We start from the raw sequence: 144,179 nt of genomic DNA, 5'->3' as shown, positions 1-144,179 counted from the left end.
AGGGCACAGTCTCAGAGTAAGAAGATGTCCCTTCAGAACAGGGAAGAGAAGGAGTTTATTTAGAAAGAAGTTGGTGGATCTGAGGAATTCATTGCCACTGACAGCTATGGAAGCCAAGATAATGGGCATATTTAAAGCAAAGATTGGTAGGTTCTTGATTAATAAAGTCATCAAAGGATACAGGGAGAAGGCAGGAGAATGGGACAGAGAGGATAGAATAGTCAGGATAGAATGACAGAGCAGACTTGTTGGCTGATTAGGCTAATTTTGCTCCTATGTCTTATGGTCTTAGAAGGGCGTCCCTTAGAACAGAGATGAGGAGGAATTTCTTTAGCTAGTCTAGAGGGAGGTGAGTCTGTGGATTTCATTACCACAGACCAATGTGGAGGCCAAAACACTGGGTATATTTAAAGTGGAGGTTGATAGGTTCTTGTTTAGTAAAGGTGCCAGAAGTTACAGGGAGAAGTCGGGAGAATGGGGTTGAGTGGGATACTGAAACAGTGATGATAGAATGGAGGAGCAGACTCAATGGGCTGAATGGCCTAATTCTGCTCTTGCACCTTATGGCCCTCCCATCACTAACTCCACCTTACCTTTCCTTGTGAACAACTGTTAGAAGAATTTCCTGACATTCATCTTAAATTTGTCCTGCACCAACTTGGTCTTGGACCTCCACCGCTGCATGTGGTTATTTAATTTGTCATAATTTTCCACACTGATCTTTCTTTACCATTTATCTTACATCAGCAAGGTCACTCCCAGTTACCTCTCCTTCCAAAATGAAAAGCTTTTTATCTGCTACCTCTGACAGAAGGATCAGAATAGGATTGAAGTAGTAAATAAAATTAGCCCTCCCAACCTGTTAAGTAGACATAGGGCATAGTTTTAAGGTGCTTGGAAGTAGGTACACAGGAGATGTCAGGGATAAGCTTTTCATGCAGAGTGGTGAGTGTGTGGAATGGGCTGCTGCCGGCGATGGTGGTGGGGGCAGAAACGATAGGGTCTTTTAAGAAACTCCTGGATGGCTAGATGGAGCTTAGAAAACTAGAGAGCTATGGGTAAAACCTAGGTAGTTCTAAGGTAGGGACATGTTTGGCACAGCTTTGTGGGCCGAAGGGCCTGTATTGTGTGCTGTAGTGTCTTGCATTTTCTGCTTTTATTTCAGATCTGCAGCATCTGCACATTTCTTTGCTTTCAAGGACGGTGAAATGGTTTCATTTATGTTTGCTGTATCTTCCTGCAGGGATCAAAAATTTCTTGGATAATTGCCAGCGAGTTCCCAATGTGGACCAGAAGGACAAGGATAACGATGGCGTCGGAGATGCTTGTGACAGCTGTCCTGATGTGATCAACCCTAACCAGGTGTGATGGAGTAGGGTTGTCATTACCCTGTGCAGGATGCAAGAGGGCTTGTAACTATGCCTCCGTTGCCTTTGTTATTTTTCAGCTGTGGAGATCATGGGTTTAGGAGGTCCTGCTGAGATACCTGGGCAAGCAGTTGAGCTGTTTTGTAGATGGTAAAGACTGAAGCCTTTGTGTGTCAGTGTTGGAGGGATGTATATCTAGATTGGTGGCTGGGATACCCGTAAAGCAGACTGCTTTGTTGGGGTCTTGTTAAACCTGCTGGAGCTGCATTCATCTGAGCAAACAGAGATGTGTTCATCTAAGAAACTCTGGACTTGTGTTTTGTAAAGAGTGATAAAGCTGTTGTGTGTCAGGGGGGGTGAGTCATTCACCACAGGATAGCCAAGCTCTGCCCTGTTGTTGTCGCAGTATTTATATGACAGGGCCAGCGGAGTTTCTGGTCAATGGTTACCGCTCAGCAATGATGTCAAAGATGGCTGACTAGTCTCTCCTGTTAGACTGATTTGACTCATTGACGAATATTTCTGTGGAGCGAATGCTACCTGTCACTTATCAGCCCATGCCTGAATGTTGTTGGCCTGCATGCTAATGAGGAATTGAGCATCACGACCCCTGACCTTCTGACTGGAAGAAATTATTGATGAGGTAGCTGAGGATGAGGAGCCCAGGACACTGCCCAGAGGGATTCTTTCAGGGCTCTTTGGTGCCAGACGTAGTCAAATACTGCCTTAATATAAAGTATAATCACTATTATCTGCATCTCACCTCTGGAATTCATCTCACTATTCCATATTTGGACCAAGTATGACGAGTTGCAGACCTGGATGGTCTTGGCAAAAACCAAATTGGGAGTTGGCAATTGTAAGCATGGCTGGATTTTTGTGAGCACAACACACCTGAGCAATTTTCCAGTTGTCAGATAGATCTCAGCGCATTAAGTGTTCTGCTATCCCCAGGTCACCACCTGCTTTCACATGGAATGGGCCTCCAAACCACACACAGCACCCTGACCTGGAAGTACTGTATATTACCGTTCCTTCATCAACACTTGGTCACACTCCTGGAACTCCCTCCCTAACAGCCCCTGGGACAGTGGGGGGAGTGATGGGCACATCACAGGGAATGGAACTTTTTAGGAACAACTTTTTCCTCTCCACCATCAGATTTCTGAACGGTCCATGAACCCATGAGCTCTGCATCACTATCCCTCTTTTGTGTTGTTTTATTTCTTTATTGTTTGTAACTTACAGTACTTTTTACGTCTTACTTTTTACTGTTGCCACAGAAAAACAAATGTCATTATGTAGTGTATTGATTTGATAATAAACCTGATTCTGATGGGAATTGTAAGAGGGCCTGCATAGCTGGGCCGAGCTTAGGAAGACAGAGGGCTATGGGTAAGCCTAGGTAGTTTCTAAGGTAGGGACATGTTCGGGCACAGCGTTGTGGGCCGTAGGGCCTATATTGTGCTGTAGGTTTTCTATGTTTCTAAATGGCCTCCTTTTGTGTAAAGTTAATGTCTCAGGAACTATCATTGCCAACAAATCACAATTAGCTTGCCCCAGAGTAAAAAAAACTGTATTTTAGAAAAACGCTCGTCATAACACTCTATTCAAAGATTTCCTTCTGATGTCATGTTCCAGAAAAGACTCGATCAGTAGGTAGAAATAAAAGGCTTTTTTCTTATTGCTCCAGTTAATTAGCTTCTTAAATGTTAATCTGCATCATTTTCTGTGGGATGGTATACATCATACTGTGAAGATGGAACAGCTGTTTCCCATTGTGAGTACTGAGCTTTATGAACTGTTTCCTTTCCACTAACACCCACTGTTTTTTCTGTTCACAGTCTGATATTGACAATGATCTTGTTGGAGATTCATGTGACACAAATCAAGACAGGTACTTTTGTTAGTTGTGTGATTGGGTATTTCAGTATGAAACTGAAAAGTACTGCCTTGTCTTTTCACATTATAATCTAGTAGCTAACACGGCAAACATTTCATATTATACATATTTTGTGTTATTTAATTGAGGACATTAAATTATTTGTCTTAATGTGACCCACGTCCTGAGTTAATGGATAGTCTGTACTAGCATATAGTAGTTAAGTGTTTGCTTCATTACAGTAACCAAGATGCAGTCATGGTATTTTAACATAATTGAAAAACATTTATCAATTAAAAATATACTTTAATCCTAAATGTCATTATGAAAACATTAACAAATATTTGAAGAAAAATAAATGCTAAAATAGTACTATCAGGTAATGTTTATTAGAAAATGGAAATTTGTTTGTGTGCTTATTAATCCCCTGCTGTAATTTCAGCAGCTGATTGCTGGAATTAATGACTGAAAAGATAACTAACACCCTTCCCCGGGAATTCCACTGATTATCTGGAAAATCCCCAGGGAAACTTGGGGCCTACACAAGGGCTAAACTGCTCTTGATTTGACCTTTATTCTGGATGTATGTGGAAATCACTGAAGGAGTCCGACATGGGTATTGATATGATGGTGAAGCTCTTGAGATCTGACATTTCCATTAGGCTGCTGTTAGAACTGGGGCTTTTGAACCCTTTTTTTTCGATCTTTGTTGTTTGTTCTTGAGGTAAGTTTTACACTATGCTTCCTCTACATCTGTATATTAGACACTTGTCTGTATGAAAACTGTGCACAGTACACTCCCAAATTTGTGATCTTGATGCGTAATTTCCATTTTGTGAGGTGGAAAATTACTCTGGTAAATACAGTCAAACATCAATGGGATTGATTCAAAATCCACCTTTGCAAATATTTTCACTGGCCACTCAATGGTCAAAGCACACATGAACCACGAGCGCCTAAAAACTTTAAAAACCACAGTGGCAGCAATAACATTTTCCATTCCTTGTGTAGCTTCCTTAAATAACGTGGAAATTATCTAGTTTGTTGATAAACTTGGATAAACATTTCAACTGATAGAAACTTTATAATGTGGCGATCAAGTCATCAAGTCCCCACGTGTCTTCCGTTGGTATCCAGTAATGTTCTCTCCATTACCTATAAACCAAGGTTTGAGTAGGCAAAGTTTACAAATTCTTTGAATTTGTATAACTGCTTGTGAGTGTATGTGCGTGAGGTTTGAGGCCGGACCTTTAATTTAATTTTAGTATTATAAATGTAATTGATGCCATTTAAGTATACAGTATTCAGATTCAGCTTTATTTATAGAACATAGAATAGTACGGCACAGTACAGGCCCTTCAGCCCACAATCTTGTGCCGACCCTAAACCCTGCCTCCCATATAACCACCCAACCTTAAATTCCTCCATATACCTGTCTAGTAGTCTCTTAAGTTTCACTAGTGTATCTGCCTCCACCACTGACTCAGGCAGTGCATTCCACACACCAACCACTCTCTGAGTAAAAAACCTTCCTCTAATATTCCCCTTGAACTTCCCTCCCCTTACCTTAAAGCCATGTCTTCTTGTATTGAGCAGTGGTGCCCTAGGGAAGAGGTGCTGACTGTCCAGTCTATCTATTCCTCTTAATATCTTGTACACCTCTATCATGTCTCCTCTCATCCTCCTTCTCTCCAAAGAGTAAAGCCCTAGCTCCCTTAATCTATGATCATAATCCATACTCTCTAAACCAGGCAGCATCCTGGTAAATCTCCTCTGTACCCTTTCCAATGTTTCCACATCCTTCTTATAGTGAGGCAACCAGAACCGGACACCGTACTCCAAGTGTGGCCTAACCAGAGTTTTATAGAGCTGCATCATTACCTCGCAACTCTTAAACTCTATCCCTCGACTTATGAAAGCTAACACCCCATAAGCTTTCTTAACAACCCTATCTACCTGTGAGGCAACTTTCAGGGATCTGTGGACATGTACTCCCAGATCTCTCTGCTCCTCCACACTACCAAGTATCCTGCCATTTACCTTATACTCTGCCTTGAAATTTGTCCTTCCAAAGTGTACCACCTCACACTTCTCTGGGTTGAACTCCATCTGCCACTTCTCAGCCCACTTCTGCATCCTATCAATGTCTCTCTACAATCTTTGACAATCCTCTACACTATCCACAACACCACCAACCTTTGTGTCATCTGAAAACTTGCCAACCCACCCTTCTACCTCCACATCCAGGTCATTAATAAAAATCACGAAAAGTAAAGGTCCCAGAACTGATCCTTCTGGGACACCACTAGTCACAATCCTCCAAACTGAATGTACTCCCTCCACCACAATCCTCTGCTTTCTGCAGGCAAGCTAATTCTGAATCCACCTGGCCAAACTTCCCTGGATCCCATGCCTTCTGACTTTCTGAATAAGCCTACCGTGTGGAACCTTGTAAAATGCCTTACTAAAATCCAAATAGATCACATCCACTACACTACCCTCATCTATATGCCTGGTCACCTCCTCAAAGAACTCTATTAGGCTTGTTAGACATCATCTGCCCTTCATAAAGCCATACTGACTATCCCTGATCAGACCACGATTCTCTAAATGCCCATAGATCCTATCTTTAAGAATCTTTTCCAACAGCTTTCCCACCACAGACATAAGGCTCACTGGTCTATAATTACCTGGACTATCCCCACTACCTTCTTTGAACAAGGGGACAACATTCGCCTCCCTCCAATTCTCTGGTACCATTCCCATGGACAACGAGGACATTAAGATCCTAGCCAGAGGCTCAGCAATCTCTTCCGTTGCCTGGGGAATATTCTGTCAGGCCCCAAGGACTTACCCATCCTAATGTATTTTAACAACTCCAACGCCTCCTCTCCCTTAATATCAACATGCTCCAGAACATCAACCTCACTCATATTTCCCTCACCATCATCAAGTTCCCTCTCATTGGTGAATACCGAAGAGAAGTATTCATTGAGGACCTCACTCACTTCCTGACTAGATTTTCCACTTCATTTTTCATCCATGGTTCCTTCACCCTACCATTCTTTATCTTCCTCACCAGGACAAATTTATCCCTAATATCCTGAAAGAGATCCCTAAACATCGACCACATGTCCATAGTACATTTCCCTCAAAAACATCATCCCAATTCACACCCACAAGTTCTAGCCTTATAGATTTATAATCTGCCCTTCCCCAATTAAAAATTTTCCTGTCCTCTCTGATTCTATCCTTTTCCATGATAAAGGCCAGGGAGCAGTGGTCACTGTCCCCCAGATGCTCACCCACTGAGAGATCTGTGACCTGACCCAGTTCATTACCTAATACTAGATATAGTATGGCATTCCCCAGTCAGCCTGTCAACATACTGTGACAGGAATGCAGCCTGGATACACTTAACAAACTCTGCCCCATCTAAACCATTGGAACTAATCAGATGCCAATCAATATTAGGGAAGTTAAAGTCACCCATGATAACAACCCTGTTATTTTTGCACCTTTCCAAAATCTGCCTCCCAATCTGCTCCTCGGTATCTCTGCTGCTACCAGGGGGCCTATAGAATACCCCCAGTAGAGTAACTGTTCTCTTCCTGTTCCTGACCTCCACCCATACTGACTCAAAAGAGGATCCTGCTACATTACCCACCCTTTCTGTAGCTGTAATAGTATCCCTGACCAGTAATGCCACCCCTCCTCCCCTTTCCCTCCCTCTCTATCCCTTTTAAAGCACTGAAATCCAGGAATATTGAGAATCCATTCCTGCCCTGGTGCCAGCCAAGTCTCTGTAATGGCCACTACATCACAATTCCATGTATATATCCAAGCTTACTACCTTTACACCCTTTATTCTGCTACTCTTTCCTCAAAGCCTCTTTATATGTTTGATCTGGCTTTACTCCATGCACTATACTTGCAGTTCTCACATGACCTTTATCCTCCTCCACCTCACTATCTGCTCTAACACTCTGGTTCCCCTCCCCCTGCAAATCTAAACCCCCTGGAGCAGCACTAGCACAGGTATATTGAAATGTACGGTGAAATGCGATGTTTGCTGTAACAACCAGCACAACCTAAAGACGTGCCTGGCAGTCCACAAGTACTGCCACACATTGAGGCGCCAGCAGAGCGTGCCCACAGTGGCTGGCAGAACAACAGAGAACCCAACAAAACAGAGCATACCAAGCAACAGCAGCAAAACAAGGGCTGTTCTTCCCTCCCTCCCTCCCACCCATGTACACTCACAGTCCCCTAGCCCCAGGATAAGCAGTGTCCTTTGGACACGCAGAATGGGTACAGCGATATGGTGCACAGCAGCAGTGGGGTTGAAAATGAAGATCGCACAGCTGAAGTGATGCTGGGTATCTTTCCTTTGACAGTGATGGAGACGGGCACCAAGACAACAATGACAACTGCCCCACCATCATTAACAGCTCCCAGCTCGACACGGATAAGGATGGGCTTGGAGATGAGTGTGACGACGATGATGATAATGATGGAATTCCAGATATTCTCCCGCCGGGCCCAGATAATTGTAGGCTGGTAGCCAATCCAGGGCAGGAGGATGATAACTGTGAGTATGAACATGCTGAAGTATGGAAAAGAGAAAGCTATTGGGCCAGATGCATTTTGAAATGTTATAAGCTCTACTTAACCACAGCAAAACATCCAGATAATGCGATTGATATTCTCGTGGCATCCTGAAGGCTTTGAAACAAAGCTCTAGTGAATAGGACTTCAATTTCAAATTCAATTATACAGTCATAACCGGTTATCTCTGCATAAGAATCCAACCATTTGAGAAGCAAAGAGAGATACAACATGAAAACAGGCCTTTCAGTCAAACTCATCCGGGACAACCAGTGTGACTATCTAGGCTGGTCCCGTTTGTCTCTGTTTGGCCCATACCCCCTGAAACGATGCGTTGCTCCTCCATTCTGAGTGTGGCCTCATCACTGCAATGGACTGACATGTCAGAACGTTCTGGGAAGTATAATTGAAATAGGTGGCCACTGGGAGATCCTGTCTTTTCCTGCAGTTGGGGTATAGGTGCCCAGCGAAGCAATCCCCCAGCTACATCAGCCTCCCCAATATACAGGAGGCCACACTGGGAGCACCAGATACAGAAGCTGATCCCCACAGACTCTCCGATGAAGTGTTGCCTCACCTGGAAGGACTGTTTGGGGCCTTGAATGGTAGTGACGGAGGAGGTGTAAGGGCAGGTATGGCACTTGTTCTGCCTGCAAGTATAAGCACCAGGAGGGAGATCAGTGGGGAGGGTGAGTGGAGAAGGGAGTCACGTAGGGATTAATCCCTGCGGAAAGTGGGAAGTGGAGGGGAGGGAAAGGTGTGCTTGGTGGTGGAAATGGACCAAGTAAATTTGGGGCAGGGCAGAAGTCGGAGGCAAAATTGATGAAGTTGACAAGCTCAGCATGGGTGCAGGAAGCAGCACCGATGCAGCTGTCGATGTAGCGAAGGAAAAGTTGGGGAGTGACACTGGTGTAGGCTTGGAATATAGACTGTTCCACGTAGCCAACAAAGAGGCAGGCTTAGCTGGGAGCCATATGAGTGCCCATGGCTACACCTTCTGTTTGAAGGAGGTGGGAGGGGTTGAAGGAGGAATTATTGAGAGTGAGGAACAGTTCTGCCAGACGGAGGAGAGTGGTGGTGGGGAACAGGATGCATCTGATTTCGAGAAAGAAGCAGGGAGCTTGACGGCCCTCCTGATGGGGGATGGAGGTGCATAGGGTCTGGACATCCATAGTGAAAATGAGACAATCAGGGTCAGGGAACTTAAACTCATTGAAAAGGTCCAGGGTGTGTGAAGTGTCATGGCTGTAGTAGGAAGGAACAGAACGGGGGGAAGGAATATAAAACAGAGTGAAGGTATGCAGAGAGAGGTAAGTTCGGAGGGGTCAGAACAGGCAGATTTGCAGATGACTCAAGGCCTTCAGGCCTGGCAACGACTTTCCGAATGTTTTCTGCGCCTGCCCTAGCTTAATCACATTCTTATGTACAGTACTGCATCCAGAACTGCACACTATACTCCAAGTGTAGTCTCACCAACATCTTGTTCAGCTGTAACCTGCCACCCTGGTCTTGTAGTTGGTGTCCCCTGCCAGTGAAAACAAGCATGCAAGCTCCTCCTTCACCACCCTGTTTAGCTATGTTGCCTCTTTCAGGGAACTATGTATTTGAACCCCGAGGTCTGTCTCCTTGTTCTACAAAACTCCCCAGGGCCCTGCCACTCTCTGTATATATCCTACCCTATTGTCAATGTGTTTCTTTGCAGACCTGAGTCAAATTCCATCTGCCATAGCTTTGTTCACTTTCCCATTTGTTCCTTCCCTGTTGCATCTTTCACTGGCTACGATACCACCGCAAACTTACTAATCTTGCCATCCGCATTCCCATCCAGATCATGAATATGAATGGCAAAAAGACCAGTGACACACCACTGAATCCTGGCACAGGTCTCCAATCTGAAAATGCCCCTCCACTACCACCCTCTGACTCCTATCATCAAGTCAATTTTGCATCCACTCGGCCAGCTCACCCTGGGTTCCATGTAATCTAACCTTCCAGGCCAGCCTACTGTGTAAGGTGTGAGATCAAATTGCGCCACAATTCAGTAAACAGAAAAACTTCGAGTCAAGCGGGAATATCTCCAAACCCTAACTTGGCTGCAGCAACAGCCAAAGCATTTACATTTAAGTAGAGCTGCTCTGAAGAGCAGGGTCCATATGCTGATGTGGTTTGGTTTGCTAAAGCTTTTGAGGGTTGTAGAAGTCTTCACCCTTGACCTTAATTGTCATCTATCTTTATGCAATAATGATTCTGTTCCTTGGGCTGGCTAATTTAAGTTCACAGCAGCATTTGTCACTATTAAAATAGAAAGCATTTAACTTGGACTTCTGTGTGCAATAAGAAATTGCTTGTGAATGCTGGCCTGTGTCAGTTCGGCCACAGTTACTTAATTCAAAAGATGCCCAAATCTCACCTGTTTTTCTGGCTTGTTCTTTTCTCTATAACATGTTTTAATAGTTTCAAGATTCAAGATTGTTTAATGTCATTTCCAGTACACAAGTGTAAAGGAGAAGGAAATAATTGTTACTCCGGATCCTATGCAGCACTAAAAACCACAATGATAAAAAAAACACAATAAATATAAATACATAAGATGGCTTATATACATAGATCAGTTATATGTACATGAAGTGATGCTAGGCACAGGAGTGTCTGTACATATGGTGACTGACAGGAAATGAAAATAGATGGGGTAAGTGGTGTAGGTGGTGAGGTTAGTGAGTGGGTGGAGTAGTTGATCAGTATCAGTGATTTTGAGTCTGGTTGTCCTGGCATAGACACTACATAGCCTCCACCCTGATGGGAGTGGGACAGACTGAGAGTGGCAGATAGTTACTAATTAAACAATTACAAACTGTGAATGTGAATTATCATGCCTTGTGAAAAATCATAAAAGTGCATCTTTCAATGACAAAACGTTTACGTATTTTGTTTAGTTGATGGAGTTGGAGACATTTGTGAAGGTGATTTTGATCACGACACCATCATTGATAGAATAGATGTTTGTCCTGAGAATGCAGAAGTTACCCTAACAGATTTCAGGGCCTACCAGACTGTTGTCCTTGACCCGGAAGGGGATGCACAAATTGATCCAAACTGGGTGGTGCTCAACCAGGTGAGAATTAATGTTAATAATCTTATTTAAGTTAAGATTAGTTTGATCATAAATTCTGGATAGCTGATGGTATGGCAGCTAATGCAAGAATGTACAAGTCTTAAAATAGGAACAATGCCTTCAGTTATCCAGTGCTTATGATCTGGAGTTCTGTCCTGAAACTCTCTGGCTCTCTTGCACTGTTGAATTCTCTCCATTAACCTTCCACATTGCTATCTCTTTCCATTCTTTTTAATAGCTACTTTTTATCTTCATTTCTCCTCATGTGGCTTGCTGTCGTATTTTGTTTGGTAACACCACTGTGTGGTAGTGTTAATACTGTGATCACTTGAATTGAGAACGATATTCTCCTAAGGGGCTGCCTTTAGGGTGAATTCCCTTGATGGAGAGTGCATGTACGTGACCTAGTTTAACACAAGGAGAATGATGCATGGGATGCCTTGACAGATCAGGGTCAGAGTTCAGCACATGGAATGCAAGATGACTGAGGACACTCACTCCACTTTCACTGCCATTGTTTCACCATCATCTTTCTCCAGCCCCTATCCTATCTTCTATCCTTTTATAATCTTTATAGAGTGTTGATGAAATGTTAACCTGACAGAATTCCTACCTTACGCCATCCATATACACCCCGTGGCCACTTTATTAGGCACAGGAACGGAACCCAGTGTCGTCTTCGCTTGTTGTAGCCCATTCACTTCAAGGTTCGATGTGTTGTGCGTTCAGAGATGCTCTTCTGCACACCACTGTTGTAACATGTGGTTGTTTGAGTTACTGTCGCCTTTCTGTCGGCTTGAACCATTCTGACCATTCTCCTCTGACCTCTCTCATTAATAAGTTGTTTTCGTCCACAGAAATACCGCTCAATGAGTTTTTAAAAAAATGTCCCCTCTATTCTTTGTAATCTCTCGCGATTGTTCATTCCAGGAGATCAGCAGTTTCTTAAACCACCCTGGTCTGGCACCGACAATCATTCCATGGTCAAAGGCACTTGGATCACATTGCTTTGCCATTCTGATGTTTGGTCTGAACAACAACTGAACCTCTTGACCATGTCTGCATGCTTTTGTGCATTGAATTGCTACTACTTGATTGGCTGGTTAGATATTTTCATTAAGAAGCAAGTGTACTTAATAGTGTCCACAGTGTCCACTGAGTATATTGGAACATGTGCAGATCTGCTGCCCACATACTGACTTGCATTAAATCTCAATTACCCATTTTCCCTGTACATGGACCTGCAGTGATTTGTCAATACATTAACTTAAACAGCTGTGATGTTTCTGCTGCTGGACCATCGAGTCTTCAGTCGGGTCCATCCGTCTCCAGACGTTTCATCCCCTAACCCAGAACATCCTCGGGATGGTGGGACAACAGAAGGTGATCAATCTTCTACCCCCGGTGGTCAGACTTCCAGCTACTATCGTCCCTTCGCAGCCAAAGCCAACTGGACGCTCTCTCTGCTGCTTGAGCCATGGTGTTAATGGTTTTCTTCCTGGTTCTCCCTTAGCTGCCATCATCTTCCAGCATGACATGGCGGGAAATCCTCTTGCCCCCACTTCGACAGGGAAGTTCCACGTCTGCCAGCCTTGCCGTCTGCAGTCTGCAGGGGTTTGGCAACAGTGTGATTTTAAAACTTTTGACTTCAAAAACTTTTCACCTCTTTGATTCTGTGAGCTTTCTTCAGCTTTAAAACTTTCTGATATCTTTGCGCTCCTCCTATTCCAGGCTCTGACACGTTCCTAATTTTATTGGTCCCCCTGTACCTTTGGTCATACTCTGTGTCAAAGCTCTGTATCAAAATAGAAACTACCAAACCACAACGGTCCTCTTGGAGGATATGGCCTCTAAGCTCTGCATCAAAAAGAGAAACTACCAAACCACAACAAGGTTGTGGTCCGTGGTCCACTGGGAGGATATGGCCACTATGCCCTGCATCAAAAACAGCAACTGTCTGGAGTACCCCACAGATCAAGCAAATCAAGAAAAACAGTTACTGTTTTGGATCAAAGACCTTTCACCAGAATGGCAAAGAGAGAAAAACATGGGTTTTTTTGTTTCTGAGAAGATGGAAGTGGGGGTGGGGGGTGGATAGAACAAATAATGTAGTTAGTGCCAAGTTATAGAGGTTATCAGGTTGATTTGGGCAGTGAAAGAAATACTGAAACTGGAGCGATGAGGTGATTCCAGCTGGAGTTTGAGAATGCAGACGAAGGAATGACATGTAGGGGTCTGTAGAAGGTGCTCAACAGGTCAAGCTGTGCTGATGGACAGAGGGGAAATGAGCCGATGTGACTACAGAAATACCTGTCATCCCATACAGACAGCAAAAACAAGTGACCTATTGTAAAGCTGAGTGTAGAAAGCCACAATGGTCCCAGAGAGAAGAAAGGACGGCGGTCCTCAAGCAAACTTTGGGCATCCTTATTCGCAGTGCAGGAGCCATGAGCTAGAATATTAAAATGGCAGGTGATGGAGGGGGTGGTTCTGAGAGACCCTGCAAATAAAAATGAGTGCTCTGCCAAGTGGTCAACCAATTTGTCTTTTGTCTCTCCAATGCAGAGGAGACCACACTGTGACTGCAGACTGCAATGGATATGAGGTTGTGCAAACTTCTCTTGGAAGGACCCTTTGGTCCTTGTATGGGAAGAAATAAACATTCAGAACTTACAGGTCCTGATGTTGCATGGAAAAGTGCTATTGGAAGGAACATGGGTGGTAGGGATGAAGAAATGACCATGGAGCCACGTCTGGGGAAAAAAAAGAGGCTGGTTGTGGAACCTTGCCGAATCTGGTGGATGCGTTGTTGAATGCACAGTTTGGTGGGGTGGAAGCTGTGGACCAGAGAAACTTTACCTTTGCTCTTCCAAAAAGAGGAGAGGAGGAGAATAGGAGCTAAGGTATGGGGAAATAGATCCAGCTGAGGGATTTGTCAGTTCTGGTGGAGGGAAGTCCACATTGAAGAAGAAGAAAGACATTTCAGAGGCACCCTGTGTAAAGTTGTGTCATTAAGACAACTTCAAAGGAGACCGTAGAATGGAATAGATTGCTTACAGGAAGCAGGGTGGGAGGAAGTATTGTTGAGATAGCTGTAGGGGTCTATATGCCTGAAATGAAGGTTTGTTACCTATCCAAACCCTGAAATGAGATAGATGAGATCCAGAAGGGGAAGGTAAAGCATGCTCTGTAATTTCTTTTTGTAACATAATGTCTTTCCAGACAAGGGAACTCTGCTTGGCAGCTGAGACAATCTCAGGTTCTAGGGCCTCCTCCACAGTGGCTGTAGGAGTTGATCTGGCATGGCAGGAAGTGGTTCTGACAGCTCTGGACATCTTTCTTCTCTAACAGTTGATTCCGCTCTCCTCAACTGATCAATGTATCGTCTCTAGATGATATTGGACACAATTTCCATTGCGTAGGAGAGTGGTGCAGTTCTGTCTTTAAATTTCCACATCCCCACTTTTGATCATCCCTGTAGTGCCTCGCCAGGACTGCTTCTCCAGGAGTGAGACATTGAAACTCCTTGTTCGAGGAGCCCTCAATTTGCCTCAGCTGTTTGTCCTGCATAGTCCTTCTGAGATTGCATTTGAGGAGATCCAAGCGTGAACAGAAGGGACGACCCAGGAACAGCGAAGCTGGTGAATGGTTGGTTCTGGAGTGTCCTGCAACGAGGAAATTGGCGAGCTTCTGATTCAGTGTCAGTCTACTCTGCTCTGCCGACATTGCTCGCATTCTGCGCTTTAGTTTCAGGACAAACTTTTCCACCATGCTGCTTGTAACTGGGTGGTACAGTGCAGATGTAATATGTCTTATTCCATTCAATTTCAGGGATGACCGAATCTGTTCCACAAGAAACTGTGGTCCATTGTCACTGACTAAGTGTTCTGGAGTAGCTGTCCTTGAGAAGAGGCTTCTCAACACATCAGTACTGTGTGAGGCTGTAATGGAGGCCATTGGGAACATTTCTGGCCACCTTGTAGCCGCATCCACTACTACGTAGAAATTTGTGCCCATAAATGGTCCAGCAAGGTACACATGAATCTTCTGCCAGAGCAATATGAGCTATTCCCAGCGACGGAGGGGTGTTGCTCTTGGCATCCTCTGCATGTGTTGGCATCCCGAACGGTGCACGGTAAGCAGATCGATCTGCTGATCTATCCCAGGCCACCAGACAAAGCTTCGAGCCAACACTCTCATTTTGATCCATGTCTACATGACCAGCATGTGGCTTCACCAATACCTCAGCTCTCAGCCTGGATGGAACAACTCTCAATCCCCACATAAGGCAACCCTGAATTTCTGCTGTGCATCCCAGCCATTTTGAATTGCGATGTAGACCTGACACAGTGTGGGATATTTTCTGGTTTCTCTTTGGATCATCTCTACTGTAATAGGGAGACTTTTGATTTGCATTTGGGAGAAAGCGTCAAAAGGAGTGTCCATTTTTGTAAACTTTTCAGGTATTTCCTTTTCCGGGGTAAACGGGACAGTCCATCAGCATTTTCATGATTAGTTGTCCTCTTGAATTCAATCTTGTTTTTGTGTCCTCTAAGAAATAGAGTCGACCTCTGTGGTCGTGCTGCTGCTGTTAGTAGAACACCCTTCCGTGGATTGAAAATGAAAACCGATGGTTGATGATCAATAATGTGGGCAAAATCTCTCCCATACAGTACTGGTTGAAATGTTTTACATCCCAAACCAAACTCAAGACCTCTCTGCCAATTTGTACTTAATTTTTCTCTGCAGCGGTAAGGGAACATAATGTAAATGCTATGGGGCATTCATTCCATCACTCGTAGCATGTGACATGACTGCACCTATACCATAAGGTGAAATATCACCGGCAAACTTCACAGGACAACGTGCATCATAATGTGGAGTACAGTGTCTGATGTCACCACTTCCTTTGCCTTTTGGAAAGCCACCTCACATTGCTTTGTCCACAGACATTTCTTCCCAATCTGTAGTAATGAGTTCAAGGGTGGAGCATGTTAGCCAGGTTTGGCAGGAACCTGTTAGCGTAATAGACAAATCCTAAAAAGGACCACAACTGTAATATGTCCTTTGGCCTTGGGGCATCCACTACTGCTTGAATTTTCTCCGCACACTTGTGTAAACCTTGTACGTGAATGGTGTGACCATAGTAAGCAATGTCTTGAAATTTGGGAGATGTTCCTTGTCACGCTCAGTGGTAACAATGATGTCATCCAGGTAATGTTGAGTCCTGGGCAGCCTTGCAGCACCTGGTCCATAACTTTCTGCCAGAGTGCAGATGCAGATGTTACTCCAAAAAGAAAAAGCGCATATAGCGATAAAGCCATTTGTGAGCGTCTATGGTGAGAAACATCTTGGACTCTTCTTCCACCTCCATCTGTGGGTAGGCATCAGCTATGTCCACTTTGCTGAAGTGTTTCCCTCCAGAAAGATTTACAAAAATATCCTCCATCCTGGGCAGAGGATATTGATCTACTTTCTATACTTAGTTGATGGTGACCTTAAAAACACCACATATCCTGGCGGAGCCATCCTTCTTGGCTACTTGGACCACCAGTGTTGCCCATGGGCTCCACTCAACCTTGGAAAGAATGGTATAAGAAACTGGACAGGCTTTGTAAAACTTGGGTGTGGCATTTTCATTTAACACTATTTTACCTTTGAAATGTTTGAGTTTTCCAAAGCCATCCTGGAACATCCTGCCTGACATGCTCTTTGAATGTGCCCTACTTTGTTGCTTTTTCTGCAAGTTTTCTCTTTAAACCTGCATTGGCCTGGGGTGTGTGTGAGAGCCCTGCCACAACAGTACCAGAATTTGTTCAGCCAGGCAGGTTTCTGTTTAGACTTTGCAGTCTTGTTCATGATCACTTTTATTCCTGACTGCAACTCAGTTGTGTCTCTTGCTACTGTGTCCATTGGTAGAGCAATTTCAACTACAATTTTAAATGTGGGTTGTGTTTCAATATAGGAGCTGCTTTTGAGTGCTTTCTTGTAAGATTCCACAGGCTAAATGATCTCTCAGGGTATCTTTAAGCCCATCACTGAACTGACACCGCTGAGGCAATCTCTTCAATTCAGCGACATATGCTGAAATGGACTCCCCATCCTTTTGATTCTGCTTGTGAAACCTGAAGTGTTCTGCAGTCAACAATGGTTTCAGTTCTAAATGTTCTTGCAGTATGTTCATGATATCAGCAAAGCTCATTTGGGCTGGTTTGGTTGGAGCAGTTAACTTCTAAGCAAACTGTATGTTTTTCCACCTATTGCACTCAGTTACACTGGAACTCATTTTTCATTGGCTATTTTATTTGCTTCAAAATACTTCTCAATTTGCTCAGTATACATTATCCAGTACAAAAGCTAGATGAACTCTGCAGGTTGGGCAGCATCCGTTGAAATGAGCAGTCAACGTCTGGGCCCGAAACGTTGACTGCTTCTTTCAACGGATGCTGCCCGACCTGCAGAGTTCATCCAGCCTTTTTGTACGTCTTGATTTGACCACAGCATCTGCAGTGTACTTTGTGTTTACATTATCCAGTTACGTGTTATGCAATCAAATGCATCTATCTTTCCGAAGTAGCCAGACATTTCTGATTTTTTAAATTTATTATTACTCACGTGGTACTCACTGTTTATCAACATGTGAATCTTGTCCATTTTCTGCCTTCTTTTTTTAAACACGAACATCTCTCTCCCCTTCTGAAGAATCATGTGATATGCTTTTTCTTTTAAACTTGAACGTCTTGCACCCCTTCCAAAGAAAAATGCGCTATGCTTTTTTTTTAAAAAACTGGAATATCTCACTGTGCTTCAGCAGATAGGTGGTCATCTTGGGTTCATTTTAAAACATCCTTGTCTCCACTGTTACGTTTTGTAACTCTAGAAACTACTCAAAAGAAAACCATGGAAGCCGCACAGTTGGTCTGCGTACTTCTTCTTTTAGTGAGACGCTCACACATGACGTTGTGGCATAATAACGTATACCATTGACATACTTCTTACATGTAACCAATATGTAAACAACAAAGAATACTTAATCAAACAATATATTTGCAATATTACTCATATTACTGAAATTTTAAATACACTACAATTTCTTCCCTAAATTTCTTTAATTCTTGACTCTCCTTTCATTGGTAGGTTAAAACTGACCCTCTGATTAAGCCTTTGAAGACTTCAACGGTTCCATTTAATATCAGAGAATGTGTATAGTATACAACCTGAGATTCTTCTCATATATGGATCAACATAGCTTGTTATATTGTCATTCTCGTAAAACGTCCTGCAGTATTGTTTTATGTTAAAGGTACTCTAGAGGATGTTATTATCTTCTATAACCAATTGATTCATTTCAGGGAATGGAAATTGTGCAGACAATGAACAGTGATCCTGGCCTGGCAGTAGGTACGTAAAGTCACACAATGCATTCAATGTCCTTATGTAATGCATAATAACTATCGGCAGGTCAAAAGAAAAAAGACGCAGTGAAGCCAAATAGATAACTAGAACATTAGACTTGCTTGCAATTTAACACATAGATTTATCATGTAGATTGATTCCAACGATGATGCTGTAAAACTTCTCAGCAGATTTACCCTAATCACACGATGACTATCTGTTCCTAATGATCCTTTGTCCTTAAAACCGCTCTCTTTTATACCACATCAGCTGGTGTGCACTAGAGACTGCTTTCAAACTGATAGGTTCCAAGATCTACAGCTGTTAGTTCAAACTCCTCCATGGCCATTGGTTCTAGTCAGTCCTTTGAATCACCCTTGAACTCCTTCCTCTGGACACAGTCATTCCAGTTTGATTCTACAGTGTCCACCATAGCATCTCAGCTTTCACACAGACACATGCTGGACTGCAGATGCTGGAATCTGGAGCAATAAAATCTGGAGGAACTCAGTGGGTCGGGAAGCATTTGTGTGGGTGAAGAAATTGTCAATGCTTCGGGTCAAAACCCCTGCATTAGGATTTGGATCAAGCACTTGCATCCTTATGTAGCGTTTCAACCCAAAATGTCATCAATCCTCTTCCCCCACCCCCTCACACTGATGCTGCTGAGTGACTTCCAGAATGGGCTCCTTCACCCTTTCTTTGTCATTGTGATGGGAGTTTTTGTTCCCTACACTGCCACTACATCCAAATTCGCTCTGTCTTCAAGCCTGTGCATATTTTGACAGTCACTTCTTACCTGACTCTGTCACTTCTATGTTCTATATTCAATTTGGGACCATTTAATCACCTCACAATCTGCCAACTCTCTCCCAATATCAGCTCCTGGCACATTCTTTACTTCCCTCCAGAGCAGGGTTTCCCAACCTGGGAACTCCTCAGTTAATGGTAAGTGTCTGTGGTATTAAAAAAAACAATGAGAGCCAAGGAGAAACAGTTTCCTCAAAAGCTCACAGCACTTGTCAGTATCCCCACAGAACAAAGATTGACCTATTCAAATTTTCTTTGCCATTATTCAAGGTGCCTTCAGTGTTTATTGGGCCTGTTTCGGTAATTCACACCCCACACCCTTCTGCAGCATACTTCAAACCCTTCCTTTAAAATAACCTTTGTTGCCAATTTTTTAATCACTCTTCCTAATAACTTGTAAATGACAAAGATAGAAATGGTTCAACATGCTTTGTCAAACTATTTTCATCAAGTGCTGAGACGTTAGTTAAACAACACTCATAAGAGAACGTCCTATAATTACTTCATAAATCTCTAAAGTTCCCTTCAGTTGAAGAGGAAATTACAGAAGAATTAATCATACATATGAGATGGTCACCAATAAATTCAGTAAGAAATTGAGATAAAATCCATTGCCTCAGAGAACAGATGAAATGCTGACTGCAGATTATCTTGTAAATGACAACAAACCAGAATTATTTACTTTAGTGCAATGCCTTTACTTGTGATTGAGAATCATAGAAAGATACAGCAGGGAAACTGGTTCTTTGGTTTACATATTAGCAGCGCTTTTACATTAATCCTACAATAGTCTCATTTTTATTCTCCCCACAATCTCATCAACTCTCTCTCATTAGGGGCAATTTACCCACCCACCCACACATCTTTGGAATATGGGAGGAAGCTCACTCAGTCATAGGGGATACATACAGAGCTCCACACAGACAGGTTTGAACCCGGGTCCCTGGTACTGCAGGGCAGTGGCTATACTAGATGTGGCACTATGCCAGTAATCACAATCAGTGATGCTGAGATATACTTCCTTTCCCCTGTCGCCCACCTTGCCACGTGCTAAAGCTTGCATACTGTATATTTACGACCTTTCCTGGGGACATTTCCAATGGGATTGGACTCCCAGTGAATGAACAGTTCACTCCCCTGACTGCAGTTTCGTCTAAAGGTCCACCTGCCAACATTTGCTGGTTACCCTTCCTAGATGCAAAATTTCTGCAGCTGACTGTAATCCCTCTCCTGACAGAAATAGCTTTGTTGCTGAGTGTAATAAAATCATAGAGCATCACAACACAGAAACAGACCCTTCAGCCCATCTAGTCTGTGCCGACTTGATCTTCAGCCTCACCCCATCGACCTGCACCCAGGCCTTGTTCCCTTCCAAACTTAAATGTTACAATTGAACCCACTTCCAATCGAAGCTCCACACTCACACCATCCCCTGAGTAAAGATATTTCACCTTTACCCTTAACCTATGACCTCTAGTTGTAGTTACACCCAACCCAAGGTGAAAAACGTATGTCTGTGCCTTTTCTATATCCCTCATAATTTTGTATGCTTTGATCTCCCCTCATTCTGCACTGTGGGGAATTAAGTCCTAACCTGTATAACTTTTCCCTGTAACCTAATCCTCAAGTCCCAGCAACATTGTTGTAATTTTTTTGCACTTTGTCAAGCTTATTGGCATCTTGCCTGTAGGTAGATGCAGAATAATTGTCCTGTCCAACTGTCATTACTGCTCTGACTGTATCATCGACCTGACTGCAGCACCTCTGAAGTAGCCCCATTCAGATCCCACAATGACATGAGGATCCGACTGCTGCAGCCAGTGGAGTTCCCTTTCATCCAGCACTGCTTTCCCACTGCTGGGCTGAGAAAACAGTACTTCACCTCTCTCTTGGCTGATTGACACAACTTTAGGGATTATGGTGTGATAGTTAACTTCACTACTTTTGGGTGTGAGAGAGAGGGAGCGCACTTTACTTGGGGAAATACAGGCTTTTAAACTCGCCAGGTTTTGCTGTATCTCACCAAATCCATGGCATATGTAAACAACAACTCTTTCTTGATTTTATTTCCTTATGTTTTTTAGGACAATGCTCAGGTTTAAGGAGCCCCTGTTTCAGCACAGTAATGAGAAGCTCTTTAGATAAGCAAGCACTCCAGCTGGCGGATTTGCTGACTTCTTATGGTCACCCAGCTCCTCCGTTTCCCACAGCACTGCATTCAAAACCTCCCAAAAGTCTGGTCTCTCAGAATCAAGATATGAATAGAACAGATAGTTTCTCAGTCCAATCCTGAACAAATCACTAAGTGCCCAGCACTGGCACAAGTTTCAGCCCTGTTAACGTAGGTATAGTCAGCCAGTCTTTCCACAGGTATTGTTCCAGCAAAGATCAGACATCAGATATCCATCTCTTCAACATCACTGTGTCAAAATCCCGGAGATCTCTCAAGATTCAAGATTGGTTAATGTCATAGTGTAAAGGAAAACAAAATAATTGTTACTCTGGATCCGATGCAGCACAAGAAGAAACAAAGAAAGAAAAAGAACACAATAAATATATACTTTATATAGATTGATTGTGTCATAAAATGACACTAGGTACAGGAGTGTCTGTACATAAGGTGACTCTGACAGGAAATGATAAAGTAGTGATGGTGGAGGGTGTGGAAGGGTGGGTTAGTGGGTGGAGGTGTTGATCAGCCTTACTGCTTGGCTCTCTTTTAAAAGAGTTGTGGGTAAACCCACTCCTAAAGAATGCAATGGTCCAAGAAGACAGCTCAACATTTTTCTCGGGGACAATTAGAGATGGGTATTTAAATGCTGCCTATTTATTTCCTAGGGCATAGGGGAATCAGGGGAGATCTGATGGAATTATATAAAATTATGAGGGGTATAGATGGGGTAAATGCAGGCAAGCAGGTTTTTCCACTGAGCTTGGGTGAGATTAGAGCTAGAGGTCATGGGTTGGATCATAAAACCATAAGAGCTAAGAGTAGAATTAGGCCATTCAGCCCATCAAGTCTGATCCACCATTTCATCATGGCTGATCCCAGATCCCACTCGACCCCATACACCTGCCTTCTTGCCATATTCTTTGAAGCCCTGACCAATCAGGAAACTATCAACTTCCACTTTAAATACACCCACAGACTTGGCCTCCACCGCAGTCTCTGGCAGAGCATTCCACAGATTCACTACTTTCTGGATAAAAAAAATTCCTCCTTACTTCTGTTCCGAAAGGTCGCCCCTCAATTTTGAAGCTGTGCCCTCTAGTTCTGGACACCCCCAACAGAGGAAACATCTTCTCCACGTCCTCTTAATCTAGTCTAGGTGGAAGGTGTCAGTGAGATCCCCACGTATTCTTCTAAATTCCAGTGAGTACAGACCCAAAGCTGCCAAACAGTCCTCATATGTTAACCCCTTCATTCCTGGAATCATCATCATGAACCTCCTCTGGACTCACTTCAATGACAACACATCCTTTCTGAGATATGGAGCCCAAAACTGTTGACAATACCAAGTGTGGCCTGACTACTGTCTTATAAAGCCTCAACATTATCTCCTTGCTTTTATATTCCATTCCCCTTGAAATAAATACCAACATTGCATTTGCCTTCATTACCTCAAACTCAACCCGTAAATTAACCTTCTGGGAGTCAACTTCTCAGTCCCTATGCACCTCTGATATTTGAACCTTCTCCCCATTTAGATCATAGTCTGCACTATTGTTCCTTTTACCAAAGTGCGTTATCATACATTTCCCAACACTGTATTCCATCTGCCACTTTTTGCCCATTCTTCCTCAGCATTACCTACCCCTCCACCTATCTTTACCGCAAAGCCAACAATTCCATTATCTAAGTCATTGGGAAACGATGTAAAAAGTAGTGTTCCAATACTGGTTAAGGGTGAAAGGCAAACTGTTTAAGAGGAACATGAGGGGGCACAACTTCTCTCAGAAGATGGTGAGAGTGTGGAGGGAGCTGCCAGCAGAAGCGGTGAATGCAGGTCTGATTGCAACATTTGAGAGAAGTTTGGATAAGTACATGGACAGGAGCGGTATGGAGAGCTACGGTACAGGTGCAGGTTGTTGGGGCGAAGTAAAATAATAGATCAGCAGAGACTAGATGGGCAGAAGGACCTCTGTGCTGTAGTGGTCTAAGACTCTATGGTGGCTTCACTTGATAGCCCACATTCCTGGAATGAATAGAAGAAGGTGCGAGTGAGAGATGGATGTGTTGACTGGGTGAATGAGAGAAAGTAGTGCTTTCCCGGTGTAAGTAATGAATAAACTCTTCTCGGACTTCCTGCTAGGCACAAGTATCAATTATAACTTGATTGAAGATGGCAGATTTGTCATCGAAATGTTGGTTATAATCGATACTCGTGTCCAACGGGAAGCCCGAGAAGTGTATATTCATTATACTGCACCAGAGGGCCTTGCTGTGCCACAAATACAATGGAAACTGCCTAGTTATATATCCACTTCATTTCAGCGTTAAATTTAAGAGCATTTCTATTGACATTTGTTTGGAAAGAAAAGATGGTCAGCGGACTGACACCTGAATCTTATCGCCTGACAGGCTATACCGCTTTTAATGGAGTTGATTTTGAGGGCACGTTCCACGTCAACACCATGACCGATGATGACTACGCTGGGTTCATCTTTGGATATCAGGACAGCTCCAGCTTCTACGTGGTGATGTGGAAACAGACAGAGCAGACGTACTGGCAAGCCACCCCGTTCCGTGCCGTGGCCGAGCCGGGGATCCAGCTCAAGGTACACAGGCCACTGGCTTTTTCCAGGGAGATGTGAATGGTTTAGATTGAGTGAAGAGAGGAACCACACATTCCTCTCTTCGCTCCCCACCACCACATCCCCAGCTCTATGAATCCCTCATCCTGTCCATCTCCAATTCCCCCTTCCTCTTCAGTCAGTATTCCCAAAATTAAATACTGTACCTTTGCTAGCTAGAGATTCAACAGCTGAGCCTAACTCTGAAATTCTCTCCCTAAACATTTCTCTCTCTTTCTCTTTTCCTTTAAAATATTTCTTAAAACCTACCACTTTGACCAGTCTTCTTGTCATCTGCTGCAATACCTACTTGTATCGCTTATGTAAACTCTCTTACCAGAACTTGTTAGCTAACTCTGCTAGCGGCCATGTGACTCAGAGGTGAGAGGGCCACCTTTCATAGACAACATATATCTTGAATCAGTATGATTTGGGGTTCAACCAAACAGGAGTGTTGGGATGTTCCGATTAAAGAAACCTTGATTTGAGCAAATGCTGTGTAAATTCTGTCCATACACAGTTATGGGTAGCCCAGAAATGACAGATCATACACCAGCAAAAATTTATAAAGAAAGTATATTTACCAAATTTTCAACTTTATCAAACAGTTACAGAAAAAGAAAAGAAAAATAAAAGGGCCCATTACAGTTAAACCAGTCCAATGTGGATATAAACATTGGAGCTCATATTGGAGTATTTGGGGGTGTATCTCTTTACTCACATGCTGGACCCACCACATTCTGAACTCCCCTCAAAGACCATCTCAAAAACTGGCTCTCTCAGGAGTATTGGCCCTTCCCGCTTGGAGCCGTTCTCTCTCGCTTGGAGCCAATACTCTCTCTCAGGAGTAATTGGCCCTTCCCGCTTGGAGCTGTTCACCTGCACAAATCACTTCTTGCAACGGGGTCTCTTCTTCCAACAGCATTCTGCGGCATCTTCCCTTGTGCCCCACTCCACAGCCCCCGCCAAAACATCCTAACCCCGATTGCTATCCTTCAGAAAACTCTTCCCCTCAGCTCTCCAGAAGCTTCCCTCACATCCCACAATCCTGGTTGGCTGACTCACATTCCTGAACACAAAGAGCACTGCAGATACTATGGTCAAAGCAACACGTACAACACACTGGAGGAACTCAACAGGTCGGGCAGCATCCGTAGAAATGAGCAGTTAATGTTTCTACGGATGCTGTCCAACCTGCTGAGTTCCTCACATTCCTAAGTTGGGCGACAAAGGTCCTTACGTTAGCCAAAGCCAAAACATACTTTCCAGCATGGCACGCTGTTTCTACAGAAAACTGCTAATATAAACTACCTCGCAGCATAGCAGTGGACATTTTAACCAGGGGATTACACTCATTTCCAGATGTCGTTGAAAAACATTCCTCTGATGCGGCTTAAGAGGTTATTACTATTCCGAAAGTGCATGAAAATACAAGTTGGCATGCTTAATTATCCCCCCATTTTGTTTCAAACGTAAGTGCTTGCAGAAGGCCTCATAACTCCATTAGTCTAGTCCATTTCCCTTCACAAATGCTGCCTGACCCAGTGTGTTCCTCCAGCATCTTGTCTGTTGCTCCAGACATCCTCAGTTTTCAAATTCAGCAAGACTTTCTCTCTCCTTGTTGTCATGCTTTGTAACTTTGAAACAATAAACTAATTCAAAGAAAGAGCCGGGAGTCTGGGCATGTGGGTCTAGCTTTTAGTTTACTTTAAATGAGGCGGGCACGTATCATATGGTAGTGTGATGACGTACACGTCAACTGTATACACAGTATGATATATAATGCAGCTACTATACAAAGACATCCACAGCATGGTAAATTTTAAATTGTCCCATCCTGGCTGTAAAATTTCATCACTGTGGGGGGCTTTCTAACACCATACCACCTTTCCTGACAGGGTGGGGTGGGGAGGATCACTCTGCTTGGCAGGTGAGACCTGTGGCTGTGAAATCAATGTCAGGTTCTTGACCCTCCCCCGTGGTGGTTGTACAAGATGATTCTGAGACTGCAGGAAGTGGTTCTGACAGTTCTGGCCACCTTTCTTCACCTTCCTCTTCCTCCTTCTAGTTGGTGCACCTTGATCTTGGGAAGGTGTAGTTAGTTCTCTTATTAATCACTCCGTTGCTCCCTTTACGATCTGGTCTCACCACATTGGACGAATTCTCTGTTTTCGTATCTCCATTGACTCCTCCCTCTTTGGCCTTCCATTCATCCAGCTAGGCTTTGATCTTTACATCTACTTCAGTGTCCCAAAAAAGATCATTGAATGTCAGTGTTAGCCCAAGTAATAATTAGGTCAAATTGAACTCCAGAGCTCAAACTTATTTATTAGCTCAAATGTTTCTCTGATAACTTAAAATGTTTGTGGTAATAAAATGCAGATTACAATGAAAAATGTGCTTGTTCATAATGTCTGTAGAAATCTATTGTACTGAAGTATTATCTGCCATAACTGTTTCTGTAGGCAGTCAAGTCAAACACTGGACCTGGGGAGCATCTACGAAATGCACTCTGGCACACTGGAGACACCACAGATCAGGTCCGGCTACTATGGAAAGACCCCAGAGATGTGGGTTGGAAAGACAAAGTCTCCTACCGCTGGTTTTTGCAGCATAGACCCCAAATTGGATATATCAGGTAATGTGGGAATTTATTCATCTTTCTTAAAATAGATTCAGACAGTTCTTGTTAGCACGATACACATAAAAACACTTCCTATCTACACATGCATGCACAGAGTCAAACCATTTAGAATCTACTCCAAAAAACAAATTAATTCATAATGCAGCTATTGATGAGGGAATAAAGTACATTTATCATTCCCTATCTCATCATCCTGGATGGCCGCAGAGGGTTCTTGCCCCTACGTCTGTATATGCAAGTTCTCTTCATGAATTGAGCACTCTGTCTTCTCCAAATCACAGGACAAATTTGAGGGATGAGCCCATTTCTGTTACATTTTGGGAAGCCCCCAACTTGATGGCATGAACATCGATTTCTCAAACTTCCAGTAATGCCTCCCCCCACTCCTTTACCCTCTCTCATGTTATCTCCTTGCCCGCCCATCACCTCCCTTCGGTGCTCCTTCCCTCCCCTCCCTCTTTCTTCTTTCTTCAACATGTGTTGGCGTGTGGCCAAATGGTTAAGGCTTTGGGCTAGTGATTTGAAGGTCGTTAGTTCAAGCCTCAGCTGAAGCAGCGTGTGTGTCCTTGAGCAAGGCACTTAACCACACACTGCTCCTGCACGTTTTTTAGCCCAGTGGTGACAGTTTAGCAGTATGGACAAGATAAGACAAGACAAAGGCCTTCTGTCTCTTTCATCAACCAGCTTCCTAGCTCTTTGCTTCATCCCTCCCCCTCCAAGTGGTTTCTCTCTCCCCTCCCCCACCTTTCAAATCTACTCCTCGGCTTTTTTTTCTAGTCCTGAGGTTTTTCCCCAGTCTGAAGGTATTCAGCCCAAAACATCGACTGTGCTTTTTTCCATAGATGCTGCCTGGCCTGCTGAGTTCCTCCAGCATTTTGTGTGTGCTGCTCAGATTTCCAGCATCTGCAGATTTTCATTTGTCTGTTACATTTTTCTAGGTTTTCCTTCTATTAATTTGAATCTCTTTTTTGCCCCCGTTTGAAATAATACCTCAAATCAACTTTTCTCAGGGCTCTTTTCTGGAAAATTTGCCCTAAGTAAATCACTTCCAAGGCTTTACTTTCCATGAGTGAGAAGAGCAAGGGCCTTTAATATTTTGTGATAGGTTGTACTCCTGAAACTAGAGATTTTTATCTCCCTTGTATCTTCAGTTACCCACAACTAGACACTGATATAACACGTGCCTTGAGCATGATCTATTCTGTTGTAACTATTGTGGCAACACTTAAGTGTTGGCTTTACTGATTGCAGCTTGACATAGAATGGGGTCATTAAAAGACAAGATGACAAGACTAAATTTGATTTTATCTGTTACAATAAAAATAACTGGAAATGTCTCCAGTTTCTGCTTCCTGTGTTCGTTGTTCAACAATTATCTGGATTAAATTGTATAGATTTATCTACTCTCTGAATGCTCCAGATCCACTGCTGTTCTTGTCTGATCAATCTAGTATATTTAACCAATTTGCAATGCAGATTGGGTATCCAATTTACAGACTCTGTAATTAGCAAGAGAAAGCAATTAAGGAAGTTTAACAAAATGTCTTCCAACCATCCAACAGTGAGCCACAGTGTTTGGTGCATCCTTTCAGAAGGTTGAAATATTTATATTCATGACAAAAAGAATGATGCACAATATATGTCCCATTGAGAAATTATCTTCCACTGATGAATTAATGTCACCTGTGCATGGATTTTTGTGGGTAAGAATATTTTATGTTTGTTCACAAAATTCAACCAAAGGGGATCGGAGGCATAAACAGGGGCCCCGAGAGGTAAAGTTTTCACATAAAAATGAGCTGATCGCTCGACTGAGCTGCCAGAGGAGATGGTGGAGGCAGGAACAGTAACAGCTTTTAGCAGGCATCTGCTGAAAGAGCAGAGCATAGACGGATATAGACTTAATGCAGACAAGTGGGATTAGCATGGACAGGCATGATGGTTGGCATAAATGCAGTGGGCCACAGGGCCTATTTCTCTGCATACAATGGAATATGGTGCTGTGGTGGTTACCGTGATGTTATTACAGTGCCAGAGACCTGGGCTCAATTCCACTGTTGTATCTAAGAAGCTGGCATGTTCTCGTGTGGGTTTCCTCTGAGTGCTCTGGTTTCCTCCCACGTTCTGAAGACGTACAGGTTAGTAGGTTAATTGGTAACATGAGTGTAATTGGGTGGTGCAGGCTAGCATGCTGTATCTCTAAATTAAAAAAAAAACAAACAGACCCTATGACTCTAACTTCTTAGTATAATTCGGCCATGGCAGGACACCTGTAGGGAGCTCGTTCTATAAATATTTTAGCTGTTTTTAAAATAATAAAACTAAGAAATGAGTAAAATTCAAACACAAACTTGCTGAAGTTAATGCTGTGGTAGAATACACCATTCTGCTCAATATTTATGGCATCACTTGAAATTTGATATGGAAATTGTTACTGTCCATGCAGGACGAGCACATAGGAACTCTCAATGACTCTCCAGCCAATGTAAAACAGATGACAACAGTCCATCTCATAAACCTTACTTCACCTGGCTTAACTGAGCACCTTGAAAGACGAGGGCTGTCCCAGGCTATTGACAAATCCATTCAGTGAAAGCTGAGAAGAAATTTCTTCACCCAGAGGGTTGTCAATCTTTAGAATTCTTGGACACTCAGCCATTAAGTTTATTAAAGGTAGAAATTGTTAATTTATTTGGGAATATTAAATGACTTAAAAAATATAGGAATGTGCAGGTACATGGAAATAAGGTCAAATATCAACCATATTCTTTTTAGATGGAAAAGAAGGTTCAAAGGACCAACTTGTCTACTTCAGCTTCTATTTTCTTTATGTTCAATCCACATAATGATGGAACTGTTCTTGCTTGAAACTCTAAAGCTGGAGTAGCAGGGACATTGTCATTGCAACATTTCCTATACCATGTTATTTACAAGTAAAACAATGTTTTTGAAGTATGATCAGATAACTCAAGGAAAGTTAAACCATTTCCTATCAGCACAAAGTATTGCAGGATATTTCACTCTCCTTCAGTGTGATTTGTGGTGTTGTTAAAATTTGTTTTCTAAAGTTGAGCAACACACTCAAAAATGTGGCAAAACTCAGCAAGCCAGGTGGCATCTATGGAAGGGAATAAACGGTCAAAATTTCAGGCTGAGCAATCAGCAGGATGGGAAAAGAAGGGGGTCAGAAGCCAGAATAGGAAGGTGGGGGGGGGGGGGGGAGGGGAAGGAGTACAAGCTGGCAGGTGACAAGCGAGGCCCTTCCTTTTCACCCTCATGACGGGACTCAATCCAAACTATCAACTTTTCTTCCCCTCTATTGCCTGAGTGGTTGAGTTCCTTCAGCATTTTGTGTGTGCTACAGCATCTGCAAAATTTCTTGTGTTTATAATTTTAAGGCTGAATGTTTCATGTCAATGAATGAAATTGACAAGCATCAAATAACCAATTGCTCCATTTGGGCCATTAGAGGCTCCCCACCACACTCAATACACTCAATAGGGAAGTCATAAATGGAGATTTAATCTGGGATTGATAAAAGAACAAAATACGCTGGAAAATTGCCTTCAAACCCAGACTCCCTCAGGAAATTGAAACCAATCCATGTGATGACATGAACCAATGTTATCTATTAGGGGGCTTACCATCTATGGATCGGAGTCTCTGCCCCAGTCAGGAATTACTCCAGCTCTGCATTGAAAGCCTGTGGGGATCCAGTGCTCTCAAGTGTCCTGCTCTGGCATTCAACAGAGAAAAAGATAGTCATGTCTGTACCCTCTATCGCCAGGAAGAATTCAAAGTGATAATATAATCTTCTGAACTGGGAATAGGGGATGAATCTGGACAGCTGGGCTCAGAGAGTAATTCTGTGAGTTAGGAGCAGATTATATTGCTAATTGGTTTATCATTGTCTCACGGACCAGGATACAGTTCAAAACTTTGTTTTGCATGCTATCCATGCAAGTCGTTCCAAATTTGTAACTGGCGTTTTGGAGAGTGTGAGTTCATTGGTCCAGGGGGCATATAACCATGCAGCATCTCTGAATGAATGAATAATTAATTGGATACAGTATTGTGCAAAAGTCACTTTTTATACAGTACTGCAGTAATTTTACGTATTGCACTGTACTGCTGCCACTAAAAACAAATAAATTTCATGACATACGTGAGTGATGATAAACCCAATTCTGAATTGGGTCTTTATTGTGGACTGTGAGTGGGAAGGGGGTCAGGGAGAGGGGAACCATGGTTGGGAATAGGGGAAAGGAGAGGGTGGGAAGCATCAGAGAGACATTCTATAATGATCAATAAACCAATTGTTTAGAATCAAATGACCTTGCCCTGTGTCTCAGGGTTAGGTGGGTCTGCAACTACACCACCCCCTCCCGCCCCAGCCCTCCTTCTCTGCCACCTGTCCCATACCCCTCCTGCAGCACACCACCCTCACTATTCCCAACATTCTTTGCTCCTCTCAGATTTACAAACTTGCTCTTCACTCCTCATTGCACATTGACAAATTACAGAACTGTGCAGAAGTTTTAGTCCAAGTTCTATATATGTGCCTAAAATTTTTTTACGGTACTGTAGGTAGAAATTGCTCACCAAGTTTTTTTATTGTGGCACAGTAGTGTAGTGGCTAGAGTAACACTTCACAGTGACCCAGGTTCAACTCCGTCTCTGTCTGTAAGGAGATTGTATGTTCTCCCCATGACCACAAATTTCTTCCAAGTGCTCTGGTTTTCCCTGCATTCCAAAGATGCACAGGTCAGTAAGTTGTGGGCATGCTATGTTGTCACCACAAGCAGCTGTCTCCAGCACATCCTCAGTCTATGTTGGCTGTTGATGCATAAGGACACATTTCACGGTATGTTTGAGAGTACATGTGACAAATAAAACTGATAATTAATCTTGAAATCATTAACACAGGTAGGTACTACAAAGGGAAAGGCAGTAAAAGAATGCAGAATATTGCCTTACGGTTACCGTTACAGAGAAAGTGCAGTGCAGGTAGACAATAGCAAGCAAGGGCCGTGACAATGAAGATTGAGAGATCAAGAGCTCACCTTTATTGTACCAGTCGTCCATTCAGGTCCATTTATAACGGTAGGAGAAGCTTTCCTTCAGCCTGGTGGTTCATGGTTTCAAGTTTTTCGTATCTTCTTCCAGATGGAAGGGAAGAGAAGAGAGAATGGTCAGGAAGGAAGGGGCCATTGATTATTTTGTTCTTTTACCAAGACAGCAGGAATTGTAGAGAGGGTAAGTGGAGGGGTGGCTGGTTTTTGTGACAGTCTGGGCTGTGTCTGCAATTTCACGTAGCCTTGATCAAATCCAAGTCACCCATTTTCTAAATCCAATATTTGACCTTGACTTTATTTAAATTATACCTGTAATGCCAGGGGTTATAGCCTCCAGGACATTGGCAGCAGACTTGGCTCAAACATTAGTGGGGAGAGGAATGGAAGGCCCCCTGGAGGCAGGCCATTAGACTGGAAAATGGTCAGGAGGTTTCGGTCTGGGGCTTTCTGCAGCCTCTGGTATTAATGTGGGTCCTGAGGCACATAGAGACACAAAGGCTTCAGATGCTGGAATCTGGAACAAAATTAAACTGCTGGAGGAAGTCAGCTGGGCAGGCCATGCCTGTGGAGGGTGACATTTACAGTCGACCTTTCATCTGAACTGGTAGTTTGGATGAAGAGACTCAACATGAAATGCTAATTGTCCATCACTCTCCACAGATACTGCCAGATCCAATGAGTTTTTCCAGCAGTTGGTTTTGTTTCCGAGGATCACTTCTCTTCTTCCCAACTCCACATTCTGTGACCTGATGAGATTAGTTTTGAAAGAAGCCACTCGTGGTTGGGAGGGCATTGATGGGAAAGTACTCTTTGTCCCGTTGACTCACGAGGAAAGACAGAAAGGCTTTTCTTTGTGCTGTGCACTTTCAAGGACTGCACTTCCAGAGGAGGTTCCATTAGAAACTTTCAGCTTCATTACTACGGTTGGAGCGAAATCACGTGCTGGGAATAGGTTAGCTCCTTGTTCCCTGTCTTGACTCCTCTAAATTTGTAACTCTGTATTGAAACTGTACTGTAACAGTTCAGTTGTAACTCTGGCGTCTACCCAACAGTTTGGGAAAGTTGTTTAAATATGTCCTGTTTACAAAAAGCAGATCAAAAACGCACCAATGAATTAAGGCCTATTTACAAGAAAACGAGATAAAGGAGTGGAATATTCTGGAATGACAATCATCAACAACCAACATAGACCAGACAAACTAAATGACTTGTTTCTCTGCTGTAGGGGCTATGACTAGGTGGCAACTAAAGAACTCTACTATTGAAATTTGTATTAATTGCCCAGAGTTTCTAATGGGGTAATCAGACACTGTTTTCACTGTTTCCAGGCTCAGGGTTCATATTTCTTCATGTATGTTTCCAAAACTCAGCTCTGGATGCAGGAACGTTGTTGCCTGTAGGAGCCACGTATCTACTTTCTGTCTGTATATTGTGCGTTTGTTATGGGCAATTTGTCACACGGGCTGGGATGTGGCAGAAGCAAATGAGAATTGTTGTGCATTCACACTTCGTCAGATTAGTCGGGGAATGAGTCGGAGGTGATTTTGTTTGTTGCGCACTTAAATACGCTATACGCTAGTTATGCCAATTGGATAATTATTAGACCGCTATTTACATTTAATTATCCAATTATACGGCTTATTTTGTTATATCATTAATTTTAGCTTCGTTAGTGTATTTTTAAAAAATCACAATAAGATAGTTTGTCTTTGCCAGTGTCGTATTAAAGGATCGAACATACCTTCTTGTACTGGGAGCTGAGTTATTTTGGTAATGCTTCAACTCCCCTACTCAGTCTCTCTGTGGTTTTAGTTGGTCTTCAAATAACATCATCTTATCAACATCTGTTTTCTTGTAATCTATGGAGAGTTCTGAAATAGTTTTCTATATTGAAAGCATCAAGCAAGATTTCATAATAGTTAATTGTTATGTTTTTCTCAGAGCAAGGTTCTATGAAGGTTCCGATCTGGTGGCTGATTCCGGGGTTACCATAGATACCACCATGCGAGGAGGCCGACTGGGAGTGTTCTGCTTCTCTCAGGAAAACATCATCTGGTCTAACCTGAAGTACCGTTGCAATGGTAAGCAACCGTTTGCTCTACAATGGCAGGAACAGGACTCTGTTTGGGACAGGCAGTTAGTTCCAAATAGCAACTGAAAATGCACGGTTATCTCACAACATTCCAAAAAAGTTGGGGGTTATTCTACAGGCCTGAACAAGCCCAGGAGCAGCTAATAATGCAGATTGTGTGCAGTTTGCTGGTCTAGCCTCCACACTTCTCTTGAATTTCTCTGCCTCCAAGAGTTCTGGAAATATTTAATGAGGAAGTAGGAAGATTGGGGACAATGAGGAACTGGAACAGAGGTGGAAATGAGGCCTGGGCCGGATCAGCTATGATCATTATTGAATGTGGCGCAGGCTTGAGGTTCCTACTCCTGCTTTCTTAAATTGACCTGCTGGGGCATGTATCATATTATTGTGCATTGGGTTCACATCCGTCGTTATGGCAACCTCTGTATTATTACCCAAGTACATATGGAGCAGCCTATCAGTTATGGTACAGTTGTAGCAATCAACTCTCACCAGAGTATGTTTGGAAATTGTGACTGGTAATTTGTTGGGTGGAACCAGGTGGAGCAAAGCTGTCAGGTTTTGTTTTTTAAAAAACTCCGTTATTAATGTTGGTTAAGGAGAATTTACCACAATTTACAGTTTACATGCAAGTTATCCAATCAAAATGGGTGACTTAAACAAAAACCCAAGAGCAAATTTCAGTAAGGTCGGTGTAACCTGAGCAAGTCCAGGAAGGAAGTGTGTGCAGACTAGGAGCCAGGCTGTGTGGAGTCCCGGGCTGAACGAGCAGATCTCAGCTGCTGGGCAAACTGCTCACAAGTCAGGGTGATGGAAGAATGAGCGAAGGTTTCCCAGAAATCAAGCAGGGAACAGCAACATGATTGACTCATGGGGAATTCAGAAACAGAGGACATTATTACCATATCTCCTCCATTAACAAAAAAATAATCAGCAGACGATGTACTACTTGTGGCAGACAGTAAAATCCCATCTTCCCTAGAAAATACAGGTGTAATTCCACACTGCCCTCTTAGAGAGCATCCTTATATCAGCTATTTCAGTCTGGTTTGGTGCAATATCCTCTCACATAGACGAAAACTACAGTGAACTGTCAGGACACAACACTGGCTGTAGTCTACCATCACGTGCACAGAAGTGGGCACCACAAACTCCCTTCTGGAAAGCGACTGTGCTGTTATTCAGTCATGACCTCATGGACTATAGGCATAGGGTTTTCATGGCAAGATACGGAAGTAGATTGCCAAGCCGTTCTTCCATGCAGATGCTGGGAACCTGGCTGGGCTTGAATAAAGGACCATCTGCTTTGAAGTCCAGTGCTGATACCACTACACCACCAGCCAGAAAACACAACAGGGCTATTAAAACAAAATTTGTCTTCCTTTTTTAAAGAAAGGGGCTTCCCTTCCTCCGCCATCAACTCTGTTTCTCAAACGCATCTCTCCCATTTCCTGCACATCTGCTCTCACCCCATCCTCCTGCCACCCCACTTGGGATAGGGTTCCCCTTGTCCTCACCTACCACCCCACCAGCCTCCGGGTCCAACAGATAATTCTCCATAACTTCCGCCATCTCCAATGGGATCCCACCACCAAGCACATCTTTCCCTCCCCCACTTCTGCTTTCCGCAGGGATTACTCCCTACGTGACTCCCTTGTCCATTTGTCGTCGTCCCCCATCCCTTCCCACCGATCTCCCTCCGGCACTTATCCTTATAAGTGGAACAAGTGCTACATCTGCCCTTACACTTCCTCCCTCACCACCATTCAGGGCCCCAGACAGTCCTTCCAGGTGAGGCGACACTTCACCTGTGAGTCGGCTGGTGTGGTATACTGCATCCGGTGCTACTGGTGCGGCCTTTTTAGTGGCCATACATTTTAATTCCATGTCCCATTCCCATTCTGATATGTCTATCCATGGCCTCCTCTACTGTCATGCCTCACTCAGGTTGCAGGAACAACACCTTATATTCCGTCTGGGTAGCCTCCAACCTGATGGCATGAACATTGATTTCTCTAACTTACGTTAATGACCCCTCCCCTTCTTACCCCATCCCTTATTTATTTATTATTTTCCCCCTTTTTTCTCTCTCTCTCTGCCCCTCTCACAATCACTCCTTGCCTGCTCTCCATCTCCCTCTGGTGCTCCCCTTTCTTTCTCCCTAGGACTCCTGTCCCATGATCCTTTCCTTTCTCCAGCTCTGTATCCCTTTTGCCAATCACCTTTCCAGCTCTTAGCTTCATCCCACCTCCTCCGGTACTCTCCTATCATTTCAGATTTCCCCCTCCCCCTCTCAAATCTCTTACTATCTTTTCTTTCAGTTAGTCCTGACGGAGGGTCTCAGCCCGAACCGTCGACTGTACTTTTTCCTATAGATGCTTCCTGGCCTGCTGCGTTCCCCCAGCATTTTGTGTGTGTGACACCATTTTAAAAATTTCTTCCCCCCAGGCAGTTAATCTGATCACCATTCTATTTGGCCCTCCTCCTACTTGTTACCTCAGTCACTGCACTGCAGACACTTCAAACCACTTTTAATAATGTTGTTTACATTCTAGATACATGCTGGTATTTATGTACAGTATTTAAGCACATTTTATTTCCTATCCATTTTTTAATCATAACTTTACATTTTTATTCTTATAATTGTTAAATGTTGTTTTTTGTTGCATGTGACACCACCACAAATTCCTAATACATGTAAATGTGTATGGTGAATAAATTTATTACTTCATCCTAAGGAGAACTTACCACAGCTATCCATTATGGTTGACTTATAAATCATCCAATGAAAATTAATGACTAAAACAGTTCCAGGCAACGTTGCCCCGACTCAGTAAGGGCAGGGGATGAGGAGGAATTTCTTTAGCTAGATGGTGGTAAATCTGTGGAATTCTTTGCCACAGATGACAGTAGGGTTCAAGTCATTGAGTATATTTAAAGCAGAGGTTCTTGATTAGTCAGGGCATCAAAGGTGATGGGGAGAAGGCAGAAGAATAGGGTTGAGAGGGGTAATAAATCAGCCACGATGCAGAACAAATTCGATGAGCTGAATAGCTTAATTCAGCTCCTATGTCTTATGGTAACGTGAGCAACTCTTGGAAGGGAGTACGTGCAGTCTATGAGCCAGGCGGACTGCATGAGGCATCCTGTGCTGAACTAGGTCTCTCGTAGGATACTGTTACATACCAACAGCAATGGATCACACACACGAGTCAAGTTTCAACGTTAAAACCATTATCTTTATTAATATCCATTCAAAATATAGAGACTTAAACAAAATAAACAAATTAACAGTGTTATGTGTGTGTGTATATATGTAGCTCCCAAACTATCAAGCTTAGGAACAATTCTTAAAGTCTTAAGATGGCAAAGTAGAAAGGTTCAGTTATCCATGGAATTAATGAGTGAGGGGAGAGATTTGTAAATCCACTTTAAAATGTAAAGAAAAAGTGGTTATGAAGAAATTCCACAGGTTCCACGCTGGGCAAACAGAATAACAGTCGCCGAAGATCTTATCAGTTGAGTTGTTCCGAAATCCACATAGAAACAGGTGACATGTCACGGAAATATCCCTTCTTCCAAGTGGTAACCACAATACGCACCCGCATCCAGGTAAGGGTTAACAAAAGTGGTTCCACAGGATACTCCAACAAAACTCCACGTACGGATTCTAAGTGACACATTCACTGTGCACTATGTGCCATTGCACAACCCAATCTTATGGGCGTGGATAAGTAGCAAACTTTACCCATATCATAGCAAACTGCTCCAGCAGCTTGCAATCCAAAGCCTGGCTCTCTCTCCCTTTCTTCACTACTGAAAATCTCAGCAGTCCATTGCAGTTTGTCATACTGACATCATGGTCCCGCCTCATTCAGGCGTCTCTTAAAGTGACAGTCCACAGTGAACAAAACCTGTGGTCACGTAACAATACAGTGCCTGGGAAGATGATGGAAGAATGGACAGAGGTTTCCCACAAATCAAGCAAGGAAGAGGAATGCATGACCACCTCATCAGGAGATTACAATGAGGGGACATAGTTTCAGAATAATGGATTAGGGACATTCCTTCTCTGAGAGGGCCAAGGAAATTTGGGATTCTCTAGCCCCAGCAAGCTGTGGAATGTGGCATTATTGCATATATTCATGGATAAAGTTGATTTTTGGACTACAGGGATCAGCCAAGAAGGTAACATTGTAGTCAAGTTCAGATCAGCTATGAATTTATGGGGATCATCTATAAAAGACTGAGGTGGGAGTAAATGCCCTCTGTCAGAGATAATGAATCTTTCTTACACAAAGCTCACTGGAGGCAGAGGCTTTGTATATTTTTAGGGCTGAGATAGGTGGATCCATGTTGAGCAAGGTGGCGAAAGGTTACCACAGGTAGACGGGAAGCTGGAGTTGAGGTTATTACACAGATCAGCACGATTTTATTAAATGGTAGAAAAAGGCTCTGGGGGGGCAATTGGCCTAGCTCTGATCCTAGTTCCTATGATCCTACGTATAACTGGGTAGTGAGATGATGAGGATAAGGTGACCAAGTAATTATGGGACGATTGGAACAGCAGACAAGGCACACATTGACAACATTGAACAGTACAGCATAGAAAATGCCCTTCAGCTCACAATGATTTGCTAAACTAATCAAATTAATGGCAGCTAACAAAACTTATCCCTGCTGCCTGCATATGGTTCATATCCCACCATTCTCTTAATGTTTAAGTGTCTAAGAGTCTCTTAAACATCTCTTCCATAACTGCTTCCAGCACAGACCCTGGCAGCACATTCCAGGCACCCAGCACTCTGTGTAGGGGAAAAAAAACTTGCCCGCACATCCCCCCTCACCTTAATTGCACTCCCCCTAGTATGAGACATTTCAAAGATAAAAAAAAGCTGTCTACTCTATCTATGCCTCTTATAATTTTCAGCCTCCGTAATCCCTCAGCCTCCACTGCTCCGGAGAAAACAACCCTAGTTTGTCCAACCTCTCCTTATAGTACGTGTCCTCTAATCCAGGCAGAATCTGGTAAACCTCTTCTGTACTCACTCAAACCTCTTCTGTACTCACTCAAACCTCTTCTGCACTCACTCAAACCTCTTCTGCACTCACTCAAACCTCTTCTGCACTGACTCAAACCTCTTCTGCACTCACTCAAACCTCTTCGGCACTCACTCAAACCTCTTCTGCACTCACTCAAACCTCTTCTGTACTCTCTCCAAAGCCTCTGCATCTTTCCTTAAAATGTGGTGATCAGAAATGAACATAATACTCCAGGTACAGCCTAACTAGAGTTTTATAACGCTGCCAGTTAACTACCTGACTTGAATTCATTACTTTGACTCATAATGACAGATGCTCCATCGGTCTTCTTTGCAACCCTATGGACTTGCTTGGCCACTTTCAGAGAGCTTTGAGCTTTGGACTTCAGACTTCAAGATCCCTCTGTACATCAACACAATTAAGGCTGCCATCTGATTGAAAATCCGTCTGCCATTAAATCCATTAAACTTCCTATGTCTGCAATAATTTTTTCTGATTTATTTAATAATTAGAAACAGTAATTAATTATGCACTTAGTTTGTGCATAATAAAGTTTCCCTATAACCTCCCATTTCTAGTTCTCCTTTTAGATAAAGATGGAATTGCACCTTTTAGTGTTTTTATTCTAAATCCATTTTTCCCAACCTTTTTTAGCCCAACACCCCCTAAAGCACCTTTATACTTGCCAACACTCCTCTTAGGCACAATATAGTTTCCAGCGCCCCCAAAGTATAAAAACATGTCTACCATATGCTCCCATGAGAAAAATTATACTGCTTTAAATTTTTATTTGTCGTTAAACCTGGCTTGCACAGTACCTGTGTGCTGTATAGCAGCTTTGATATCCTGAGCTTGAGGGTTTCTAGCTGGGTATGTCACATCTCAGTTTCCCAAGCTCTGAGCAAAAGTTCAACCACAGTGTTAAAAAGATCAAAAGAAATGTTTTAATCAACAGCCTTTTGACAGACAACACTTCAGTGTGAAAAAGCAAGCGTTCAGACTCTTCATTGTTACCTTGGCATAACTGGTGAAATATTCTGCTGTTTTATGGATGAGTTTTAATTTTGTTGATAGCAGATACTACAGGTGTCATGCTTGGAAAAAAAAGTTGCTGGCTGAGGTTTCTGGCTGCGAGATGTTGATGATGAATTACACAATGGATTGCAAACATACTTGGAATTTCTTTTGTTCATAAAGCAGCGTAGTGACCTGTCATATCTGGTGCTCCATCTGTTGCACAAGAAATCATGTTCCTAATCAGAATACATTTTGAGATTGTCATGGATTGATTCTCCATTGATATTTGTTCTTAACTTTTTACATAAGAGAATGTCTTCCTAAACATTTTTTGATAAATCACACATATGCCATCAGGAATGCCTTATTGTCTCGCACAGTGGACTCAGCCAGTTGTATCCCAAATTCTCTTTTTTATTGTAGATCTGTGCATAATTGATACACATTGTCTTCACTCATTTTGTTAATACGATGAGCTACAGAGTTATTACTCGGAGGAATTGGTTTTAAAATACTAATAAAAAAAGTAGGATTAGAATTCAAGGCTTCACAGTGTTCAGACTCAGAGATCGTGCCGTAATATTTATCCATCATTAACAGGGCTATATTAAAATAAAAGATTAACACAAACTGGGAATGCCTATCGGATGTTGACAATGGCAGTGAGTTGACATGGATGAAACGATGGTAGTAACCTACAAAGGAACGCCAACGTGAAGCTGAAGACAAACACAACAGCGAAAATTACGTTGACAAGGATTCAGACTGGAACCTGAATGTTAGTCGGGATAGAGCTGATGGTCGGCAAGCTACCTTTTCCAGTTAGTGCGACTGACCAATCACAGAAGATTTCACAATCGCCAAGGTGGTTCTTGACCACTCATATGAAGCCGAGGTCACTTTCACTTTCAGAGGAACCCTCTGGGTTGACAGATTGGCAGATTCACAGATTGGCTTTATTTCACTGTTTGGTTCCACCCAGCGTTGTATCGTTGTGCAACCTGTTTGCTACAGATCTGTTGAGGTCAGGGGCGTATCTACAGAAAATAGCGCCTATGGCAAGCACTGAAATTGCGCCCGTCCAAACGTCTGATAACATCTAAATTTACCATAATATCTGTTCACAAATACAAGTCAAGCTTGTTAATCTTTTAATTAACAGATTATGGCACTACATGAAAATTGTAACTACAACTTCCTTGCTTTCACTGATGCAAGTTGGTCTACGATGTGATCAAAGTCAGTTTTTTCAGTTTCTTTACACTCAGCAGAGCAAGATAATCGAGTCTGCCTTGACCTGTGGAGGCTCTCAAATATGAAAGTATTAGTTTTAACTTGCTGAATGATCTCTCACAGCTGGCAATGGAAACTGCGATGGTTAACATTATCTGAATAGCAATGTGAAGATTGGGGAGATGCTCTCATCTCCATACTGATCAATAAATTCAAGAAGCTCTTCAGGTCTTGATATTTTCATGTTGACCCACCTTGATAGCAACATTCTGCAATCCAAAATTTCTTCATAAAGCTGCTGTCCATCATCATCAGAGCTGTATAATTTTCACACTTCTCCTTTAGGTCGTTACTGTCGGCACCGTAACACAGTCCCTCAGCATCGGGAAGGACCCCAAACTTGGTGTCAGTCTCATACAAACGAGCGAACTTTTCGTCCATTTCTCTGTGAAGACAGTTGAGTGTTCCCTTCATGACTCTTTCCATTTCCTCCCTAGCTGTTAACCCAGCGTCTCTCGAGTTCTCATCAGCCATTCATTTCTTTCATCTTTGACATCTTTCACCTTCAATATTCCATTCTTGATGGAGACCCACTCCTTCTTCGAGTGACTCACTGACCAACACTTCTCTTTCATCTAAAAATGATCTCGGAGGGCTTTCAAATCCAGGGCAGCATTGTGGAAGTTCATGCTAGGATCCTGCAGCCTCTTTTGAATACAGTCAATGCGAATGAGTACTTTTTTTTCCCAAAATCTTAGCAGAATCAGAAAATCATAATTCATTCAGCTGCCTTGCATCACTTCTTGTTTCACTGGTCTCGTTTTCATTGTCCTTCATGTCCTGGTGAACTTGAAGTACCTCAAGGTACTTGTTGACAGGCTTCACTGCTTCTGTCCCTGCACTCCACCTGGTTTCCGACTCCAACTTAACAACCACAGGCACAGCATTTTTGAGGTTTTCCCAGCGCTGTGTTGGATGAGAGAATAACACGTAGAGAGAGCTTCAATGGTTCCAGAAAACATGACCATCATTGTATCCTGCTTGGCTGCATGTACACCCACCAAGTTGAGTGAGTGATTGTCGCAATTCACGAACACTGCCAGGTTGTTTTTCTCAATCATTCTTTGATGAACACCACTTCTGTGTCCAGCCATCACAGCAACATTGTCACAGCACTGTGACCAACAATCTTGTGGCTCCATTTCATCCTTCTCTAGCTGTTTCAAGATGTCTTCAACCAAGCTCTCAGCATCCTTATGGCTTATCTGGATAAAACCAAGGAAGGACTCTCTAACACAGACTGTTTTCCTCTCAAAATCAACTTCCACATACCTCACTACTTCTGACATCTGCTCACGGTGTGCCTGATCAGGAATCAAGTTGAACATGAGACCATAATACTTGGCTTTACGAATGCTTCTCCGTAAACTCTGGTGAACAGTGGGTGCCATCATGTGGATGAATTTGTTCTGGACACCCAGTGAAAGGTAAGACGTGGATCCAGGATGACTTTCCAAATGAGTGAGGTGTCCTTTTATGACAGGGTCAAAGATGGCCAGTAGTTTCAGTAAGCCAAGGAAATTTCACACATTAGAGTCATCGTCTAGCTGAAGTGACTCCAAGTCCTCGGAAAGCCAGGTTCTGAGTCTCATGGAATTTTATGCGGTGAAGGATTCTCGTCAAGATGTCACACCACTTCTGCTTTTCCTTCTCAATCTGTGACTGAAATACCATGTCAATAACTCCTCTGTTTCCAGCTAAATTTCTTTCCATTTCTTCACTGTGTGAAGCATTCCCGATGATTCTTGGCATTTTCATGAACACTAATCCTTTCAGGTGCTTTCCACTGGTTGAATCCACTTTCCTGCTCCAATGAGGATTGATGGTATGACTGGGAATAGAGAAGACAACAGATACAAAATGCAGTCAATAAACTCAACATCACCACCACCACTATTGCCTTTCCCTCCTGTCATGTCCACACTCTCTGTGGCAGCCTCAATCTCGTCATGCTCAGATTTATCTGACTTGACTACCTCCTCGGCTTGTGACACATTTGTACTTGATCCACCTTTGGATTCTAACAAACTTGTAGCGGGTGCAGGCGACTCCATGGAACATGTCGAACGACTTGTTTCGGGCTTTTCAAAGAAGGGCATGAAGAACTTGCTCAACTTCTTGGCTTCCTCCGCCTCTGACTTTCACCTCTTCTGTCCTTCAGCTTCACTCTCCTTCTTCGTGAAGAAGCATTTCATGGTCTTCCTACACAATGCTCTGAAATAAGGCCATCCTAGTGCTTCTCACCCATGATAATCAAAGACAGATCATACATCTGAAGAAAATTCTTTTTTCACTATCTGAGGATGACTTATCTGACTTTAATAGAAACTGCTCAGTGGCGCCCCCTTCAAGTGGCATCCAGGGCACGTGCCATACCTTAGATCCGCCACTGGTTGAGGGGGTGTACTTGCAATTTAACATTTGGTAAATCATGAACTCATTCTGTGCTGCGAGTCAAGGGGATCTGTTGGACACCCTGGTTGCTAACTTATGCATCCCCAATAATGTTTGTTGGATGAGATTTACTGAGTTTCAGGCGCATTGTGACGACGCACTCTCACCGCCCGCACAGCTATGGCTCTTCCTGTGTTCCGGTGCCTCATCCTTCTTTGTTTGGTCAGGTTGGTCAGGTCTTGTGCCTCAAGTTAGGGTGCAGCTCAACGATTTCTGTTTCCCCTGACACCCCCTTAGGACACGTAACTGCCCCTATTGGGAATCACTGTTCTAAATGTTCAACAGTTACAACTAATTTTTTAAAGGTGCAGTTTATTTGAAACATAGTATGAGAAATCAAAAAGATCGAGTGTGAAATGCTGAAACTGGCTTCTAACAGGATTCAGGAACTCCTACAACAAATTCCAATTTAGATAGGGCAGAATTCATTAACTTTTTCTAATTTGTTAAGAAAATAAAAACACATGAAAATTTTCATAGTTAAATCTGCATTTAATTTTTACATTGTAGTCTTTATTTGAAAAGTCAGCAATGAATTATAAATTGTAATTTTTAAAAAACATATACTGATCCACATGGAACTGTTCTTGTCCACGGAAAATTGCATACTGGAAAAGTACAATGTGGTGATCGGTTTCTTTCCCTGCAACGCATCAGTGGGTGGACATCTGGCTGCATTTCCCCATGCAAGCATAAAGCACCACAATGGTGGCTTTGACAGCAAATTCCATTCTTATAAGTGAAAATCACTTCTCTGTAATGTGAGTCAGTGATCTCAGAGGTGGGAAAGGAATGCCATGTTACCAACCTTTGTGTTAACAACACGCTGCCTTCAAAAATACCTGGGAGGAATCATCCAAGTGGCAAGTTTGGAATGTGAGATGGGAAACATTTAGAGGGTTTGTGTCTCCTTGAGAATAAATTGCGATTTCTGCCTAATTGCAAGAGGTTCTTATTACATCCCACCTAAAAAACTGAAAATTAAAAGGGTCACAGTTCTACCCCAATGTCCACCAATGTTACCTTTGAGGAACCAAGCTTAAAAATTTGTCAGTAGCCTATGCCTTGGAAATGAGGCCACTGGGTACAGTGAAATATCAGTCAAGTTACCAGACTGGAAATCCGAAGGAACAACAGCTGTGGAAGATAATTAAATAAATTTATAGAATACAACTCATGTTTCATGAATTGTCATAAAAATCCATTCGGTTCATTAGTCTCAGGAAAGGAAATCTAACATCCTCACCCAGACTGCTCAATATACATAGTCAAGTATTTAGATGTAGAAATGTGGTCAATTCCCAACCATCCTTTGAAATCGATGAGCAAGAAATAGGGTCTATAAATGAAGGTCCTGCCAGTGACATCCACATAGTGCAAATGTATAACCTAAAGGACAGTTGCTGTGGAAACCACATCAAGCAGCAAGTTGGCCTAACTGATTAATAGTAGGTTTAAAAACAATCCTTGGCCAGGTGCCTTTGTCTCTGCACCCTCGCTCTCCAACACTGGCACTTACGTGGGCGCCCAATAGCAGGACAAATGCTGGAGATACCCAATGATTCCCAGAACTCAGTCTACAGTGGCCAGCAGTAATCCAATCTCCTCAGCCCAACTTTGGCAAAAGGACTCTGTCAACCAGTCTGCTGTTGTAGAGACAGCCAGCCACTCCTGAGACTATGTGAGGTCCCAGTGTCCATTACATCTTATCCACACCTCATGAAAGTTTCAGCTTTATTGGTACAGGTGTACAAGGTATGGATAGAGGCTTACAATGTTACAAGGGGCATAGATAAGGAAGATAGTCACAATACTTTTTCCTCCTCCCAGGGAGTTTAAAACTTGAGAGCCTAGGTTAAGGTTAGAGGGGAGAAATTTTATAGGAGTAAATTGCCAAAGGAGTTAGTGGAGTTAATACAATTACAACATTAAAAATATATTTGGACGGGTATGTGCTGTAAATAGGAAAGACATAAGAGTAATAAGGGTCTAATGCAGGCAAATGAGAATTAGCATAGGTAGAAGTGGCCAAGGTGGGCTAAAGGGCCCCATTTCTGTGCTGTACAATTTTATGCTAATATTAAAAGTAAAAATGTCATTATTTTAAGTGGAAAGAATAACACCGAGGACTGTTTGTGTTCAGAACTCTAGACAAAATGCTATGAGTAATCTAGTGACATTGATGATTATTCTATCACAGATTTTTCCTTTAAAATTATTACTACAGATTTTATTTACCAATTTTATCATTAGCCATTTGCCAATAATTCACCTGAGCACGATTGTCAGAATGATCAGAGTATGTCACAAGTGCCAAGTTTCTGCCCGTGCATAGCATTCATTTCCAGAGCCACAGGAGTAATGCCTACCTCTCCCAGCCCAGTTTTGCCCATATCCTATACATCTGTGCAGTTACGGGAAAGAGGGGGGCACAGAGCATCAGAGTCCAAAGTTCAATTCTGGCCTCTGCCATTGCCCGTGTGGAATATGCACGTCCTCCCTGTGGGTTTCTGGGAGAATGGATTGATCGAATGGGCTGAATAGTCTCCTGTATCTTAAGGAAATATGGAAGTTTTCAATCTAAAGCTTGTGCTGTAAGCATATGTGTAACAGTCTGTAACTTCCCTTTCAGATACAGTTCCAGAAGATTTCCAGGAGTTCGGAGCACAGTAGCTGTAACCAATTACTTGCAAAAGGAAAGACTATAGAGGAGGTATCCATGTGGAGCTGGTCCTGAATATCTGAGCAGGAAAACAGCTGTGAACAAAATGTGTTCAGCAAGAAATGCTGAAGTTTATGTACAGAGATGGTCCATCTCTGAGATAACCAGGTTGGATACATATTAAAAATTGCAATAAACAGTTTTAAGAAGCCATGTTTAATCACACTTTTTGATGTTTTACTTTGGCTTAAATGGCAAAACAGAAGTTTGGCATCAATTTTGAAAAAATAAATTAGCTATTAATGGCATTTTATTTATTATGACAATGCAAAGTACTTTTTTCTTTCATATGTGACAGCATTTAGTTTCTAGTTTCCTTTTACTATTGTAATCAGATATTGGTAACACTAACAAGGTAACATTTATTGTCAATCTGAGATTTACATTTTTGTCAATGGTTTTACTGTATACTGGGCTTCTGGTAGAATAAAGTAAAAGCATCTCAAAGGAAATTCTAGGGCAGCAGGGTTCTCCAGTTCAGTCCCATCACTTATTCATTTACTGGTCTTCCCAGAGTGGAGGATGCTCTCAACGTTCCAAGACTCAGGCAGAGAAAATCAAAGGCAAAGGATTCAGGTTCTGATCCTTGTGAGTATTGACCACTTCAACTGTGGTTAGCCTTCATTGTCCCCACCTACTGGCCTACCACTGGTCCACTGTTAAGATCAGTTGCTCTGTCAAGTACAGCACTTGCCCAAAGCATGCCCTGAATATTTGGAAGAGGATCCACTATGTTTATAACCCATCAACTCAATGCCAAAAGCTGCCACTGTCCAATTTCTACCTCAGACAGTTGATGTCAGTAAAAGTGGCTATGGTGTTGAAGGGCCGACTTAAGCATCAAGCTGATTTACTGATGTCCTTTAAGGCACGGTGGAGATCCTCATCATCTTTTCTCAAGGTGCAGTTCCAATTCCACTCCAACATAAACTCCAAGCAACCTAGCAATTCAAGTCTAACTCAAGTCATTCATGTTAACCACACTGCTCCAGGGAAAACCCATTACCTTAGTGGGTCTTAGATTTGGCATTAAGTGTGGGCCTTGCCAGCAACGTTAATATCCTAAGAATGAGTACTTCAAATATGAGAAAGTTATGGAATAACAATATTACAATGACTGTGTTAATCAATATCCACAACAGTGAATATAAAATTTTATCTGCTATTGTTTGAAGTTTCTTATTGGGTTCCACAAACGTTTTGATTTCTGAGCATTGTCATGGAGTTCATTTGTAAGGATTGTTATATTGTGAATGGCTGTGGACTTATTCAGTGTTGATATCACAAATAAGCAGCAGTCAGGTTGCAGTGAAATTGCAACATTACATTTATGGTCACTAAACTGTGCAGCTTCACATGCCAGCATGTCTGCTCCAATGTGCTTACACGGATCCCCATTGACTTGCAAGACAAATCTTAAAGATTCAGATCATTTCCAGACTAAAGAACTCCTGCAAATTTACCCATGTACCCAAAACATTTCAGTGCTTCCTTCAATAATCGGTAAATCCAAACCTTACTTGACCTGTACCAAATTACAGAACCTCAATTGTACTCTAATCTTGCAAGGTCAATATTCAACTTGAGAATATTTTGCCTGTTCTTGTTACATTTGACTTCAGTTTCAAAAAATCTTTGTTCACATACAAGCTGGTGGCCGATGAAGCAGTAGGTTGACATCTCATCTCTAACACAGGAGGCAGATTTAAAACAAATTGCTGGGAAAGACTTGTTGCAATTCCATTTGTATCTTCGACAGCATGGAGTGCTCATTCAGTGAAATAACGTGGCATGCAAAAGTTTGGGCACCCCAGTCAAAATTTCTGATACCGTGAATCGCTAAGCGAGTAAAAGATGTCCTGATTTCCAAACGGCATAAAGTTAATGACGACACATTTCTTTAATATTGTAAGCAAGATTACTTTTTTTATTTCCATCTTTTACAGTTTCAAACTAACAAAAAAGTGAAAGGGCCCGAAGCAAAAGTTTGGGCACCCTGCATGGTCAGTACTTAGTAACACCCTCTTTGGCAAGTATCACAGCTTGTAAACACTTTCTGTGGCCAACTAAGAGTCTTTCAATTCTTGTTTGGGGGATTATCGCCCATTCTTCCTTGCAAAAAGCTTCTAGTTCTGTGAGATTCTTGGGCTGTCTTGCATGCACTGCTCTTTTGAGGTCTATCCACAGATTTTCGATGATGTTTAGGTCAGAGGACTGTGAGGGCCACGGTAAAACCTTCAGCTTGCGCTTCTTGATGTAGTCCATTGTGGATTTTGAGGTGTGTTTGGGATCATTATCCTGTTGTAGAAGCCATCCTCTTTTCATCTTCAGCTTTTTGTTTTAAAAAACAGACAGTATGATGTTTACTTCCAGAATTTGTTGTTATTTAATTAAATTCATTCTTCCTTCTACTAGTGAAATGTTCCCCAAGCCACTGGCTGCTACACAAGCCCAAAGCATGATCAATCCACCCCCGTACTTAACAGTTGGATAGGTGCTCTTTTCATGAAATTCTGCAAACTTACCTTTGCTCATTGTGGCCAAAAAGTTCTATTTTAACTTCATCAGTCCACAGAAATTGTTTCCAAAATACTTCAGGCTTGTTTAGATGTTCCTTTGCAAACTACCTACGCTGAATTTTGTGGTGAGGACACAGGAAAGGATTTCTTCTGATGACTCTTCCATGAAGGTCATATTTGTGCAGGTGTTGCTGCACAGTAGAACAGTGCACCACCACTCCAGAGTCTGCCAAATCTTCCTGAAGGTCTTTTGCAGTCAAACAGGGATTTTGATTTGCCTTTCTAGCAATCCTACGAGCAGTTCGCTTGGGAGGTTTTCTTGGTCTTCCAGACCTCAACTTGAGCTCCACTGTTCCTGTTAACTGCCATTTCTTAATTACATTACAAACTGAGGAAACGGCCACTTGAAAATGCTTTGCTATCTTCTGATAGCCTTCTCCAGCTTTGTGGGCATCACTTATTTGAATTTTCAGAGTGCTATGCAGCTGCTTAGAGGAGCCCATGGCTGCTGACTGTTGGGACAAGGCTTTGAAATTTGAATCACTTGGCCTTTCCTAAAGACGTCCATGAACAAGCCATAGCCTTAACAAGCTAATTTATGTCCGAGACCTTGTTAAAAGTTATCTGAGAGCTCAAATCTCCTGGGATGTGCAAACTTTTGCATGGTGCTCCTATCCTTCTCCCCCCCCCCCACTCTAAAATTGTACAAAACAAAAATAATACACTAATCTTGCTTAAAATGTTGAAAAGAATGTTTCATCTTTAACTTTATGACTTCTGGAGATCAGTTCATCTTCTACTCATTTAACTATTCACAGTAACAGAAATTTTGACCGGGGTGCCCAAACTTTTGCATGCCACTGTATACAGTGTAGGACAACAATTTTATAATTTACAGCCGAAAAATGAAGATCCTCAAGTAAACATTTGAAAATAAATATCCACTCAAGTCCCTGGGGAATGTAGACTGCTTTTCATATCTCAGGAAAAACTGTAAATAAAGTGTTTCTTACAGAAACACTAAGTTGACCTTACAATAAACTCGACTATTAAATTGGGGTGGGTGGGAGGGGTTAGAAACCGGCTCAAGGGACCTAGTAGCCTACTCGTAAGTTATATTTGTACATCCTTAGAAACATGCAATACCTTATCATCTCCATTAGGCATTGAAATGTAGGCAGAAGAATACATTTGCTACCAATTCATTCTTGCCAGATAATCAATCTTCATCACACCACAGTTCTCTTCTCATATTTCAAGGTTTGAAATCCCTCGTTAATCTCAACTGAGTGACTGGGGTGGGGCAAAAGCAGGATGTGTCTGCTGTTTGAGTGAACAGTTCCCAGTCCAGGACCTTGCTACAGAGCAAGAGAGGCCAGGCAGTACAAGGCCAGATAATTTTCTTTAAAAGGACATCTGTCCACCACTCAGTTTTGTGATCACCATGAGTGATATCAGAATTTATGTCTTAAGATTGCTTGTGGCAGCTAAATAAAAAGAATCTCTTCAAGTTCCATGGATGGAAAACATTAATAAACACAAGATTGTATTCAAGGAACAGAACACAAACAATATCTGCCAGTATCTATTTCAAACGTTGATTACAAGGAGGCAAAGCAGATTCTGTGAAGGCCAACAAGCGAGTAAAAAAAAGTCCACTTCTCCAAACCTTTCTGAGAAAGTACTTTAAATTAAGAGTTGAAGGAGATTAGTCACCACTCCAGCAAATTTCTAGTTCCATCATCTGGTATGGAGGGGCCACTGTACAGCTTCAGAAAAGCTGCAGAGGGCTGCAATCTCAGTCAGCTCCAGCATTGAGAACATCTTCAAAAGGCAATGCCTCAAAAAAAAGGGAGGCATCCATCGTTAATGGCCTCCATCACACAGGATATGCCCTCTGATTACTATCAAAGAGGACATACAGGAGCCTGAAGAGACACACAACATTTTAGGAACAGCTTCTACCCCACCTCCGTTAATTTCCAAATCGACAGTATAGACTACTTCACTATTTTTGCTCTCTTTTTCACAACTTTTTTAAAATTTTATGTAGTTGTTTAAATTTCTTACTGTAATTTGTGTATTGCACTGTACTACTGCTGCAAAACAAAGACTTGGCATTTAGCTTTACCAGCACAATTCAAAACAAGATGTACCCAGAAATTCCTGCCTTGTGTTTCATACTCAACCGGACTTCTCAAGCATATACAGTGTGGATCACTGTGAGAACAAAGAGCTTTTCTTCCCCTTGGCCTGCAGTAGAAATAATTCCAGGTGATTGCAAGAAAAAAGCCGAATCACTCTGCAAACATGCACTTGCACCTCTGGCTCACAGGATCCTGGGACTTCAGTACACAATCAAGGTCAACACCTTGGTACAATACTGGAATAGCTTTTAGATGACCTAGGGTGAAGAACTCTTTGCCTTCTGAATGGATGTGTAGAAAAGGAGGTCCTCAACCACCTTCTCAGGGCAAATAGCGATGAGCAAAAAATTATATCCTTGCCAGCACTGAATAAGTTTGGTAAATTTAAAATGTGTGCTGCTAACAGTATTGGCCAATGTTTTAGATTCATATTCATTAACTGTCAGTTAACACCCAAAATAGATTATTTGCACATCTGTTAGTGTCTGCTGCATAGAAATTGAGCACTATAAAACTAGAGACATAGACCACTGGAGCACTATTAATCTACCAAGTCCCATCGACCTATTACCTTTCCTAAAAGACTAACTACTGTCCAAAAGGCACTTTAATCATGTAGCACTTTGGGATGTCATAGAGTCATTAAAGCTGAAATAAAAATACAAGTCTCTGAAATTAAGGTCACAGAAGTTTATTAAAACAATAAAATCAAGAATGAAAATTTAGATTAGTGTCACATACTGTGGGGTTCTTAACACACTTCAAAATAACATTTCAGAGAGAAAGTTTGATTTATTGAGTATTTTAATAAAAAAAACAATGTGCACTTGTAAGATAGAAAGCCAAAGCAGCATTATATTGGAAACTGTAGATAAATTATTGTATATAATCCTCACACAAAAAAACATTGAAGGTAAAATTGGTTGTATTGCCAGGTATAACTTGTGTCTCCACTGCCAGCACCCATTTCCATGAAGTGTGCACTTAAGTAGAATCAAGCATTTGAGGGCAGATGAAACCTCAGCTTTAATTTAAGCATCATTTAAAGTGACAATAAACAACAGCCACAAAAGGTGCTGTAGAATCATCATATCAAAAGAGATGTCATTTTTTTTGTTTCAACAATTTTAAAAAACCTCTCCCACATCTCTTAAAAAAATTATGCAGTTGCTTTAACAAAAGGCATTCTTTAAAGTTCATGTTTGTTTTCATTCTTATTGGTACAGACTGCTACTTCAGGCCAGAGCCCATGGTTCATTTGTTTAAAAAAATCTGAATGCCATCAACTGCACAAGGTCATAAGATGGCATTTTACAGTGCACAAGGAGAGGAGATATGGCAATAGGGAAAATACAAAAGATTCCAACATATAAAACATACAAGTCTTAAACAGGTAGGCATGTCAATATTAGCACCAGTACTGGAAGAAGAAGAAAGTAACAGGAAGTAATACTTTACAACAACTGCTTTAGATCACAGTTCATCAAGATTTGTACCCAAGGGGATTAAAATACCACTTAGTTGAGTTCATATAATTTAATGTGAAAATTATTGGTATATGATTTTTAAAAACACACACACATTGTTCAGCATGGCCAGTTTCTATTCTAGGCAATATTTCTACAAACTTGAGCACAAGAGATTCCACAACCTTCAACTCCCAACTGCTTATTCTCCTTCATAGATGCCACCTGACCTGTCCCTCCAGCACTGTGCGTGTGATCTCTTATAAGCGGGGCCTTATCCAGCGCCATACAACAAGATATCAAACTCCAAATTATATACTTTTATCCACATACTGTAAAAAGTTGTGACTTTGCATAAACAAACATCCATTGAAGGCAAAACCTATAAACTAAATTTTTAAGTTTTCAATTATACTTAAAATATGCTACCAACTGTGCCTCGGAAAGTGCAGGGAATTCAGATATTCTTGTTGTCACTTTGTAATAGTCCCACAAATGGTTCAAACTCAGCAACCAACTTGCAGCTTCTTTTTGAAAACTGCCAGAGTTTTGACTATTTACTTAGCATTTAATGAGTTACCAAATGTTTTCAGTAGGTCAGTATCACAGTATTTAGCCTCTACACATCGTTAACCTTTTCTGGAACTGGAAAGAGTTTCAAAAATCATAGTTATCTCTAACCATTAATGCTACTGGAAAGTTAACATCAGACTACTGAGGTAAATAAAGCATTTCAGCTTTATTTTGGGATTGTAATAAGACATTTTGACCATTTTGCATCCAATCCCTTCCAACAATCCCTATGCACATACACAGACGAAAGAGAGGTCAAAAACTAAAATTCTGTCCTAATCTACATGCTGAATTCCAGTTTGTCAGTATCACCATGGCTCCTTCACTTGGCAGACTGATGTATAAGCTTCTAGAGTTCAATCATTCTGCCAGTTACAGCTCTTATCGTGTAAGCTTTGTACAAAATAGATTTTAGCAAAAACATTCATATTTCCACTAACCTGCTGCTTCATCTTCAGATTGGACAAGTGGCACAGTCATTCTGAACTCTTACTTTCTTATCATCTTTTGCTCAAAATTAGTCAACTATTACCTTACTTCCTATTACGAACTAGTACTTTTGTCTTTACATTGCCCACTTCACTTCTTTCTAGCAGTTCCCCATTCTGGTTTATTTAGATAGGCTGCAAATACTAGTCATTGAAACTTTTCTTCTTGGTTTAGTGTAACCTTAAAAAGAAAAAAAAGTCAAATACCAAAGGAACAATGCAGTGGTATCAAGCACAAGCTGCGAATGCCAATTTGGCTCAGAGATGCCAGAGGAGTTTAAACCAAGAAGCAGGCAAGTTTTTTTTTAAAAACTAACAAATACCAACACAAATATTTAAAATGGTTTAAAATACCAGCACAGTTACTAGTTGGCTAAAATGGAAATTAATTGGCTGAACTTTGCCAAGCATTTGGCAAATGGCAGCAGATACATGCTTCCAGTAGTGTTATATATTTTACAGCCACATATTTGGCCTCAGAACCAGCTTTAAGCTTGGCAATCATATCACTAATTAAATTTGTTCATCTTATAAAGATACAAAATGTTGCATCAATATTAATTTTTAAAACTACATTAAATAAATACACATGAATACCCGCTTCAAAACACTTCATACAATCAATGCAATTTAGCTTCTTCATATCTTAAAGGTGATGCAACTCTGATTTTGCCCATCTATATACATTTCCACATTCGCTTTCTGTTCTATTGACAATTTGTAATACAAGGGGCCACAATAAAATTTGCACAGGACTCTCCTGCTACTGATTAGCAAAGAAAATTTTCAAGGAAAGGCGTGGCAGGCAATGGGATCTGAACAAAGGAGACACAGGCATTACAAGTTGATTCTATGAAAACCAACCCCACTTCTCCCCTATATATTTCAATTAACTTCGTACGGACGTCATCTTTTTCCATACTACTTTACATCAATTATACAATGAAACAATTTTAAATGAAGGATTTAATATTTTCAGTTTTATTTTTCCACTAAACTTTAAAACTTCCAGTCACAAAACTGTCCAAACCTTAACCTGCTTCTGCAAAGGGTGAGGCAAGTGTGACTCATTATGGTTTATATAGGAAACAGACCTATTTTAAGATTGGGTCCAACTCAAAGCTGGGAACCACTAGGATGCCTTTGATGAGAACTGCTAGGTTTATTAAAGCCCACTGAATATAGAACAAACTTTAGACTGCTGGTTCTTTAAGGCTGTTGTAGCTGTAAGTGATAGTGGGGAAAAGCTCTCAGTAACTACTAAATACTCACAATGGCATGTGTCTTAAATAGCCTCTGACTACCAAATTCAGCTCCTGGCCTTCACGTGAGACTTGGCTACTAAGCCCGGCAAAACCATTTCTACTGACAGGAGAACGGGCAAAGGCACATTACTGGCACCTTATGAGTTGTTTCCATCAGACGGGGCTCGTCAGCCGTGGCTGGCAGCTCATCTAGGAGAAGGTAAACTGACCTCAAACCTCCGCTGCCTTGCAGCTATACCCACTCATGGGGAAGCCTTCGCGAGTAAATCCCCAGGAAAAAGGTGGAGCTGGAGTCCCTAAGCCAGTCAAAGTCCTACGTTGAGTTCAATGCTGACCAGCCAGTCCTGCAACAGCATTGGTGCCAGATTGGATCAGTCTCTGCCGTTCCTTTGGATTCATCAGCTGCGTGGAGAGGAAGAGCCCGCAACTTGGCAACAGCTTGTTCTCCATTTTGTACTTCCCCTTCTCACATATCACAGACAGTTGGAACACAACATCCATGGTCGACTCCAACCAACAGAGGGCCTCATTTAGGCAGATTAAGAGACAAATATGCTGCATATATCCAGGTTGTTGAAAGTCTAGGTTAATTCTGCCAAACTGATTTGTTTGCCTACTACAAGCTCAGTATAAACCAGCATTATTCATGCGAGCACATTAGCAAGTTTTGTCATTAAGCATCCAGCTCACCCCTGTGCAACTGAACTGCTGCCGCACTATCAGAATCATGCTCCCCAGGCAAGTTTCTTGTTACCACTGATTGATCTCAGAGTAGGTTAAAATGTTGGCACAACGTTGTGGGCCGGAGAATCTGTGCTGTAATGTTCTACGAGAGGAACTCCATTTAAGTGTGGAATACTGCCCCTGTAGAACTGTAGGAATGTAACTTAATATAGACCATTATTGACAGAGGCCCTAACAGTACACACAGAGACCATACCAGAGAACAGTACAGGGCAGGTCAATTAACGATAAAAGAAAACAGGACAGGTTATGTAACATGACAAGGTGGAATAGGACTGTGGGAGTCTGGAGTTCTGGAATACAAAATGTTACACAAAAAATTCACGCTTAGGACAGCACAGGGGAGCAATAAGGGTCCATAAAAACAACAAGATGCAAATCCAACAGGAAGCCATTTTAATCCAAAAGTTGGATGAGTTTCCAAATGCAAATGTCTCCAGTGCAACAGACTCGTACCTGTGAAGAGCGGAAAAAAACCTATTTTAAAAATAGTCATTAATTACTTTCATGCCTATTAAGCGACTTCGGCAGTCTCAGAAAACGTCCTCCTGTTCGATATACACTCAGTGGCCACTTTATTAGGTACACCTGCCCGTTAAGGCAAATATCATATCCACTAATCATTTGGCAGCAATTCATTGCATAAAAGCATGCAGACATGGTCAAGAGTTCAGCTTTTATTCAGACCAAACATCGGAATGGGGAAGAATTACGTTCCAAGTAATTTTGACCATGGAAAGATAGATGGTGCCAGATGGGGAGATTTGAGTATCTTAGAAACTACTGATCTCCTGGGATTTTCATGCACAGCAGTCTCTAGAGTTTACAGAGAACGGTGCAAAAAAAAAAATCCAGTGAGCAGCAATTCTGTGGGTGAAAGTGCCTTGTTAATGAGGGAGGTGAGAGGAGAATAGTAAGACTGGTTCAAGCTGACAGTTATAACAGCAGTGTGCAGAATAGTATCTCTGAATGCACAACATGTCAAATCTTGAAGTGGATGGGCAGCAGATTACAAATGTACACCTAATAAAATGGTCACTGGATGTGCATTTCCACTATTTCAGATCAGAAGTTTCTGAAATCTAGGCAAAGGACCAAATAACCTCCTCCCACTGTGTACAATTCTAGTTTTTCCTTAATTCATTATCTAAGTAAATTAAATCTTTTGCAACAAATTTCTTCCTATCAGTCATGTTAGTGATGAAGGCAACAAATCAATCATGTTAGTGATGAATGCCAATCAAGTATTACTTGGAGAGATCAAATAAAGAGACACAAGCCTGGGTACATTGACCATGAATGTTCACCACAGCCCAAAAGAGGCTCCAATAGGTGCATAAACGTCCATGCAGAAACTGCAGATCTCTTTCCTGGCTGGCTACTAATTGTGGAGCAAGAATAAACAGTGAATAGGGTGTTACTAGGCTTTAAAATACAGGGTTGAGCACCCCTTAATCAAATTGCTTAGGGCTAAGTATTTTGGATTTAAGATTTGTTTCAGAAGATTATGTAGCACTAAACACTACAACTACATCAGGTCTGGAAAACACTAGGGGGAGGGTACATCATCATTGTGAGGACAAACATCAGAAGCGGTTGAGGGACCTGGATGTGGATGTTCTTGGGAAGAGGAGGCACTGTGCCAGACAAGTTTTTTTTTAAATGAATGTTTCTTCCGGTGTCCTAGGCCTCATTAACAAGGGCAACAATCTTTGATTTTATAGAATGACACAATTTCTTGTACTGTTATGAATGTACACTGCTCTAGACATGTTGTCTATGGGCAACTTTTCTACTGTATTAACAAATCATCTTTATTATTTGTGATCAGCAGGCAAATCTATAAAAACAATGCCCTTCCTTTCCATCAATTTCTGCAACCAGCATGCTGAATATTTGCAACTGCCTTCAATTTTCAATTTGTCGTAAAGATCTTTGCTTGATTTCATGATCAGCACATTGTTAAGCGAGCATATGTTCACTCCGATGCGGATGAATCCACTCGTTCAATACACCAGCAAGATCTTCATTTTTCGCTTTACGCAGCTTTTCATAACTTCTGCTTAGTACTTTCAGTATGGAACTTTTAACAGCCTATCCTTCTGTTTCTTCAAATCGTACACAGTCATCGTTCCAAATCCATACTGCTCTGTCAGATGCTTCACACTTACTCTGCTCTCAGGTTTTCCCAACAATTCCATTTTGTGTTATAAACATAAAAGAGAGGAAGTATTTCACTATTACCCACAGTGATTACTGTGCGTTTTGTGCTCATTCTCCTCTCTGCTGTGAAGATATTGTTGAAAATTGCTTTTCTTTTTGCCATTTTGAACAATGTCTTCAAAGCACAGAGCAGAGAATAAGCACAAGACACAGGGTAAGTGCTGTGAGTGATACACAAAGGTCTGGCTCTGATGCCTGCTGCAGACAAACTGCCGCCAACAGGGTCCCACTCCGGGTATGTGAGGTCACTTCTCAGAACTGTCTCTGGTGCGCAACAGCCTGGGAACCTTGTGGAATTTTCCATTTGTGGAGTCATTTCAGCACTCAAATAAAATTTCTGATTTCTGATGTTTTCTGGGGTTTTCAAGGGTGCTCAACCTGTATTTTGATTCAAGCTAGTTAAATGGAAGGAGAACTCATGATCAGTTCATTCATTTCTAATCATATATCTAAAGTAGTGAATGACAGATTTGCCCTGACGGTTCGCTAGGTTTGTTCTGGGTGAGATAGGGGTGTAAAGATATTTAATGTCCCATTTGATCCTTAATGAAACTATATACAACAAATGCAACGGGAAACCAGTAATGCATTGTATAAAGGGATTTTTGTAATTGCTTATAATGCAGAAACTGAGCACAGTTCACTTACTCAAACCAGTTTGTCAAAGTCATCATGACATACAGGGATCCAAGAAAAAAGATAAAGTGGAAGAAGGAGTAACTGTACACGACGGCATGCTTCTCATTGTGGACCACCTTCTGGGTTCCCTTTTCATCGCCATCTGTTTCATAGTTACCTGCCACATGAAGGTCAAGAGAAATTGAACTTCATAAATCACACTTGCTGCACAAAATAAATACCAATATGTTCCGATGTACATGTGACAAATAAATCTGAATCCCAACCTGATCTGTTTGGATAGCTTGTAAACAAAAGCTTTTCACTGTAACACACACACACACACACACACACACAAAATGCCAGATTTGCAACATCAACAGATTTTCTCGTTTGTGCTGTTCCACTGTATCTTGGTGCATGTGACAATAATAAGTCAATTACCAAAGCACTAAAAGGTCACAGATTCATAGAGCAAATTCTTATCCCTAAATTGTCACCCATTTGAAATTACAGAGTTCTACAGCAACTCTAAAGTGGATCTGCAACAAGGAACACTAACTAGGGGGTTACCGGCTACAGTGTTCAATCCTGGGTCACTGATGGGAGTTTCAAATAAAGGTGACAAAAGAGTCTGAAGTGAAGTGAGAAGAAAACCAAGGAAAAATGATTACTAAGCTATCCTTCGACATTGCTACCTGGCTGACCAAATCCTGGAGTGGTTCAACCTCCATCCTGGATTATTTGTAAACTCAATTTTTGGGGAATGCTGGAGAGCAAGCACCATCTCCAAAGGGGAAAAAATAGTGCATAAAAATTCTATTTATTTTGCACATATGCCACAACTTACTCAACGTGGCATAAATTCCAAAGAGTTGGGATGTGGCAAACTGAAAACTTTAGAAGGAACATAGCTGTTAAAAATACTGCAACTCATGATGCTTCCAATAAATTAGGAGTATCTATAAATGGGTTTCCCACTGAAAAATATAGCTCAATGGAATGGGAAAATTAGTTTATATTTGAATGTTTATAGGTTACGCTGACAAGCCTAGTGTGACTAGACTTCATAGCTTATAATGCAGAGAATGGAGGGATATAGCCTGTATTCAGAACACAAAGGATTCATTTAACTAGGCATCAGTAGATTAAAAAGTATAGAAACATAGAAAACCTACAGCACAATACAGGCCCTTCAGCCCATAATGCTGTGCAAAACATGTACTTACTTTAGAAATGACCTAGGGTTACCTCTTGGCTCTTTAACCCAGTCTCACTGTTGATGATGGCCAATACACCATATGCCTTCTTAACCACAATCAACCTGCACAGGAGCTTTGAGTGTCCTATGGACTCAGACCCCAAGATCCCTCTGATCCTCCACACTGCTAAGAGTCTTACCATTAATACTATATTCTATCATTATGTTTGACCTACCAAAATGAACCACCTCACACTTATCTGGGTGGATCTCCATCTGCCACTTCTCAGCCCAGTTTTGCATCCAATCAATGTCACACTGTAACCTCTGTCGGCCCTCCACACTGTTCACAACACCCCCAACCTTTGTGGCATCAGCAAATTTACTAACCCATCTGTCCACTTCCTCATCCAGGTCATTTATAAAACTCACAAAGAAAAGGGGTCCCAGAACAGATCCCTGAGGCACATCACTGGTCACCTGCCTCCATGCAGAATATGACCTGTCTACAACCACTCTTTGCCTTCTGTGGGCAACAGACAGACAGACATACTTTATTGATCCCAAGGGAAATTGGGTTTCGTTACAGTCACACCAACCAAGAATAGTGTAGTGTGGATTCAGAAGCCAGTTCTGAATCCACAAAGCAAGGTCCCCTTGGATCCCATGCCTCCTTACTTTCTCAATAAGCCTTGCATGGGGTACCTTGTCAACTGCCTTGCTGAAATCCATATACACTACATCTACTGCTCTTCCTTCAATCTACTTAGTCACATCCTCAAGAAATTCAATCAGCCTCGTAAGGTACGACCTGCCTTTGACAAAGCCATGCTGACTATTCCTAATCATATTATACCTCTCCAAGTGTTCATAAATCCTGCCTCTCAAGATCTTCTCCATCATCTTACCAACCACTGAAATATGACTCACTGGTCTATAATTTCTTGGGCTATCTCTACTCCCTTTCTTGAATAAAGGAACAACATCTGAAGCCCTCCAACCCTCTCCCATCCCCATTGATGATGCAAAGATCATCGCCAAAGTCTCAACAATCTCCTCCCTTACCTCCCATAGTAACCTGGAGAATATCTTGTCAGGTCCTGGTAACATCCAACTTGTTGCTTTCCAAAAGCTCCAACACATCCTTTAATGCCTACATGCTCGAGCGTTTCAGTCCACTGTAAGTCATCCCTACAATCATCAAGATCCTTCTCCCTCTCAAACCCGATCAAGAATTTATCAACTTTTGCCTTAAGTATACCAAATGATTTGTCCTCTTGTTGTCTGTGTCAATGAATTCCACAGATTCATCAACCTTTGGCTAAAGAAATTCCTCCTCTTCTTTGTTCTAAAGGGATGTTCTCCTTTTCTGAGGCTGTACCCTCTGTTTCCAGAGGAAACATCCTCTCCATGTCCCGTCTATCTAGGCCTTTCAATATTTGATAGGCTTCAAAGAAGACCACCATCCCCATTCTTCTATACTCCAGAAAGTACAGGTCCAGAGCCATCAAATACTCCTCATTCATAATCACTTGCATGATGAACAAGTTTTAAAAATACCCAAAAATGCAGCCTTCTTGCCATCCCAAAATAATTGCAAGATTCACATAAATAATAGAGCAACTGATCAACACCTGCACAGTACTGGAAATGGGCTGTAACCTAATGCAAACTGCTTAAACACCAGACCTAGAAATGGACCACCCACTGGTTATTTTTCATCACTACACTTTACACATTCTGTTTGAATGTTTAACCCCAAGCAAAGCATTTAATCAAAAAGCGGTCTAAATAAATTCTCAGGAGGGGGGAATAAAGGAATTACCAGGAGATGACCTATAGTGGGAGGTTGAAATGGTCGTGGACATGAATAAGAAGGTAGGTGACATTGCATGTGTTGCTCTTGATACAAAGGTGAGATTTCACTTTCACTGCCTTTCTGGGAACAGGAATATTTCCTTGTCATAAACCAGGCGACTGGCCTGGCCTGCCCACCCTACACCACTACCACTCCCAGCTCCAGTGTCCGTTCCACAGTAATGGAGGCTAGAAACTTGCCTTCTTCATCTGGTAAAAAACAGAAGCAGCACCGAGCTTCCTGTAAAACAAAAAGAAGTCACGTTGAATGCAACATTTAGAAAGTGTAGAACCAAATAACTCATACACAAAACCTTTTTTTGTTATCTTGTCACATGGGTATGTCAAAGATTTATATCATTCTCTGACCAAGAGAAACAGAAAATAGGTGCAGGAGTAGGCCATTTGGCCCTTCGAGCCTGCACCGTCATTCAGTATGATCATGGCTGATCATCCAACTCAGAACCCTGTACCTGCTTTCACTCCATACCCCCGATCCCTTTAGCCACAAGGGCCATATCTAACTTCCTCTTAAATATAGCCAATGAACTGGCCTCAACTGTTTCCTGTGCCAGAGAATTCCACAGATTCACCACTCTCTGTGTGAAGAAGTTTTTCCTCATCTCGGTCCTAAAAGGCTTCCCCTTTATCCTTAAACTGTGACCCCTCATTCTGGACTTCCCCAACATCGGAAACAATCTTCCTGCATCTAGCCTGTCCAATCCCTTTAGAATTTTATACATTTCAATAAGATCCCCCCCTCAATCTTCTAAATTCCAGTGAGTATAAGCCTAGTCGATCCAGTCTTTCTTCATATGAAAGTCCTGCCATCCCAGGAATCAATCTGGTGAATCTTCTTTGTACTCCCTCTATGGCAAGAATGTCTTTCCTCAGATTAGGGGACCAAAACTGCACACAATACTCTAGGTGCGGTCTCACCAAGGCCTTGTAGAACTGCAGTAGAACCTCCCTGCTCCTGTACTCAAATCCTTTTGCTATGAATGCCAACATACCATTTGCTTTTTTCACCGCCTGCTGTACCTACATGCTCACTTTCAATGACTGGTGTACAATGACACCCAGGTCTCGTTGCACCTCCCCTTTTCCTAATTGGCCACCGTTCAGATAATAGTCTGTTTTCCTGTTCTTGCAACCAAAGTGGATAACCTCACATTTATCCACATTAAATTGCATGCCATGAATTTGCCCACTCACCTAACCTATCCAAGTCACCCTGCACCCTTTTAGCATCCTCCTCACAGCTAACACTGCTGCCCAGCTTCGTGTCATCCGCAAACTTGGAAATGCTGTATTTAATTCCCTCATCTAAATCATTTATATTGTAAACAACTGGGGTACCAGCACTGAGCCTTGCGGTACCCCACTAGTCATTGCCTGCCATTCTGCAAAGGTCCCGTTTACTCCCACTCTTTGCTTCCTGTCTGCCAACCAATTCTCTATCCACATCAATATCATACCCCCAATACCGTGTGCTTAAGTTTGCACACTAATCTCCCATGTGGGATCTTGTCAAAAGCCTTTTGAAAATCTAAATATACTACATCCACTGGCTCTCCCCTATCCAATCTACTAGTTACATCTTCAAAAAATTCTATAAGATTAGTCAGACATGATTTTCCTTTCACAAATCCATGCTGACTTTGTCTGATGATTTCACCTCTTTCCAAATGTGCTGTTATTACATCTTTGATAACTGACTCTAGCATTTTCCCCACCACCGATGTCAGACTAACCGGTCTATAATTCCCCAGTTTCTCTCTCCCTCCTTTTTTAAAAAGGTGGGGTTACATTAACCACCCTCCAATCCTCAGGAACTAATCCAGAATCTAAGGAGTTTTGAAAAATTATCACTATTTCTTGGGCTACTTCCTTAAGCACTCCGGGATGCAGACCATCTGGCCCTTGGGATTTATCTGCCTTTAATCCCTTCAATTTACCTAACACCACTGCCCTACTAACATGCATTTCCCTCAGTTCCTCCATCTCACTAGACCCTTGGTCCTTTACTATTTCCAGAAGATTATTTATGTCCTCCTTAGTGAAGACAGGACCAAAGTAGTTATTCAATTGGTCTGCCATGTCTTTGTTCCCTATGATCAATTCACCTTTTTCTGACTGTAAAAGACCTATATTTGTCTTGACCAATCTTTTTCTTTTCACGTATCTATAAAAGCTTTTACAGTCAGTTTTTATGCTCCCTGCCAGCTTTCTCTCATAATCTTTTTTTCCTTTTCTAATTAAGCCCTTTGTCCTCCTCTGCTGGTCTCTGACTTTCTCCCAGTCCTCAGGTGTGCCGCTTTTTTTTTTGCTAATTTATATGTTTCTTTTTTGGACTTGATACTATCCTTAATTTCCCTTGTCAGCCACGGGTGCACTACCTTCCCTGGTTTATTCTTTTGCCACACTGGGATGAACAATTGTTGTAGTTCATCCATGCGATCTTTAAATGCTTGCCATTGCATATCCACCGTCAACCCTTTAAGTATCATTTGCCAGTCTATCTTAGCTAATTCACATCTCATACCTTCAAAGTTACCCTTCTTTAAGTTCAGAACCTTTGTTTCTGAATTAACTATGTCACTCTCCATCTTAATGAAGAATTCCACCATATTATGGTCACTCTTACCCAAGGGGCCTCGCACGACAAGATTGCTAACTAACTCTCCTTCATTGCTCAATACCCCATCTAGAATGGACTGCTCTCTGGTTGGTTCCTCGACATGTTGGTTCAGAAAACCATCCCGCATACATTCCAAGAAATCCTCTTCCTCAGCACCCTTACCAATTTGGTTCATCCAATCTATATGTAGATTGAAGTCACCAATTATAACTACTGTTCCTTCTTTGCATGCATTTCTAATTTCCTGCTTAATGCCATCCCCAACCTGACTACTACTGTTAGGTGGCCTGTAAACAACTCCCACCAGTGTTTTCTGCCCCTTAGTGTTATGCAGCTGTACCCATATCGATTCCACATCCTCCAGGCTAATGTCCTTCCTTTCTATTGCGTTAATCTCTTCTCTAACCGGCAATGCTACCCCAGCTCCTTTTCTTTCCTGTCTATCCCTCCTGAATATTGAATATCCCTGGATGTTGAGCTCCCATCCTTGGTCACCCTGGAGCCATGTCTCTGTGATCCCAACTATATCATATTCATTAATAACTATCTGTAGATTCAATTCATCCACCTTGTCACAAATGCTCCTCACACTGACACATAAAGCCTTCAGGCTTGTTTTTACAACACTCTTAGCCCTTATACAATTATGTTGAAAAGTGGCTCTTTTTGCTTTTTGCCCTGGATTTGCCTGCCTGCCACTTTTACTTTTCACCTTACTATTTTTTGCTTCTACCCTCATTTTACACCCCTCTGTCTCTCTGCACTTGTTCCCATTCCCCTGCCACATTAGTTTAAAGCCTCCTGAACAGCAGTAGCAAATGCTCCCCCTAGGACACTGGTTCCAGTCCAGCCCAGGTGCAGACCGCCCTGTTTATACCGGTCCCACCTCCCCCAGAACTGGTTCCAATGCCCCAGAAATTTGAATCCTTCCCCCTTGCACCATTTTTCAAGCCATGTTTTCAACTGAAATATCCTCCTATTTCTACTCTGACTAGTACGTGGCACTGGTAGTAATCCAGAGATTATTACCTTTATGGTCCTACTTTTTAGTTTATCTCCTAACTCCCTAAATTCACCTTGTAGGACCTCATCCCGTTTTTTACCTTTATCGTTGGTATCTATGTGCCCCACGACCACTGGCTGTTCACCCTCCCATTCCAGAATGTCCTGCAGCCACTCGGAAAAATCCTTAACCCTTGCACCAGGGAGGCAACATACCATCCTGGAGTCTCGTTTGTGGCCGCAGAAAAGCCTACCTATTCCCCTTACAATCGAATCCCTTATCACTATAAGAGAAGGTCTAAGAGAAGAATCTTAGACCCATAAGAAAAGCATTATAGACATTTTTGTGACTGACCCTTATCCACATCCATCCCCAATCCATGCCTACATTTTGAACTGGGAAGTAAACAAGATCAGATTGCTAGAGTTCAGCACTATGACAAAGTAAAGAGTTATGGCAGTAGCTGCAATGATTGCAGCCATTCAGGAAGGCAACCTATAACTATCCCCAGAATAGGAACATAGAAAACCTACAGCACAAAACATGTCCTTACCTAAGAAATTACCTAGGGTTACCCATAACCCTCCATTTTCTGAGCTCCATATACCTGTCCAGGGGTCTCTCATATCCGCCTCCACCACCGTCGCCAGCAGCCCATTCCACACACTCACCACTCTCTGCGTAAAACATTTAACCCTAATATCTCTTCTGTATCTACTTCCAAGCACCTTAAAACTGTGCCCTCTTGGGCTAGCCATTTCAGCTCTGGGAAAAAGCTTCTGACTATCCACACCACCAGTGCCTCTCATCTTATACAGAATAAGAGCCTGTCTTTATATAGGTTACAGCAAACCAGAACCAGTTGATAATGAGCTCCACTTTCACACTGTAATCATCTCCAGTGTTAATATATAACAAAAATAAATGATATAGTCCTTTATTCAAACATACTTCAAGTGACTGTAATGACAGGATTATTGCTTGAATGCCACTGCTGACAAGTTTGCTCCACACTGCAGACTTTATTGTGCAAATGTTGAGTACTTTACACCCTATCCATGGTATGCCACAGCAGCTGCAGTTTCAACAAACTAATCTCACCCGGTCCATTTGAATGCCTTCAGAGAAGTTTATACCAAAACACTATGTACACATAAAATTAAATATTTTCCACCTAGTCCTCAAGGTAAATATTTTATAGGGAACAGGCTAATAAATTCCATCAAAATAACGTCAATGATTCTTTTTAAAACACACATCAATACTAGATTGTCACCATAAACTTGTCCAGAATATATTTTTTAACAGTACAAGTTTACACAGAGGAAACAGCAAAATGGACTATTTTTCAGAGTTAAACATTTTTCTGAACCAATTCACTTTTAAGACAAGCAAAGGAGAACAAATTAAATTGAACTCACTTTGGCCCCACTTGCTAAAATCTGGTTAAAAACCAGGTGGTCTTTCCTTAAAAGGATGCTAAGACAAATTTTTCTAAAGTAAAGCAAACAGCTTATTTTTAAACCAAAATCTCCTAGTGTTTGCCATTATAATTTCAATACAGGATACCTTTCTAAACATGTAAAAAATCCAGTTTTAGTATTTTAACAGGAGCTTATGTTCTGTTGGATTAAAACCTTTGCTCCACTAAATGACTGGTGCATTTCTCTGTAAATATTAACCATATAAAAAAATATGCCAGGCATAAAGTATGTATACTGAGAAAGTAAATGATTCAGTGTTGGAACATTCAACTAGCAACAAACTAAAATCAACTGATGCACTGCCTAAGACTTGTTATTTTTACTTTGGCTAATGAAATAAATACTCACAGTTGGTTTAGCAGCTGAGGTGCTGCTCACCCCCAGGGTTATTGAGCTGGAACGTGTTGTAGAAGTTAGACTAAAAATGTGAATGGAAAAAAAAAGGCATTAAAAACTGGAGCTGCTCACAGAACTATTTGGAAAGCACACTTGGGAGACCATTTATTATAAATACCAACAGACCAAAGTGTTTCCCACCCATCCACTCTGATTGGCTACAAGGGCATCAATAGACTAAGAATAAAATGTTTTGCCATTCATCCATGTTATACAGCTTGGAAATAGGACCTTCAGCCCGTCTGGGCTATGCTAACCACAGCATCTTCCCAACTGGCAAGCTGCCCACATTTCAGCCCAGAGCTCTCCAAGTCCTCACCCTTTCACATGCCTCTCCAATGCTGCATTTGTCCTGGCCCCAATCACCTCCTCTGGCAGTTCATTCCAGGTACTTACTATCTTACATGTAAAGATGCTATTCCTCAGGTCTTTAAATCTCTTTTCTCTTATTAGTTAGGCCACATTTGGAGTACTGTATCCCATTCTGGTCACCTCACTATAGGAAGGATGTGGAAGCATTGGAAAGGGTACAGAGGAGATTTACCAGGATGCTGCCTGGTTTAGAGAGTATGGATTATGATCAGAGATTAAGGGAGCTAGGGGTTTATTCTTTGGAGAGAAGGAGGATGGGAGGAGACATGATAGAGGTGTACAAGATATTAAGAGGACTAGACAGAGTGGACAGCCAGTACCTCTTCCCCAGGGCACCACTGCTCAGTACAAGAGGGCATGGCTTTAAGGTAAGAGGAGGGAAGTTCAAGGGGTATATTAGAGGAAGGTTTTTCACTCAGAGAGTGGTTGGTGCGTGGAATGCACTGCCTGAGTCAGTGGTGGAGGCAGAAACACTAATGAAGTTTAAGAGGCTACTAGACAGGTATATGGAGGATTTTAAGGTAGGGAGTTATATGGGAGGCAGGGTTTGAGGGTTGGCACAACATTGTGGGCCGAAGGGCCTGTACTGTTCTATGTTCTTATCTTGTATCTATATCTTCTAGTTTTGGACTCCCCAACCTTGAGGAACAGACTGAGTCTCCCTGAGTCATCTCAGCTAGATCCTGTCTAATGCCTTCAAAGCTGACCTACTCCAGTTCATGACTGTAACCTGTGCTTTTAGTATTTATTTATTTAATTGGGTTCTCTTTATCTCATTTTAGAACTTGTGTGAAGATCTGATCACATTTTAGATCATATTCATGCAGAAACAGAAAATTCTACAAGATTCATAAACTTTCTAGCACCACTGTAAACTCTGGAAGATCCTCCCAAATCCTTCTTCCCTCCCTTAAAATAATCCTAAGCTTTTTCTCATGGGTCAAGTCTCTGGTTGTCTGTGCCATTATACCCTTATGTGACCTGCCTGATAATGTTCCTAGTGTGTTCCTCTATATTAAAAGCTATGTATAAATGGAAACAGCTGTTGTGGTAAAAAGCGGCTTCCCTGCCGTATGGGTGTTGCTTTGTGTCTTGATCGACCCTCCATATCTTTAAGTGTCCTGTTAATAAAACACCCCAAGTTCAAGTTCTGGCTAAACGGCAAGAGATGCTGGAATGCAAATGTGGTTGTGCTTGAAGCTGGCAGCCAGTAGAGCTCGAATATTGCTGAATATTAAGGCGATCAGTCCCAGGACTATAACACCATCCAGATGTTAGCTTATTTGCTCTGAAAAGCAAACTGTGGGATCAACATACCAGGCATACAGGACACAGCCATACATGATTATGGCTCCCAGCACAGACACAAGCTTGTCATCTGTTTGAAGACCATTGCCCAGGAGTTGTGGAATGCATATTGTGGTGTTGATTCCATCCTTCATAACTGATGAGAAATTAAAAAAATTCAGTTCCTGTAAATGTCACAGACAACTATTTTAAAGCAGGATTTGCAACTATCTTTTTTTGCCAGAATGTATGCTTACTATATTCTGCAGGTGTGTTGGCCAGTGACGAGAAAGTGAGATACATCACGTAACAGCTGATTACTCCAGACTGCAGGAGACCTGAGTTTGGCTGATCTGAAACAGAAAGCAAAAACAGCACTTTTAAAAAAAGCAGTTACTAGTAACAAGTGGTTAATTTGTAAAACAAAGCAGCTTTCATTATCTAAAAACAAAATCCTATTCAAAATTGCCATCTGCTCACAGTTGCACTGGAGTTGGAGACGTGTATGTAAATTCATAGCATTTTTAATTAACTTACAATCCACTAATGAGGCAGTGCTAATAAATAGACGTGCTGAGAAAACTCCAAGGTAACCACCACCAAAAGTACAAGTAGCAGTAAGATCCAGCCTTCAATCTCTCAATACATTTTATGAGCTTAGATGTTATAGAAGGGCTCAGATTTTACAGCAAGAATAATCCAAATCATAACTGTTCTTCAGCAAACTTGTTGACCTTCATTTTGTCTTTTAATTCAATCAAATATTTCAAAATTCAGTGGGTGTTAAACAAGATAGCAGCTGCTGAAATCTCTCACGGCCAATGGCCGACAGTTATGACAGCAAATACAATGAGAAGTTCTTGCCACATAAATAACTAGACTTCCAAAAGGAAATTTTCCTTGTCTGTCGTCATTGCTTTTGCAGCCCACAGCAAAATTTGGCACCAGCAGCTTCACCAAGCCATCTGATCAGATAATAAAAGTGACTAAAAATAAAAGTACTTAAAGAGCTGCTTGGCTATGCAAAGACTCCAGTAGGCCTTTGCCACTAAACAAAATGCACAATTAGTGAAAGAAGATTTGACAATTTCCAATTTATTTAATGATTTTGTACAAAGATTATGTTAAGTGAAAAAAAGTTCTTCACATGGTGAAGCTAAAAAGACAAAAAAAAGTATTTGAGAAAATGTGAATGCATAATATGCATGCCTTTAGATACTAAGTGTGTGGAGATTCAAGGCTTAAGTAAATTCAGTTGTTTGATTTTAAAATCAAAACTGTACTTGAAAATTTTGAGCATAAAATACAACCAATTTGCAATATTGATCATTCAATTCATAGGCCATGGAATCTCTGTTCCTCTTTTTGGAAGTGAAACAAACAAACAGTTAAGTCCAAGCTTCAATAGTCATCTGTGCTGAAACGGAAGTAAAGCACATGCCATCAATAACTAGTTATCTGGGCTACAAAAACAGGAAAAAATAACAAACCACAGATGCTCCTAAATCAGAAAAAAAATATCTAATTTTGCACGGTGAGGCTCTAGGTAAAGTGCAATTCTCTCAGCAAAAGTATCGTGATTTGATTATCTGCATTTACTGACAGAGCTCAAACACAGATAGCTGTCCCCCAGAGATCAGAGGGGGGAAGCCTTGGACCATATTACAGCACAGGTGACAATCCCTTAAGGAGAGAGAGTTGAAGGTGAACAGTGTGGGCAGGAGGAGAATGCTGGAGGCACAGGAAGACCAAATAGTTGGGCGTTTGCAGGTGGGATGCTTTTGCATACCATCTACTCTTTCTGTAGCTTGAAAAAAAAATTAAGTATTCTTATTTCCAAACTTGTGAAAAAAATCCATTCATACACTGCATTATTATGGGTGACCATGCTTGCCTCAGCCTTAACAGTATCAGAAAGCATACATAATTAGATATATTCATCCTCTTAGACATTTCCTTTCCTTTATTTTCATGTTACCTGGTTCCATTTTTCAAGAAATGCTCAGAATTGTCACCAAATGCTTCCCTATTGGACAACCATATTATCTTCCACAATACCCAAGAACAGTTCATCTTCACCACCTAAACATTTCTTTGTGAATGGTGAAGCACTGTGGACTGAATCATGAACAAATTTGCCACTACACAATGTAATTAGCCTTGCAATTTGACAGCGATGATGGAAAGGATTTTTTGTTTAAATTTAGGGGGAGGAGTAGACAACTTGCAGAGCAATTGGGAAACACCCAGGGAACGGACCAACAAAACACAAAAAAAGAAGAGGCATACACCAGGCATCCAGTGAAAGGCGAGGTCAACTTCTGTAAGAACAGCCGAACTGGTTTAACTTGTCCTCTACAATAAGCCATCTGGCCCACTTCCATTGACTCTAAATGCAGCCCATTGACAATAATGACAAGTGCTGTTATCAGATATCACGACAGCTGAAATAGCAAAGCCCAGCTGAAATGGGAGATGGCAAAGTACAGAAAGAAAATAAAATCTGCTTGCCGATATTAATGATGATATATACAGGATAGTGGAAAAGTTATAAGTTTAATCAATAAAGTGAAAAGAAGAAAGGAAAGATCAAGAACAAACAAAAGCAAAATAAGTGGCGAGAGAAAGAACCCAGCCAGAATGTGTTTGATTTAATACTTGCTTTTGGTACGGGGATAAATTAAAACACAATGTTAACATGTTAAACTATAGAAAGTTTAGAACAACTATTTACTAATGAGAAACAGTATGAAAATATATTTTATGCATACTTAGAAACTTAACAATTTTCAGCGGTTAAAAGCAAGTCAGTCACACATCAGTCCTGACAAGTTCAGGGCATCTTTGCAGCAGAGGTTAAATAGCCCCACCCTCCCAAATTCCTGCTGGTTTTACTAAAAAAGAATCCCATTCCCTGTCTCCAGTTTGCATCAGTTATCTGTCCTGTACCCACCGAATTTCTCTCCGAATACAATTCAATCATCTGCTTTCATCACCCTTTCAGGTTGTGTATTCCAAATCACGATCTCATGTCAACTTTAGATCTTTTAGTAATCACCTTAAATCAGGCTCTTGATTCTTTGGCCAATGGAGCAATTTTCCCACTTTCTTTTTCGTAAAAATCTTATGATTTAGAGCTTTTCTATTAAACCATATCTCGATTACGCACTGCTTTAAAGAACACAAACCCTACAAAAATTAAAAATAAATTCCCTTCCCCTCACCTTGTATTCCCCACTCTGGCCTCTCAACTGCCTATCTCCTCCCTCTGGGTCACTTTCTGCCCCTCTCTTATCAAATTCCTTCTTCTCCAGCCATTTATCTGTCCCACCTACTTAGCCTCATCTACCACCTTCTGGCTCTCCTCCTTCCCCTCCCCCTTCCTTTTCAGTCCTGATAAAAGGCTCAACCCGAAATGTCGACTGTTTATGCATTTCCACGGATGCTGCCTCACCCACTGAGTTCCTCCAGCATTTTTTGTGTGTCACTTTAGATTTCCAGCATCTGCAGATCTTCTCCTGTTTGTGTCCTGTCAATCCAGTCTGCCCTAATAACTGAAACCCCTCATTCCTGTGAGGGCATTTTATGCCTTCCAAGAATTTCCTCATGCAGATCAGTTAATAACACAGATGGACATTTAAAAAAAATCACAAGAAGAAATGCTAGTTTCGAACATTGGAGTCAAGATTTTCAGTAACAAACTCACATTTCTGAACACAGGGTGTGATTGCTACCATGGAGACAATGAAGCAGAGACCAGCGTTGACACCCAGTAGTATCTTGTTTAACTTGCATCCGTCAGGGTGGGTATAAAAGATCACCATTAGGACAACAGCAAATATGGCGACCAAGTACAGAATGAATGTAACCAGGGCCAACGCAACGTACCAGCATTTGTTTTGTGCAGTTCCAGCCCACCTATTATCAGACAAAAACAGGACACGTGGTCAATGGTCTTTTTAATAGTACACAAGATGACAATGCTCATATATTACACCACACAAGACAAGGGTGCCAAGTTTTGCCGTGTTTTCAAGCATAGAACATTCACTTGGTTGGTAGCTTTAGTTACACATGGTACTACAGTCGGCCCTCCTTATCCGTGGGGGATTGGTTCCGAGACCCCCTCCTCCCAACGGATACCAAAAATCGTGGATGCTCAAGCCCCTTATTTAACCTGAATCAGTACAGTGGTCTTTAGGACCCAGCAGAACCCTGGACTTTATTTAAAATGTTCAGAGTGATGGGCATTAGGACCACGGCATAGCTCTGAATCCAGTGTTTCTGTTCACGAAAATAATCACGACTGAAAATAAGGTGAAAGTAATAAAGCGATCGGAAAGAGGTGAAACGCCATCGATCATTGGAAAAGCATTAGGCTACAGTCGGTCAACGATTGGAACAATTTTAATGGAGCATGTGAAAGGCCCTGCCCCGATGAAAGCTACAATTATTACTAAGCAACGCTGTGGTTTAATTATTGAAATACGTATGTTTCTTAAGTGTTTTATTTGCATAGAAAGGTAAAATATGTACTATATACTAAGAAAAACGTTTGACTAACTGACGCTAAATAATACCACATGTATCTGTTCTGACTTCAAATCCGACTTAAAGACGCACTCAGGAACGGAACTCATTCATAACCCGGGGACTGCCTGTACTTTTAAGTCATTTCTAGATTACTTATAATACCTAATACAATGTAAATGCTATGTAAATAGTTGTTATATTGTATTGTTTAGGTAATGACAAGAAAAAATAGTCTGTCCATGCACAAACAACGAGTACTGGAGAGAGAACTTCCGGGTTTTCCCGATCCGCGGTTGGTTGAATCCACACATGCGGATCGGGAAAGGATAAGGATTTTCAAAATGCCACATCTGTACCGGCCTGAAATTTTTAAAACACAATCATAGCTCCATTTAACAGAATGGAAAGTGTCCTCAGTGCAAAGCACTTGGCTGTTCTGGGACTGGTTGCAATGGGCAGCATATCTGCCCCAAGCTGGTCAACAACAATAAAGCCAAGATGGCTGGTAGCCACGCCACCAAACAGTACATCACATTATAGGCTTTTTGGCTCACAATGCTGTGCTGACCTTTTAACCTACTTTATATGACCTAAGATACAGCATAGGAACAGAATTAGGCCATTTGGCCCATCTAGTCTGCTCTGCCATTTCAACATGGCTGATCCTATTTTCCTCTCAGCCCCAGTCTCCTGCCTTCTCCCTGTATCCCTTTATGCCCTGACAAATCAATAATTTATCAACCTCTGCCTTGTATATACATAAACACTTGACCTCCACAGCTGCTTATGGTAATGAATTCCACAAATTCACCACTCCCTGGCTAAAGAAATTCCTCCTCATTTCGGTTCTAAAAGGATGCTCCTCTATGCTGATGCTGTGTCCTCTGGTCTTAAGCTCTCCCACCATAGGAAACATCCTCTCCACATCCACATCTAGACCTTTCATCAATCAATAGGTTTCAATTAGGTTATCCAACTCTTCTGTCTAACATTGCATATACTGGATAAATTCCTCCATCAATAACTATTTGGAACTAATAGTTTTATAGTACAGTAATACTATTGGTAGTGTTCCAATTTATTCTGTATTTCATTTAAATACATAATTTATTACTCAGTTTGTCTTTTTTTTAAAAAATATACCTTTTTAAACTATTTTCATGAAACTCTGGTCAATTGGGGCAATCCCTTTATTGGGCCAAAATGTACAAGTCCTGATATATCCCAATTAACTGGAATCCACTGTACCAGTCCCCAGCCGACTGAGAATCTCCCAACATTTTGCTGGCCGTGCTGAGTAGTCCAACCATTTTTATTCTCTCCATTTCAAAATACACAGTACCATGGAGTGGCTGAACAGTCACTCCAGGGGGAGTTCAATTCTGAGTCACAGACTTCTACATCGTTCAGTTTGACCAGTATGTGGCTCAACCCAAAGGCCTAATATTTCCTTCCCTTAAGGAAATTACTGAACCAGATGGGGTTTCACAACAATCCAGTAGTGATGGAGTCTATTAAGAAAAGTGATCACAATGTTAAGCTTTTATATCAAGTCCAAGAGTGACAAAAACTTCAGTTTCATATTGGATTAGGTTTAAAAAAAAACACTGGTTACAGAAGTTAGAAAGGTAACTTGGGAAAATGAACTGGGAAGTTAGATTATGTTTGTCATTCAGAGAATCACTGTTGCTAAAAACTTAGAACTCACCAAGTCTTGTTCCATTTATGTGCAAACTCCACCAGCAGTATGAGCTGAATTAAGATGAAGAGGAAGGCTCCAGCAGCTGCAATGTACAACCAAGCTGTGCCCAACAAAGCAAAGCAAACTATTAGCATGCACAACAACCAGCCAGCCCAGGCAAAATACTGAAGCTTTTTTTTTGCTTCAGAAGTATAGCATTCAATTCATCAATGTTTGGTTTAGCAAATAGTTAAAACACAGTGTGGCCTGGAATTTCCCTCATCAAAAATGCCAGATAGACTCAATTGTGCAACCTTAGCCCATTTATTCTGCAAATTTTTGGTTGTGGAACCCAGTAACATTACAGCAAACAAGTGTTTTTATTAAAAAATCAGATTGAGCAACTAGAGGATAAACTGAGGCACTTAAAGAGAAATAATACAACAAAGTGACAGTAAAGTTAAAAATTTACTTGATCTTAATTTTTCTTACAAAATATCAATGGTATAACTGAAATAATGCCCACACTATTCTTAGTTAATCTCAACATCAAACACATTGATTGACAATAATTAGAATAACAATTTAAACAGTATTTATGTTGCAATGACAATACTTATATAGCTGTTATAAATTAGCACATTTGACATTCTAGGGACAGTAACATGAAGACTTCTGAAGATACTATGCAATCCCTAAGGAATCACACTCACTCTTGAACCGAAGCTACCTTTCAATCCATCGCACAAGTATATGGTTAGGAGAGATTGAGAGAGCTGTGGGCAGACGAGTCCATTGGGCAACACAGTCAGAATGATTGAGTTGAACTAGAAGGCCAGTTTCCATGTTAAGTGCCTGCATCATTTTCTCATTTTTGCTTTCTGCCGCAATAGGTCTATAGTGGATGTAATCTCACAGCTATCTACTCTTATTTGGAGCACCTAGCTCCAATGCCATTTTTAAGTTTGCTGACAACACTGCTGTTGTTGGCCGAATCAGAGGTGGTGATGAATCAGCATACATAGAAGGGAGATTGAAAATCTGGCTAAGTGGTGCCACAACAGCAAGACCAAGGAGATGATTATTGACTTCAGGGGGAGCAAACTAGAGGTCCATGAGCCAGTCCTCATCGGGGGAAATCAGAGGTGGAGAGGGTCAGTAACTTTAAATTCCTCTATTATTATTATTTCGGAGGACCAGTCCTGCACGCAAGTGCAAATATGAAGTAAGCAAGGCAGTGCCTCTACTTTGTTAGAAAAGTCAGCATGACATCTAAAACTCTGACAAACTTCTATAGATGTGAGGTGGAGAGTATATTGAGTGCTTGCTTCATAGCCCGGTGTTGAAACACCAACACCCTTGAATGGAAAATCCAACAGAAAGTAGTGGAAATGGCCGAGCCCATCAGGGGTAGAGCCCTCCCACCACTGAGCATACCTCCACGGAGCACTGTTGCAGGAAAGCGGCATCCATCAGCAATGACCCCCACTAGCCAAGCCATGCTCTCTTCTCATTGTTGCCATCCAGTTGGTGGTTCAGGAGCCTTGGGTCTCATACCACCAGGTCAGGGACAGTTAGTACCCCTCAACCATCAGGCTCCTGAACCAGAGAGGATAATTTCATTTGCCCCAGCACTGAACTGTTCTCACAACCTGACAACTCACTTTCAATGACTCTATCATGTTCTTGATTTTTATTGCTAATTTATTATTATTATTTTTTTATCTTTTGCATTTGCACAGTCTGTTGTCTTTTGCACATTGGTTGTTTGTCTGCCCCTGTTGGGTGTGACCTTTCATTGGACTTGCTCAGCGTACGTGCAAGAAAACCAATCTCAGGATTGTGTAAAGTGTACTTAGATAATAAACTAACTTTGAACAATCTGCTGTTTAATCGATTACAGCTCAGTGTTCAGAACTATCATCTCCTCAGTATTAATCACCAAGCTCATAAACGTGGGCCTCTGCATCACCCTTTGCATCTGGAGCCTTGACTTCCTTATCAGAAGATCACAGTCAGTGCAGAATGATAACATTTCCTTGATAACAATCAGCACTGGCACACCACAAGCAGACATGCTTAGCTCACTGCCCTACCCTCGCTCCACTCACAACTGTGTGGCTGGGCACAGCTCACACAACATTTAGAAACTTGCAGATGACACCACTGCTGTTGGTAACATCTCAGAAGGCAATGAAGTGGTGTGCAGGAGTGTGGTAGATAGTGTCACAACAACCTCAGCAAGACCAAGGAGCTGACTGTGGACTGCAAGTTAGGAGAACACGCACCAGTCCTCATTGAGGGATCAGCACTGGATAGGGTGAACACCTTCAAATTCTTGGGTTTCAACATCTTAGTTAATCATTCTGGGTCAACACATTCACCCAATCCCGAACAAAGCATACAAGCAGCTCTTTCATTAGCTTGATAAAATTTGGTAATGTCAAAGCCTGGCAAATTTCTACATATGCACAGTGGAGAAGGGCATTCTCACTGGTTGCATCACGACCAGGACTGCACGACAGGCTGCCAATCCCATCACTGGCACAATCCTCTGACCATTAAAGACAACTTCAAAAGATGATGCCTCAATGAGGCAGTATACATCAAGGACACTCACCCTCTGGGACATGCCCTCATCCTGCTATTAACAACAAGGAGGTGGTACAGGAGTCTGAAGATATACTCAGTGATTCAGGAACAGCTTCCCCTCCATAATCAGATTTTTGAAATGTCTATCAACACCACCTCATTATTCCTTTACTTGCATTATTTAGTAATTTATAGTAATTTTGTCCTTGTAGCATACCAGTTGCCACAAAACAAATTTCATGTCCCAAGATAATAAACGCAATTCTGATTTTATTTTAGATTTCCAGTGTCTGCTCTGTTTCGTTTTACAGCAGTGAACGGTCACCACCTACAAAACTACTTTTTGAATTACTGCTGAAGATGCCACGTAATCAAGGTACTCCCATAGGAATCTTGGACTGAACGTATCATGTCCAGTGACCCAGGAACACACATATATTAGTGTTTAAGGGGATGTTGCATGTCTGAGAGAAGAGCAAACACGAGGAAATCTGCAGATGCTGGAAATTCAAACAACAACACACACAAAATGCTGGTGGAACACAGCAGGCCAGGTAGCATCAATAGGGAGAAGCGCTGTCGATGTTTCAGGCCGAGACCCTTCGTCAGGACTACTAGTAGGACGACTAGTAGTCCTGATGAAGGGTCTCGGCCCAAAACGTCGACAACGCTTCTGCTTATAGATGCTGCCTGGCCTGCTGTGTTCCACCAGCATTTTGTGTGTGTTGTTGTCTGAGAGAAGTTTTGGTTGGAGAACCTGCTGCTCTCATAATTCAGCTTTAGTATGTATAGTTGCAGAAATCTTAGCAAGTTTGTTGCTGGGCATTTTGTAGATTTTGCATACTGTAGCTGCACTTTTAAAATTGATATGGGAAATGAATGGTATGCAAATCAGGCCAACAGGCAAATACTTGCCTTGTGTGGAGCATCACTTGAGATGCACTCATCCAGGCAAGTGGACAGTATCCCATAAGGCATAGAAACAGAATTGGGCCATTTAACCCACAGGGTCTGCTCCACATTCAATCATTGCTGATTTATTATTCTTCTTAATCTTATTCTCCTGCCTTCTCCCTGTAACCTTTGACACCCTTACTAATCAAGAACCTATCAACCTTCAACTAAATAAACCCAATGACTTGGCGTCCACAGCTGTCAATGGCAATGAACTTCATAGATCCATCACCCTCCGGCTCGAGGATAATATAACAAACGATGCCATCCCATCACACGACTTGTGCTTTGCAGATGTAGCAAAGATTTTGTGAGCATGAGGATACCCTGGCCTCTGACCTGCTCTTCTCAACATTTATATATTTCTGGTCAAAACTACACTGTAATTATCTTCTGCCAGCGCACATTGAAAAATGCTGAGGTCAGGTCTGCATTTGCAAAGTGGGTGTAAATGATCCACTGCACTGGCCGAGAATAACTATGAACAATCCTTCCAAATCACATTTAAACCTGCCATTTATTTCAATGCAGATTGAAAAGATGCGTGCATAGAAATTGGGAATCATGTTCACTGGCCTACATTCTAAAGGCAAATCTGCTGGCTGTGGTGCATTTTGAAACAAAATGTTCCATATAAAACAAGCCACTCCATTATATCATGTTACATACATTATATAACAGTATTCATTACGGGAATATGAAGTTTGAGGTTGAAAGTGAGCTATTTATTTCACGAATGCAAGTGAAAGAAGGAGCACTTCATTATCTGTTTTTCTTATAAGAATGGGGAAGGAGCTCATTCAAATCTATGGTGGCTCTAATTATAGATTCAAATCTATAATCCCACTCCACACTTATTTCACTGTGAGCTATTTTGTCACATGTCCACCAACATTCCCCACTATCCTACCAGATACCACAGTACTTGTTACTACCAGCCCTCTTTGTGTTGAGGGAAGAAACTGGAGTCCATGTGGTCACAGGGAGACTGTGCCAACTCCATACAGACTGCACCCAATCTCAGGATCAAAGCAAGGGCCTTGAAATTGTGCAATAGCAGCTCTAACTGCTCCTGAATAAACTAAATAAACTCATTCAAATAGTCCCCCCAAAATCTTTTTCCTCAACCTGACAAAATAGATGTCAATTTGACCAGCAGGAATGTTTCACTATACTGATGCCAAAGCCCAAATTTCTCTGATCAAGTCTCTGGAAAGGGACTTCAACCTGTCAATTTCTTACTTGGGAGTGAATGTTGTTTTCCTCTCTGGCTTTTAAGCAGGGGTAGGGAGCAAAGGCATTGAGAGACTGAAAGATGTTGCCAGGACTTGAGGAACTGAGTTATAGGGAAAGGTTGAGTATGTTAGGACTTATTCCTTGAAGCGTAGGAGGATGAGTGGAGATCTTACAGATGCTTACAAAATTATAGGTGGTGTAAGTGCAAGCAAGCTTTTTCCACTGAGGTTTGGTGAGATTAGAACAGGGTTATAGATTTGGGGGTGAAAGGTGAAATATTTAGGAGAACCAGAGGGGGATTTTCTTCACTTAAGAGGGTGGTGCAAATGTGGACTAAACTTTCTGTAGAGGTGTGAATGCAGAACTTAAGAAAAGCTTGGATCGGTACATGGATGAGAAGGGTATGGAGGGCCACTTGCTGAGTGCCGAGAGATCGGACTCAGCAAAAACTAAACAGGCCAGCACACACTGAGATTGAAATGACTAATCAGTGAAAATGCAATACTGTCATAAGGGATCAATGCTAAGCAACAAAATTAAAAAATACACCGATCAAGTTAAAAGAAAACATTTTGTAACTATCAAGCTCACACTCAAAGCTGTATTTTCAGTGAAGTTTGCAGTGAAGCCACCTGTGACAAGACTAGCACAACAGGCTAAGATGGACCTTTCGCTTTAGGATCTTGTTCTAATGAACCTAGGTAGACCTGAGCTACTGATCGACAATTCCCCCTTTGCTTAATGTAAAGCAAAATATAGGACTACAAATTTTGATAATCTGTGCACCTGGAATAATCTTCCTTAAATATAATAGCCATTCCAAAAAAAAAACATTTTGAAACACAGCTTTCCCTCAAATCCGATCAGACTAGCATTTTGTATGGTTGAGAATTACTGCTATTTTTGTAAGCAGTGATTTAGAAATGTGCAGAGTAGACTCACTGGGATATTACCTGATAATATCTTTCTTATGGATATTACCTTTCTTATGGAGGGAGGGGTGAGGGAAATGGGGGAGTGGTTTAGTCGAGAAACTGAATAGACAGGCTGATTTTGTGTTGCCTGCAGTGAAAGAAGATGAGGTGATTGAAGATTGGTAGAGATATACAGAATTATAAGAGGCAAGGACAGGGCAGGATAAGAGCATAAGACGTAGGAGCAGAATTAGACCATTCAGCCCTTTGCCTCTATTCTGCCATTCCAACATGACTGATCCTGAATCCCACTCAACCCCATACACCTACCTTCTCACCATATGCCCTGACTGATCAGCAAACAATCAATTTCTGCCTTAAATATACCCACAGACTTGGTCTCCTCCACAGTCTGTGGCAGAGCGTTCCATAAATTCACTAATCTCTGGCTTAAAAAAAAATTCCTCGTTACCTCTGTTCGAAGGAGTCACCCCTCTATTTTGAGGCTGTGCCTTCTAGTTCTGGATACCCCCACAAGAGGAAACATCCTCTCCACATCCACCCTATCTAGTCCTTTCAAGATTTGGTAGGTTTCAATGAGATCCTCCCCTCATTCTTCTAAATTCCAGTGCGCACAGGACCAAAGCTGCCAAACACTCCTCATATGTTAACCCCTTCATTCCTGGAATCATCCTCATGAACCTCCCCTGGCTTCTCTCCAATGACAACACATCCCTTCTAAGATATGGGGCCCAAAACTGTTGACAATGCTCCAAGTCTGGCCTGACTAGTCTCTTATAAGGGCTCAGCATTATCTCCTTGCTTTTATATTCTATTCCCCTTGAAATAAATGGCAACATTGCATTTGCCTTCTTTATCACAGACTCAACCTGTAAATTAACCTTCTGGGAGTCTTGCACGAGGACTCCCAATTCCCTCTGCACCTCTGATATTTGAGCCTTCTCCCCATTTAGATAATGGTCCACACTATTATGTCATACATTTCCCAACACTGTATTCCATCTGCCACATTTTTGCCCATTCTTCCAATTTGTCCAAGTCCTGCTGTGCTACCTACCTCTCCATGTGCCTCAGGATCAATAACAATGGTTTAAAGTGAAATTGAGGAGGATTTAAAAGGGGACCTGATTGAGGAAAGCTTAATTAGAAAAAAGTTGTTAAAATCGGGAACTTGCTATCAGAGAAGGTGGTGGAATCTAGCACAGTGACCATGTGGGAGACTTTGAAACAGGCACCTGAATAAGTAAGGCGAAGGAGGAAAAAGACTCCATGCAGTTAAATGAAATTAATGCACATGGGTAAAAGGTTGGCATGGCCACAACAGGCATCTGGGCCAATTTCTATGCTGTACAACTATGATTTTAGCATGAAGTCAAAGTAAAACTCACGGACTGCAGGGAAATGTTAACTCATTAAAATTCACAGTTAACCAGCATCTATACTGTATATTGATGGATCTGAATAAGATTCTCATTGTTTTCAGTTTTTTTTAAATAACACAGTCACATGAAAGAGACAAAGCACTTTCTATCCTTCAGAATCAATAAACTTAAGTCACCAGCACAGCTGACAGAGAATAAGGCACCAAGAGACTCTTGTAATAGGTGGATGCAGCCCAAGAGACTAACTCTTGTGCTTTGTTGGTCCAAATGTTTTTTTATTCATTCAGAAAAATAAACCCCATTATTATTCCAGAAGACTTACATCATTGCTAGTCTATATACCACAATCACGATTCAACCAGTGGAACAAAACCAGCTCAATAATCCAAAATCCCTACTGGTAAGAGGAATCCTTTGTGGTTGGGTTGCACAGCAATTCAGTTCTTAACTTTAACTTTAGTTTGTTCACTTACAGGGACTTATAGCTTACCACAAAGACCATAAAGATATAGGAGCAGAATTAGGCTATTTGGCCCATCGAGTCTGCTCCGCCATTTCCTCTCAGCCCCAATCTCCTGCCATCCTCATATCCCTCCATGCCTTGACCAATCAAGATTCTATCAATCATTACCTTAAATATACATAAAGACTTGGCCTCCATAGCTGCCTCTGGCAACAAATTCTATAGATTCACCACTCTCATGGTAAAAAAAATTCCTCCTCATCTCCATTCCAAAAGAATGCCCCTCTATTCTGAAGCTGTGTCCTCTGGTCTTAGATTCTCCCACCATAGGAAACATTCTCTCCAAATCCACTCTACCAATCGATTGATTTCAATGAGAACACCCCTCTTTCTTCTGAATTCCAGTGAATACAGGCCCAGAGCCATCAATCACTCTTCAAATAACCCCAATTTTCGTGAACCTCCTTTGAACACGCTCCAGTTTCAGTACATCCTTTCAAAGAGAAGGGGCCCAAAACTGCTCACAATACTCCATGAGGCCTCAGCAGTGCTTTATAGAGTCTTAACATTACATCCTTGCTTTTATATTCTAGTCCTCTTAAACAAGTGTTAACATCGCATTTGCCTTCTTCACCACAGACTCAACCTGCAAATTAACCTTTGGGGACTCCTGCGCAAGGACTCCTCAATCCCTTTTCACCTCAGTTTTTTGTATTTTATCTCCATTCAGAAAATAGTCAACCCTTTCATTTCTTCCACCAAAGTGCATGACTAAACACTTTGTGACACTATTCCATCTACCACTTCTTTGCCTATTCTCCTAATCTGTCCAAGTCCTTCTGTAGCCTCTCTATTTCCTCAAAACTCTCTGGCCCTCCACCGACCTTCATATCATTTGCAAACCTTGCAACAAAGCAATCAATTCTATCATCCAAATCATCGACATACAACGTAGAAAGAATCTGTCCCAACACAGAGCCCTGTGGAACACCACTAGTCACTAGCAGCCAACCAGAAAAGGCTCCCTTTATTCCCACTCTTTGCCTCCCCAATCAGCCACTGCTTTATCCATGCTATAATCTTTCCTGTAATACCATAGGCTCGTAGTTTGTTAAATCGCGTCATGTGTAGCACCTTATCAAAGCCTTCTGAAAATCCAAGTACACATCAACCAATTCTCCTCTGTCTCTTCTGCTTGTTATTTCTTCAAAGAATTGCAACAGATCTGTCAAGCAAGATTTTCTCTTGCAGAAACCATGCTATGGTTCATTTTATCAAGTGCCTCTAAGTACCCTGAGACCTCATCCTTAATAATCGATTCCCACATCTTCCCAGTCCTTCCCAGTTTTCTTTTCCAAATAATTCTGGTCAACTCCTCTCAGATGCTTCTGTAATTCCCTTTACTCCACTGTAATACTGATACATCTGGCTTCTTAAATTTCAGGGTGAATTCAATCATACTATGATCACTGGTCCCTAATGTTCCTTTAACTTGAGCTCTCTAATCAATTCCGGTTCATTGCACAACACCCAATCCAGAATAGCTGAACCCCGAGTGGGCTCAACCATGAACTGCTCTAAAAAGCCATCTCGTAGCATTCTACAAATTCCCCCTCTTGGAATCCAGCACCAACCTGGTTTTCCCAAAGTACCTGCATATTGAAATCCCACATGACTATTGTAACATTGCCCTTTTGGCAAGTGTTTTCTACCTCCCTTTGTAATTTGTAGACCACATCCTTATTACTGTTTAGAGGTCTGTATATAACTCTCATCAGGATCTTTTTACTCTTGCAGTTTCTTAGCTCTATCCACAATCATTCAACACCTTCTGACCCTACAACACCTCTTTCTAATGATTTGATTTCTTTTTTTTAAACCAACAGCGCCACACCACCCCCTCTGCCTTCCTGCCTGTCCCTTCGATACAAAATGTATCTTTGGACATTAAGCTCGCAGCTATAATCTTCTTTCAGCCATGATTCAGTGCTGCCTACAATGTCATTCATGCCACTCTGTAACTGTGCTACAAGTCCATATTATTCCGCATAATGTGCACATTGAAATATAACCCTCCAGTCCTGTATTCACCCTTTGATTTTTATCTGCCTTATGTTGCAACTCCTTCAGCTGACTGCAATTTTGCCTTATGAACAGCCTCTCCTCACTACACATAGCCTCGGCATGTAAACCAGCTACCTCACCTTCAGCCCCGTCACTCTGGTTCCCATCCCCCTGACAAATTAGTTTAAACCCTCCTGAACAACTCTAGCCAACCTGGCCACAAGGATATTGGACCCCCTCAGGTTCAGGTGTATCTCACCTTTCTGTACAGGTCGTATCTTCCCCAGAAGAGACCCCAATGATCTACAAACCTGAACCCCTGCCCCCTGCACCACCTCCGCAGCCATGCATTCGCCTGCCAAATCATCCTATTCTTACCCTCACTGGCACGTGGCACAGGCAGCAATCTGGCAGTTACTACTCTGGACATCCTGTTTCTTAGCTTTCGATCTAGCTCTTCAGGGACTTCTTCACCTGGTCGACTTATGTCATTGATGCCAATATGTATCAAGACTTCAGGCTGCTCACCCTCATCCATGAGAATGCCATAGGCCCAATCTGAAACATCCCTGATCCTGGCACCTGGGAGGTAACATACCATCCGGGTATCTCTATTGCACCCACAGAACCTAGTCTTTGTTCTTCTGAATACGGAATCTCCTATCAATGCTACAGACCCCTTCTCCTCTTTGCCAAACTCAGTGCCAGAGATCTGGTCACTGTGGTTCTGATTGGTAGGTCATCCCCCTTAGTAGTGTTTAAAGTTGAATACTTATTGAGGGGAACGCCCTCAGGTGCACTGACCTCCGCGCATTTCCCCTCCTTCTCCTGATAGTCACCAAGTTACCCATCTCCTGCAATCCAGGGGTGACTACCTCCCTGCAGCTCCTGTTTATTACCTCCTCATTCTCCCTCATGAGCTAACAGTCATCGAGATGCAGCCCCAGTTCCTTAATGTTCTCTCAGGGGCTGCAACTTGGTGCACCTGGTGCAGATGTGTTTATCTGGGAGACTGGAGGTCTCCCCGCCTTCCCACACCCCACAAATTTCAAAACACTGCCCCAGAGCCATTCTCACTAATCTACTATGCCCTAACTGATGGGGAATGAACAAATAAGAACAGAGAGCAATTTACAAGATCCTTAACCTCTCCCAGGCCTGATCTCGTCGAAAGCTTGCTGAGCCAAAGCCACTCTAAAGAATGGCCACTCCGCTTGCACCTGTGCTCTTTTTATTGGCCCTTCTTTAATGAATCCCTCTTGCTGATTGGTCACTCCTCAGCTCACAGAAACTTCCAAGCAGCTCTGCCTTCAAAACATCAATCGTCGTTCTGATTGAAAGCTAGCTCTCTTTACCCACTTCTTGACGTCAACTATCCAACTCGGAGAGAACTGCTGCGAAGATCTGCAATCACCAATCCGCACAGATTGTGGTCTTCCGGTTAGGAAGTCGAGGATCCAATTGCAGAGGGAGGTACAGAGGACCAGGTTCTGCAACTTCTCAATCAAGATTGTGGGAATGATGGTATTGAATGCTGAGCTATAATCGATGAACAGCATCCTGACATATAACCATATAACAATCACAGCACGGAAACAGGCCATCTCGGCCCTCCTAGTCCGTGCCGAACTCTTGATCTCACCTAGTCCCACCTACCCGCACTCAGCCCATAACCCTCCACTCCTTTCCTGTCCATATACCTATCCAATTTTACCTTAAATGACACAACTGAACTGGCCTCTACTACTTCTACAGGAAGCTCATTCCACACAGCTATCACTCTCTGAATAAAGAAATACCCCCTCGTGTTCCCCTTAAACTTCTGCCCCCTAACTCTCAAATCATGTCCTCTCGTTTGAATCTCCCCTACTCTCAATGGAAACAGCCTGTTCACGTCAACTCTATCTATCCCTCTCAAAATTTTAAATACCTCGATCAAATCCCCCCTCAACCTTCTACGCTCCAATGAATAGAGACCTAACTTGTTCAGCCTTTCTCTGTAACTTAAGTGCTGAAACCCAGGCAACATCCTAGTAAATCTGTGACATAGGTGTTCGTGTCGTCCAGGTGGCCTAAAGCCGTGTGGAGAGCCATTGACCTATTGTGGCGATAAGCAAATTGCAATGGGTCCAAGAGGGAAATGGGAAAAAAAGGCACTCGAGAGGACCCATTTCCATGTTTTGTGTCTCTCTGACAAACTTCCAACAAAAGGATATTCTGAATTTGCATTGGAACAACTTTTAGTAATGAGAATTTTTCCACATGAAACAGATTTTTAAAATTTCTAACATTGAATTATAGAACTGCAAAACTGCTGATAAAGCACAGGGCATGAACTTATGTTCAAGGTGCAGAACCGTCCTGCTGTGAGAATCCCCAGCTGAGCCAGAAAGTTCCATGTTTACATTGGAAACTATCCAGGGTTCTAAGAAGGGAAACTTCAAAATACAAAAGAAGCCTAAATAAATACAAAAGAAAGAAAAGACAAGCATAGGATTAACCTAGTGTAGAATACAAATAGCCATGGAATAAACAGTGTTACACTTTACCAACATAAAATGATGGTTAATAACATGCAAGGAAAATTGCTACTAATGGCTGGCAAACACATACCGAGTAGGAATAATAAGCTACAGCAACAGAAAATGGCTGGGAATTAAATGCTGCAAAAATACTCGGAGAAGAGAATAAGAATGTTAAATTAGCACTATTGAATAATCCACGATTAGTAGAAAAAGGTGGCACAGCCATCAGGAGGATAACTGAAATAAAAGTTTGTGAAGTGCCTCACTAACACAGATGGCTCAAGAATTAATACTGAAGGGTGGTGAAAGAAATACGCAAATAGTTTTAGAAGGGGGAAGGAAAAGGTGCTAGCACTTTGACTATGCTAGAATTAACTGAGTAGAGAAAGTAGGTTAAAAAAAAATCCAGAATGGAGCTTCTGCAATGTGGTTGGCTTCATTCCTAACCCTATTAGAAACGATACAGAATTCAGCACAAGATTTATTAATGGGGATGAACCAGAGCCTTTTCTATTTTAAAGTGACAGAGATCATTTTATATTTTGAAGGTAGTGAAGAAACATTGAGCACACCTACATGAAACTTTGCCGTAGGAAAGCAGCATGCAAAGATCCTCACCACCCAGGCCTTGCTCTTTTTTTTCCGGCTGCCATCAGGTAGAAGGTATAGGTGCCTCAGGACCTGCACCACCAGGTTCAAGAGCAGCTACTACCCCTCAACTCTCAAGCTCTTGAACAAAAGGAGGCACGTTCACACACTGGCATTATTCTCCAGTTTAGTATAGGTGATAAAAACAAGTATAATTGCTACTAAAGGATAAAAACCCTTTTTTAGTTTCTAACCATCCTTGGATTTTAAAACTGGAAGCTGGCCATTACCAATCAACCAAATTCTTTGAGATGGCAAAGGAAGTTTTAAAAGGGTCATGTAGCTGACACAGCATACCTAGATTTGCAAAGGCACTTCAGCAAGTTATTACATAATACAGTGGATTCCAGTTAATTGGGCCATTGATTAACTGGGCAGCCACTTATTTGAGACAACTCTTAAAGAATAAACATTAAATGAGAAAGTTGCCAGGGTTTCCTTTGTTTATTCAGGACACTATGCCACTTAATTGGGACAGGAGCATGTTACCAAAGAGTTTCTAACAAGCCTTGGTCGTGCGGCCATTAGACACTACAGAGTGCTTAGAACGAGCAGTTTTTAAAATAGCATCAGTTGTATGTGTTTGTGTTCAAAAAGCAGTGATTTTTGTCACTGACAGTTAGAGAGAAATAAGCAGCAAGACAATTCAGAACTATTTTGCTCACCAACGTGCTGGGAGTGAAAATGAAACAATCTCACTGGTTCAACAAGTTAGGAGCTGTGAAGGATCTGACAGTATCGACAATTGTCTTGAATGTTACAATGAAAATGAAGATTTGAAGGATGTAATTGGCAAAAGCATTGTAGGAAGGCAGTCCATTATCTACACTAAGGTGTCTGCATTGATTTTGTTCATTTACAGTCAAAAGAACACAGTGGCATAAACTGGATGATGACTATTAGGAAATAATAGTTTTATAATACTGTAGTAATATTAGGGTGTTCCAACTTGTTCTGTATTTCATTTAAATACATATTGTTAGTTAAACAGTGCTTTGTCTTTTCTATATCTTTTAACTACTTCCATGAAACTTTGGCTAATTGGGACAACCATTTCATGTGGCAAAATGCACTGGTCCCAATTAAGCAGAATCCACTATGTTAGTTTAAGGTCAGCATATGTGCAGTTAGAGGAAGAAGAGTTAACAGCCAGGAGACAGAAACTTTGCCGTTTAGCAGAGTAAATAGCTTCCTGGCTTCAGAGAGAAAGTAGAAATCTAGGTTTCAGGAAGTAGAACGAGATTCCAGATAGACCAGTAATACTACAGTTTAACTTTTTTCAAAAAAAAAGTCACAACTTTAAAATTTCCAGATGACCTCAATCTGAGGTTACCAAAGATTGCAACAAATTACCATCAAAGAGGGAAATAATTAGCCAAGGAATTTTAACACTCTAAACTGCTAGGAATGATTATGCTGCAAGATGAAAAATTTTTAAAAACCTAAAATCAGTTAAAGGAGCAAATGTGTATTTGTAAAAATAAAATAAATGGTTTTTTTTGGTTACATGTACACTGAAGCATTAAAACATACAGTGAAGTGCGTCATTTGTGTCGCTGACCAGCAGTCCGAGGATAGGCTGGTGACTGCCCAGTACTCCCCTATCCAAGTTAGTGAGGGAGGTTTAAAAATAAACAAAGCAGTCTGACCTACTTCTGTGGAGCAGAATTAAAAAGTAAACGCATCTTGCCAAAGTTTGACTGAATACAGATTAAACAAGTGTTGGGTACATTTTTGGTTTTCATATTACAGGCAAGGTATATAGGGACTGGAAAAAAATACTCAATTTACCATTAATGTGACCAGAAATCAGAAGTTGTACTATCAGGAAAGAATAAACAGGTTAGATACATTAATAAAGGAATTAAAGAGGCAAGCTTTGGGCCTCCTGCCTACTCCACCATTCAATCAGATCATTGCTGGTCTTTCCCATCATTAACCCATTCCTTACATCCCTAAATCCTGAAGCATCTATAAGTATATCAATCCAAGACTCTGTGCTCAGTGACCAAGATTTACACCTTTTGGGTGAAGAAACTTCATATCAGTTTTGAATAAAGCATTCCCAACTCTGGACACCACAGCCACAGGGACCATTTCCACATCTACCCTATAAACCTACATGAATTTCAAACAATGAGATTGTCTCTCATTCTTCCAGATTTGGGGAGTTTTCTGTTCAGTAACCAACACCAATTGCTCCATTGTGTTTAATACCCTCCTGAGTGGCACCTTACTAAAAGCCACATTATAGCCATAGATTTTTCCTATTTACACCACTGGCTGCCATGACAAACAGTGCTACGTTCATCAAACAATTTCCAAGATAACTCTACCCAATCCTATTATTTCTCATTTGCCCTGTCATCACCTCCTTAACAGATTCCAGCATTCCCTGACTAATGAAGTTAGGCAAACTAGTCCATAGTTCTTCAAGCAAGCAAAGTTCCTGAATGCATGACTTTTTAAAATAAGTTTACAATTGCTCATAGCTCATTTTAATATAGCAGTTTTAAAGAATTTTTACCCTTTAAAGACAATAGACAGCTTACATACACAACTGCAACATTAAAAGTACATCTACATTTAGGAAAGCTTTCAAAGGCTCCTGATTTCCCAAAGGTGTCAAATTGAAAGAGTAAACTAATAAAGTTGTCAAATAGCTTTACCTTTGTGAAAGGTGTCCTGATCCGGTATAAAGAAAGCCCCTGCACACATTCCAGCTAAAACCACGAACTTCACAAACCAGAACCTAAGCACGGAATGCAGAGATTTAGGAAGGGCTTAGTCTAAAAGTGAATACTGTTTCCTTTCACCTAAATAGCCTTTGGGTCCATCAAGTGCACTTACCCATTGTGGAGGTATGCTCGACAATCTTTACTGGTTTTAACATTGATCATCAGGATGAAGAAAATGAAGAAAAATACAGCCATTCCGAAGCAGACCTTGTAAACAGCGGAGTAACCAACGAGTCTATCACAGCCGGCACCTGCCTGAATGGTCCTACAAAATTCATTGTAGAAGGGAACCTGTAAAAAAGCAGGGTTGAAAATGTTTCACCAGAACAGAAAAAAAATGAAAGTGAAGCCACAGGGGAAAAATCACAAGGTATGTAATTAGATCCAATTCAAAGCTCAAAGTAAATTTATTACCTAAATACATATGTCACCATATACTACCCTGATTCATTTTCTTGCAGGCATTCACAGCAAATACAAGAAATACAATAGAATCAAAGAATGACTGCCTCTATCCAATGTGCAAACAATAACAAAGTGTGCAAATACAAAAGGAAATAAAATAATAATAAATAAATAGCAATAAATAGAGAGTAGGAGATGAAAAGTCCTTGAAAGTGAATTTACAGATTGTATTTCAGTGATGGGGTGAGTGAAGTTATCCTTTGGTTTAAGAGCCTGATGGTTGAGGGGTAGTAACTCTTCCTGAACCTGGTAGTGGGAGCCCAGAGGTTCCTGCACCGTCTTCCTAATGGCAGTAAGAAGAAGAGAGCATGGCTTGGATGATAGGAGTCCTGAATGAAGGATGCTGTTTTCCTGCGACACCATTCCACAAAGATGTGCTCAAAGAGGGGAGGGCTTTACCTGTCATGGACTGGGCCATATCCATTACTTTTTGTAGGCTTCCCTGTACAAGGGCATTGGTGTTTCCATACCAGACTGTGATGCAACCAGTCATTATACTCTCCACCACACATCTTTAGGAGTTTTTCAAAGTTTTGCATGACATGCCGAACGAATCTTTGCAAACTTCTGAGAAAGTAGAGGCGCTATCGTGCTTTCTTTATATTTGAACTTACAGTACATGCTGAACCTCTGAAATGGTAACAGAGGAATTTAAAATTACTGGCCCTCTCCACCTTTGATTCCCCCAACTGGGACTGGCTCATGAACCTACTGTACTTTGTAATATTCCCTTGAATTTTATGTAGTAGCTCCCAAGCTTACAACAAACTGCAATTTGCAAACCAACAGTAATCTTTACTTTGTCACATTTCTTAATTGCAGAGTGTAACACAGGAAAAGTTTCAAGATAAACTACAAAATCTTAAAAAACCTGTACAGTACAGCGATGTCAACCTACACAAAAATCAGGATTTTAGTAAACATTTTATCCCTTCAACATTTCCAGTTTGTGGGCAATCTGTAATAGGATAACTCATGAATAGTAAGAGACTTTCAATTTTAAACAGACTTATAATTCATGCAAAGATCTAAAGTTTCCTATGAATCACTACATAAACAAACCATATCAAAGCAAGAATCATTAAAGCATGAAGAAAAATTATTGCTTTTTAGGGACAGATTCTATTCGAACCAGAATACTAATAGAATTTCAGAAGAAAGTCTTAAATGAAGGAAATGTTTTAAAAAAAACAATTAAGATGGGAGCACACAAAATGCTGGTGGAACACAGCAGACCAGGCAGCATCTATAGGAAGAAGCACTGTCGATGTTTCGGGCCGAGACCCTTCGTCAGGGCGAACTGGAAGAAAAGATAGTAAGAGATTTGAAAGTAGGTGAGGGAGGGGGAAATGCGAAATGATAGAAGACCGGAGGAGGTGGGGTGAAGCTAAGAGCTGGAAAGGTGATTGGCAAAAGTGATACAGAGCTGGAGAAGGGAAAGGATCATGGGACAGGAGGCCGAGGGAGAAAGAAAGGTGGGGGGGGGAGCTCCAGAGAGAGATGGAGAACAGGCAGAGTGATGGGCAGAAAGAAAAAAGGGGAGGGGGGAAAACTAAATATATCAGAGATGGGTTAAGAAGGGGAGGAGGGGCATTAACAGAAGTTAGAGAAATCAATGTTCATGCCATCAGGTTGGAGGAACACCACCTTATATTCCGGTTGGGTAGCCTCCAACCTGACGGCATGAACATTGACTTCTCAAACTTCCGTTAATGCCCCTCCTTCCCTTCTTACCCCATCCCTGATATATTTAGTTTTTCCCCCTCCCCTTTTTTTTCCTCTCTCTCTGCCCATCACTCTGCCTATCACTCTGCCTGTTCTCCATCTCCCTCTGGTGCTCCACCCCTCCCCCTTTCTTTCTTCCTAGGCCTCCTGTCCCATGATCCTTTCCCTTCTCCAGCTCTGTATCACTTTTGCCAATCACCTTTTCAGTTCTTAGCTTCACCCCACTTCCTCCTGTCTTCTATCATTTTGCATTTTCCCCTCCCCCCTCCTACTTTCAAATCTCTTACTGTCTTTTCTTTCAGTTAGTCCTGTCGAAGGGCCTCGGCTCAAAACGTTGACAGTGCTTCTTCCTATAGATGCTTCCTGGCCTGCTGTGTTCCACCAGCATTTTGTGTGTGTTGCTTGAATTTCCAGCATCTGCAGATTTCCTCATGATTGCTTAAATTAAGATGGGAGGAGTTTTTGTACTTGGTTTACAGTTCCTCTATTCTTAACTTCCTCCACTCAGATCCAGTGCAGACAAAAGATTCATTCTTTTGGCTAGACACCTATGACTAGATTTGTACCAAGTACATCAGTGCTGGGATTTCATTGTTCATGTATAAACAATTTGATTGTTAATGTACAAGGCAGGGATTTGCAGATGATAAGTTAGGTAAGTTAAGTAGTATTGTAGGCAGTGAAGAAGCTTATCAAAAAGAACAGGAGGATTTTGATCAGCTAGGTAAGCAGGTCAAAGACCGGCAAATGAAGTGTTGCATTTTGGGAAGTCCATAACACACAAGTGGAACTAGACTATTTGGCCCATTGAGTTTGCTCCACCATTTCATCATGGCTCAGCCATTTTCCCTCAACCCCATTCTCCTGCCTTTTCCCCATAACCTTACACACTCTGACAAGTCAAGAATCTATCAAACTCCACCTTATTTACACCCAAAGAGACAGCCTCCACAGACACCTTTGGCAACAAGTTCCACAGATTCACCATCCAATGGCTACAGAAAGTCTTCCTCATCTCTGCTTTAAATGGGCATCCCTCTATTTTGAGGCTGTCATAGACTCCCCCACTCAGGAAACATCCTCCCCATCTAGGACCTTCAACATTTGATACATTTCAATATTAAAAAAACCCGTAGTCTTCTGAATTCCAGCGAGTACAGGCTCCTCGTCATCAAACACTCCTCATAAGCCAACACTTTAATTCACGGGATCATTCTCGTGACCATCCTCCAAACCCTCTCCAATATCAACGGGTTCTTTCTTAGGTTATAGGCCCAAAACTACTCATAAAACTTCAAATGAGTCCTCAGAGGTGCCTTATAAAGCCTCAGCATTACATCCTTGCTTTTATATTCTAGTCTTGTCAAAATGAATGTGAACATTGCATTTGCCTTCTTCACCACCTATTCAATGTGCAAGTTAACCTGTACAAGGACTCCCAAGTCCCTTTGCACCTCACATTTTTGAATTTTCTGCCTGTTTAGAAAATAGTCTACAGTTATATTCCCTCTGCCAAAGTGCATGATCATACACTTCCCAACACTTTGCCCATTCTCCTCAGCTGTCCAAGTCCTTCTGCAGGCTCCCTGCTTCCTCAACACTACCTGCCCCTCACCCTATCTCTGTACCATCTGCAAACTTGGCCACAAGGCCATCAACTCCATCATCCAAATCATGGACATAATGCAAAAAGAAGCAGTCTCAACACCAATCCCTGCAGGACACCAGCAGCCAACCAGAAAATGTTTCCTTTATTCCCACCCTTTGCCTCCTGACAAACAGCCAAACCTCCTTCCATACTAGTATTTTCCATGTGTGGCACCTATCAAATGCCTTCTGAAAATCCAAGTACACAACACCCACCAACTCTCCTTTGTCTAACCTGCCTGTTATTTCCTCAAAGAATTCTAACTGATTTGTCAGGAAAGATTTTCTCTTAAGGAAACCATGCCAACTTTGGTCTATTTTATCATGTATCCCCAAGACCTCACCCTGTCAACCTGAAATTATTAACCTGCTCAGCTGAGGAAAAACACCAGAGACATGAAATTACCTCTGGAACGGTTTTTATTCAGAGAGGAGTTCACAGCCCCACGCACTTCGGGCATAAGGTAGCCAACTCCCAATTTGTCAGTTTACAAAGGTCATACTTATACCCAAAAGCAGGGTACTACATTCACAAATATGGTTACCGATTCAAATTCACCAATTGATTGGCTATTGCACAGCTAAGCACGCGAAATACTCAGAATGGGTACGGACTCGAGCAAAACACTCAAAATAGGTATATAGCTCAAGATACTTTGCCAAACACTCTGTCTTGTGTTAGCAGGTTCCCTTTTCTTTGTGGTTGCCACTTGCTGTCTGGAATCTTAACTTAGCTACTTCCCCAATAACGTATCCTCCCACTGGTCCTCTACATATTTTGCTACACTTACCCCTCGCCCACCCCTTCTACACGTACCCCTTACCCTCTTCACATTCTCAACCCTTAAAAAATCAACTCCAACATCTTCCCAACCACTGTTAGTCAGCCTAACTAGCATAACATTTGCAATTTTCCAGACTGCCAGAACCATTCCAGAATCTGGCGATATTTGACAGATCATTACTAATGCCTCCACAATCTCTTTCAGAACGCTGGGGTGTAGTCTACCTGGTCCAGATGACTTATCCATCTTCAGATCTTTCAGCTTCCCAAGCACCTTCTCTTCATAATAGCAACTCACTTCTTCCCCGTAAAACTCTTGAACGCCAGCATTCAGATAGTGTCTTCCACAGTGAAGACCGATGGAAAATACTTCTTCAGTTCGTCTGCCATTTTGTTGTCCCCCATTACTACCTCTCCAGCATCATTTTCCAGGGGTCCAATATCTACTCTTACCTCTTTTACTCTTGATATATCTGAACAAACTTTTGCATATCCTCTTTGATATTGTTGGCTTGATTACCTTGATATTTCTTCTTTTCCTCCTTGCTTTTTTAGTTGCCTTCCATTTTTAAAAAAGCTTCCCAATCCTCCAAAATCTAATTTTTGTTCTGTTATATGTCCTGCCCTTTGCTTTTGTTGTTGACTTCCTTTGTCAGCCACAGCTTGTAGCATCCTGCCTTTAGAATACTTCATCTCTGGGATGTATCTATCCCAGAAACTCCAGTCATTGCTATTCTACCATAATCCTTGCTGGTGTCTCCTTCCAATCAACTTTAGCCAGCTCCTCTCGAATGCCTCTGCAACGCCCTCTTCTCCACTGGAATAAAGTTACACCCGACGTTAGCTTCTCCCGCTCAAATTGCAGGGTGAATTACATACTATGATGTCTGCCTCTTAAGGGTTCCTCTACCTTAAGCAGCCTAATCAAATCTGGTTCATTACACAACACCCAATCCAGGATAGCTTTTCCCCTAGTGAGTTCAATCTACCTACATACTGAAATCCCCCATGACTATTGTAACATCTTCCTTTTGACATGCACCTTCTATCTCCCATTGTAAATGGTACCCAACATCTTGGCTACTGTTAGGAGGCCTGTATAAAACACCCATCAGGGTCTTTTTTTTCTTGCAGTTTCTTAAATCTCCTCAAAGATTCCACATCTTCTGATCATATGGTACGTCACCTCTTTCTAAGGATTAGATTTTTTTTTAAATCAGTACAGCCACCCCACCCCCCTGCCTACTTGCCCGTCCTTTCAATGTGCTGTGTATCTTTGGATGTTAAGTTCCCAAGCATAATCTTCTTTTAGCCATGACTCCTTGATGCCCACAATGACATTCTTGCCAATCTCTGTGTTACAAGATCATCTACTTTATTCCATATACAATGTGTATTCAAATATAACTCTGCCTCCAAGGATACTGGTCCCTTCTGGGTTCAGCTGTAATCCATCTCATTTGTACAAGTCATGCATTCCCCAGAAGGAGAGCCCAATGATCCAGAAATCTGAGGCTCCGACCCCTCACCAGTTTCTTGGCCATGTATTCATCTACCAAATCATCCTATTCTTAGCCTCACTGGCATCAGAGATTACTACCCTGAAGGTCCCACTTTTTACCCAATTCCCTAAATTCCCTCTTCAGGATCTCCTCCCTTTCCCTACCCATGATGCCAACAAGTACCACAACATCTGGCTGCTCACCCTCCCCCTTTGGAATGCCATAGACCCGATCCAAAATGGCCTTGGGACACAATATGTCATCTACGTGTCTCTTTCACATCCACAGAATCTCATGCCCACTCCTCCGACTACAGAATTCCCCATCACTGCTGCAGTCCTCTTCTTCCCGCCTTCCCTTCTGAGCCACAGCACCAGACTCAAGTGCCAGAGACATGGTCGCTGTGGCTCCCCTCAGTAGGTTGTCCCTCTCTTCAGTATCCAAGGCTGCATAGGCTTTGCAGAGAATGATCAGGCCCCCAGTTCAATGGTGGCACAGGGGGACCTAGGGGTACAAGCACATAGTTCACTGAAAACATTGCCACAGGTAGATGGGCTGACAAAGGCCAAGTGTTTGACACAGTGACCCCCAGTCAGGGTGTTAAGTCTAGGAGTTGGCATATTATGTTGCTGTTGTCAAGACTGTACTTGGAGAATTGCATGCAGTTTGCTTGCCCTGTGACATGAAAACTATCGATCTAAAACAAGCAAAGGTGACTTTATGACGCAGCCAGTACTTGAAGGCCGGTATTCTATGGAGAGGATAGTCAGGCTAAAACTTTATTCCTTGGAATGTAGGAGATTGAGGAGTGACCTTATGGAGGCACAGAAAACCATGAGGGGAATTAGATAGGGCAAATGCACAAAGTTTTCCCCACACACCTTCCCCCCTCACCCCCGGAAGGGAAACTAATATTAGAGGACTATAACGGGGTTTAAGGTGAGAGATGAAAGATTGAAGGAGGACCCAAGAGGCAAGAGGGTGGTGTGTGTATAGAATGAGCTGCCAGAGAATGTGGTTGAAGCAGCTACAGCATTTAAAGACACTTGGGACAGAAGGGATTTTGAGTTGCATTGACCCAACAGGACTAGCTTCCCAAACAGGGCAACACTGTCGACATGGATGAGTTGGGTCTAATGCCATCCTTCCTTGCTGTATAACTAAGATATAGACTTCCTTGTAACCCCCCATATAAAAGAGAGGTTTCTCTGTTAAATATAATTATGATGTTCAGAAGAAGGTTCTTGGTCCGAAACATCAACTGCTGGTTCATTTCCATAGATGCTGCCTGATCTGCTGAGTTCCACCAGCATTTTGTATGTGTTGCTTTGGATTTCCAACATCTGCAGAACTTCTCATGATTAGGATATTCAGTTCCATTTTATATCATCTTGGCCTTGTCAATTTGATTGGTGGTTTATAGCACTCATGCTTTAAAGTAGATTATCATAAAAGCTCCCATAAGGCTCACAAATCTTCTCTAGTGAAGGAACTCTGCCATCCTTATCAGTTTCATCAACAGCTGAGTATAGATCTACCTGGATTCTTAATTGCCTGCTCAGCTGAGGGCAAAATGAATGGACAATAAGTGCAAGTATAACCAGCTATACCCTCTTCCCATGAAGGACCAACTAAAAGATACCTTTGAACTAGACTTAAGTTGAATATCAAAAACTACATTCACAGGAAATCAGAACATAGTCCACAGGTTAGGTGGTATCTATGAGAACAGAGAGAGTGTCACTGATTTGTTACTTACATGAGTCTTCAATGTTTCTCCCACAGTGGGGGATAACATGAGGAAGCAGACCATAGTTCCCAGAATGTGGTAGAGTGTATACATGACCCGAGTTCCTGTAGACGTTTTAATATTTGGACAGCCACTGCAGCAGAGAGAGCAGTCATTGGAACCACAGCAGCAGGCCAGCTGAGGGCAGAAAAAACAAACATTTTAATAAATTATTGAAGAATTATATCAACATAAAATGGCCGACAATAATCAAAATGCCCATTTTCTTGTCAGATAAATCAATCTGACAAAGCTAATCTTTGAAATGCATTATGAAAGGAAGGTGACAGGGAAAAGTATCGGTTGTGATCTTAATGGGCAGAGCTGGCTTGAGAGGTTGAACAGCCAACTCTTCTCAGCTCTTTGCGAGGGAAAAAGCTAATTTAGAATCTTACAGCTCAGCACAAGAACATTCAGCCTATCTCTGCCTAAAAAAATTCACTTTCAAATTGCAAGATTAACGCCTTGCAGGACAGTATTTGCTTCCATAACCTCATCCAATAGACCTGGCTCTCATGAGGTTTATCATCTCATTGGAAAGAGGTGACTCATGATCAGAAGAGGTAAAATCCTTGTGGGTAGAGTTAAGAAGCTGCAATGTTGAAAAGACCCAGGTAGGAGTTATATACAGGCCTCTGAACAGTACTCAGGATGTAGGATACAAATTACAATGGGAGATAGAAAAGTTATGTATAAAGGGCAATGTTATGATTGTCTTGGGGGAGTTCACCATACAGGCAGATTAGGAAAATCGGGTTGGAGCTGGATCCAAAGAGAGAATTAGTAGAATTCCTACAAGATGGCTTTTTAGAGCAGCTTGTAGTTGACCCCACTAGAGGTAGGGCAATTCTGGACTGGGTGTTGTGTAATGAACCAGATTTAATCAGGGAGCTTAGGGTAAAGGAAGCAGTGGTGATCATATGATCGAATTCACCTTGCAGCTTGAAGGGAGAAGATGAAGTCAGATGTACCAGTAGAGTAAGGGAACTACAGGAGCATGAGAAAGGAGCTGGATAAAAGTGATTGAAAGGGGACACTAGTAGGGATGATGGCAGAAGAGCAATGGTGAGAGTTTCTGGGAGGGGGAGAAACTCGGAAGGCTCAGGATAGATTCATCCCAAAGATGAAGTACTCTAAAAGGCAGGATGCTACAAAACTGTAATTGACAAGGGAAGTCAAAGACAGTATAAAAGGAAAAGAGAGGATATATAATAGAGCAATAATTAGTAGGAAGTTAGAGTACTGGGAGGCGCACTTTTAAAAAAAAAGCCAACAGAAAGAAACTAAAAAACAGCCACAAGGGAAGAAAAAAATGCAAGATGAAGAAAAGCTAGCCAAAAATATTAAAGAGGATACTTAGAAGTTTTTTTCAGATATATAAAGTAAAGAGAGGGTATCGGACTGCTGAAAAATGATGCTGGATGAGAAGTAATGAAGGATAAAGAAATGGCAGATAAACATGTGTAGTTTGTGCTAGACTTCACTGTGGGAAAACACTTGACAGTATGGCAGAAATTCAAGAGTGTCAGAGCATAGCTGCTAATACTAAGATGCTGCTTGAGGAGCTGAAATGTCTTGAGGTAGATAGGTCACCCAGACCAGATGGACTACACTCAAGTGTTCATAAAGAGGCAGCTGAAGAGATTATGGAGGCATTAGTAATGATTTGGGAGATCACTAGGTTCTGGGAGTGTTCCAGAGGACAGCAAAATTGTAAGCGTCACTCCACTCTTTAAGAAGGGAGGGAAGCAGAAGAAAGGACATTATAGGTCATTTAGCCTGACCTCAGTGGTTGGTAAGATGTTGGAATCCATTAGTAAGGATGAGGGTTCAGGGTACTTGAAGGCACATGATAAAATAGTTAGCCTGGTTTCCTTAACGACAAATCTTTCCTGACAAAGATGTGGGAATTCTTTGATAAAACAACAGGCAGGATAGACAAGAGAGTCAATGGATGTGTTTACTTGGATCTTCAGACGTCCTTTGACAAGGTGTTGCACACAAGGTTGCTTAAAAAGATGGAAGACCATACTATTACAGGAAAGATAGAAGATTGGCTAATTTGCAGGAGGTAGAGTGGGAATAAAGGTTTTTTTTCTGGTTGGCTGCCAGTGAGTAGTGTTCCACAGGGGTCAGTGTTGGGACCACTTCTTTTCAAAGTATATGTCAATGATTTGGATGATGGAATTTATTGCTTTGAGGCCAAGTTTGCAGATGATATGAAGATAGGTGAAGGGGCAGGTAATATTGAGGAAGCAGGAAGTGTACAGAAGCAGACAGATTAGAAGAATGGGCAAAGAAGTGGTAGATGGAATATAATGTAGGGAATTGTATGGTCATGCAACTTGGTAGAAGGAATAAAGGCACAGATTATTTTCTAAATGGGGAGAAAATTCAGAAATCAGAGGTGCAAAAAGTATTTGGGGTCCTTATGCAGGAATCCCTAAAGGTTAACTTGCCAATTGAGTCGGTGGAAAGGAAGACAAATATACTTCGGGATGATGAGAATATAAGAGCAAGGATGTAATGCTGAGGTTTTATAAAGGCATTGTCAGACTGCACCTGGAATATCATGAGAGTTTAGGGCCCCTATCCAAGAAAAGATGTGCTGGTTTTGGAGGGGGTCCAGAGGAGGTTCACAAGAATTATTCTAGGAATGAAAGAGTTAATGTATGAGGAGCATTTGATGGCTCTGGGCCTGTACTTGCTGGAGTTTAGAAGAATGGGGGTGGGGCAAATGTAATTGAAACCTATTGAATATTGAAAGGCCTGGATAGAATGGACATACAGAGGATATTTCCTACAGTGGGCAAGTATAGGACCAGAGGGCACAGTCTCAGAATACAGCAACGTACATTTAGAACAGATGAGAAGGAATTTCTGTAGCCAGAGGGTAGTGAATCCATGGAATTCATTGCCACAGACAGCTGCGAAGGCCAAGTTGTGGAGTATACTTAAAGAGGAGGTTGATAAAGAGGAGGTTCTTGATTAGTCAGGGTGTTAAAGGTTATAGGAAGAAGGCAGGAGAATGGGATGGAGGAGGATAATAAATTAGCAAATGATGGAATGGTGGAGCAGATTTGATTAGCCAAATAGCCCAATTCTGGTCTTATGTCATATGGTCTTATTATAAAGATACGTGCATTGGCATGAAATCTTCATTTAGCCTTTGACTAATGTGAATACACGCTCCATCTTAAGTAGCACATAGTTTCAAAAATTTTAGCCCTCTTACTAACAATGGACTTCAAGACCTTCAAAATGAAAATAAAGTAGGGTGAACAATATCTTTTAACATTAATCTAATGCCAAATTCTGCAGTGTCATACCTACGATCTAGTCAAGCTTAAGCCCAATCCAACTTTACTGCAGGGTCTCTACTAATACCACTGCAAGTCCACTATTAGATGAAAAAAAATAAGGCTTGCATGACCAGTGAATCCTTAAAAAGAAAGCTACACTTTTGTCAATGAAATAAACATTACACACAGATGTGGATGACTAGGACATCTAGAAACTAAGAACGCAAGCTGTTCTTGAATTAGAAACTTCACCTCACCACTGAGGGGACAGAAAAAGGAACTGCTCAACAGGAGCTCAAAGCCAACGTCCAACAGAAAACCTCTGACCACAGAACAGGTGGCTGGAAGAAAAGGCAGGAGGCTCTGCAACTTGTTGACAACCTAGACATGCACACATCTATGATTCAAATACACATAAACACATCACATCCCACTTCCCCTCCCCCATCCTTTCATGCATGGTTGAGAACTGCTTGCAAGTGCTGGAAGAGGCACTCTAAAAAAAATTCCTCAAAACGTGGCCATCCCACGTTAACTATCCCATCCTGCCTTGCTAGCAACCCAAGAGGTTACTAAGGTGATATGGCAACAGAGGAACAGATGGTATCACCATTGAAAAAGTTCTAAAACTTGGAAAAACCAATTATAAACTTACAGTTGATCCACCTCACCTTAAAGGAGGAGTGCATAGCAGGGAACTTCAGTGATACCAGACTGATGAATTCAACAAGAGGGACAAACACCACTGCAGTAAGTAGGAGAGTCTCTCAGCAGTGTGCCTCAAAGCATAAGCTAGGAGCCTCCCCAGCAACTGCCTCCCTAAATCTAAAGACTTGTTTCTGAAATCACCATGAGGAATCCATCCATCTGGAATCAATATGGATATGATCTTCACCACATGTCATATTCAAGGGAAATCCAGATAGCAAAAGAGATTTTTTTTTACTTCAAAAGCCTTTCCAAGACTAAGATTTATTTTATCTCATCTACATTGAAACATAGTGAAATACATTGGTTGCATTAACAAATAGTGCACCCAAGGATAAGCTGGGGGGGTGGGGGTGGGGAGCCCGCAAGTGTCTCAATCATGAGGGACGGTGGAGGATTCTTAAATTTCCATGATGCAAAGACATGGCTCAATTACATGTCTGCTGCAAAACTGCATGCCAACTAGGCAGGTCCACAAAAGTTTCAGTACAGATTCGTATCAAGCAAGATTGCATTATCACACACCATATTTTCAATCTAAAATACTGCACTTTATCTAATTAGTTTGCTACTGGAGTGAATTGGACAATAGAACTGCCTAAGTTCTATTGAACAGTCTGCTGATCTGAGTGCTGGGCCCATTGTTGTATACTCTGCTCTCAGACGACTGCACACCCAAATATCCGAGTTCGCCAATGACATGACAGTGGTGGGGCTCATCACCAATGAGATGGCCTAAAAAAGGAGGTGAAATAGCTCACGGCGCGGTGCCAGGCAAATAACCTCTTCCTTGATGTCAACAAGACAAAGAAGATGGTTACAGAAGAACTCGCACCACTCACACCCCTCTTTATTTCAGGGGCACGGCAGAGGAAACTGAGAAGTTTCAAACTTCTGGAAGTTCACATCACACACATCTCTTGCTTTCAGAATACATCCGACACAGTCAAGAAAGCTCACCAATGCCTCTACTTTCTAAGAAGAGGAAGAAAGCCCTCAACTCTGAGTGGAGTCATCAGGACACCAATCGTGACGGTTTTTTTGTTTTTTCGAGGCCGAGTTGCTAGCTCAATGCTCAACCCAGCACAGATGGAAAGCGTGCAAGGGAGCTGGCTGGATCTGAACTCGGGAGTCCTCACTCCAAAGTCTGGCCACTACATCACCAGCCAGCCACTTTCTAAGGAGAGTGCGCTAGAATTTGCACATCCATACCCACATAATTCTACAGATTTGCAGGAGAGAGCATCCTAACAAGTTACCTCACTGTTTGGTATGGAAACTGCACTGTAGTACGTAGGAAGGCTGTACAACAGGTAATCAAAAATTGCCCAAAGCATCACTGGCACCAGCCCACCCACCATCAAGGGCATAAAGAAAGAAAGGTGCCTGAAAAGGGTCAGTAACTTCATGAAGGATCCCATTCACTCCTGTGCCTAGCTTCGCTTTATGGACATTAAATACAATCTATCAAATGTAGTTATATTTATTGCCTTTTTATTATTAATGTGTTATCTTATTGTTTTATTTTGTGCTGCATTTGAACCAGAGTAACAATTATTTATTCTCCCTTACACTCGTGTAATCAAAATGACATTGAACAATCTTGAGATCTGTGGAATATTTTCAGTATTTTGTTTTTACTCCAGATGTAGAGCTGCTGCAGTTTATTTTTGTCTTAAGCTTTCATTGAGAACAAAGAACACCTCAGCTTTGGTCATTGAATTGTTAAAAAGAATGTCCATTTATGCTCATCTCTAGGAGGCTGAAATACAAAGTCATTGCTGACTTTTTCACTAAAGTATATATGAAGATGGAACTTATAACACACCTTCAAAACAATGGACCTCTGCCAGCCTGCCTCTGCTGTGCATTACCCTCTGAAAATATAAATTCTTGACTAAACACAAAAATAACTCCATGCACCAGGGTCACCCATCAGTAAAAGGTGGGTAACTCAGCTATCACACACTAAAATATCCTATCAATTGTTGGCAACTAGGAGAAGTCTTAGAACCAATGCTATACAGGCTTCATACATTTTAAAGTTACAATACTGTGCAGACAGCACTGACAATTGAAACTATTTGCTCTCTCTCTCTCTCTCTCTCTCTCTCTCCCTCCCTCCCTCCCAGATTTGTGCTCTTCTCACATCCCTGGAGGTTTGGTGTAAGCACACACACCCAGAAATCTCCTGCCTCCTGGAGATCAAGAATGGTGCATAGTTCAGTGGGAGGAGGAAAAGACACACAAACACCTCATTTTAGCTGCCTTGCCTATGGAAAATTCTGCACAGAGGTTTTACACATGTTAAAAATAACACATCTTACTGAAGTGGAGAAAAATAAAGATTTCAAAAGGCCAGAAAAGAAAAACACTTGTATTTTGCCTTCACAGAATGTCACAAGCAGCAGGGAGTCCATCTATTTTATTTCCAAATGAATCCATATGTTTCATGTTACATTAAATATTTGTTTTTCCCCTCCATAACTTGACAGGAAAGAAACACTCCTTCCTTTCAGTATCCTGTGTATGTGTATGTTTAAGTAAGCATCCTGTCACAGCAATTAAACATTCTGCTCCACCTCCCAAATCTTTGGACACACAGTAATGAAGTACCATTCTGTTCCAGTACCACTGCGATGTGGGTGGGGTGGGCAAGATACTGCACTGGGAGTCTCTGTTGCTGTACTGTTGTACCAAGGGTCTTCTCAAAGGAGGAGTCCGCTGGCCAATTTAGGTAGAGACTGTGCTACTTATTACCATGAGCAGATAGAGGCACATTATTTTATTCCCTAGTTTTCTTTTTTTTAAAAACACATCCTTGTAGGAAGGGTGTGGAATCTGTAGAGTGCACAGAGGAGAGTTACAGGATTCTGCCTGGATTGAAGAACACATCAAACAAGGGTAGGTCGAAGGAGCTAGGGCTTTTCAAGAGTCCAAGCAAATTTATTATCAAAGTACATATATGTCACTATATAACACTAGGATTCACTTTCTTGTGGACATTCATATTAATCCAGAGGAAAGTAAATTCAAATTAAAAGAAACTACAAAAAAAAAACAGTGCACAAAAGACAATTTTGCAAATACCAAAAGAAAATCAAAACAAAATAGATAAATAAGTAATAAATAAACTGTAGCGTCCTTGAATATGAGTTCATAGGTTGCTTCCAGATTAAAATGGTGCTACTGAGGACGAGCGACAAATTACTGCCAAAACAAGAAATACAACCAAGATACTTTAAGAGTAACACTTGCTGTAAAAAGTTATGGTAAATGATCACTGCAAACAATGAAGAGACAAGCAAAGGTGAGGCAGAGTTGAGGGTTGAAACATACATGTGGGAACGAAGTTGAGGCTCATTCGACGGAACGAAGCAGATTCAACGCATGCTCACTTAAACTGATTGCAACGTTTGATCGATCCAAGCGCTGGGCCGACTTGGAAAGGTCAGATACAGGCCAGAACATGGCAGCAGGGTCCAGGCCCAATGCAACAGGTCTTAGAGCAAGGAATGTTTTGACGATTTAAACGCCACCCAGATGCATTGAAAGGCAGAGTGTTGGGACAAGAGTCGAGGGTCGGGCCTGTTCTGGTTACTGCTCCGTGACATTTACTCCATTCTTCACTGCACTGAGGTTGAGGCTACAGGCCTGCTCCAGCTGCACCGGGGCCCTGTGTCCGAAGGCTCTTTCTAAATGACTTCTGCTTACCTTTATTGTTTGCAGGATTTGATTTTTTCATTCTTCTCTCTGTACATTAGGTATTTGTGGTCTTTTTTTTAAATAATGGGTTCTTTTATGGTGGCCTGTAAGGAAATGAATCTCCAGAATGTATACTGTATACGCTGATAACTAAAGTACTTCGAAATTTGTGGAATCAGCTCAAGTGTTAGGTCGAGTGAAGTTCAGGAGCCTGATGGTTGGGGGTTAATAACTATTCCTGAACCTGATGATATGGGACCCAAGGCTCCTGTGCCTTCTTCCTGGTGTCAGGATCGACAGTGCTCCATGTAGATGTACTCAATAGTGGGGAGGGCTTTACCTGTGATGGACTGGGCTGTATCATCTCCCACTTTAAGGCTTTTTTGTCCAAGGACATTGGTGTTTCCATACCAGGACATGATGCAACCACTTAGTATACTCTCCAGTGTGCAGCTATAGAGGCTTGTCAAAAGCTTTAGGTGACATGCCAAATCTTCACAAATTTCTAAGAAAGCAGAGATGCTGCTATGCCTTCTTTGTAAATGGGAATTATCTGCCGGACTCAGAACCTTGAAATGATAATGCCAAGGAATTTGAAGTTACTTTAAAAACGCAAGCACAAGGAAATGTGCAGATGCTGGAAATTCAAGCAACACACACAAAATGCTGGTGGAACGCAGCAGGCCAGGCAGCATCTATAGGAAGAAGCACTGTCGACGTTTTGAGCCGAGACCCTTCGTCAGGATTAACTGAAAGAAAAGATAGTAAGAGATTTGAAAGTGGGAGGGGAGGGGGAGATCTGAAACAATAGGAGAAGACAGGAGGGGGAGGGATGAAGCTAAGAGCTTGAAAGTTGATCGGCAAAAGGGATACAGAGCTGGAGAAGGGAGAAGGTCATGGGACGGGAGACCTAGGGAGAAAGAAAGGGGGAGGGGAGTACCAGAGGGAGATGGAGAACAGGCAAGGAGTTATTGTGAGAGGGGCAGAGAGAGAAAACAGAGAGAAAAGAAAAATGGGGGGGGGGGGGGAGAATAATAAATAAATAAGTGATGGAGTAAGAAGGGGTGGAGGGTTATTAACGGAAGTTAGAGAAATCAATGTTCATGCCATCAGGTTGGAGGTTACCCAGATGGAATACAAGGTGTTGTTCCTCCAACCTGAGTGTGGCCTCACCTTGACGGTAGAGGAGGCCATGGACTGACATACTAGAATGGGAATGGGACGTGGAATTAAAATTTCATCATCCCTCAGAAACTGATTGGAAAGCTGAGCCTATTGGGCCTGAACACCTCCCTCTGCAACTGGATCCTAGACTTCCTGACTGGAAGACCTCAGTTAGTCCAGATCAGGAGCAGCATCTCCAACACCATCACACTGAGCACGGGGGCTCCCCAGGGCTGTGTGCTCAGTCCACTGCTGTTCACTCTGCTGACCCACGACTGTGCTGCAACACACAGCTCGAACCATATCATCAAGTTCACCGATTACATGACCACAGTGGGTGTTATCAGCAAGAATGACGAGTCAGCTTACAGAGAGGAGGTGCAGCGGCTAACAGACTGGTGCAGAGCCAACAACCTGTCTCTTAATGTGAACAAAAGAGTTGGTTGTTGTCTTCAGGAAGACCACTCCCCGCTGAACATTGACGGCTCCTCAGTAAGGATCGTAGAGAGCACCAAGTTTCTTAGTGTTTACCTGACGGAGAATCTCACCTGGTCCCTCAACACCAGCTCCATAGCAAAGAAAGCCCAGCAGCGTCTCTACTTTCTGTGAAGGCTGAGGAAAGTCCATCTCCCACCCCCCCATCCTCACCACATTCTACAGGGGCTGTATTGAGAGCATCCTGAGCAGCTGCATCACTGCCTGGTTCGGAAATTGCCCCATCTCAGATCACAAGACCCTGCATCGGATAGTGAGGTCAGCTGAGAAGATCATCGGGGTCTCTCTTCCCGCCATCACGGACATTTACACTACACGCTGCATCCGCAAAGGAAACAGCATTATGAAGGACCCCATGCACCCTTCATACAATCTCTTCTCCCTCCTGCCGTCTGGGAAAAGGCACCGAAGCATTCGGGCTCTCACGACCAGACTATGTAACAGTTTCTTCCCCCAAGCTATCAGACTCCTCAATACCCGAAGCCTGGACTGACACCTTGCCCTATTGTCCCGTTTATTATTTATTGTAATGCTTGACTGCATAAAGTTTTTATGCACTTTATGCAGTCCTGTGTAGGTCTGTAGTCTAGTGTAGCTTTATCTGTGTTGTTTTTTCTTTACATAGCTCTGTCTGTTTTTGTACTGTGTCATGTAACACCATGGTCCTGAAAAACATTGTCTCATTTTTACTGTGTACTGTACCAGCAGTTATGGTCGAAATGACAATAAAAGTGACTTGACTTGACTTGAAAATGTGTGGCCACTGGGAGATCTTGCTCTTTCTGGCGGACAGAGCATAGGTGTTCAGCAAAATGGTCTCCCAGTCTGCGTCGGGTCTCACCGATATGTAGAAGGCCGCACCAGGAGTACCGGGCGCAGTATATCACACCAGCTGACTCACAGGTGAAGTGTCACCTCACCTGGAAGGATTGTCTGGGGCCCTAAATGGTGGTGACGGAGGAAGTGTAAGGGCAGGTGTAGCACTTGTTCTGTTTACGAGGATAAGTGCCAGGAGGGAGATCGATGGGAAGGAATGGGGGGACATGAATGGACAAGGGAGTCGCGTAGGGAGCAACCCCTGCGGCAAGCAGAAGGGGGGGGGGGGGAGGGAAAGATGTGTTTGGTAGTGGGATCCCGTTGGAGGTGGCGGAAGTTACGGAGAATTATAGGTTGGAGCCAGAGGCTGGTGGGGTGGTAGGTGAGGACAAGGGGAGCTCTATCCCTAGTAGGGTGGCGGGAGGATGGGGTGAGAGCAGATTTGTGTGAAGTTACTGACCCATTTCTGATCCCTTGAGGACTGGCTCATGGATCACCGGTTTCCTCTGCCTGCAGCCAATAATTAGCTTTTGGTTTTGTTGATGCTGAATGAGCCACTCAGTCAGATTATCGATCTCACTCCTGGATGTCACCACTTTTGATTCAGCCAACAGCAGTGATGTCATCAACAAACTTAAATATAATATTGTAGCTGTTCTTAGCCTCACAGTTTTAAGCATGAAGTGAGTAGAGCAGTGGGCTAAGCACACAGCCTTGTGGTGCACCTATGCTGATGGAGATTGTGGAGGAGATGTTGTTGCTAATTTGAAATAACTGGAGTCTGCAAATGAGGAAATTGAGGATCCAGCTCTACAAGGAAGAATTAAGGCCTAGACCTTGGTGTTTACTGATTAGCTTTGAAAGGATAATGGTGTTGAATTTTTTTTTAAAGAGTGAAGATGACGAGAGGTAACTCAATAGAGGCATGTTAGATGAGAGGAAAAGGTAAGAGGGAAGGGTTGGATTTACCTAGAGTAGTTTAAAAGGTCGGAACAACATCATGGGCCGAAGGGCCTGTACTGTGCTGTCATGCCCTATGTTCTTTGACAAGGGAAAGGGCAAGGACAACCACTAATCATTTACCCTGATCACCCCACAACAGCCAGTCTACCCTAAAAGGGCTTCAATGATAAATTCAAATCAATAGCAACATTTGCAAAATTCTGGAGCAACTCAGCAAGTCAGGCAGCATCTGTGGAGGGAAATAAACAGCTGATATTTTGGGGGGGGGGAAGATCCCTCATCAGAACTGGAAAGGAAGGGATAAAAAGGTCGGTGATGGTGAAGGTGAGTTGGTGGAGGGGAGGAATGTAAGGAAATGACGTGAGAACCTGGGAGGTGATAGACGGAAGAGGTAAAGGGCTAAAGAAGCAGTTTGATTGGACAGGACCGTAGACAGTCGACTAAAGGTAAGGTGATGGGGAATCAGAAGGAGGTGATAGGCAGATTATGAGGGCTGGGGAGAGGAAGGTGAAGCTGTGATTAGAAGTTACGGAAATTGGTGTCCATGCCATCAGCTTGGAGACCACCAGAAGGAATGGAATGGTGCTCCTCCAATTTGGCAGTCGAGCCAGCCATGGCCGGACTTGTCAGAGTGTGAGTGAGAAGTCGAACTGAAGTGGATGGCCACTGGGAAATCCTGGCTGCAGTGGTGGACAGCAGTTCTTCAACCTACATCAGACTTCATCGATGTTGATGAGACCTCACCGTGAGCACCACATACAGTAGACGACTCTGAAAGACTCACAGATGGAATGACTGCTTCAGATCCTGAATGGTGGTGAGGGGACAGGTGTAGCATTTGTCCTGTTTGCAGGGATAAGCGCAGGGAGGGATAAGTGGACAAGGGAGTCACGGTGAGAGCGAGCCCTGCAGAAAGCAGAGGGAGGAGGAAAGGAGAAGTTATCATGGTGGTGGGATACCACTGGAGATGATGGAAGTTGTGGAAAATAAATTTTCAGATACTGAGGCTTGTAAGTGGGGACACGGGCAATGCTATTGTTGTTACATTGGGGAGGGGGTGGAATTAACAGGGTTAGGGCAGACCTGTGGGAAATGAAGGAGATGCAGGTGAGGGCAACATTTATAGTGATGGAAGGAAGGGGAAACACCATTTCTTGAAGAAAAAGGACACCTACAATGTTCTGGAATGGAAAGCCTCATCCTAAGTCCAGATGTTGAGGAACTGAGAGAAGGGAATAATAGCAATTATATAAAAACATGTGACAGGAGAGGAAAGTGAGGGGGGAGGGGGAGGGTGTCAGTGGGTTTGTAAAACAAGATATTAATTATCTCCATCTGCAGATATGGGGAGATTAAGGGTGGGGAGGGACTGGTGTAAGAAATACTTAAATCTCAAAATTACACAATTAAGCATGCCACTCACTGTTTCCTCTAAACTGTGCAGCCGCACGGCTGCGTAATAACTGAAATGCTCCCACACACGTAACCTTTAAAGCCACGCAGCTGGAATTTTCTTTCATACAATGTTAGTATAATTTTGAAATTACGCTAATAAAAATTTGAAATCTATGTTAATATAAATGCAAAATACCCTGTAATTAAGAATTATATTCATTAACACAAATGTTCTAAATAATAAACGTGCCACAACTTTTACTTTGAAACATTTTAGAGTTTCAATGCATTTACATTGTTAGTGTTTCAAGTTATAACACTGTTACAAACTGTAACAATTAACACAAAATGGAAGCCAGTAGCTCATTGTTAATAAGCTGCCGGACCGCTGAACGCCAATGCCGTCAGACAATGAAATGTTTACGAAATGGGAATTGTTTTCTTTGTACTGTATTTCATTACATTCTTCAATAAATGTGAGATTTTTCAATTTTTATACTAAATATTCATAGTATATACATTACAAATCACAGTAGCATAGTAATATAATACTTTACAGAACAGGCAGCCCAGGTTCAATTCCCACCACTGCCTGTAAGGAGTTAGTACGTCCTCCCTGTGACCACATGGGTTTCCTCCCACAGACCAAAGACATACCAGTTGGTGGCTTAACTGGTTATTGTAAATTTTCCCATGATTAGACTAGGATTAAGTTAGGGGATTGTGAGTGGCTCGAATGGCTTATTCTGCACTGTATCTCAGTAGATAGATAAGTGTCTTGCAGTTTCCAGGCTGCACAAACATTTCCTGCTCAGAGCAATGTTTGATCCATGCAGTTAAAGAGGGACCATTGGTGCCACTGGAGAATTGCTCTGCAACGTAGTGTGGAGGCACGTTGGAATGAGGCAATCGAAAACTTTCAGCAGTTCTGAAGGAGTGGCGTAAAGAACTCTTTGAAGGGGCGATTCCAGAAACAAAGCTTCACTCAGCTGAAAGAACAGCTAGAAATGTTGGGAGGGATGAAGCAAACCAGTATGAGAGACTAAAATGAGGGATTGACCTGGGCTGAGCCAAGGAGCTATTGAACTGGAACAAGGGTAATCTCACTGAATAGTTACTTATTGAGATACAGTGCAGAAGAGGCCCTTCGAGATGCACCGCTGCCCCGCAAACCCCAATTCAATCTTGGTCTAATCACTTGACAATTTACAATGACCAATTAGCCTGCTGGGAGGAAACCTGAGCACTTGGAGAAAACCCACACATTCCAGATGACATCAGAATTGAGCACCAAACTCCAACGCCCCAAGCTGTAATAGTGTCACGCTAACCACCATGGTACCATGCTACTTATGGACAAGTTAAATGCAGAGCTGATGTTTCCCCTGTCTGCTGTGCCTACAAATGGGGGTGTGTAAGGGGAGGTACTCAGGGTCTCAAAACAGACTGACTATTGAGAGCTGATGAAAAAAGTTTCATTTGCTGAAGGGTGGTAATTCAAAGTTCAAAGTAAATTTTATTATCAGAGCACATATATGTCACCACGTAAAACAGAGATTTTAAAAAAATGCAAATATAAACAAATAGCAGCAAATAATGAGAATGTGAAATAACTAGATGAAGAGTCCTTAAAGTGAGATCATCTGTTTGGGAACATCTCAGCAGGTGAGTGTAGTTATCCCTTTTGTTCAAGGTTGAGGGGTAGTAACTGTTCTTGAGCCTAGTGGTGTGAGTCCTGAGGCACCTGTACCTTCTACCTGATGGCAGCAGCGAGAAAAGAGCATGGCCTGGGTGGTGAGGATCTTTGATGATGAATGCTACCCTTCTGTGACAACATTTCATATAGATGTGCTCAATGGTTGGGAGGGCTTTACTGGGAAGTGCTGGGCTGAATCCACGACCTTTTGCAGGATTTTCTGTTCAAAAGCATTGGTGTTACCATACCAGGCCATGATGCAGCCAGTCAACACACTCTCCACCACATATCTATAGAAATTTGTCGAAGTTTTTTGATGTCATGCCAAGAAGAAGTAGAGGTGCTGTTGTGTTTTCTTCACAAATATATTTGAAAAACCGGTCTAGGACAGGTCTTCTGAGATAATGACACTCAGGAATTTAAAGTTACTGACCCTCTCCAGGTCTGATTTCAAAGAATCCTTGGAAAATTCCCCACCTCAGAGGGTGGAGAAGCACCAGCAACGTTTAAGGACAATTCAATTGATTTTCGATCCACGGGAAATTAAGGGGTATGGTTATACACAAATGCCAAGCTAGGGCAAGAGTTCAGTCATGATTTTGTTTAATGGAGAAGCAGGTACAATGACAGCCTGCTCTTGCTGAATTTGTTTTTCAGAGCCAGAGAACCATGAGCAGGCAGACACAGTGGGGTGGGGGGGGGAGGGGGGAGGAGAGTGGGACAGTGACAATAATCAATGATTTTTTGATAACATTACACTGCATCAACCTATCCCCACTGCATTTTTAAAAATTTCTATTGTTTGTAGAGATACTGCATGGTAACAAGCTCTTTCAGTCCAACAAGCCCCCGCCACCCAATTATGGCCATTTTGCTGCACCAGCTAGTGCTCATTGGGAAATAATAAATACCAATTAAACTCAACTGTAAAATACATTCTCCTCTCAGGAGCTGCCCAGTGATCGAAGACCTTATACCGCCCTCTGGATCAATACATCTCCCAAGTCCTCGCAGCGCAGACCGTGTCCCCAAATTGAGCAATAATGGTCACAAGCAACGGTTCAGCATGATCCAGTTTCCCCACCCAACGTTGCACACACAGCTTTGCAAAAGAAACATTGCACATCTGGCAGATGTTGCATCACGACATTGACTCACATCGAGAAGTCCCCAATAATCAGAATGACAGGAAGCTATGAGGGAACTGCCCTCATCACATTCCACTCGTTCCCTATCCCCAACGCGTACACTGGATAAATTCCTGTCAGTAACCAAGTGTTCCAATTTGTTCTGCACTTCATTTAAATAAATGTGTTACTCAGTTAAACAGTAGTTTGTCTTTTTAATACCTTTTAAAACTTGCATGAAACTTTGATTATAATTTATTTATTTGTTCATTCTGGATTGCTCTTCTGTCTGTAACAGCCGAACACGTGGAACAATGTTAAACAGATCACTTCTCCCGACAGCTCTAGCTAATCCAAGATGTGTTTGTGTAACCAAGTATTCATGATTAGCCCCTTTAATCTTTTTATATACATCTCTGTGGGAAACCGATTAAAGACATGTCCATTGTTTCCTAGACTCTGATGAGAGTTCCACAGCACAAAACACTCCCAGATCCCTTTGAGGCAATTGCTTGCATTCCATTCACGTATAACTATTTTGCTTTTAATAGATTGCACACATGCAATCAAAATTTGAAGTCAGATTTCCCACCTTTACAGACAGCTGCATTTGAAGAAAAAATTGCAAGGGTACATAGAAACAGCCAATTAACAGGACAGGAGAATTACTGTCAGCGAGCAAGTCAGCATAGACATGATGGATAAAATGGCTTTGTGTTGCAACTTATCTGTGAACAGTCAAGCAGCTAAGAGGCTTCTGTTCCAATATTTACTTCCCCAATTTGAACTTTAAAGAAAAACCTGCCATTCACAAAACCCACTGTTGTCTGCAGACTTTAATACACAATTCCTTACTTTCTCCAATCCCACTACAGAATCTTTTCTCCTTCCTCTCTACAAGTCATTTTTGATCTAACAAACTACTTGCCGGATCTAAGAACAGTTCCGACCCGTGCAGGATAGAACATTATCCACTAATCACACCCTTTCTGGAAGCATCCAGACTCCTTTGTACCATCCCAGTGAGCACTGACTCACACCGTAACTATTCGCTCTCTCTAATGTCAGGTTTCTGTAACCATCCCACAACTGGCGTTAACCAGACAAGTCAGTAATTACTCAGCTTCCAGCGCTTCTTCAATTCTTAAGTATATGACATCATAATCTGGTAATAGTGGGAGAACTAGCAGAGTTATTACCTCATAACTCCAATTTGCTCATTTTCCCCAAAATCTCACGGATTTCCTCCCACAACAAAATCAGGCTGAAAGGTTACTTGGCCAGTGTAAATTACACTTTTTGCCCCTCTTAGGCACGTGAGTCTGCAGATGCTGGAAATCTGGATATCAGCACACAGAAAACACTGGAGGAACTCAGTGGGTTAGGCAGCATCTACGGGGGAAAACGAACAGTCGACATTTCAGGCCGAGATGAAGATTTGGACCCAAAATTTCCCTCCGTCTATGCTGCCGACTGTTACAGAGAAGCAGGTTCAGCAAGTGAGAGCAGACACTGATTATGAGCAGGCACATTAACCATTTATTTACAGACAAACACTAAAACATTCAACCACACATCTAAGCTACTCCAGGTTACAAAAACTATGACACTACGTTCAGTAGCACTTCAAACTCAACAGGTACTTCATTAACTCTCCCCAAGTTACAAAACTACAGAATTAAACATTCAACAAATAGATACTTAGTTTAGTGTGCATGTGAGCCCTTCTACATCTGCAGTCTATCTCTGGGGGCAAAAAGGCTTGAGCTGACATTTGGCAAGTAATATTTGAGCCACATAAGTGCCAGGCAAAGACCACCTCCAACAGAGAGGCTCTAACCATCATCCCTTGACATTCAGTGGCATCACCATTACTGAGTCCACCATTATCAGCATCCTAGAGGTTACCATTGATAGGAAACTGAACTGGTCTAGCCATACAAGCACCATGGCTACCAGAGCAGGTTAAAGGCTAGGAATCCTGCAGCGAGTAACTCACCTCAAAGCCTGTCCACCTTCTACAAGTTTCAGGTCAGGAGTGTAATGGAATTCTCACCACTCACCTGGATGAGTGTGGCTCCATCAACACTCAAGAAGCTCGACACCATCCAGTACAAGGCAGCCCACTTGATTTGTACCCCTTCCACAAGCATCCAATCCCTCCACCATCAATGAACAATTGCAGCAGTGTGTACTATCTACAAGATGCACTGCAACAATACGAAGTTCCTAAGGCAGCACCTTCCACACCCACGACCACTACCATCTAGAAGGACAAGAACAGCAGATACTTGGGAACACCACCACTTGAAAATCCCCCTCCAAGTCACTCACCACCCTTCCTTGGAAACATATTGCCATTCCTTCATTGTCTCTGGGTCAAAATGATGGAATTCCCTCCCCAATAGCACTGCTGGTGTACCTACACCTCCGGGTCTGCAGCGGTTCAAGAAGAGCTCATCACCACCTTCTCAAGGACAACTAGGGATGGGCAATAAATGTGGTTTAGCTGGCGACACCCACATCTCGTAAATGAATAATAAAAGTACACTTTCTCCAACGACTCTTCAGCACTGGCTCGTCAGTGTGAAGAGGAACCCCTGGAGACAAAGGAAAAGCCAGTGAAGTCTTTCACATGTGGAGACTCGGCCTTATACCCGAGGCACCCGGAACCAAACACCAGCATCGTGGCACTCTATGGGAAAGAGCCGCAAATAGGCCAATCAACAACCCACATGGTGGAACTAGGCTTTCGACCGGCTAGTAAACCAACCCTTCACATTACATTCCAACCCACTAACTTCTTCCAGCATTATGCGTGTTGACCCGTTTCTTTAGCAAATGGTGGAACCCACAGAGAGCTGATAGGAATATGAAGAACACAAAATGGGATTAAAGTGAATGAGTGCCAGATGGTCTCCACAGATACAATGGACCAAAGAGCAAATGTCTTTGCTCTTGGCTCAAATGACAAACCATTGTGGCCAATGTCCCAAAACTTGTTTTGCTATCGGCAATTCATGCCGCGGGGTCAGAAATCAAGCTAGCAGAAAATAGAAGAGCACGCTGCAGCTGAAATGTTGGGGCCTTTAATAATTACAGACTGATGTAGGATAAAACTGATTCTAAAATTTATGCTGAATGAAGCATCGTTAATGAGGCACCTTAGTGACTTCTCCCTCAATCACAGGAAAGACAATCACCAAAATTACAATTTTTATATTTAATGTTTGTTGTTTTACTGAGAAAATTTGAAAAGTGATGATATCGCAAAACTGATCCATGAGTGTATATCTAATTAAAACTTTTGATATCAGTGTTACTCAATTCTACAACTGGACAATCAAGTAAATGATTAGTTAACTCATCTCACAAAACCTCCAATTGTTTTTTGCCCATCAGGCATCACAGAGCTATGCAGACTACATGTTAAACACCAACCATGCTCCAGTCAAGAACAGTTAATGACAGGCATCAATAACACTGGCACTAATCATTCTTTAAGGTTGTTATAACCGAGGGTGGTAACAGGGTCAAGTTCCCACTGGATATTAAATGATTCCAAAGGCTTGCACCTCAAATGGCCTCTGACAACCAAATCCAGCTCCTGGCCTTCACACGTGGCTTAGCTACAAAGCCTAGTGGAACCAGAGAAGGGGCAAAGGTGGATTATTGGCGCCTTAAAACCAGTCGCTTCGGGCAGGTTGGGGCTCATCAGCCGTGGTTGGCAGCTATTCTAGGAGAAGGAAAACTCTGATCTCAAACCTCTGCTGCCTTGTGGCTATCCCCACTCACAGGGAAGGCTTCATGAGTAAACCCAGAGGGGAAAATCTGGAGCTGGAGTCTCCTTCCTGCAATCCTTCTGGTACCTAACTGTTTCAGTCTCTGCCATTTGTTTGGGTTCAGATGCGTGGGATGAGGGGGGGTGGTTGAACTTGCTCTCCTTATCGTTCTGCCCAGGCTTGCGCATCTAGACAGCTAGGACGCAATACTCATTTGTCAACTCTGACCGACTGAGACCCTCACCTCACAATCTTTCACAGAACTGGAGCGATTCTCAAACAATCTCTTCCAGTAACCTTGTACGCAATTGAGTTCCTATCTCTGCCCGGTCAGTCTCAGTCATCATGGGGACGTCCCACAGCGTCAACAGATGGTGCATACAGGAAGTGAAAGATTTCCAGTCACAAAGGCAATTTCTTTTGAAGTTCTCGATGGCAGAACTGTAGCACAACACTAATAAAGAGGCAGCGACCAGTTCAATTCCACTGCTGTCTGTAAGGAGTCGGAGCAGTTTGTTCTCCCCATGAGTGTGTGCTTCCCTCACATTCCAAAGACACACAGTTTGGTGCATTAATTGTAATTGGGTCAAAAAGGACCGTTACCTTGCTCCAAATAAAAACAAAATAGTCGAAATGCTCCAAGTACTAACTGGGTGCATTTCAAACAAATAAAACAAATCAATGTTTTGGGGGTGGCTAAATTTGTTACATTATGGATCATTAAACTTCTCAATTGTGACAGAGCTTCACTTTGTGGAGCTCCTGTTAAAGTATACCCCTATTAATGTAAGATGACTGCGTTTGATGGCTCTCGATGTGACCATTTGAATCCTAGTCAACCTCTTGCTCTATTCTCACCAAACTAGAGGCCATGCATCCCACATCTTGGCTCATATTGACTCCCATCAACTCATTCCCATGCTTCCTGGCCACGCGATGCTTTGATGTTATAATTGCCTTAATTTTAAGCCTTTCTCCTCCATGACACAACCACTCAATAATTTTCCACCAAAAATCTTACACTATTTACCAAAATCATATATTCTGGAAATCCCTTCCTGTACTTCTTATTCATTAGGATGTTTCCCAAATCCAGACACTGGCTAAGCTTTTATCATCTAACTCAAATATTGTGTCACCATTCATTGAAAACATACCAATAAAATAAACATATATTTTAATACATTTTCCCCAGATCCATTAACAATTCTTTCAATGCCATTCTCTCACTCCCCCCCCCAAACTTTCCTCTCACATTTGCCCATGAAATTCCTCCATTATCCCACCACCTGTGTACATGAGAGGCAATTTACAGCCACCAAATTAACCTACCAACCAGCACCTCTTTGGGATATGGAAGGAAACCAAAGCATCCTAGGGAAATTCATGCAACTGTGTGGAAAATGGGTGAACTCCACACCAACAGGATCAGAAGTCAAACTGAACCCAGTAACACTACTTGCCCTACTGTACTGCCCTAGACTACAATATGCAACTTCGTGGAGATGGCTCCACCCTCAATTGTGGAAATCAGCGAATGATTGCAAAAGGCTGAAAATGGTTCAAGTGCTTTCAGCCCAAATATGCTGAATGAACCTTCCCATTCAAACAGGCAACCTGGGCAGACGGGTTAATGAAAATACTCAGGTCATGCAGCTACTGTGGAAAGATAAATGCACAGGTTAAAGGCCATCATCAGATCTGAATCAGGCAGAAAAGAGGTGAGAGGGGATGGTGAGTAGGAGAGAGAGCAAGGGGTGGGGGGGGGGGGGGGGGAATGTGAGAGATAGGGTGGAGACCAGATGGTGAATTATTGCCCTGGCAGCAAGTGTAAATTCTGTGGTAAGGCCATGTCTTTTACAACATATCCCCTTTCCAGTAAATTTTATATTGTTCTATTATAAAGGTATCAAGAAGATATTTTATTAGTCTTACACATCTGGCATTGAGGTTTCGATTCTACAGTTTGATTAAAGAAATTTCATGGAATCATTTAAAACTTGCTGATAGATTTGGATTTGTGCTGGCCTGTGGCCAACTCTAACCAAGTTTGACAAATAACTAAAGCAATCTCTGATTACCTCAGCAGTAAATGAGAATGTTACTGGGAGACTGTGTGAATCACAGTATTGTCAACCATAACAGCTGCTACCGATCACCACATTTTTCCAACATTAGTCAAAACAATCCTTATATCAAGGTCAGCCTCCATATTTTATGTTGGTGAAAATCTTTGAAATTATCAGTTTGCACATATAATTGTTCCAATATATCAAAACTGTTGAATTTCAAACAAGTTCCAATTTGTCCCTGCAGACACTCGGGATTTTTTCCATCTGTTCTTATTATTACAGTACCGCAGAAGGGCATGCTTGATTAAGACAGTCATCCGGTTGCCTGCTCACTATTACCTTTGATCATACGACACTGGCTTGAATGCACCTGCTCATATTTGAATGACTACTAAAGGAAAATCTCACATCTTGTTCATGAGGGAACACCACACACTTACTTCAGTCCAAGAGGCTTGCATGCATGTTAGTAAGAAAGTTAGAAAAGTTACAAACTCTGAAGGACAAAGTTTGATTTAAACCAGTTCATACCAAGCAGCTCATGAGGCTCATGCTTCACAAGATAGTTAGGCCATGCCAGCTCTTAGAAGTAACCTCTAATTAGTCTCACTTCTCCTTCCCACTTAATGTAACTCCCTTCCAAAAATTACCTCAAAAAGTTGCTTCCTCACTACTTTTAGACTTTGCAGATTAGCATAACCTGTTTAAAGAAAAACTCCTCACTTGCCCTCCACCCTGATTCAAGTCAATTATCCCGAAACTACATTTCTGTTCACTAACCTGTCTGGCACTGCTTCATTTCTTATTATACAAACATCTCCCAATTTTAAACAGTGCTATTAAATCTCCCATTAACTTTCTCTGCCCCAAGATGAAAAAAAAATACAGGTTCTTTCCGTATCACAGATGTCCATTGCCCTGGTACCATTCTGGTAATCTTCTTCTGCTTATTTTCTTCTTCTAGTAATGCTCTAGTTTTCCCAGACCTTGCTAAAAATAACAAATGTGACATACATAACTGGACAATACTCCAATTAAGAGTTGAGGGCCAATGAAAACGGGTCATATCTACTCTATCAAAACCCTTCCAAGCTGGTCTGTAGGAGGGAATACAAGATCACTTTAAAAAAAATCAAATAATTCTGTTAATGTCTCCAATGGCACAAGAACCAATCCAGTTTCATGATTTCTTGACCTCTCACTACTCCACCAATTGCAAGTCCTGACTCATTACATCACTGATCTGTGGAATTATCCAGAGGCATGGGAAAAGAACCCCATTCTCTATTGAGGATTTCAGTCCTTAAGAACTCAGTACTGAGCCAGGATAGCTAATTGTTAACAATATTATCAGCCATTCAGTGCAGGATGCAATTGTTACACTGCCAAAGGATAAGGAGCACAGTTAAACTCCTCAAACCTTAATGGTTTCAATTCCAGTTTGTGAAAGACCACTGCTGAAAATCGCTGTAATCAAAGAAAAGGTTGCTTTTAAAAAAAGTCGATTATTACCCACCCCCTGAACTAGACGAAGTTACCAATCACTGAAGAATCAAGTTACTTGGAAACTTTCTGTGATCTATTAAATCCCAATAGGATATCCGATGCAAAAGAAAGGATTATATCCTGGATAGAGTGTTGCAGCACCATTTCCTCCACCCCCCCCCCACCCCCACCTACAGTATACAAGGAAAAGTAAGAGTAGCTTTTCTTTCTTAACATTCATACTCAATGGAGAAGAAACTCAAGCTAATGACTCCACTGTCTCTGGGAAACTACCAGCTTGAAAGTTAATCAAGCTCAACAACATCCTGTGGAAGGGAAAAGTAACATTTTAGCAGGCTACTACCACTTTAAGATTCATTCCAGAACATAGCCATGACGGTGGATCAAAACAAATTGCTTGGGTTGAGTTTGTAGGTTCAACACCACTAAGAAAAATAATCTATTTTCTCCTCAAGGATAGAAGCTTCAACCAAGTTCTTGGATTTTTTGTTGCACTGTGGCACAGAAACCCTTTCTCTATCCAGGGTTTGGCCTGCGTTCCTCATTCGTGCCACTCTGCTAAAAGGAAGCATTACAGTACAAGCCAAGATTTCCACTGAAACTGGCTCCCAAAATAATCACAGCTTTTTCCTCCCCCTTACGAATCAAGCTTCTGGAAATTTTTATTGGAGAAACCGGTCAGGGGAGAACGACAATGAGGCCATCCCGTCCAGAGAGAATGCACGCGGGAAATTAATTGCATTCCACTCTTATTGAAACACAACACTAATTTTCCAGTGAAGAGTCATGTCAATACTTTCACCACTGCTTCCCACTACATGACCCAGGAAAAGTGCCAGTATGGAGAATGATAAATGGCAAAAGGCAGACCTAGAGAGGGGGGGGGGGGGGGAGAGATTACACATTACACAATGACAAACCCAGAATGTAAAATGCAAATTCTTCAATTTAATGCACACTTTCTAGTCAGCTAATACCATTTGAATTATGCAGAAATTCCTGATTGGTAGATGTCGACATTTGCTTCAGGGCAAGGGCATATTTGAAGGACAGGTTTCAGTATTTTTTTTTACAAACTTTTTCCTATTTTCTTGCTGAAACATATGCACAGGTTAACAAGAGAGAGAGAATAAATAGAGAAGGTCAATTTAAGTTTACCACCTTCATGACCTACAACTTATCCACCTTGCCAGCACGTGGTTTGAAGACAATTACCAGGCTAGAACAGAGCCAGGCAATGTAAACAGAAATACAGAAGCTGAACAACATAAAACACTACAGCACAGGCCATTCAGCCCACATTGCTGTGCCAGATCAAATCAATTAACCGAACGGCCAACTAAACTAATTCCTTCTCCCTACACAACTTCTATTTTCCTCACATTCATTTAAACATCCGTAATGTATCTGCCTCTACCACCATCCCAGGCAGCACATTCCAGGAACCCCATGACTCTCTCATCTCCCTTAAAATTACCCCCTCTCACCTTGAATGCTTGCCCTCTGGTATTAGGCATTTCAACCGGGGGGGGGGGGGGGAAGATACCGTCTATGCTTCTCATAATCTCATAAACCTTTAACAGATCTCCCCTCAGCATCCACCATGCCAGAGAAAATAACTCAAGTTTGTCTAACCTCTTGTTATAGCACATGTCCTCTGATCCAGGCAGCAGCCCAGTAAAGCTCTTCTGTACCCTCTCCAAAGCAACCTAGCTCTCACTGTAGCTCAACCATAGTTTGATTCAATAATGGATTGGCCATGATCTTATTGAATGACCAGAAAAGACTGAGGAACCAACTGGTACACTCGTGATCCTTGTGGTCTTTTGTGGTTTAGCCTTTTCACCAGAGCCTACAGTCAACACTTCGCACTTTCATTAATCACTGATCAAGAATCTTTAACACAAAGAGGAAGAAACATTTATTTTATTTTGTGATACAGCAGAGTAGGCCCTGCCATGCCACCCCAGAAATCCCCCACCCTGGTCAACCGTATCCTAATCACAGAACAATTTACATTGACCATTCTACCCGGTATGTCTTTGGACCATGGGAAAAAACTGGAGGACCCAGAGGAAAACCACACTGTTTTTTGGGGAGAACGTACAATAGCTCCTTACATAACGGCACGGAATTGAACTCCAAACACCAGGACGCCCTGACCTGTCATAGCGGCACACTAACCACTACACCCATGATATTTATGAAGAAAACCTAATAGAGAGAGTAGTTGTTTGTAAGTAAATGCAAAATGATGCATCTGGATATTTTTGCAGCAATTTCCAGTGACCGTGTGCGCAAGATCGTAACCGTACATGCTGCGTGTGTGACTATTTTGTACTGAGCTTTGCACCTCAGTCCAGAGGAACACCGCTTTGTTTAGCTGTATACACGTGTATGGTTGAACAACCATACACTTGAACTTGATAAAGCTCACGCATACTAAAGGGTGAGGACAAGGCTGCCAAATGACAGCTGTTGCTCATTTGCAGCTCCCAGTAAATCTTGGCAGAATACCAGAAAACTATCACATTTCATATCTCAAACTGTCCAAAATAGCAAAATGGGGCAAAAGGGAATGAAACACTCCAGGTTATGGCATGAAAGGTAGCAATCCACAACTTTGAAGAACTAATGCAGGCATGTTTAAACTAACTGAATCAAAAATAGGTTTGAAATTGGTACAGCTGGCTAGCGTACAATTATAACGTGTACTATTACACTGCAAACTACTCATTCAAGTTTTAAAATCTCAATGGTGATATGAGTATTTTGGATAAAATTTATAGAAGTGGAATTTAAATGGCCAGTGGCTGAGATTATTATTGAGATACAGCGCGGATAGGCCACCCAACAATTCTCCAATTTAATCCTGGGCTAATCACGGGACAATTTACAATGACCAACCTACCAACCAGTATGTCTTTGGACTGGGGGGGGGGGGGCTGGGGGGGGGGGGGAACCAGTACACCTAGAGGAAACCCACACAGTCACAGGGAGAATATACAAACTCCATAGAGGCAGCAGCGGGAATCAAACCCAGTTCGCTGGTACTGTAAAATGTGTGCTAACCACTATGCTACACTGCTCATGCCAGTAGTCTGGGATGATGTCAGCCTGAGGCTGTTGTCAGTCATACGGCACAGAAAACAGTCCCTTTGCTCCACCAAGTACATGCTGACCTTTTATTTGCCATCTACACTAACACCATGTGCCACATCCTTCCCACCTTACCCATTTAAGGCTCTAAATGCTCCAGTATTTGTATCCAGTTCTACCACCACCTCGGACAACATATTCTAGATATCAATCACTTTAAAAAGATTAACCTCTCCAATAGCCTTTAAAACACCTTACGCGTATCAGAAAAATGCCTTTTGCTTTCCATGTTCCTACCTTGGGGAAGAGATTTTGACCAAACACACTGTTTATGCCCTTTACAAGTTTATACACTTCCATCAGGTCACGCAAGCTCAGATCATCCATGCTCTCTACAAGTCCTCCAAACTGCAGCCGTCCTGGTGAATCTCCTCTGCACTCCCTCTAGCATAGGGGTTCCAACCTGGGGGCCACAGACCCCTTGCTTAATGGCATTGATCCAGGGCATACAAAAGGTTGGGAACCCCTGCTCTAACACAATCACAGTTTGCCTTTAGTACGGTGACCAGAACTGCACACAATCCTCTAACTGTGATCTAACTAACGTTTAGTAAAGTTGTAATATGGTCTATGTCTCAAGCTATGTGCCCTCTTCACTAGCCTATATCAACTAGTTTTTCCATTTATCAGGGACTGAGATAATTCTGTCCGTCAATATTCCCGAGTATCCTATTTACTGTACCTGTCCTCTGCAATCTAAATTGCCAAAGTAGGCCACCTCACACTTGTTAAGATCAAACTCCATTTGCAAGCACAACACCCAATTTTCCAACAGATCCATTTCTCTGCTGAGCCCTACCGAAGCGATAATGATGGAAAAGGGGAAAAAAGTGTGAAACGAAGGAAGCGTCACAGAGTCAAGAAACATTAAACTGCTCGTAGAACTTTACTTCCCCATTACAATAGGTGTCAGTAATTTCTGAATAGGCATAAAAATTGTTCTATTTCCACACTTGGTAATATTAATAGAAACATAGAAGACCACAGCACAGGGCAGGCCCATCAACCCACGATATTGTGGCATCCTTATAACCTCCTCCAAGCTCAATCTAGCCCCTCTCTCCAACACAGGCCTCCAATTTTATTATCATCCTTTCTAGCACTTGCCTGAAAATTTTAATTCCGACTTGCTTCCACTCTGGCAGCAATTCATGGAAGTGATACCCACAATTCAGTGCACAGGGCCTCCTTGCCCTCCCGATCTCTGGTCTCAAAGTTGTCAAGACCATCTAGTATTCTGCTCCACCTTGATTAGTCATTGATCACAGATTCACGAGTCTGTGGGTTATGTGGCTTTTTAAAATCAAGAAAGCTATGCACATTGTTTAATCTTCCCAGTATTCAAGACTTTAATTAAACTCATTTGATTAGTAAGGGCAGCAAAGGTTATGGGGAGAAGGCAAGAGAATGGAGCTGAGGGGGAAAATAAATCAGCCATGATCAAATGGCAGAACAGACTCAATGCACCAAATGGCCTCATTGTGTTACCATGCCTAATGGATGTGTGGGCAAGTCACAATCATTTGCATGCCCAATGCCAGAAATGAGCACAACTTTAATTAAATGCATCAACACAAACAGGTCATTCAACATAATAGTGTCTCACTCCACATTACTTCACTTCACTGAACCCACCCAGCACATTCCTCTATGCCCTCGTCTTGCCCAGATTTTACCCAAACCCATTTAAACTGCTGTCTGCTGGCAAGGCCCATATTCCAACTACTCTGGGTGAAGAAACTTCACCTGCATTCCCCGGTGCATTAAACAGAACAGAAAGCTGTAAGAATATTAATACCCAAACAAAATGCAAATACAAGATCACTGTAAGGAGAACTTGAAATGTAGGGAGTAGATTCCATCATTTTACAGGTACAGTGCTTATATTTACATAAGTAACATTCAGGCATGTGGATGCCTTGTTCAGATGTTGTTGAACAGGTTATATTTAATTGTTAAACGCCTAGTGTAATGAGACATGTTATGGCTGTAGCAATAAATTGAGCAGGAAGATTTATCCTGTATATTATCCAACAAGCTTTGCTTCTAATCACATCATCTCTTTCCAAAATATGTTGTATTTTAAAGTCTTTTTCTCTCTTGTTCATGCAGTTTTTATCTTTTTTAAAAAAAGGAATGAGTGCACAAGTGTTGAAACATCCTACTGAATTTCCTCCAAGTGGTTCCCTTCGTAGACAATATTTATAAAATTTCATATGGAATTAAATACCACCAAAAAAATGAAGCAATCTGGATCCAGTAACTCTGTGGGAGTCCTGAAGGTAAGTAAACATTTTGTAAAATGTACCCTTCAAAAGGTATTAAACTTGCACGGAAAACATGTTTTCTGCTGCCAGGGGCTGCCATTTTATAGTACTCAGTGTCTCAACTTTGTATCTGTTCCTTATCACAACATTCTACTGAAGTACAACTGAGATAAGGAAGTTGGGTAGGGAACTGAACAAAAATGAAGAGAATGACCAAGGAATTAACTCTCTAGATTCTGAAAGCTGTTATTACTTGAGTGAAATAGTGAAGAACAGCATAAACACAAGAGAATCTGCAGGTGCCGGGAATCTTGAGCAACACATACAAAATGCTGGAAGAACTCGGGAAGTCAGGCAGCATCTATGGAGGGGAATAAGCAGTCAACATTTTCCGGTCAAGATTTTTCATCAGGACATACATAAGCCCCAAATGGCACAGTGGACTCACTATTTCATCTCAAATTTCTGCTTCCTACTATAATAACATCATCTGAAGGGTCTTGGACTTGAAAGGTTAACTATGTTTCTATTTCCACAGGCATTCCCTGACCTGGAGCACATTTTTTGGGTTTTAAATCACTTAAAGTATTGCCTCCTCTCTGCAGTTAGCACAGTCCATTGCAACTAAAACTTCATCCTTGACTTTGTAACACAGTCTTCAGCACTTTAGCCCGCTCCATCACTTCACCACAGTTCTCATCAGTTACCATTACTGAAGGCACTCCGGGATGACTTCCATTCCTCTTCCCCGACCCCAATAAACTTAGTGGTTTCTGTAAAGCTTTTTGGTAATTAAGCCTTATTACGATTGTGCACTACACAGAACTAAATTCAAAAGTGAAGACAACACACACAAAATGCTGGTGGAACACAGCAGGAGAAGCACTGTCTACGTTTCGGGCCGAGACCCTTCGTCAGGACTAACCGAAAGGTAAGATAGTAAGAGATTTGAAAGTAGTGGGGGGAGGGGGAATGCAAAAATCAAAAGTGAAGTATTATTTCTGTGCAGCAAAAGATAACCATTTCTCTGAGATGCCAGTGGTGAAATTCCTACAACTTCAGAGTTGCTCTATACCACAGGGCTTGAACTAAACCAATACAAAATCTGGGCCTGCAGGACAAAAAAAAAATCAAAGGTTGCTCCAAGTTGATTTTCTAATCATATTCTTACCATTGGAATAAAAACTTTTCCCCTTTGTTAAATGCTTTCACTCCAGCATCTTGCAAAACCTCTTTCATTTGTTGCTTACGTACAAATGTTCATGAGTATCCCGTTAATTAATAAGCCCCAAATTTAAAGTGATTGGTGAAAATAGGAGCTGGCCTTTCTGCCATGCTTTATGACTTGGTCCATTTGATTCAGGTCTGCTCTTCTACTACTCAACTCTCAAATCCCAATTTTTCAAAAACTTAACTGCATTTTTAGATAACATACAAAGGTCTGGTCTCCCAAGTTCAGTTTCAAGTCTCATTCAACTACACACATAACAGCAATCCTCTGGGACCATGGTGCATAACACAGAACCGAAAGTCACACACACACCACATACAATTATGACAGCAGAAAATTCTCCCAGCTCTTGGTGGGAGAGAAGTATAGAGAATTAACATCCTCTGAAAAAGAATATTCATTTGTATGTCCATTTTAAAATCACTGCCCCAATTCTATAACTACTTTCCCACCAGTGAAAACATCTCAAATCCACCGTTATGTTTCCTTAGGATCTTATGTTTCAATATGATTACCACTTCAAAAGTCAAAAGAATACTGATTCAACCTTATTTAAATAAAAAAGCAGTTCCTCATGGGACAACCCTCCTTCCCAGGAATTAGCCCAACAGGTCTCTTCTTGAATGCATCCAATGCTAGTAATACTTCAGTTACGAGCCAAGCTGCATGTTCAGTGTATCACACTGTACAATCTAATTCTTAGTTCAAGCCCTCTTGCAATAAAGGTCAAATATATGCTTTCATAGCTACGTACTGCACATGCATTTCGTGCACAATTCCTATTATCCACTTATCAGCAGTCTTTCTCCCTCTATCTAGCTGGGTCTGTCTGTGCAATTATTTAAAAGGCAAGAGAACAGTTGGCAAGTGGACGGCTTTTAAAAAGAATGGTATCAAAAGTCCAGGAACAGCATGTTAAAATGAAAGACAGACATACCAAGGTCAGGGAAGCCATGTTGATGAGAGATCATTTATGTACAGAAATGTAGGCTTTATGCACAATCAACCCAAGCATAAAAGCTATTTTATACATGCAAATTTATTGCCTTTTTCTGTCTTGTGTGCGTTTTTGTGCTGCTTCGGATTCAGAGCAACAATTATTTTGTTCCCTACACTTGGGTACTGGAAATGACATTAAACGATCAAATTCTTGATACAGTGGCTCTGGTAAGAAAAATAAAGAAAGTGTGCATTGCATTTAGGCAGCTGGGTACAAATGCATCTCTTGTCAACTGAAAATATAAATTTAAGACCAGTCTTAAGAGGGAAATTAGGTGTCAAAAACAGGTACAAGGTGAAATTGTTAAGCAGGGTTAAAGATCAAAATTCTTCAGTTATATTAACAGTAAAAGGGTGATTGGCCTCATAAACACCATCAGTGCCACGTTTGTGTGGAGCCGCAAAGCAGGGCTGAGATTTTTACTATCTATATCACTTCGGCATGCTCGGAGGATATTATGGAAATTAGGGTAATAAGTAGGAGATTCATGTTTATTACAAGGGAGCAGACATTTGCGACCTTGAAACCCATTAAGTCGGGCCAAAAAAATGGTGCCAGTGATCACTGGTGATGATCTGTGGGCTGCGGACATTTGCCCCAAATATTCATTTAAATATACCCCTTTCAAATTACTTTCAGAGCAATCTGCAGCATGCAACTTAAACTTGGAAATCCCCAAGCCTGTCCAAGTCAGCGTGGATACTGCAATGGGGGGGGGGGGGGCAGGGAGAAAGAAATGCCAGATAAACCTAATACTTATTATTCACTAGTCTTCTCTGCGGAAGACACTCACAATATGCCAAAAATTGGTGAGTGGCAAAGGGCAGAAGTGTTGTTGCTATTAAGGAGAAGGCGCTTGGAAGCTAAAGAGCCTGAAGGTAAAGTCACCTGGACTAAATGGCCTACAGACCAGGGGTCTGAAAGAGTTGGCTGAAGAGATTGCGAAAGCACTTGTAATGATCTTTCAAGAATTACTAGATTCTGGAATGGTTCCAGAGCACTAGAAAAATCACAAATGTTACTGCACTCTTTAAGAAGGGAGGGAGGAAAAAGAAAGGAAATTACGGGTCTGACCAGTGGTTGGATAGATGCTGGAGCCCATTACTAAGGATGAGGTTTCTGGGTATTTGGAGACACATGATAAAATGGGCCAAAGACAGCATGGCTTCCTTAAGGAGAAATCTTGTTTGACAAATCTGTTGGAATTCTTTGAGGGAATAACAGGCAGGATAGACAAAGAAGAGGCAGTGAATGTTGTTTACTTGGATTTTCAGAAGGCCTTGGACAAGGTGCCACACATGTAGCTGCTTAAGAAGATAAGAGCCGATGGTATTACAAGGAAGATACTAGCATGATGTTTCTTAAGGCTATTATAGCTAGGAGAAGGAAAACTCCGATCTCAAACCCCCTGTGGCAGTCCTTCCTACCCCCCCCCCCGCCCCCCACTCAACAACTCACTAGAAGAGAGATCAAGTCAACCAGAAGGGCTGTATCTGAGGCAGCAGAGACAGGATCATCATGGGTGTGGACCAAGTACATCCAGAGGGGCAGATAGTCGGACAGTGTATCTATCTTTTGTAAACACTTCAGTAGCTGCATAGACACCTGAAGAGTGGACTATCTGTTGGATGGAAGTGACCAACAACTCTGATAGAGGCAGATGCCAAGTTGTTAAGCTCATCAGTGGGAGGTGGTGCTTTAGCACTGCTGGCCCACCGCCTCGAGGGAGTCCTGATCATAAGCGGGCCGAAACTCCTGAGGACAGATGGCGGATCAACTGATGATCCCACTGATGATAGCACAGGACAATTAACATCTTAGTCCACGTGTACTTTCAATTCAATTCTCATTTCCATTGCAGCCACTGTGCACCCTCATCACAACACGCCCTCCCACCCATGTTTCTAGCATCAGCAACCTTACAGTCTGTTCCCTTTTACAAATCATTGATTATGAACAGTAAATAACCAAAGGCCTAGAATGATCCTCAAAGTAATCCCCTCATTACACCCTTCAGAGTCAGAAAAAAGACCCATTTATTCTGACTCGAATAAAGATACTGAGAACAAGAAGCAGAAAATGAGAAAAATGATCAGGGCAGGAGCTGGTGTTTGGCGTCCAGGTCGGGGCGCTCCACAAAGGTCAGCGATTCCTAAAGTCAGGTCAGCAGGTACTAAGGAGACCAGTGATCCCCAAGCGGGCAAGTCCAGGGTCAGGATTGGAGGCGTGTCTGTGTATGTGACTAGGTGGGTGGGTGCGAAAGGGGCTTGCTTTGCTGTGGCTGCTTGTAGGGTTCAGCTGAATATCGCGGGCATGCCACGTTGGTGCCGGCATGTGTGGCAACATTCACAAGCTGCCCCCAGCACATCCTGGGGTGTGTTGTTTGTTAGTGTAAACAAAGCTTTTTCACTGTCCATTCCAATGTACGTGTGATTAATACACCTGAGTCAGACCCTGTATTCCATGACACTGTTAAACAGTGTTCATTAACACTGCTTAGAATAGAGGCTAAGCGGAGCAGGAATGTCTCTAAGCAATGACATGCCTATTGTACAAGGAGTTGTTACATTAATCAGCAGGAAATTATCTTCACTTGTGTACAGGCAGTAAAATCCCTGCACTGAAAGTGCACATCATGGGAACTGTTAAAATAATTACACCCAGGGAGACAACTCCCCAATTGTGTTAATTTTTGGGATATTTCACTACATCAGAAAAAAAATGGTACTCATAAATATAAACTGCTGCTGATTCTCCACGGGATGCGATGATTATCAGGATTTCCACTGTTCTACCCTCAGCACTGTTGATTTTAACCAACAGTACATTTGAACTAACCAGTCAGCCGCCAGATAGAGAATCCTCACAATTTTAGTCATTTATCTCAATTTTCAACAATTTCTTTGACAAGTCAATTCAGCTCTAACAATAGCTGCTCATGGGTATCCTGCCTTTTTCCCTTATAGTAGGGGTGTTACTCAGACTCCAGTCACCATGGCTTCCTTTGATATGCTGGCACCTCATTCACATGCAACTTTTCCCCTCCTCCCCACTGCTTTCAGATGACATCATGTTGCTCCACTTTCATCTTTTTCCCCCCTCCTTTGATAAACCAAGGTTGACGGAATGCAACTGCTCCTGTCTGCGACACAAAGAGAAGCATACCAAGGGGCCCTTTCAATTATCCAACAATAGACTCAACCTCATTATTAGGCTGAACTTTGACATCACATACTCATTTTAGGAGATCATTCCTCCCACTGTATTTTTAATTTATACATTGGACATTTCTAGAAAGTTAATTGGTTGTACATAAGTATTAAAAACAGTTAATGGTGAGTCATCTTCTTAACCCATAGAATGCTAGGTCACTAGGACCTGCAGGGTAGCAGATTTTCTCTCTTTATGAGAATCAGTAAAGTATCCAAATTAGTTCAATAATCTGGGTACTTTGTTACTCTAACTAGCTTTTCAATTCTAATTTTATACTAAATTTAAATATCCCACCTTCCTTGATGGGATTTGAAGTATTGTCTCCAGATTTTCCTCACTTGTCTAAACCAGCACCAGCTTTGAAACAAGCATCCAATTACCTCTGCACACGCTTTATCCCAACAGTATTTCCCTTTTGAAGTATCTATAAACAATTACCTTATGCAAGTTACAACTGAGTCATCTTTTTCTTTGGCACTGAATTCCTTTATTAAAATGTCATTAAAGTAAACACTGTAGTGGATTAAGAAGGCAGCTCACCACCAGCTTCAAGGGCCACTAGGGATGAACAATTAAATTCTGGGTCCACCTGCAAAACCGGTATCCCTTGGATGAATAAATAATCATCTCTCTGCCTCTTTTGTCAATAAATCTTAAACTGGATCATCTTATCACTATTCTATCCATTCGTTATACCTGCCTCCACATGTCACTGTCTGTCAAAGCTGATTGCCTCCATGACTTGCATATGACAGCTAGGACGTAACATCCATGGTCAACCCTGACTAATGGACAGCCTCCTGATCACCTCTTAAATTTACTCTTAATCTTTTCTATATGGACCAATTTCAGCTCCCCCCCCCCCAATCTCTCCACGTAACTGAAGTTCTTCTTCTGTTATATAATAGTACATTCCTTGATATAAAAGTCCTGTATTCCATGACTCTTTAGTCCTTTCCATAGAAGCTGTCTGAACTACTGAGTTCCTCCAGTATTTTGTGTATGGTTTTTCTGGATTTCCAGCATCTGCAGAATCTCTGTGTTTATAATAGTACATTTCCTCTGCACATCTTCCTAAAAATGTGATTCCTTCACCTGGATACAGTAATTCTTCTGAGGGGCTAAAAGACTGTTTGCTACGGGCTTCTTCGTTCATTTGTTGTAAGACACGGGCAATCAATGGTCTTCCCATAATCATGATTGTTCTTGGCAAATTTTTTTCTACAGATGTGGTTTGCCATTGCCTTCTTCTGGGCAGTGTCTTTACAAGATTGGCTACCCCAGCCGTTATCAATATTCTTCAGAGACAGTCTGCCTGTCATTGGTGGTTGCATAACCAGGGTCTGTGACAGGCTCCAGCTGCTCCCATGGCTTCACATGACCCAGATCGGGGTGAGGGCAGTGGTGATCAGGGGAGCTAAGCAAGTGCTGCACCTTGCCCAAGGGTGACCTGCAGGCTAGTGGAGAGAAGCAGCATCTTACACTAGCTTCTGGTCTCTGATAAATTCCATTGATTGAAATTAGGTGAAAATATTGATCAATACCAACAACCTGTAACCTACATCAAAAAAAAAGTGGATTGGCTGTTATATATTAAGAAAACATTCAAATATTCATATTCTCACTGGAGTCAGCCACCACAGGAGGCAATCTTTCCCTCATTCATTTCACAAATTTAATTTGTTTTAGATTCTCAAAAGGAATGAGGGCAATAAAATTAACGAAAACATTCAGCAGGTCAAGCGGCGCATGTAGTGAGAAAAAGAGTTATTGTTCTAAGTCAAAGATACTTCAGGATTCTGACAAAAGATAGTTGAAACACTAACTCGCTCTTTTCGCTCCCTGGCCTGCTCATTTTTTCCCTAAACATCCCACATCTATTTTCCCCTGATTTTCCAAATGAGTGTAGATCAGCCACTAATCATTACAGTTAAGCTTCACTACAAGACAAAATGAAATTTAGAAGGTATTTGAAATTTTAGATGCAGATTCCCAAGTTTAATAATAATTAAGTTATATTAGTTCCAAATGCTTTTTATTCTCTGAGAATTCTGTTTTCTTATCAGCAGTGGCATCATCTTTTGTCATCGGGAAACCTCACAAGTATCAATACTTCCAGAAGTGACTTAAGAATCAAAGTATCCTCTAACAGTTTAAATAAAGCAACCTCTAAAGTCCAATTCTCATCACGTTCCTTCTTTTAGTTATTTTAAAAAATGGCTCAAGCACAATTCCTCCTCCGTCCACCAGTGACGTAATTTCGGCAAGACATCTGGCAAGCACACAGCTATCTGTGGCATAATCCCATCTGACTTCCCAGACTAAAGATCATTTTAATGATTTTGGCAATCCCTCATACAACCACAGCAGTTATTTCCATCACTGGAGCATCATCTCTTTTCTGGAGACATCCAAAACTAAACTAGTTTCCCCAAATTCTACTTCTGTTTTGAACAATCACTCACTTTTTACCAGCCATCCCAACAAAAAAAAGCTAATGGCAAAAGAGGGAGGGGTCTCCAGAATATAATGTGATTGTGGTATACGACACTCTGGATATAACGCATGAATACTGTACAACCACATTCCTTCCTGGATGTTGTTCACTCATTTTAAATGCATCAGAAAAAGGCAATGATTGGGCTCTTTGAATGCTTATATCCTCAAGAACTCATAATTCAACTTTCAAAGTCCAGAAGAAACTGAAGACCTCTAGATACTGCTGCATCTGGATGTGGGAGGAGGGCTGAATGAGCCAACCTCTGGGACACCGCCAAACCTTTTCTTAAGAGCCTGGATTTGTCAAGAGTTCCGATTGCTGTCACTGCTCCAATGTTTCCAATCACGCAGAGAAAGTCTGCAGATGCTGGAAATCCGAGCAACACACACAAAACGCTGGAGGAACTCGGCAGGCCAGGCAACATCAATGCAAAAAAAGCACAGACAACGTTTTGGGCCAAACCGTTCCACAGGACAGGAGGGGAAAAAAAAGCTGAGAAGATTTAAAAGGTGGGGGGGGGGGAGGGGACAGAGAAAAACAAAAGGTGATAGGAAACCTGAAGGGGGAGGGGATTAAGTAAAGAGCTGAAAGTGAATTGGTAAAAGAGACAGGTCATGAAGGAAAGAAAAGGGAGAGGAGCACAAGAGGGAGGTAATAGGCAGGCAAGGAGACAAGGTGAGAGAGGGAAAAGGAGTGGGAAATAGTGAAGAGGGGAGTGGGGGCATTACCAGAAGTTTGAGAAATCAATCAGGTTGGAGGCTCCCCAAACGGAATACAAGGTGATGTCCCTCCAACCCAAGTGTGGCCTCATCACGACATCGGAGGAGACCAAGGGTAGACATATCGGAATGGGAATGGGAAGTGGAATTAAAATGGGTAGCCACCAGGAACTCCTGCTTTTTCAGCTGGATGGAGCATAGGTGCTTGGCGAAGTAGTCTCCCAATCTACGTCGGATCTCACTGATATACAGGAGGTCACACCGGGTTTTACCGGGCCTTTTAAATCTACTCCTCAGCTTTTCTCAAGTGCTGCCTGGCCTGCTTGAGTCCTCTCAGCTTTTTGTGTTTGTGTTGCTCAAATATTTCCTTTCCTTTCCCTTCAGGGATAGGGGAATCCACTTGAAAGTCAGTGTATTCCAGTTAACTGGGCCATTGAGTAATCAGATCAGCCACTTATTTGGGACAACTCTTAAAGAACAAAAAACAATCAAGAAAATAATTCCCTTTGTTTATTTGGGACAAGAAAACAACAGTTTCAAACTACACAGTATAAGTTGTGTATACCTGTGTGGTCATTAGACACTACACCATGCTTAGAGGAGTTTTAAAATAGCATCATTTGCATATGTTTGTATTCAAAAAGCAGAACACCAACTGAGAGTTGGTGAGAAACTAAGCAATTTAGAATTGTTTTGCTCATTGCTGTTTCAAGCATTCAAGCTTGGAGATGCCAGAAACAGCCAGGAGTAAAAAGGAAACAATTTCACAATATCAACAAGCTGGGGACGACAAAGAGTTTAATGCTATCGACAGTCATCTTGGCTGTTACACTGAAAATGAATGTTTGAAGGACGAAATCGTCAAAAACTTTGTACAAAAGCAGCCCATTATCTGCACCAATTTTGCTTATTGACAGTCGATCAAAAGAACACTTCAGCACGTTGGCTGTTTGTTGCATCCGACGATGACAGCAAAACCCGTGTGACAGAGTTGTTAAAAAGTGGAAAAGTGATTGCACTGGGACAGTTCCATTCCACTCTCTCGACCTTGGAAGTCTGGGTGGGCGGCATGAAAAGTCAACACTAACTGGGGTATTCCTTCGTTGCAGTGGATAACCATGACTAATTCTGTGCTTTATCATTGCAGAACCTCCTTGGCCGTTGGATCTCACTGCTGATGTCATTTGCGCAGTCCACCAGAACCAACTTCACATGCTAGGTCAGGCATGTCCCCATTTCACTGGGGCACAAAGCCCACTGGCTACTCTCACCTGGTTTAACCCACCTGTCAAAGCGGTCTACGGGGTGCAGCTGCTGTCTCATGCAATTAGTTACCTGAAAGCATAGGTGAGAGCAGAGTATCCTGTGGGGACCAAAGTGCTATCTCCCAGGACACCCCAAAGACAGCAGTGTACAACAGATTAATTCCTGTCATTAACCATTAGGAACTAATACAGAGTTTTATAGTACTGTAGTAGCTTTGGTAGTGTTCTAATTTATTCTTATTTCATTTAAGTACACAATTTGTTACTCAGATAATGGTGGCTTGTATTTTTTATACCTTTTAAAACTATTTACATGAAATTCCGGCTAATTGGGACAGCCCTTTAATTTGGCCAAAATGTACCGGTCCCGATTATCCGGAATCCACTACAGCGAATTAGTACAACCATGCCGATTACTTGAAAACCTTCGTATGTTCACAATCGGATTAGCAGAAATCGCAACTAAATCAAGACGAAAGCAATTAAAATTCGAGAATTAAAATGTGTCAGGCGCGTGATTTATAAGGATGAGAAGAACATGTTTTTTACTTCATACAGGAATGAAAACACTCGGGAAGTATCTGACTGAACATATCTCCACAAATACAAGCAGACAGTAGATAAGCATCTCTTTCCCCAGGCTGGAGTCGGAATAACAACCTCCAAACATCTAGCCGAGGGGTAAAGGAGCGTGCGTCTCCGGAGACTCTCATGACATGTGCCATTACAACTCAGGAGATTGTCCGTCCAAACTGCAGCGACAAGGGACGGCTCGGGGAAGGCGAGCCCGGGACCCGATCAGTCCCGAAGGCCGGAGCCGGCACACACCTTACCTGCGAAACGCAGCAGGGCAGCGACATCTCCACCCGTCCGACGGCAGCGAGCGCAAGCGGCCAGGAGGCTCAAGGGCGGGCGGAAAGGATCACGTTGTCCGCTCGCCTCCCGCTGACCATGGTCGGGAGGGGCGGGGGGCTTTATATCTGAGAGGTGGCGGGACGAGCCCGGAAGGCGGCCACCGCAAACACAAACAAAAGACGACGACGCGACCAGGAGAACACCACACACTCCCACAGCCGCACTGTTTGTGCCGAACCCAATTCACTTCCGGAGACGTCAGACTCTCCGCTGTACATTTTGGTAATTATTAAAGGAGAACATCCTCATATCTTCAGAACTATGTCGACTTTTCAAAAAGTCACCTTTCACTGCATATGTTAGTGGAAGTTTGTTTAAATATCGTTGTTTTGTATTCAATCCATGTATTTTTATTTGTTTTTTTTTATTGCAATGTGCACCCTGCTCTACACAGCAATTGTTTCAGGCTCTGATAGGAGCTGTGTAAATAACCCTTATATTAACCCATTATGAAGCAAATTCGTAAAGCCAAGGTGAATCGTTTTGATTTCTAACCCATCTCGTTCACTGGATCCGTGCACGGCTCACCGACTCGCGAGCTTGTACTGGAGCCGCCCGGGGCGGATGGAGAGAGAAACGGGGATGGGATGATGAACTCGGGCGTCCGTACACGGGGTCAAAACACATGCACCGTGCCGATGGAGTGCATCATTCCTCCCTGTTGCCCCAAGCACCGTTTTTCTCGGACACTGGGCGACCAGAGCCATAAACGCTAGGCGAAATTAAATCCTGCTGCTTTCTTTCCCAGTCAACACAAACACATTTTATGATCACGGAATTCAATTATTCGTGGGATTTTTTTCTCTCTACACATTCGGCTACTTAAAAGTGCCTAAGCTTCATCAGGCTTCCATTTTGTTAATCAATCAACGCCCCGATTTTGGAATTAGGACCTCTCCACTCTACAGCTGGGGTTTGCCGTTTAATATTAATTAACTTGCAATTTATGTGCTTCGAAAGCGTGAAAACACCATCTTCTCAGTCGCTAGATTGCTTCTATAAGCATTATCAATTTTACAAATCAGACCATTCAAGAAAAATGGCAGGCAGCGTAACAGTGACACGGATGAAGAGGCAGCTTCAAAGAAGCTGTATAAACAGATATCCAAAATTGCCGATATTACGATATCAGGGCGAGACATATGGTTGCCAAATATTTTTCAACTGGGATAAGGTTTGAGGCTATTTGGTTTAAAAAAAGTAGGGTGGCATCAAGAAATCTGGAGAACGTGATAAGTGAGGAGCTGTTGTGTATTCGATTCTCCTAACCATTTTATGAGAATGACATATTGGTTATATTTTTAATACATATTTTGGGAAAGGAACCTGTCCCAGCATACCTCTAGCCAGAACATCAATTAAGGTATCGTCATAAGATAGTATTGTTAATGTGAACTCGTACGGTTGGTAAATTTGTTTATAATTTAAAACAAGGGAAAATCTGCAGATGCTGGAAATCCAGGCAACACACACAAAATGCTGGAGGAACTCAGCAGGCCAGGCAGCATCTATGGAAAAGAGTACAGTCGACATTTCAGGCCGAGACCCTTCAGAACTGAAGAAAACAGATGAGAGTCAGAGTCAATGACTCCCATCCACTCCACAATGTACTGGTTAGGCACAGGAGTACATTCAGCCAGAGACTCATTCCACCGAGATGTAACACTGAGCGTCATAGCCTACCTGTGGTCATCAAACTTTGCTACTCCTCCCTCCGAATGTCAGACACCCTGAGCCAATAGGTTGGTCCTGGACTTATTTCCACTTGGCATGATTAACTTATTATTATTTAATTATTTGTGGATTTATATTGCTATATTTCTTCACTATTCTTGGTTGGTGCAGCTGTAACGAAACCCAATTTCCCTCGGGATCAATAAAGTATGTCTGTCTGTCTGTCTGTAAGAAGGTAGCAGGAGGGGAGCTGATAGGTGAAACCGGGAGGGTAGGGGGTGGGTGAAGTAAAGAGCTGGGAAGTTGACTGGTGACAGAGTTAAAGGGCTGGAGAAGGGGGAAGCTGATAGGAGAGGACAGAAGGCCATTGAAGAAAGGGAAGGGGGAGGAATTATTTCACCAATTGACTTCCCAGCTCTTTACTTCACCCTTCCCCCACCCCTCCCAGTTTCACCTATCGCCTACTGTCTTGTTATTTCTTCCTCCCCACCATTTTACTCTGACTTCTCATCTTTTTTTCTCCAGTTCTGATGAAGTGTCTTGGCCAGAAACGTCGACTGTACTCCTTTCCATAGATGCTGCCTGGCCTGCTGAGCTCCTCCAGCACTCTATGTGCGTTGGTTTATAATTTATTATGTTTGGAAACTCCAAACCATAAAAAGCTAATTGAGAGAAAAACACAGAGGGTCCAGAATGTGAGTCTAACTTTGTTTTACCTTGAGCAAGGCACACACGTGCTGTGGCAACCTAATGGTGTGAGCCATTTAAGTATTTTTACATATAAGCAACAATACATTATGTAAGCAACAAAGAATGCTTAATCACACAATATATTTACAATATCACTCAAATATTACTGAAATATTAAATACACAACACTCCTCCGTGCTTGGCTATAAGCTTCAACTCAATATAGAATGCATCTCAACTTACATACACATACTATATATACAGTATATTACATAATTGAACTACTCTGTAGACATCCACAGCATAGTCAATTTTAAAATTGTCCCATTCAGGCCTTAAGATTTAATTGCTGTGCAAGATTTCTTACTCTTGTGAGGTAACATCTTTCCTGACAAATGGGGTTACTCTGCTTGGCAGGTGAGACTTACAGCAGGGAAAACAACCTGAGGTTCTGGGGCCTCCCAGAGTTGTCCTTGAGACTGCAGGAAGTAGTTCTGACAGCTGTGGCCATCTTACTTCTCTAACAATTGACTCTGGTCTCCTCAACCAATGGAGGTGTCTTTTCCAGATGACATCAGACACAATCTCCACCGTGGAGGAGAGTGGTTCAGTTCCCTCCTAACTCTTTATGAGTACGCACTTTTAATCACCTCTGTAGTCCCTCACCAGGACTGCTTGTCCAGAAGTGAAGTATCAGACCTCCTTGTTTGAGGAGCCTCCAATTTGTCTCAGCTGTTTGTCCTGCCTCCCTACTCCTTCTGAGATTGTGTTTGAGGAGTTCCAAGCATGAGCACAAGGGACGACCCAGGAACAGCAAAGTTGTTGAGTTGTTGGTTGTGCAGTGTGCTGCATTGTGATATGCAAGGAGGAAATTGGTGAGTTTCTGATTCAGTGTCAGTGTGGTGTGTTCTGTTGACATTGTTTGCAATGTGTTCTTTAGACAAGTATCTTTGCCAAGTCATTTGTAGCTGGGTGGTACAGAGCAGTTGGAATATGTCTTATTCCATTCATTTTCAGTAATGACTGGAACTGTTCCACAAAGTCAGTGACAATGCACAAAGTGTTCTGGAACATAAGTCCTTGAGAAGAGGCTTCTCAACATATCAACAGTGTGCAAGGCTGTTGTGGAGGCTATTATAAACAATTCTGGCCACTTAGTAGCTGCATCCAGTACTACAAGGAAATTGTGCCCATGAATGGTCCAGCAAAATCCACAAGACTTCTCTGCCAGGGCAATGCACCCATTCCCAGGGGTGGAGAAGTGTTTCTCTTGGCATCTTCTAGAGGGCCTCCCTGCCCTCTATTGTGGACCTGTACTCTTCCAAGTTGAAGAAGAGGGCGGGGAACATCATAAAGGACTCCTTCCATCCTGCGCACGGACTGTTTGAACTGCTTCCGTCTGGTAGGCGCTTCAGATCCCTCCAGTCTAAGACTAATAGGCACTGGAGAAGTTTTTTCCCTACTGCGGTCACTTTGCTGAACAGTTAACTGCCGGTTAACTGTTGGCTAGCTATTACTTGGATTGCACTACTTGTATGTATAATCTATATTTTCATTTATATTTATCATTATTATTGTTACGAGCAGAGAGACAACATCTGCCGGAAGTAAATTCCTTGTATGTGCACAGGTACTTGGCGATTAAAGTCTGATTCTGATTCTGATTCTGATGTTGACATCCCAGACAGTGCATGATAAGCACTATCCCAGGCCACCAGACAAAGATTCAAGCAAACTTTCATTTTGACCGTGCTTAGAAGACCAGCATGTAGCTCTTCCTACACTTTAGCTCTCAGCTTGGATTGTGCAGCAACTCTCAATTCCCCCCGCCACCAAGGACAAACTAATCCCAGCACAGTTAAAAATGGGGGAACTGGGATTTCTGCTGCACATTTCAGCCATTTTGAGTTACCATATGGACCAGAGACAGTGTGGGATCTTTTCTGGTTTCCCTTGTGATCACCCGTCTATATCAGCAAGACTTTCGATTTGCATTAGGGAGAATATGTTATGAGAAGTGTCCTTTTTTGTAAATTTTGCAGGTATTTTCCTTTCCACTGTTGATGAACCCGTGAATTTGTCCATTTTCTGCCCTTTTTTAAAACTCGTCTCTGTCTGTTCCTTCAAAATTAGTACGTGCTGCACTGTTTCTCACTCCATTTTTTTTAACTCAAATATTTCGGTCTGCTTTTTTTTTAACTCCAATGTTTTGCTTCACTTAAACAGTTAAGTAGTCTTCTCGGATTTGCTTAAAACTTCCGCATCGCCACCATTATGTTTTGTAACTCCAAAACATAAAATTAATTGAAAGGAAAACACCGGAGAATCCACAATATGAGTCTACCGTAACTTCTTTTTCACTTTAGGCAAGCCATGCACGTATAATGTGGTGGCGTAATGACGTATGCCATTCACATACTTTTACATTTAACCCATAATCAATTACATGTAAACAACAAAGAATGCTGAATCAAGCAATATATTTACAATATCTCTCAAATATTACTGAAATATTAAATACACAATGAATTGTGTCATGTAAGGAGGTACAGTCCGAAATTTGTTTTGCTTGCATGCATGCCATCCGTACAGATCATTTCATTACATCGGTGCATTTTGGTAGTACAAGGTCACAAAATAACAGAATGTACAATAAAGTGTTACAGCCATAGGGAAAGCAATCTGTTTGATGTGTGATTCAATGTCACTGCTTCAAGGAGGATGACAATATACATAATAAAAATGTGATCTGACTTCACCTTCAAATTTATTTTCAGGATGTGGACATTGTCACAAAGTAAAGAATTACTTTTTTAACATAAACAAAAAATGCAGGGAACACCTAACAGGTCAAGCAGCATTTGTGAAAAGAGAAGCAATGTTCCTGGCCAAAGACGCAGGTCAAGACAAGCTGTGTTTATTGTCATCCGCACCAGTACAGTGAGATGCAGAGGTACAATTAAAAACTTGCTTGCTACAGGCACACGGGTACAGAAACACATGGAATATAAAATATACAAGTGAAGTAAGGGAGAAAAATACATGACTGCAAAAATGAAACCTTAGTGCAATAAAATAATACACAATCTGGGAGAAATACATGGCAGTGAAAAAGGTGGTCTGCAGTGTTCCATTGGTGAGGTAGGGTTTGGGTTATGTAGATCAATTAAAGGACATGGTGGTTGTAGGAAAGTAATTGTTCCAGTGTGGGACCTCTGGATTCTGTACACCCAACTAAGTAGCTGTGAGAAATGGGATGATGATACATGCTGCCTCCTTGAAGCAGAACCTCCTGTAGATGCTGTCAACAGTGAGGAGGACCCATGAAGGACCAGGCTGTGCTTTGCGGTATTTTGCATTCCTGGGTGTTGTAACTGCAGTACCAGGCCACAATGAAACCAAGATACTTTCAACCGTGCATCTGTAGGAAAGAAATCAAGTTTCCAGCATCTATAATTCATTGGTTGTGATTATTTTTGGTCACTCTGATAGCAAAAAGACATTTTAAACTCTTCCCAGCTATTCTCAAAGGGCTGAATGTTCTCATTCTGCTCCTAATTCTTATGGCCTTATTCAATACACCCGTGTTTCTTGGGAATTGCAAGTCTACACAATGGTGTCAGGGTGGAGTTACCTGGGGGTTAGACCATGGTAGGATGGAAGTTTTAACTCCATAAAAGACAGAGTGAACTATTTAACAACTCAATAGCTTCAGTTAGCTGATGTAGTGGCATCAGCACCAGTCTTTGAGGCCAATGGTCATGGGCTCGAATCTAGCTGGCTCCCTGCATGCTTTCCCTAGCATGGATTGACACTCCATGTGATGTCATGGAGTGCTTTCAAGCTAGAAACTCAGCCTCGTAAAAAAAAAAACCCAGACAAATGCTAAGAAAATGGCAAAAAAAAAGGATCAATAGCAACTTCAAGCCACATTTACTAATAGCAACTCTTCACTTCCAGGATTCTGTGTAAAATATGAATTCTCACTCATGATCACATTTGACTTTACATTCTCTAAATTACGAGCCAAGTAAAATAACTACTAGAATATATCCTGGAATCCCCTTGAGGATTGATTTGCCTTCTATTATTCTTCGTATTCATCAGGGAACATATAGATGTTATTAAAACGTTTTATTGCTGATGGTAAAGTGCTAACACCAGATAAGGAGATAACAAGTGGGTGAATGGATCATTGCTGGCAGATATGGACAGAAAGTGCCATGGCACTAAGGGAAACACGAGGGGGTATTTCTTTACTCAAAGAGTGATAGCTGTGTGGAATGAGCTTCCTGTAGAAGTAGTAGAGGCCAGTTCAGTTGTGTCATTTAAGGTAAAATTGGATAGGTATATGGACAGGAAAGGAGTGGAGGGTTATGGGCTGAGTGCGGGTAGGTGGGACTAGGTGAGATTAAGGGTTCGGCACGGACTAGGAGGGTCAAGATGGCCTGTTTCCGTGCTGTGATTGTTATATGGTTATATGGCTGATAAACTGTTTTAATATCAGTGCTGTGAAGACAAATATCGAAGGAAATACTGACTATAAGAGACACTTTACAA

The 144,179-nt window shown here is 42.0% G+C and overlaps 2 protein-coding genes across 2 annotated transcripts in view; one reads left to right on the top strand and one right to left on the bottom strand.

Annotated features, from left to right (window-relative positions):
- thbs4a (thrombospondin 4a) overlaps positions 1 to 46,453 on the top strand; it is a 156,692-nt gene extending 110,239 nt beyond the window's left edge. Inside the window, exons 14-22 of the mRNA XM_059974457.1 lie at positions 1,244 to 1,362; positions 3,212 to 3,264; positions 7,647 to 7,840; positions 10,791 to 10,969; positions 18,322 to 18,370; positions 23,757 to 23,953; positions 26,434 to 26,606; positions 33,629 to 33,768; positions 46,219 to 46,453. Coding sequence (XP_059830440.1) covers positions 1,244 to 1,362; positions 3,212 to 3,264; positions 7,647 to 7,840; positions 10,791 to 10,969; positions 18,322 to 18,370; positions 23,757 to 23,953; positions 26,434 to 26,606; positions 33,629 to 33,768; positions 46,219 to 46,259 — 1,145 coding nt within the window. The 3' untranslated portion in view covers positions 46,260 to 46,453. The remainder of the gene's footprint in view (positions 1 to 1,243; positions 1,363 to 3,211; positions 3,265 to 7,646; positions 7,841 to 10,790; positions 10,970 to 18,321; positions 18,371 to 23,756; positions 23,954 to 26,433; positions 26,607 to 33,628; positions 33,769 to 46,218) is intronic.
- Positions 46,454 to 51,644: 5,191 nt separating this feature from the next.
- Positions 51,645 to 137,446, bottom strand: serinc5 (serine incorporator 5). The gene is made up of 12 exons (XM_059974455.1): positions 137,174 to 137,446; positions 98,226 to 98,393; positions 90,456 to 90,634; positions 90,275 to 90,357; positions 74,834 to 74,927; positions 72,299 to 72,510; positions 68,850 to 68,945; positions 68,623 to 68,749; positions 66,886 to 66,955; positions 61,611 to 61,650; positions 58,382 to 58,529; positions 51,645 to 55,966 (listed from the first exon to the last, which is right to left on the bottom strand). The coding sequence occupies exons 1-12, from the start codon at positions 137,198 to 137,200 to the stop codon at positions 55,819 to 55,821; spliced, it is 1,392 nt and encodes a 463-aa protein (XP_059830438.1). The 5' UTR covers positions 137,201 to 137,446; the 3' UTR covers positions 51,645 to 55,818.
- Positions 137,447 to 144,179: the final 6,733 nt, after the last annotated feature.

Source organism: Hypanus sabinus, chromosome 7 (genome assembly GCF_030144855.1).
Source record: "Hypanus sabinus isolate sHypSab1 chromosome 7, sHypSab1.hap1, whole genome shotgun sequence".
Classification (NCBI taxonomy): Eukaryota; Metazoa; Chordata; class Chondrichthyes; order Myliobatiformes; family Dasyatidae; genus Hypanus; species Hypanus sabinus.
The sequence above is the reverse complement of the archived record's forward strand: the minus strand, read 5'-3'. Positions and strand labels throughout refer to the sequence as shown.

What these genes read in the sequence shown, in the direction of transcription:
- serinc5 (XM_059974455.1), bottom strand. Translation starts at nt 137,200, where the DNA reads ATGTCGCTGCCCTGCTGCGTTTCGCAG. An exon ending in CATAAATGGAACAAGACTTG is followed by an intron (nt 72,511 to 74,833) that starts GTGAGTTCTAAG and finishes GTCTGATAATAG; the next exon opens with GTGGGCTGGAACTGCACAAA. An exon ending in CCTCAGCTGCTAAACCAACT is followed by an intron (nt 61,651 to 66,885) that starts GTGAGTATTTAT and finishes TTTGTTTTACAG; the next exon opens with GAAGCTCGGTGCTGCTTCTG.